This window comes from Azolla caroliniana, unplaced genomic scaffold (assembly GCF_043228905.1).
Source record: "Azolla caroliniana isolate FFs.n. ecotype wild unplaced genomic scaffold, voAzoCaro1.0.p SCAF_5, whole genome shotgun sequence".
Taxonomy (NCBI): Eukaryota; Viridiplantae; Streptophyta; class Polypodiopsida; order Salviniales; family Salviniaceae; genus Azolla; species Azolla caroliniana.
Window position 1 is genome coordinate 990,031 of NW_028230440.1, and position 144,179 is coordinate 1,134,209.

A 144,179-nucleotide genomic window follows, 5' to 3' on the forward strand; every position below is an offset into this window, starting at 1 on the left:
AGCCGTGGTTGACGCGTTGCACACGGTTGTGACGAAAGTTTCCCATGATGAGGGAAGGCTGCTCATGAGTATCATTGCTCTGAGTTCATCCTCGATTGCCGTTCCCTGTGACGAGATTTGGGAGCTTATGCTTTCGTACTCATTGAGGTGTGCTTGAACCGAATCGGATTCTTTCATCCGCAAGTTGTAGAGGCGCCGGATCAGAAACATCTTCGTTGCGGCGACCTTCTTTTCGTAAGTGTCCGACAGTGTTTTCCACAGTTCGAATGCTGTCGTACACGATTGCACCGTGAAGTATACCGATTCCGATAGGTGCATCCGAATCGTGGCGCGGACGATTCTGTCCAGCTTCTGCCACTCAATTGGTTTGTATCCTTCTGGAGGTTCTTCATTTTCGATGGGATCGATTTGCCCCTTGACTATGAGATAGTCCTGCATTTGTTCCTTCCAGAAGTTGAAGTTCGATCCATCGAACTTGCGTAGACTCATTTCTGACGAGCCGGATGTTGATGCCATCAAATTCGGTTTCGGTTGACTAAGCTCGGTTCGAAGTTGACTACGAACCTTGTTGGAGTGCAGCCGGTTGGCTCACCCGATATCGTTCTAGTCGGATTTGAATCCGAGTCGGTTCGGCTTCTTGTTGAACTTGCTCAAATTGACTCCGGTAGCTGGAGGGACAGAACCGACTGGTCTTCCCGAATGTTACCGAGTCGGAGTGAGTCCGGTTCGCTTCGGATATATATGCCGAATACCGATTATTAAAACCGATTATCTGGACCGATTCTGCTTCGGGTGGCTGCAGCGACGAGAGGGATGGATCCAACTGATCTTTTCGAATGTCGATCAGCCAGAAGAAGCACGAATTTGGGGTTGTTGTCTTAAGACCGATCTGCACCGAGTGGTTACAACGAGCGGCGATTGATGACCTCTTCGGATGCCGTTTAACCGAGTGGAGCACGATCGTGTCAATGTTTCACAAGGGGAATTTCACCTCAAGCGGTTACGATCTCGGAGGACAGAGTACAACCTGTTGGCTTACTCCAAGCAAGAATGATCTAACGCGATGAGATGCAAACCTGGTTTTTCTTCTTCTTCTCTCTTTCTTCGAATGACGCGAATACTGTGCAGGCCGTGATGAAGTGAAGAACCGAATGCTGTGCAGTCGGTGATGACGGCCGAACTTCGCTCTGATACCAGATGTTGGATATGAAGGTCGTCTTTGCGGAAGATCAAGAAGCATTCGTTTCTTCTCTGTAACTGCGTATGACTGTTTGTAGGTCGTTGCACAGAGAGAGAGAGAGAGAGGGGCACAAAAGAGTCTTTATTTCATAAACAAGAATACAACAAGCCAACCTCACAAAGAGGTTACAAGGTCACTATATATAGTGACCGACTTAGGGCAACTACCCTTTATGCTAATTACATAAATGGCCAAAACGGGATGGTGTGAATACGTCCATTATACACATGTATTCGACAGCAACCCGACCCGATCTAGCCTATGCCATAGGAGTGGTCAGCCGGTACATATCAAACCCAGGATGGAAGCATTGGGAGGTTGTTAAGCACATCTTTAGGTACCTGAGAGGGACCGAAGATACACAACTGACTTTCGGTTTGACAAACTCAGCCGAAGTCTAAGGCTACACCGACTCTTCAAGAGTATATCTTCACCTATGGTGGTGGTGCGATATCATGGAGGTCGAAACTTCAAGAGTGCACGACCTTGTCAACAACAAAGGCCGAGTACATAGCAACATCAGAGGCAACGAAGGAAGCAATTTGGTTGCACCGATTGTCTGTCGACTTTTCAGCTACAAACTGAATCGACCGACCAACACCGACCATCTATTGCGACTAACAGAGCGCAATACACCTCATCAACAATCCCTTTTATCACGCAAAGACGAATCATATTGAGGTGCGGTATCATCACATCCGGGAGCTCATAACCGAGAAAAAGCTTGAAGTATGGAAGATTGACACCGAGGTGAACATCGTCGATTGCCTGACAAAGCCACTCCCAGATCAATGCTTCGGAGCACTAAGGACTAGAATGGGACTATGATAAGCGACCGAGTAGAAGAAAGCCGAACGAGGAACATAAGGTAAGAGTCGACCGAATCAATCATGATAATGAGCCAGGCTAGGCTCGACACAGACCTCACCTCTGCTGACTCGGCCATATGTTGACCGACTTGTAACTTAAATTTAGATTAGTTTTGTAATCGAAGTCTACGGGGGAGATAACCCAAACACTTGTACATGCAAGAACAAGTAGTCCTTTTACGGAGGAGTTTGTTGGCATAAAAGGCCGACTCCTTTCATTTTGTATCCTAGTGTGAACTCGTCCAAAGAGTTAGGGCTTAGTATATAAGTGATAACCTAACGTTGTAAAGAAGGTCTTGATCATTCTTGTATTGTGTCTTTGAGAGAGAGAGAGAGAGAGAGAGAGAGAGAATGTAATAACAAAGCTTCCATTAAAGCTTAAACCGTGTATATCCTCTGTTTAATCTTTTGTCTCCCTTTTGCGTTGTTTGCTGAACACATATGACAGATCCTCACACATACGTTTCCGCGCATATCTGACCTTCACTTACCGAGTAAAGCCTTACTTTGGTGAACCGGATCCACCAGCCCACGTACACCTTGATTTTTCACCTTGATCAAACAACTCCACGCCACTTTAGTTGACGTTGTCTCATGGTCTCTACCCAACCGAAGGAACCCTCTCACCATTGCATTAATGTTTTTGATGCAAGCTTTGTCTAACATCCAACATGCCAACGAGTGCCACATGGTGGCCAGCAAAATGTGGTTTATCACAACCACTCTACCTGCAAGGGAAAGCTTACTAAGGCCCATAACCAAAGCATTTTTTTGATTTTGTCTTTCACTTGCTCAAGCTGGTGATTTTTCTGAATCTCAACTCCCACCAAAAAGCCCAAATATTTAACAGTCATTCCATTGGGGACCCATTGAAAATCAGCATTAGGGCACCAAAGCGGCCATGGGTTTGGACTTACCTAGAACCCTCTACTCTTGTTCCAATTAATATTCCCTCCTAATGCTTTACAAAATAGCTTAATCCGTCTTTCGGTTTGCTGTAAATTAACGTCATTGCCTTGCAGATAGAGCATAATGTCATTTGCATACGTTGAGTCTAACAAATCCTTGCGCGCATGTGGGACAACTAATCCCCTTATTCCTGCATTCGGTATGTTTAAAAGAAAGAGAATGCCTCTAAAATAAATAAATAAATGTAGGGGGCCAATGGGCACCCCTACCTGACAGACCTGCATAATGGAATTGGTAGGCCCTGATGCCCTAACACCAACACCCTACTCAAGCTTCGTTTGTAAAGGTCCAACGCAACTGATCACCATTTTGAGGGTAGTCCCAACCTCTCCATGACTTTGTTTAAAAAAGCATGAGACATGCAATATGTTGATTGGTTTTCTTTGCCAAGGCAATCACATCCCAAAAGGTCAACACATTATCAATTATACATCCATTTTCCATGAATCTTGTTTGTCCAACATTAATTAGTGCATGCAAGTGGGGTTTGACCCTATGAAGTTCTTGCCCTTAATAATGTAGGCTTTGTCATGAACTAATGATTGGCTCGATATGTCTTATTTATATACGATTTTGGTTCCTCCAAAGGAACTATAGAGTGAGGCAAGTATAACCAACATTAAATCTTGTTTTGGGATGTTCACTTCAATCAAGCCTTGACACATTCTTATACAATGACCCTATGGTTTTTATGAAAATGATTGATTCTCATCCGTCCTACAAATACATCAATTGCGGTGCATCCCAATTCCTATGATTTCTAGATTTTGACGATGCATTTTATATTTAATAATGATTACTTAGCGGAGTCGTAATGTTCCAAACAGTTACGACTACGTGAACTTCAAGACATAACTACTCTTATCACTTGACCCTCATCCTAAATCATGATTTGGGATTTAGAGCCACCCTTCATTTTCTGTGTAACTGTAAGTGTTGTCTTTAATAACTATTTGTTATCCCAAGTACATATTACAAAACACGTTTTGTTCGTGTATCCACTTCTTCTCCTTTACTCTTCCAAAGTTTCTCCAAAAAAGCAAGGAGAAGTATTTACACGGACACCTCGTGAGATTTTCTCCCGTACAAATAGCTTAATATTTTACTCATTTTAAGATGCAAGCTTCAATTTAATACATGAGGGACGAAAAGAGTTCATTTTTTACTTACCCGAAGATAGGGATACACTACTTTTTAATAGCTCCTAGTTTCTTTGTAAAGTGAACGATCTATTTAAAAGAAATTTTTTAATGCCCCATCTCTCTGTCTCTCTATGATTCCAAATATGTGGAAGCCATTCCATCCATATTGGAAATCAAACAACATTAAAGGAAGCCCCCCTATTTTTTACCACAAAAACCAACATGAAACAAAAGAAAAAATGGCACAAAAAAACACAAGCTAAAGTGAGAGGTTAGAAGATAAAAAAGGATCGGCAAAAAATAACATGAAAAACTCGCTCATGACAAACAATAAAACAATTTGTGAACTAGGAAATTGTCAAGTACTTCACAACTTTAATTGGGAATAAGTCACCGAGCAAAAATGACAAGGCCATGGTATAGCCAAAAAACAATAAACATGTTACATTACTAAGGTTAAAAGTTAATGTCTTTAAAGAGAAGAAAATTGTAGCTATTAATCTTCGAAAATACTACATTTGTTTTTCCGATGGACTTGGTGTCTCTAGTAAATTATTCTATAAGGTAGTTTTGTATCAATTGTTTATAGACATTATATATACATATTTATGCAACAAACCAAGATTGCATTCACTCATTGTGACAACCAATTATTTTTTCTAATTACCCCAATTCTACATTATCAATACCATATAATCGGGCTTAAGGTCGTTCAAGGTACGAGGTTCTCAATGTTTGATGTGGCCTTCACTAAGAGCTCTTTTATTCGAGACACACATGCCAAATTTAGGAGATACATATATGTTGATAATGGAGAAGAGAATGAATCTGTACATGTTTTCAAGGAAAATAAAATCTTGCACGAGACCATTGTTTTTTCTTTTTCCAAAATGAAACTACTTTCCCATTAGTTAGGAAGGATTATTACAAAGAGACTGTACAAGGAGGCTTATACATAGAACGGGGAATCTCCCTCCGATCAGGTTCAAGTAAATTGTGTACATTTGTAACCAATTCTACGCAGGTGTTGAATGTGCATAGTTTTAAGAGAGAACGTTAGACTCTAGAATTGGAAGTGATGTCTTGGTAGAATGGTGGATAAAATGTGACAAATGTATAAAGAGAGCACATTAAATAGATGTAAAAACACACACACAAAAAAAGCACAACAAAATTTACTTGACACACGTGGTATCATGTTGGGTTTAGGGTTTAGACTCTAGAATTGGAAGTGATGTCTTGGTAGAATGGTGGATAAAATGTGACAAATGTATAAAGAGAGCACATTAAATAGATGTAAAAACACACACAAAAAAAAGCACAACAAATTTTACTTGACACACGCGGTATCATGTGGGGTTAATAGAAAAGAGGTGACCTTTCTTTTTGGAAAAAGAAAAAAGAGGTGACATTTTTTATCTTGAGAACCTTTACATACAGAAGAACAAGGATATGCCTTGTCTTGTATGCATACTCCAAATTCTTATTAATTCTATGGGAATATCGAGAAATCTCTTGATGTACATAAAATAAATCCTACTAAAAAAGCACGCAGAAAAAAATACTCTCTTTAAATGTATAGAAAAAAAAGCACGCGACTTGGTTTGTGTGGAACGTAAGACTAGTCTTAGGCCCCATATATTAGTTTTAAGAAGACCTAATTAAGATGAGGTATTTGGAAGGAAGGATTATTGTAATCTAATAACGGTCCTGAATTGTAGATCGTCTTTCAATGATATTATTTATTTTTGGCGGTGGTCATGGTGAGTTCAAAGTGAATGGGATGCATGTGCGTGTAAGGAACATTGGAAATATCTTTTATCTTCAATGGCCATACTATATAATGAACGACTTTTTCTCTAAAGCAATTGAGGCTTAGGACAAAAATGGACATCTGTAATGTGGCACGAGGTCGACGAAAATGTTGAGAAAAGGTTGCGTGAGACGAGAGAAGTGTGAACATGTATGCCCCCCCCCCCCCCCCATCTCCTACGTGCTTATCCTAAAGACTAGTAGAATACTTTATGAGTAAAGAAGGGGAAACCCAAGCAAGTTATTGTACCATTATAAAACATCCAAAGGAGGTGAAGACATGGTGCTACACATTAAGGGAGGAGGCTCCATTAGCCTGCATTACAACACTTCAACTACTAGTAGCTCTATTCCCTTATTATCACCATCATTGTCATTATCGCTATCATTGCCAATAGTGTCGAAGAGAGAGAGCGGTGACCTAATACTGCCGTGGGGTAAGAAGGCCAATCTAGGGGCTTATAGGGGTGGTGGTAACATTCACAAGGTGAGCAATCTCGGTAAGAAGGCGCGGAGGTTGAATTGTCGTGGTAGCATTAGCGTCGTGACAATGGCGGGAGGAACGAGCAAATCTGAAGAGGAAGGCGCGTCGAGTTTCGTCACGTGGACGGGGAGTGTCTCGGTGCAGAGGCCCAATTTCTTGGTGTTCAACAACTTTGTGGCGGATGTGTCGGACCGCGTCAAGGATTTGTTCGGGTCCCGAGTCAACCTATGGCTCGTGAGTGTCGATCCTGAGGATCCGACATCGGGTGAGCTCTCTCTCATAAGGCTCAAGCCATCTTCTTCCATCTATCATGCTCACACTCACTTTCCATCCTTTTTTTTGGGGGGGGGGGGGTCCTAAGGGTGTCATATCTACCCCCATTCTTTTGACATTAAATCAATGGTTCAATCCTCCTAGAAGTTCCATGGCCTCTCATGATAATGAATCAATTCTAAGGCTCAATGGCCTCCATCCATTCAATTCAGTCTCACTAATCAAATTCTTCTCCTCCTCCTCCCCCATTCATCCATGCATTCATCAATCCATTCTCTAGTTAATTCATCTCTCATGATGGGCCTCCCTCTCTTTTCTTCTTCTTTGTGTGGTATGCCCATAACTAATTGATATTCTTTTTCGTGACTTGCTTCACATTCGGCTCGGCCCGCCCGCTTTGGATGAGTCCCCCTGCCGCCGACCTGCCGATTTTCGCAGAACATTACTGCGATTTAATATCTAGAGTTTAACTATCTTGTATGGGTGCTTCACCTTAGTAGTGCTCAAAGTTGTCTCTACTCAGCTGCTACTCTGCCCCAATCCCTAACCCTATTTGTTATGCTTTTCTTCTTATGTCAGTTGTTTCTCACAAATGAATTAAACCTGACCATATATCCTTTCAATGCTACCTGGATAGATACCTACCTGACTATATGTCAGTTGCCTTTCACAAATGCATTAAACCTGACCATATTATGTCCTCTCAATGCTACCTGGATAGATATCTAGCTGACCATATGTCAGTTGCCTCTCACAAGTGCATTAAACTTGGCCATGTTATGTCCTCTCAATGCTACTTGGAAAGATACCTACCTGACCATATGTCATTTGCAATGCCTAGTATTATATCGGGTGGATGGGGTTCTAATTACAATTTCACAAGAGTGGTAAGACATGGTAGAACTTCTACAACCTAAAGGAAGGGTTGCTGTAGTCATTAAAGTTACATGAGTATAAAAATGAGTTTTGTCAAAGAACTCGAGAACATACTCGATCCGACACAATATAGCGCTTGGCTGAAGAACAAGTTGATCAAGATTGGGAGCATTATCTTTAACATTAGGTCATCATGTCAAGCACTTAGCTTTTCTTCGATATTCTATTTTGGGCCCTTTTATCATGCCATCCATCTTTCTGTAATTCAAGTGCTTCCGATTGAGAGATAGCAAAGCAACCAAAAATAAACTTACACAAAGATTTTTTGTTCTTTATGTGGTTTCCTAGATCTTCGTATGTGTGTGTGTGTGTGTGTGGACATGCATTATACCTATAGGTTATATGTTGTTGTGAAAGTATGATCAATAATGTAAGATAGTGATATGTACATTCATATTATTCGAGCTTTAACTTTTAACTTTTCCTTCTTTGTCTTCATAACCGTCATCATCTACATCTTCAACTTTGTGCCACACACACACACACATTACTAAAGCCACGCCCTTGATGACTAAATGCAAAACATTAATTGTAATGTCAACCCCTTTGGTTCATCAACATGATAGAGTATAGAGTAGTTGCCCTTGAAGAGTAGAAAAAGTGTTTCCAACAACATAATATACTCCGACTATGTGGAATTAACAAATGGTCTTGGTTTCCTCTCCATGGTATGGAATATATTCCTTTTAATTTTTTATTATTTATGGTGCGTGTTTCCATGCATGCTTTAGGGACAGGAGAAGGCAAGCGCAGTTCTCCGGCTTATCTCGAAAATTGGCCTACTGGACCTGCTAGGTTCTTAGCAGACCAAGAGACTCAATATCGTATTCACTTCAAAGTTGAAAAGGACTTTGGCATTCCTGGAGCCATCCTTGTGGAGAATAACCATTCCTATGAGTTCTTGTTGAAAGAGATCAAATTAGAGCTACAAAATGGGTCGCAAACGATCACATTCACGTGTAATTCATGGGTGTACAAGCCTACCATCGCCGGAGATCGTCGGATATTCTTCAGTAACAAAGTAAGTTTTGTACTCTAGATTGCACATCTATTTAGAGCTAATACATAAAGTGTCACTATATTTGTTGTTGAGCACATAATGATATTTTATAATCACTATATTTGCATTTATGTGTTTGTGGACATCTTGCACATGCATTTAAAGAGTAATTAAAAGGTGACGCCTCCTTCAAAACTTGATTCAACACCCTTTTCTTTTTAAAAAGATTTTATTGATCCTAGTCGATTACCTCCTCTTCATATTTTATTTCCCCTTGACTAGCACCCTCCACAATTTTATCTTCTATTAGGTTACTCTTTATTTTTGTGTCAAGGACAACACTAATTTTGGTATCTCCTCAAACAACTTAACCTTGATCACTTTTTGAGACTAATACAAGACCTCCATATATATTTATTTATATGGTGCCATTGTGGATCACCTACTTTTGTGCCATTGTGGTTCACAAAATACCTCTTCTTGAAAGGTCAAATCTATTCCAAGTGATGACATAAGGATCCATGAATTAATGTCATCTTTTATTTATGCATTCCATTTCACGCAACTACAAATGTGACATACTTCAAGGAGTTCTATCTATACTAATACATTGAAAGCACAATTTCATGATTGCAATCTAAAGTTGCCTTATACAGCTTAAAACATGTTCATCATGGTATACACATATTCAATAGTATTTCCATAAACTTTTGTAGAATTACCTTCCGTCCCAAACACCACAAGGGTTAAAGGAGCTAAGAAAACAAGAGCTCAAGAACTTGCGAGGTGATGGAACAGGTGAAAGGAAGACTTCTGACCGCGTGTATGATTACGAGGTGTATAATGATTTAGGAAATCCTGACAAAGCTATTGAGTATGCAAGGACAACACTCGGTGGCAATCCGGATTTTCCATATCCTAGGAGATGTCGAACAGGGCGTCCGGCAACAAAAGCAGGTGCTTGTTCATATGTGTACATACATACATACATTCATACAAATATACATGTGTTGACAAATTAAACGTGCAAAATAAAATTCTTTATGCATGATGTCATGTTAAGTAATGGATCTAAATAATATATAACATAGCTATATATGTTAAAAATCATCTTTTTTCCGAGAATGACCTGGGGGCATTTAGGGAAATAATGAATACATGGGAGCAATTAGGGAAACAAAGAAGCATGTAGTTTCTTAATCTCTAATCAATAACAAATTGTTTTCATGTTTGCTTGTAGACCCGAAGGCAGAAACTCCATTGAATATCTTTAGTTCCCTCTATGTGCCTCGTGATGAGGCATTTGATCTGGTAAAAGGAAATGATTTCCTTGGATCGGGCATCAAAGCTTTCGTCCATGCTATTTTACCCTTCATCAAGCAATTCTTAAGACTCAATTTCAATTACAAATCCTTCGACGATGTTGATAGTCTTTACTCAAGTTCGGCTCTTCGAGATCTAAGAAAGAAAGCTGAAGAAAAGAAGCAAAAATTAAGCCCACGTGAAATCGAGGAATTGGAACGATTTCGAGGATTGACCGACCCGAAAGGCGGTGAAACCAAGTTGTTGAAGTTTCCGGTTCCTGAAATCATCCAAGGTATGATTAATTCTAAGGTTTTGGATAAAATAGAATTCATTAAAATGGAAGTTGTGAGTGTTTGTCAATGCATATTGTGAGCAACAACTAAAAATATTGAAAATGAAAGATTTGTGGTTCTAACTCCATTCTACTTACTCCATGGTCCACATAGTTACTACAACTGCTTGGAGGGATGATCGTGAATTCGCTAGACAAGTGCTAGTGGGTGTTAATCCAATGGTTATAACGAGACTTGATGTAAGTCTATATCAAGCTCTTGAAAGGTCATGAATGTATAGAATAGAAAGTCATTTTAATTGTCGAAATGTTCACATGCTAGGTATTCCCACCTAGTAGCGAGCTAGACCCAACAATTTATGGATCCACAGCTTCATGCATAACAAAAGAAGATGTGGAAAAAAACATGGACGGAGTTACCGTGGAAGAGGTAAGAATGGTTTCATAATGATGTACAACTTATACAATGATAACATACAATGAGAGAGTTTGAGATCAAATATTGTTGGCTACAAAGTGGGGGGCACACATGCATGTGCTTGTATAGTTTATATATTGTTTGCGCATAACTAGTATATTATTCTCTATGAAAGCACACAACCAAAGATCAAGTAGGGAAATGAATGAAAAGCAAAGGAAATTTTCTCTAAAATTGAAATAAACTACCCTTTTCTAGGCTTTGGAAAAGAAGTTGCTCTACATTGTGGATTATCATGATGTACTACTACCGTACATCGAGCGTATAAACAAGGAAAAGGGGAAAATGTATGCAAGTAGAACAATTTTTTTCCTAAGGAGCGACGGGACCTTGAAGCCTGTGGCGATTGAATTATGTCTTCCACAATCAAGCGATGGCCAAGTGGCCGCAAGTAGGAGAGTCTTTACGCCTCCCACGACATCAACATCAGATCCTTCATGGGAACTAGCTAAAGTTCATATGGTTGTGAATGACTCCGGATACCATGAACTTGTAAGCCATTGGTGAGTACATTCCCTAAGGTCGAATCCTTCTTTGCTCTATATGTGGAGTGAACTCTTTCTCTCTCTCTCTCTCTCTCTCTCTTTGTGAAAACATACAATTAATTCCCTTATGTTTAGAAAAAGTTGTCTAGTTACAACTTACATATCATCAATAAAATGAATATTGAGTGAATGGACATGGAAGAGCTCTACCCTCACTTGTTTCTTACTCCAATAATAATCATAGTAATGCTACATTTGTAGGTTGCGAACTCATGCAAGCATAGAACCTATAATCATTGCGACAAGGCGCCAATTGAGTGCAATGCACCCAATTTACAGTCTCTTGTTACCACACTTTAAAAACAACATGAGAATCAATGCAACCGCACGCAACAATCTTATCAATAGTTTCTCTGGGTCTATCATCGACGGTGGCATCATTGAATATAGTTTCACACCTGGGAGATATTCCATGGAATTGAGCTCCAAAGCTTATAAGAACAATTGGAGGCTCGACCAAGAGTCACTCCCAGCTGATTTGATCAAGAGGTACTAATTTAATTAAGCAGTTCTTTAGAGTAATCTACTTCTACTATTAATAAATCCTAAATTATATATTTCCTTGAAGTTTGTTTCCTAGTTCTATTTTAAATGTTGATCATGATACACCTTACATCAAACCCATTTACTCGAGACACAATATTCAATCTTAAAATAAGTTACAGGTCTACGTTTGTAAAATCATAAAGCAAACATTTGATAAATCCGAATCGGAAGTTCATGGCTAAAGTATTTTTTTTTCAGTTGTTCCGTTAAATCTTAACATTTGAAGCCGTTTTTTTAATGTTTTTTCTTTTGATGCCAGGGGTGTAGCTGAGGTGGATCCTAGTGCCAAACATGGCTTGAAATTGCTCATTCCAGACTACCCCTATGCCGTGGACGGGCTCGACATTTGGGACTCGATTAACAATTGGGCGCACGATTATGTGAGAATCTTCTATCCACAAGATTCTGATGTGGCAGATGATGTGGAGCTCCAATCCTGGTGGGCCGAGGTCCGCTACGTAGGGCATGCCGATAAAGCACTGGAGACATGGTGGCCTTCCCTCAAGACTTGTCAGGAGCTAGGGGACGTGGCGGCCACCATTATGTGGCTCGCATCGGCGCACCATGCTGCAGTTAACTTCGGACAATTCGGTTATGGTGGTTACCCACCCTCGAGACCCTCCATGAGCCGTCTCTTTGTGCCCGAGAAAGGCACCCCCGAATACGAGAAGCTTGTCAAAGATCCCGACACTTACTTCTTTAAAACCATATCATCGGGCCCCCAGAGCTTGATTGTGATCGCCACACTCGAGATCTTGTCTAACCATGCCCCCAACGAGGAGTACATTGGTGATGCCACTCCGGCCATCAATGATACTGTGAATCAAGCCGTCCAAGCGGCCCTTGAAAAATTCAAGTCTCGCCTCCGTGAGGCCGAGAGGGCCATCAAAGAACGGAACGATGACCAATCCCTCCTCAATCGGGAAGGTATCAGTGGCATCGATTACGCGATTATGTTCCCTACATCTGGTCTCACCAAGGATAAGAAACCAAAGTCTGGTCTCACTGGCCGCGGTATACCAAATAGTGTTTCCATATGAAGACATTTCTTTCTCCCAACTCTCCATTCTCCAATGTATGATAAAAAAATAAACATCTGTTGATATGCTCTCATTGGTAATTCGTAAGCCTTTCATTTTGTGCTCACATGGTATGTGATCTGTTCTCTTTTCATTGTCCTACCCTTTCTCTCCTTGTTGCATACCCACCCACTTTCATTTCTTCTTTGTACATTTTTGGGACTTCTTAGGGGCACATGTTATAATGCACCAAGTTCACACGTGCTCCCTTGTGGGCACCAATTTGCATGCTCATTGTAGGATCAAATTGTATGAAAAGTATAAATGGCAAAGGATATCATGCCAAAGAGATTTAGATTATTTGAACGTTGATCCACTTATGCGTGTAATGAGATTGGAACACAAACTATATGTGACATGGATGAATCCATGTATTGTATGGAGCATCTCTTAGTAATATATGAGATAGAATCACATACATCTTATGAGATAGAATCGTTATTTCTAAATCAAATAGTCATTACAAAAGCCTACACATTCTATGGATGCCTATAATGATGCTAGAATATTTTATCTCGTGTGGTTAAACTTGGAAAACCCAAATATATTAAGAAGGAAACGAACCATCTCTATACATATTTGTTGTACATAATAATGTATTCCCTTCAAAGGAAATTTGTTCCAGAAGCTTTCTTTGAAAATGAACCTTCAAGCATCAAGGATACCCCTTAGTTTGATCCATTTTTCAAATTGATCTCCTTCAAAGTCCCAGTCCCTTGACTAATGTGGGTATTCCTTGAAAAAGATTACAACTTTTTCCTCTCCAAAAATGGCTATGTCCTACTCATTTGTGAATAATTGGTACATCAAGATGAAACTATGATGTAAGTTCTCAAATCAAGAATATTGACCATTTGCCCCAACCACACATCGCATTATATAGTTGACTATGAGCATTATAATAAGTTGTCCTAAAAAAAACAATGTTTGTCATAATCCAGTGTGAAAGGATTGTTTGAAAGGTTGAAAAGAGTTACAGAGAAAATCTTGAGAATACTTTTGAAACTTGAAGAACATACAATCAATTCAAGCTTTAAAAATTTTATTCAATAGCAAGATAATTTGACTACAATTGTACTATTATGTACTATTAAGATAATTTATACGAGCATACCAATCAAGCATTAAGACGAGAAGAAAGTCTTACACTTCCTTTGTACAACCTCTTTACAACATTGTGTAATCCTTACCTTAATCCCACAATAATAATTTGGCCTCTTTATTTTGTAGGGTCATACTATACATTGGGCAAATAAGTTCCTATGGGTGGCCCATGAATGCCAAACTCGTGAAGTGTTTGTTGTGACATAAACGTTTCTATATGTACAATCTCATCGATTAAATTAATGTGTACAACCTAACTTTGATGTTATCGATCACACCAATGACCAATGCCAGTGTTACCTTCCTCATTTCTTTAAATTCCACATACAATTTAGAATGACTTGGTTTAAGATGATTGGACCCCCAACAATATGGCTATGATCTTAAGTTAAATGCTAGTATTTATGGTATGATGCTAGGTTCATAGACATGTATAGGTGTACACATATAGATATATAATACTTGTATATCTTTCTTTGTAAATAGGTGTATGCATAGACTTGTGTAGAGATATTTCTATGTGTGTGTGAGTGTTTAGAGACACCCAGGGATGTTTAGATATATATGGCATATTATTGTGAATATTCATAATTTTGTTTTATCTTTCCATATGCATGTGTATGAACATATTCATATGATTGTTCTTGGCACCTATTTTACTCCTCTCATAAAGGAAGAGTAAGTTTCGCAATGTCTCTAAGGAGGCCAATACACAAGATTTCTTGTTTTCTTGTTTGAGAAATAAAATTAACAAACACAAGATATAAAAAGGTAAATTTGGTCATGTGGACTCGTTCCAAAGCCCCAAAGGACAAGACACCTCATTTTGATTGTACTATTGTGCTTGAGTAGTTCCAATTAAAGCCCTGAATGCTTCCCAATGCTGGCTCTTATTTGTTTGTAGAGAGGGTTTGCCATTCTTCTCCAACTACAACAATGGGGGAAGGGGAGACAAGTTTTGGTATGTTTGGTATGTCAATGGAACCAAGGTATATAGCCATTTCTATTTTGATTCCACAACTATTTCGAACATCAATGCCACAAAAGGGAAAATGTCGATAATTGATAAATTAACTATTTCAAGTAGGTGTCACATAACAGAAAGTAGTCCTAGTTAATACACTACCTATTTTAAGTATCAATATCACAAATAGTTGTTTGCCAAAGAGTATTATTCCTGCAACTTTGAGTTGGATGAGTGGGTGCATATTGAAGAACACCACAAAGACTCGAATAACACCACAAAGGCACTAATTGGGCACCCTAAAACTATTGGGAGCCAATATTGTAACATTCATTTCCTTGTTTTCACAACAATTAAACCCTAAACCTCATAGTTCTTGAGATCTTTTAAACACCTTCATTAAAGGAACCTCATGTTTTAAATTAGCCACTTTTTTCTTAATTGAATTACATAGACCGAGAAATTTCATGCAAACATCTGAGCCAATTGACTAACATTATTCAATAGAGACAAATACTCTACATTGTCGAGATGACCCAAATAAACTTGAATGTATTAAACATAACTAATAACTAGATTTTTTGAAATGAATGATGATTGTATGTACAAGGATGTGGATGTGGATGTGGGGATACACACATAATAATGATGCCAATGTTGGATCGATTCACATTGTCCAAATACTACTAAGTGAGTGATGCAAAGTAGATTGTATGTACAAGAATGTGAGCATGGGGACATATACACTTACAATAAAGCCAATGTTGGCAAGACCAATGGTACACCAATCAATTTTGTCTTACAATCAATCGGTGATACATTCAACTTGCATGGTGGGTTGGAAGTTTGTTCTGTCGGTCATCTCATGTGTCATTAGAGTTATGTGCACTTGATGTGCTACCTTGGGGGAAGATGTATTCCTCATTGCATTTCTATAAGACATTACCTGAATGAAGATTTCACGAGGAAACGAAAGTGCAAAATAAACAATGAATTGCCTCAACGGTAGAAAACCCAAGAAATTAATTGAGAAATCACTAGTTCTTTTTTTATGATTGTGGGTGTGAAGGTTATATTTTATTGTATGAGTTCTTTGTAGCCTTTGGGCATCTTTCCATTAATACCAAGGCGAATCTTTATTAATATAAAACAAACCACCATGACTAACTTATAACAAATTAAAGAACCCTTCTAAGGATCTAAATACTTTTACGACAATAAACTTAATCCTACCCTACACACCAATTAAAATGTCGATTATGATTATATGTGACTTTCGTAGAGTTCTCTTTCTTTCTTTCTCTCTTTTGGTGAAAACACATAATTATATTAATAAATGTGTGTAAAAAACACTACTTACAATGGGTGTGACAATAGAGTATGGTCACCCACTAACTACACTATATGTGTAGTGGAACATGTTGAATTGCCAATAGGCAAGATGAACACTCCTCTAAGGAAATAATTTTTACTTGCTCCAATAAAAAAATTTGCCACTTTAGTACTACTCCCTTCAAATTTCGTAGATATGCTTTCACTCCATGTCTACCATCGAATAAAACAAAAGCATTCCGCATATACCAATTATAACACAATCTCTCCATTATCTCAGAAATAGAAAAACGATCTCCATCTTTGATTTTAGGTCAACCTATGTAAATTGTACAAACACCCACTATCTAGGTGTCAAATAACACCATGATAAAACTTGCCATATTAAAGAAATGGTGACATTGTGGGTACCTCTCTCAACCTCTCTCTCTCGCCCCCCCCTTGCATTGAACCCCCTTGGGAGGGGGGTGGAGGCATTCTAGGCACCACCCCCCACCCGCAATGCTACTCAATGCACATCACAATCATGCCGCAATCACGTTATCACCCCACAATGATCAACAACCATCACACCATTTATCATCAACCCTAACCCTAAAACCATTAACACTTTTTGGCAACCACAATGGCAAATCCCCCTTTGGACGAAGTTATATGCAACAGAAATGTGGGACGATGTGCGAAAGAAGTGAGGAATGGCATATTGATTGCTGCACAAATTGTCTATTATACAAGTGTGTTTTGTTTAATATGTCTTTTTGGTGCGGATCTCATCATAAAGAAAGAAGGACGAAAGGGAGAAAGTAAGCCTATGATCTATATGCGCAAGAGAAGGAAGTGCAGAGGAGGGAGATACCCAAACATCACAAGCCAACCGTATCTTCCAAATATGGGAGAATGCATTTTTATCGACATACCACCAGACAGACATGGCTAGAAAGACGAATGAGCAGACCGGACAAATGGCCGGATGGTCGAACGACGACATGGACGGACCGAATAGAGACATCAATGATAACGGCTGAATGAAGCGGCGGCGGCGGCCGGACACCCAACGGCTGAACGGACATGGCGAATGGAGATGCTACCTGGGGATGGCCGTGAAAAACGAACACGGATCGGAGAGTCATTGCTGGACCGGACGGAGACAAATACAGAGAGGCGACGGGCAGAGACGGACGGATGATAGGCGGCGGCCAGAACACCAACAACTCAAAGGGACAACAGATGGCCATAAAAACGAACGGAAGGAACGAACAGAGATGAACCAAAGACACGAAAGCATTTTAAGCATTTGAATCTGATCATGGCTGGTGGCAGATTTTAGTTGTGTAAGATCTGCCACCACCCATGATCAGATTTGTGTATTTTCCATTCTTCTTCAACCTTAGATGATAGCCATGCAAGAGACTCAACAGAGCAATGATATAAAAGATTAGTAGTCACTTGTAACAACGACGTTTGACCTCGTAAACACCAATCAATCCACGGTTGTTCTCCTGTTTGTAGAGGTAAGGGACCTTGCATCAATGCAATATTTTTGTAGTTGTTGCCAAATAAACCCATAATTAGGCGGGATGCGTAATAATTGTCGTGCTTCAACAAACTCCAAAATTCTTTGAGTTGGAACCTCAAGTATAATCTCCCACCTCTTTGACCCCCTATTAATAATTAGTTAATTAATTACGGGTTAATTAGAACCTAATTATGTGATTAAGCTAAGCGGAAGATTAAGTGATATGTGTGTGTATGTGTGTGAGAGGAAGAGAGAGAGGAAGTTAGACTTATGAACAACACAAGATGGGGGATGATTAACTCTATATTAAATTAGCATCATCAAATACAAAAATGCCCACACAATGAGGTATATATACATCTCATGTGCAAAGGTGCACATGTGTGAGTAGAATATAGGTACAATCGTGTAAGTCCTATATTAAATGATCTTGGGAGTAGAGGATCTAGAATATCCTACTTAAGTACAAGGCCCTATTTAAGGCGTTATAGTCAACACTTCTAACTAGATTCTATCCACGTAACTACGAAGTTACATGCTTGACTAACTAACTAACTCTAATTGAGCTTGATCTCTCAACACGCCCCTTCAAGCTCAAGTGTGAGGTGTCCGACATCTGGTTTTGCTTTTGGCATTGTGCAGCTTTTGATGTTGGCTTCTATGTGACTTTTGATGTTAGCTTCTGCGTCGTGGCAGTTTCGGTTCCTCCCCCTCAAGCCTGTGATGAAGGCTTGGGTCGACTGCTTTCCCCCATCTTGGGTTCTTGTTCGACCGCTACCTTCATCGCGAAGGCATAATGATGGACCATATACTCGTTGTAGCCGAGCCGAGTGACATGATTCTTCTCTCTAGAAGAGCACCAAAATTTTTGGCTTGCCGATGTGAGCGCATTTTGTACTCCGGGTGTCTGTGTGATGGATACACCAAATTCACTGTCAAGTGAGTGAGCCTATATATCCGAATCATTGTCGTCGGTGTGATCGACTTCAAATTCAGGCATCTTACCTTTGCCTTTGTCAAAGGTCGTACTTGGCCACGACGTGCTTGGAATGGTTGAAGGCTTAGGTGGGCTTGAATTGTTCTTTGGTAGAGGACTTGGCCGAATATCGTCCTCCGAGTTGACGTTCAACTCTTCCTTGGTCGGGTCGGGTGGAGCCGAATCGGGCTTATACCAAGATGCTGATTTGTCGAAGACTACCTTGTCTCGACTCACCCAAACCGCTCAGGTGGAAGGGTTATAGCACTTGTATGCCTTCTTCTTGGATGAGTATCCTACAAGGATACATTCCTCCGACTTCGTGTCAGGCTTCTGTCGTTTTTCATTCAGGATCCGTACATTTGCAATGCTTCCGAACACCTTGAGATGCGACATGATCAGCTTCCTTCTGACAAGGAGCTCATATGGAGTTAGCTCATGCACTCCATTGGTGGTGCATCTATTCATGAGATAGACGGTCATGGATGCCACTTCGCCCCAATAGAAGTTCGGCATGTGCTTCTCATGCATAATGGCGCGTGATACCTTGAGTATTTGCCGATTCTTCCTTTTGGCTACTCCATTTTGATGGGGTGCGTGTCGGCACGAGAATTCTCTCCGAATGCCTTTGCTTTGGATGTAGGAGGTGAATTCGTCGGAGAAGTACTCCTTGCCTCCATCCGATCGTAGGCATCGAATGTGCCAACCGGTTTCTTTTTCCACTTGGGACTTGAGCTTTTGGAAGTGGGAGACCACTTCACTCTTCTTCTTCATCGGAGAGATCCACATGTAGCAGGAGTAGTGGTTGATGAAGGTGACGTTGTATCGGCATCCGCCGATCGTCGACAGTTGAGCCAGTTCCCATAGATCCAAATGTATGACATCGAGGAGGCCTTTGCTCGTGGAGCTCTCCTTCAGAAATGGGAGTCGATGTTGTTTGTTGAGTTGACACGCTTCGCATATTTGGTCGGCTCGTTTCGACTCGAATGTCAAAAGTCCGATGATGACTCCCTTTGTTTGCATCGCTCCAAGCCATTGGAGGTTTATGTGGCCGATTCTCTTGTGCAACAACTCGATATTTGTCTTGGTTTTGAGACCTTTGGCATACATGGATGCTTTCACCTCATTCGAATTGAGGATGAACATGCGACCGTCTCTCCGTCCCTTGGCTATTAGTCGGTCATCTTTCTCGATGAAACAACCTTCGTTGTTGAAGTGCACTTACATGCCTTGCTCCACGATTTGGCCGATCGAGACCAAATTCTTTGTTATTGTGGGCACGTGCAAGACATTCTTAATGCAAGTTTGTTCACCTTCTTTCCCAAATGGGACATTGCCGATGTGCCGAATGGGATGTGTGGTGTCATCTCCCGTCTCTATGAAGCCGGGTCGATCCGGCGTTCTTAAGTCATGAAACCACTCTAGGTATGACGTCCTATGATGCGAAGCACCAGAGTCGACGAACCACACGTCTTCCGAGTTGGAGGTGCTTCTGGAGTTGGAAGCCGTCATAGAGTTCGTTCTATGTCTCATTACGAATAGACAAGCATAGTCGTCGTATTCGAAGTTGTTGACGTAGTTTGTGAGTTGTTGGCTTGTCGAAGCTGACTCACTTCTCTTTTTTAGACACTCCTCTTCGTGGTGACCGATTTTGCCGCAATATTTGCAAGCAACGGGCCACGTTTGTTGACCTTGTTCGGCATGGAAGCTCCCCCTTCTTCCGAAGGTTCCTTGATGGCTTCCATCTTGTTGTTCAAGGTATGAGTTCCCTTCATTCGATGGGTCTAATCAACCTCTTCTACCACCTCAACCTCGTCCTCGATCATCATCCAAATTCGAGAAGAACATTTGTCCTTCTGATGCCTACTAACAAGCAGTCGAGGAGATCCGGCAAGACCGGTCTTCTCCCAGAACGATTCGGCGGGTCACAGAGGAGTCACTCCGGTTGCAGGACCAACAATATACCGACGAAGGCAGTAGCCTGAGCAATTTACGGCAGGTAGAATCGATACTACAAACCCTCGCCACAGGCGCTGGAGAATCGGAAGCCTCTTCCAACTTTGAGTCGGAATTGGACAACGAGCACAGTGTGCAATCGAATTATCGAAGCAGTCATGACACCCCGAACAATCCGAAGGAAGATAGTTCGGAGCACACCGACACTGGAAGTAGACGCAACCTTACCCACACCATCGGACCACGAAACAAACCAAGACCACCAATCGGAGAAAACGGCCGAGCGTGTATTGACATCACCACCGGATCAACAATCCGAGAAAAAGAATGATTGCATACCAATGCCACAACCGAACTAGAAGGCGGATAAAGAAGAGGTTCGGACACCGACACCACCCCCATTACTACCCTTCGACGATGACACCATGCCATACCCGTATCTGAAGTACCGGGATGAACCGAATGCAGAGGCGCACGTATATGCTTTTCTACAGATATGGGAAGCAAACCATGTCCCGCAACGGTTGATAGAAGGAGAGGTCGAACGATCAAAGATAACGGAATTTAGGATGACATTGGAGGGACCAGTAGCAAAGTGGCACAAAAAGTACCTTCCCGGGAGCTTTGCCAGATTCAAAGCCTTGCAGGATATATTCCTGCGGTTGTTTCACCGAAAGGTGCAGCAAAGAGAGCTAGTCGGCCAACTCTGTATGGTCTACCAGGAACCCAATGAGTCATTCTCGCAATTCGTGATCCATTTCCAAACACTGCACAACGAGTTGACAAGGGCACCTACAGAGGACGAGGCAAAAGTGGTCTCCCTGGCCGCACTCCGGGAACCGCTACGAACGATGCTGACGGTATTCGACTTCTGGACAAGCACCATTGATGATGTTGTCGACCAAGTGCTAGAAATGGATAGGGCCCAAAATAGCAATCACATGGCGATGGGAGCTCTATTATGAGTGCTACCCATAGAAGAGGACTTGCGGTTCAGACAGGTAGTCCAATGTACAACGTGCCTCAACCCTGGTCACTCGACATTAGAATGCACGATGCGGACATAGTGCATGTTGTGCCACTCCCGGTCCCACACCATGGACCAGTGCGAGTACAACCTGCTCAATCGGCAAGCGGCACAGGTCCGACACATGGAGCCCCGGAGCGAGCAGCAACCGAAAGAGGAACGGTTCTGGAGGGAAGAACGATATCGATCGGAACAAAGGGACCGGTACGATGACAGAAGACGAGAGGACTACAACGGAGACCACAACTACTGGCGAGGGGGAGTCTATAATCGAGAGTGTTACGATAGCGACTACTCCCCAGGTTATGATTGAAAAAGAGATGACAGAAGATACTTGGAATGACGGGAGTACCTGGATCAGGATAGACGATACCCAGAACGCCAAGGGCACTGGAACCACCGTCGCCACAACCGTAAGGGAAAGCATCGCCGAGAAGACTATCGGAAACCGGCTAGAGAATATCGACGAGAGACAAATACATGAACAACAGTCCCAACCCCGCAGCCAGAGCAACGGAGGTCGGAAGAAACCAATCGGATGAGTTCCAGTATTAAGCCGGGAACGATAGAGAAAGGAGAATCAAGTAATAACCGGTGGGTGTATTGCTACTACTACCGAAAGGAAGGACATTACAGTGGCCAGTGCCTGGTCATATCCACGGAGAAGTAGTCGGCAGTAAACATGGTGACCACCGAAGTGACGGAGGTTCAACAAGTCACAACAAGATCCAAAGGAAAAGCTGCCAAGTGGGAGACCCAGGAGACCATAAGGAAGCAAGCCACCGAATGGATACAAAAAGCAAATGAACGAAATGCGGCCGAAGTGAAAGAACAGATCCAGCCTCTGGAGGAACCAATTTGAAGCATGGATAACGACCCCACTTGGCAAGCGCTACAACAATGTCTGATCATGTTGCCTCTAGGCCGCTTGTTGCAGTTAGTTCCCCGATTCACGGAAGGACTTAAATCGGTGGTAATGTCACAAAACCCGAAACCAACACCGTCATTCTTTTCCAACCTGGAGTAAAGATTGGACAAAAGATTTTCACGTGTTCGTGGACGTGTCTAACATAGCAATAGGAAGTGTTTTCATGCAGCTGACTGAACCTAGCTGGTACAATGCAGTGTATTACGCGAGCTAGAAACTCTCGAGGGCGGAATGTAATTATTCTACAACGGAGGGAGAAGCCCTCAGAATGATATATAGCGTCACAAAGTACTAACACAATCTGTTAGGACGCAAGTTTTCCTTCCATGTGGACCATTTAGCGCTAGTATATTTGGTATCCAAGGCGCCACTAACCGGTAAATTGGCACAGTGGACATTATTGTTGCAAGAATTCGAGTTCGAAATATACCACCGACCGGGAGTACAACACCCAGTGGTAGACTACTTGAGCTGGTTGGAATCCGGAGAGGCAGGTGACAGAGTCCTGGATGAGTAGCTATTTAAGGCCATCGTGGAAACGGTAGTGGATGAGATAGTGGCAGGCGAGGATAAATGGCTCATCGACATGCATCTGTTCCTAAGTACTAGGCTGTCTTCGGAAGAACTGAGCCGGGATGAACGGAAATGGTTGGCCGTCCAAAGTCACCATTTTTGCTTAATACAGGATACATTGGACCACAAGGGAGCGGATGGAATCTAGTGGTGCGTGGTAAGGAGTGACAAAAAGGAAGCAATTTTACGAGAGGCCCACTGCGGCATTGTTGGACTATGCTGGAGACGCCACCGTCCGGAAGATTTGGAGAAGTGGGCTATGGTGGCTGACAACCCTGAAGGACTCCATCCGGTATGGTAAAGAATGCGATCTTTGCCAAAGGATGGGTCAACCCACAGAACAATCACGGATGCCCCATCAACCCGTATTGCCACTAGAACCTTTTCAAAAATGGGGATTAGACTTCATCAAACTATTTAAGCCACCGGCAATGCGAACGGGGAACCGGTACATCATCGTCGCAACCGACTATTGCACAATGGGTAGAAGCGAAAGTGCTCCGGGATAACACAACGGCATCAACAACGAAATTTTTATATGAATACATATGGTGCTGGTACGGTGTCGTGAAGAAAATCGGCCATATGCGGAATCAGAGAAAAAGGCGCATGAACCGGCTCTTACACGGATGGACGCGTGAATTGATATTTTGATATTTTGTACATGATTCATAAATGGATCGGCTGATGTAAATACTAAGTAGTACACATTTATTAGGGGATTGTGCGTATCTCTGTCAAAAGGGACAAGGAATAAAGCGATTTGACTAGGGAGAAAGGGGGCATCCCCCCTTTTTGCAAACTATTTGAGGGAGAGAAGGAAGATAGAAGGGATCGCGCGTTAAGGAGGACGGAGTGCTGCAGGACCGAGGGCCGAACTCTCTCTCCGACCGTCATTCTCTGTGGGTGCTGGGAGTTCAACGCCTCTGCTTCGTGGGTAGCCCGTGTGCTACCAGCAGAGGCTTTTCCTTCTACGTTTCTCTGGGTCCAGTGTTTTCCGCCTGTGTGCATGAGTAGGGTCCTCGTGTCGGGCCCATCGCCACCTTGTCGGTTGTAATCGTTGGAGTTTGTAATCTCTTGTCATTGTAATTAAGTGTTCCGTTCTATATCTCTCCTTCTTGCTTCTACGTGTCTGTGAATCTCTCTCTCTCTCTCTCTCTCTCTCTCTCTCTCTCTCTCGCTCCTCAGTCCAAGACCCCCATGGTCCCGCCCCTTCTACACGCACACGCGTAACAACGCGACAACGGATGTCCGATTGAGCTCATCAGCGACCAAGGTGGTCATTTCCTAGGGCAAGTAGTGGAAAGCCTGACGACGTTTTATGTGGTAGTGCATAAACGTAGCATAGCTTACTATCCGCAGGCAAACAGATTGGCGGAGTCCACAAATAAAACGCTCCAAAATATTCTCCAAAAAATCGTCAATTAGAACCGGACAGACTGGGACACAAAACTGCACAACGCGTTATGGGCATACCGAACAACTTATAAAACAAGTATCCGAATGACACCATTCCGTTTGGCATTCAGATTAGAGGCAGTTATGCATATGGAGTTCCAAATTCCCAGTTTACGGATACAACTTCGGGAATGGTTAAGCGAGAAGGAATCAGAAAAGATCCGGTTGGCAACATTGTACAAACTAGAAGAACACCAGATAGCCAGTGTGTTGCAGTTGGAGCTTGAACAACGTAGGAGGAAAGCTTTTGTGAACCGGCACAAACGAGGAAGCGAGAAAGAATTCGGCATCGGCAAGCCTGTGCTAGTATTCCAGACCGGTGTTGGCCAATAGAATAAATGGTTTCCGGCTGAAACCATACAAAGGCCCGATGCCAGAGAATCCATTCAAGCAACCAGAGGAACAACAGGTTTCGGAAACCAGTGCACTTCCGTCTAGAACAGAGCCGGTGCAGTCGGGCAATAAAGATTAACTAAACGGTTGGAGGGAAAAACTAAATATCACTATGTATGTGAAATGTGGAATGTTGGATAGGTCTTAAGAATTCGTTGATGAACTTTTGGTTTGGAATGTAGTCTCAAGAGCCCACTGTTGGCTGCACGAGTGTTCGATAGTTTGTTAGTTAATTATGTTGAATTTTTGTAATACTGGACTGTTTTGTTGTATATTGCCTTTGACCACTTTATTTAATACCAATGGAGGATATTTTTATGGGGAAAAGATTAACTAAACGGTATCTAGTACGGCCAGGTATTTCAAGCCATACGAGAGATAAAAAAACAAAAAAAAAGCATGCAAAGTAGCATTCAGAGAGAAATATATATATATAAAAAGAAAGCATGCAAGTAGCATGCAAAGAGAAAAAAAATTAAAAATTAAAAAAGAAAAAAAGAAAAAAAGAAAAAAGAGATACTATTCGATATGATGAATGGCCACCATGAAAAGACGTGAAGACAGGCCATTTAAAGCACACCACACGGTACCATTATTATGATACATGACGTGCATGCAAGAGAGTTAAGAAGGGGCGGCTGTTAGAGATGGGGATACAAAACATCCAAAAAAGTGAAGGATTCTCATTTCACGAGAGAAGGCTTTTGAGAGCACAGTAGAGCACATAGGTGTCTGGAAAAGCACATGCAATCACCCAAGCATCAATAGGCAACTGTAGCAGCGCAACTGATGAAGAAGACACATGCCCTATGGCGCTCTCGACCGCTACCAGAGACTGCTTCAACAAAAAGTGGTTGGAAGGGTTTCTCCGAGTAGCGGATGCGCCACCACACGAAGAACTGGAAAATATTGTAGCAAGGATTGACCTCGAGGAGATCTCCGAGGGCACTGTCCAAGCTCTAATTGGGTTACCGGTTGGAGGGGTGTAGTCCATTGAGAACCCCTCCATAGAAATCTTGACCGAATACTTGGGGGAGTACTCCATCGCCAACAAAGCATACAGAACACAAGGCGGCGAGAATCCTTTGTTCAGGGAGGTGCCTCGTATTTTATTAGCATATGGATTTGTGCATCCTCGACCACCGGCCATGCTAAAGAATCGGGTCGTATTTATCATAGCAACATTCGACGGGCTCAAGGTGGATTGGTCGATCATTATAGCCAACTCTCTACGAGCAGCAATCGCATCCATAGTGGACGCGAAGAAGGCATGGTGCGGGTTAAGCCCAGTGGCTAACATTACTGGTACGCCCAACACCCGTTGTCAAACCGAAGAAGCGGACCCGGCCGGAAGCTACACCAAATAAGGCATCCAAACGGCAACAACTCTTGTCAAAACAAAACCCCGAATGGACGACAGGAGAATTGTCTCAGTGGGAAGTGCAAACAACCCACGAGCAAGAACCAGTGGAGTAGGAACGACCAAACCAATCAAAATCAAGCTACGCTGGCAGGACAAGGATAGGGACATGGATGACCTAGTCCGAGGGTGAACCAAGAAACTGCAGAGGAAGAGGCTGAAGATGAAGTAGTTGAAGTCCTTTCACGTCGCCCAAGGAAGCGTGACATGGAGTCGTAGGGGGAAGGATCGGGTCCAGAACAGGACAATACCCCGAAGACCCGCTCAACGGAGGCAGAACCCAGGACAGAAGTAGAGCTGGTAATAAGTCTAGAAGCGGCAACAACGGTTCAACAAGAACCGGTCACAGGAGAACTTACCTCATGGTCGCTAGACAACACGGAACATGCTGCCAATGGTTAAAATGGCTCGGAGAGCAACTATCAGGTGTGGTCGACTGAATGGAGGACAAAGAACGGCAAGCCAGAATTCAGGCGGAACGGTTGCTAGCCACAACCGAAGAATTAGAGAAGGCCCAGGCATAGATCTGAAGCCTGGAGGAAGAATTGAAAAGGACCAAGGAATATGTGATCATCATGGCTAACATGGGCCAACAAAGTGCAGTAACAGAGCCAGTGCCACCGGCTAATCTACAAAAGGAAGCTCCAGAAACGGATGCACAACTAGTGGTTTGTACAGTCCTGGAAAAAGATGTTGAGCGGGAACAGGAAATGTTAACCTTAAAGGAGGAATTGACCACTCAAGAAGCATTGCGCATGAGAGAGAGTGTGTGCAAAAGCAAACAACTGAAGAAGAGAAGCAGAGAATAGAAGAAAATCTCCGGAAAAGTCACGCAAACAATGACCGGCTGAAGGAGGAAAGAGAAAAACTGTTGCAGGAGAAGGATAAGCTCCGGAGAATGGCAGAAACAGAAATTGAGTGGTTGAAAGAAGAGATCCTATAGTAGAAGGAGAGAGAGGATCGAGCGCACTCCCAGATAAACCATCGGCTAAAGCAGAAAACAGAGGATTTTGAAAAGTTGCACCAGGACCATAAGCAACTAGATGCCGAACACAAGAAGCTTGGGTCAAACTTTGACTGGCAGCAAGAAAAGATGAAAGAAATCCGGACGGAGCTAGCCAAGAAAACGGAGGCGTTGACGAATGAGCATACCAAGGCGGTTTCTACGGCGAAGCCATTAGCAAAAGCGGCAAAGGAAAAAATGGAGCTAAACAAAAAGCATTATGAAGAAGCAGAACGGGCAAAAATGGTTTTGGATAGAGTTGGTGAGCTATGAAGTGCAAGCTTAGGCTACCACCACCCTAATTAAGAAGCTAAAGTAGGACAAGCAAGTTGCGGAGGACAAGACAAAGCTCGGAGTGGGCCGGATCCGGGCAATGGTGAAGGCATGGAAAGACCAGACAAAGAACAATATCGACGACAACTCGGTGGGTTCGTGGACTCAATGGCCGTGACAAGCGGCGGAATTATAGGTCTTCCAAGCAGATGCAGAGAACCGGAAGAAGGCCGGTGACAATTTTTACAAGATGGATGAAGAAAGTATTGTCACTATCCGGGAGGAGTTGGTTGATCACTTCTTTGCCTTGGCCGGAGCTCAACTGGAAGCCGTCAGGAGGCTGATAGAAAGACTTGATGATGATCAGCTCGAAACACAACTTCAACTTGAGCAATTCGAACGGGAGCGTTGGAGGCAGGAAGCAGAAAAATGAACAGTAGCAATAAATATTAGTGATGAGGAGCAGACTGTGGAATTGCAACCGCAACAAGAGGAGCCGCCAAATAAAGCTAAAGGTGAACAACGAGGGGAAGCCAGTACAGACCAAAACAACGCGACTAGGTTGGAGCAGAGAACAGGAACTGGAAACGGAGACGATGCCCAAACCGACGCAAGAACAAAGATGCCTCAGTCGGAAGAAGCCGATAAGCAACAATAGGCGTCGTAGGAGCAACAACAACCAGACGAGCAGCAACAGAACGAAGAACCACTCAAACTGTTGGGAGACAGGTCCCTCCGGATGGGAAGGGAGAAGAACAATGCTGAAACCGTATGAGGAGTACCCGGCTACGGAGAGCCGGATGGTGCAGACCCGGTGAGGACCGGATGAGGAGTACCCGGCTACGGAGAGCCGGATGGTGCAGACCCGGTGAGGACCGGATGAGGAGTACTCGGCTACGGAGAGCCGGATGGTGCAGACTCGGTGAGGACCGGATGAGGAGTACCCGGTTACGGAGAGCTGGATGGTGCAGACCCGGTGAGAACCGGATGAGGAGTACCTGGCTATGGAGAGCTGGATGGCGCAAACCCGGTGAGGAATGCTCACCGGATGAAGAGACATATTCGTAAATATGTTTCTGAGAGTCCATCGAGGCTATATTTGTAAATGGCCGAAAAGTCATATTAGTATAAATATGACTTAGGCAAACTTTTAGTTACTGTTGTTGTTATTATTTCTTGTCTGCGTGAGATCAGAGCGCGTAACAGTGTACAGAGAGAGAGAGAGAGAGAGAAAGAGGCCGTTGCCTCTGTTGTAACCACCGCCTGTGGTGAAGATCGTGAGCACGAGGTCGTTGCCTCCGTGAACTCACTGTTGTACATACCAACCTAGTGATAGTTTGCAGCCTGTGGGCTGCCGTGGTTTTCTCCCTAGTTAGGGGTTTTCCACGTTAAACATCCTGCATACTCTTCTCTTCCATTGTGTCGTTCTTTATTTCCCATTCTCTGTGTATGATTCTAAGCTCGGTTGTGGCCGAGCATTGCGTATAAGGAGCGTTGTCGTGAAGAAAACCGTCCCCAGGCGCAAACCGTGTATAGTGTGTGTGAACCGGCCCTTACACGTGGGCACATCCCTTGTTGTACAGTAGATAGGTAAGCACAAAGGTTAAATCCTAGGTAGCAATATTCTATAGGGGAAATCGAGGAGTATCTCTGTCCGAAAGGATAGAGAATTAATGTGATGTAAACGGGTGAACGACCTCCCTCCTTGAGCTATAAAGGAGAGGGAGACGGATGGAGATGGGGATCACGCACTAGAGGGGACGAAGTGCTGTCGGACTGGGACCGAGCTCTTCTCCTCTGTCGTTCTCCATAGCTTTCTTGGCGCAGGTTCTCGAGAGGCTGATTCTGCTCCGTGGAACGCCCGTGTGCTTCCGGTAGAATCTCCATCTTGCTCCCCTGTGTGTGTGGGTGATCAGGCATCGACACCCGTCTTGCCGACCTGATCGGCTGTAACCGTTCGGGTCATCTGCATACATATATTTATATACGTGTTCTTATACTCTATCTCCGGCCCAACTTGTGTCTCTTGTGTTGATTGGGTTGCGTTCCCGCACGCTTCTTTGTCTATTCGTGTGTGAGCGTGTCTCTCTCTCTCTCTCTCTCCCTTCGCTTCCTCTCCTATTCCTCGGTCCAAGACCCCAGTGGTCCCGCCTCGTTCTCCACGCACGCGCATAGCAACGCGACAACGTGCAGTTCTCTACACAAACCCCTAGACCAGAGCATATTGGACATACTCGATGAGGATTAACGGGCCACCCTGTGGGTTTGACGTACAATGTACTGTCCCACGGGTGTGCCATGTGTTGACCGGTGACCGGAGTCTTAAAGATAAGTGGGGGACGAATCAGAAGCAGAACTTAAATTATTAGTATTAATTATTAAAATAGGGACGAACGGATCCGGAAGAGTTGCACCGATCCGGATCCGGACTAATTCGTAACCGGTTGTCGGGATGACACCATTTTGTAAACAGAACCGAATGCCTATAAAAGGTTCTAGAGAACGATGTATGGAACGACGGAATTAATATAAGAAAAGTATCTTGGAGATTATTGTGTATCTACGTACTTTCCATTCTGTGCTTATTGTCTTCTCATACGCGTGTAATTAATCCGTGTGTGTCGTTAATCCGGAACCGATCTAAAACCTGTCGGATATAATTATATTTCTACTGGAAGCATTAACCCCATAATCACCCTTTGGTGAAGAGATCCGGAAGGACACCCTGTGTTAGTGGCTATTCCAACCCAGGATTAACAAAGATTTTTGTCCTCAACGAGTTGAATTGTTGTGCGAGGCCTCCCAAGCATACTTCAACCGTCTCGTCTTCGTCGACATTTATTTTGATGGAGCCAATGCTCTTGATCTTGGCTGTGTAGTCCGACATGGACGTGTCTTGCCGAATGTTGTTCAACTCTTATCGGAGTTGAAGCTTTCGGGCGGTTGTGTTGGCAGCGAACATTTTCTTTAAGTTCTCCCACACCTCTTTGGGCGTCTTGGTGTCTCAAATGTGGCTAAGCATGTGGTCGTGGACACATGTTGCCAAGCAATACATGACTTGACTCGCCACTTGCTCCCATGTTGAGTAGTCTGCGTTCTTTGGGTCGGGTCGATTTTCTTGAGCGTTGTTGATGTAGCTTCAATACCCTTGGCCGACAAGGTATTGGTTCATCTTGTACTCCCAAGATGAATAATTGCTTCGGTCTAGCTTTTCACTAGGGAGCAAGCTACCCATTTGTGTCTTCATGTTGATTGTAGTGTCTTCCATTTTTCCTTTCCTTCCTTCGGTCACGTACACGTGCTACGTAGTGGCACTACGATGGCGGATAACCAAATTTTGTCGTTGGCGTTTCGAACACAAAATCACGAAGTCGGGTGGGCTTAGTCAATTTTCTAAACCACATGCTCTGGTACCATGTTAAGAATTAGGTAATTAACTACGGGTTAATTAGAACCTAATTATGTGATTAAACTAAGCGGAAGATTAAGTGATATGTGTGTGTATGTGTGTGAGAGGAAGTTACACTTATGAACAACACAAGTGAGCGATGATTAACTCTATATTAAATTTAGCATCATCAAATAAAATGCCCACAGTGAGGTATATATACATGTCATGTGCAAAGGTGCACATGTGTGAGTAGAATATAGGTACAACCGTGTAAGTCCTGTATTAAATGTCCATGGAAGTGGAGGATCTAGAATATCCTACTTAAGTACAAGGTCCTATTTAAGGCATTATAGTCAACGCTTGTAACTAGATTCTATCTAGGTAACTACGAAGTTACATGGTTGACTAACTAACTAACTCTAATTGAGCTTGATCTCTCAACACCCCCAAATGAAACAAACAATTAAATTGAGAGCGCAATCTCTCCTTTCCTGGCCAACATAATAACTTAGAAGACACAAGTAACTCTTTTTGCAAAGAATTAGAACGCTCTCAACTAGATGATGGTTTCCATCCACAACAAGAGTGTTTCTTGCCATCAAGTAACCAAGTGTTGAACACATGAAGAGCCCGGAATCCTAAGTGAAATACATCCATTTAGTAATTGCCGCCATGAAGCTGTAATCGTTGTCCTCCCATGTGTTAAACACTTGTTCTCAATGAAAATATTGAACAATAGATATCCATGGTTATGAGTTTGAATGTATGTCTTGTAATAATTAAATCTACGAGCCATCATATGCATAGATAAGTTCAATATTCCAGCTCCCCCCAAGCGCTTAGGGGTTGCTAGATGATTCCACGCAACCCAAGTGATTCCCATCTTATCCCTCTTCTTTGTCCATGGCAACAATGTCAAGTAATTTAATATCATGGGTTCCATAATACATTGTACAACCTTCAAGCGTACATGAAATACCTAAGATTGTGACTTCCAATACATGAATTATCCCTTAACTTAATAGATATCCATTCAATCAATTGACCATTTGTAACATTCATTGCTAATGGATAGGCCAAGTGTCCAAAAATAGAGCCTTTCTTCACCACGGTGTCGTGAAGGATTCCGGCTATAGTGTGAAACCGGGGTGAAATAGGGCGAGTCGGTGGTGTGCAACGTGTGCACATGTATAGTAGGAAACAATGTATAGAATATGGGGGAGTATTTATCCCATATTGTAACGCATCCCTCTCCTTGTTCTATAAAAGGAAGGGAGCGCCTCTTGTGAAGGGGTTGCCCATTTTGAGTTAGGAGGGTATACCACTTAGGTCTAGGGTTTGGTAGAGTTCTTCCTCTTCATCTTATTCTTGTTCGCTTAGGGTTTGTACTTGGGTCTTCACCCTATTTTGTTTAGGGTTTCATCTTGTCTTCTTCTTCTTCTTCTGCCCCTTCGTGTCTGTTTAGGGAATTGGCCCGGTGAAGAGCTTGTATGTTCTGTGGGGGTTTACTTCTACTCGGCCTCCTGTGCAAGACTCCGCTCGGCGCGACGAGTCTGAGAGCTCCCCCAATGGCGGCTTGGTGGCAGACTGTTGTTGTAACGTAACCTACCTTGGTTCAGCTCGAAGCTGGGGTTGTATTATTTCGCTTGTAATATACATACGCTTGTCTGTCTGTGCACATTGGTGTATTCTAGTGGTGTCAGAAGCACAACCCCTTGCTTCCTGTGCATAAGAGTTGGTGACACGTGCACGCTCTCCCTCTCCTTTGTCTCTCTTTCTCTCTCTCGCGCGCGCGTTCAGTTGCCTCCGGAACGCGTCCGGAGTCGGTTTCTCGGCACCCCTTTTCTCCCTCGTCCGAGACCCCTGTGGTCTCGCCCCTTCCACACGCACGCGTGTAACAACGCGACATATTTGGTGAACCCGACGTGAAAGGGCGGCAAGGGAGAATGGAGTTGGAAGAAGACAACTTCGCGCAACTTTTTGTCGAAGCGGTGAGGGAGTTTGGACGAGCAACATCAAGACGAGAGTCGGCGCAACAAGCGATTGAGTGAGTGGTCGAAAGAGTCGGCCGTTTCAACGGGGACAAGGTCCCATACTACTTGGAAGCCTACAACACGGAAATGGAGGAGCGAGGCGTAGACGAGGCATTGAGGCTGGAGTTCTTCTGTTGGGTCGTCCTCGTCTGTATGCACGCGGAAGTGAAGGAGCTTCGAGAAGCTCATAGTTCGTGGGAGGCCTTCGAAGAGGCGCTCCTACAGGCATACGGAGGACCGCGGAAAAGCCGGGGACGACGCGGCTTCGACCAGTGGGTGGAATCGGCGAAGTCCCACCGGGGCGCAATGAAGGCGTTCCAAGAGTTCGAGCGGCGGCTTGCTCGGGTCCCGAAGTGGGAACAAGGTTTGGTGGGGGCGGACAAAGTCCTGTTGTTCGTCAGGTCGATCAACCGAGTGGAACGGGAGGCCATTGGAATTGAGCTCGAAGACGAGGACGGAGCGAATGGCCTTACGGAGGACTGGTCGAAGGTCTGAAGGGTATGCCAACAGCTAGATGACGAGCGGGCCGAGAAGGCTAGGAAGAAGGTGCGCGACGGCGCGCCATCACAGCAGGAAGAGGCCGAACGACAAAGAGAGTCGACAAGGCTCGGCTTCGGGGCCAGGATTGCAGAGGCGTACACAACTCTCGAGGCGATGCTCGAGGAAGAGGAAAGATCGAGGCCACGAGCCGAGGCCGGGGAGACGAACTTGCCCCACAAATAGGCAGAAGATCGGTACCACGGTACCACGGGAGAGGGTGCGGAACATAACGCTCTCTCGACTTGCGGAGAAAGAACGGATGAGGACAAGGCCGAGATACCGATCACAAAATCGGAGCGTCGGGACCGGCGGTTTCGGGCACGTCAGCCAGGCACTCCAGACATTGGAGAAGCAAACCCAGGCAAGGCTTGCACGATCGGTAAAGGGTCGACCACCAACCACGAGGAGTCGCTGGCTACGGACAAGGGTGTAAATAGGACGGGCGATTCTACGCGTCTTCCCACAGTTGCTCCACGTGAGTCCCAAGAGGAGGAAGGCGGCGGCGAGAGATCGAGAATCACCGGCGAGATGATACAGGGAAGGAACGAACAAGAGCCTTCGGGACCGATTCCGGAGAACTCGGCATTCGGGCCCTTACGCCCATGTGAGACTGAGGAGATGGATCACGGTGTCAAAGAGTCTTGGCATGATGCCAGTGAAGATGGATGGGAAATGGCTTGCGAGAAGGTCAACGAAGAGACCAAGAAACGACCCAATCGAGGACCGAAAAACGTGACACTCCGATTCGGTTGGAGCCCGATCTGGTCGTGGATTGTCCGACCGGGGCCAGAATCGGCATGAGGGTGCCGATACGGGAGAGGGTGCGGAATGAGCTGCCCTCTTTTACATGGGGAGAAAGACCGATCGGGCGAAGGTTGGGAATTGGGAAGAAGATGATCGAGGGTACGGAACGAGTCCGGTAGGATCAGCATCGGAGCCGAAACTCCGGACATTGGAGAATAAAGCCCAGGTGGGGTTTGATCGATCATAGAGAGGATGCTATCCACCGGCACCACTAAAAGGGTCGGTGGCCCAAATGAGTCGGTGAGAGTCGTTATGAAATCGGGGTCCCCACATCTTGACTGGAGACTTCGGTAGTTCGGCCGGCGTGGCAAAGTGAGACCGAAAGAGATGGGAGATGGAGGCGGGAACACAGCAAGGAGAGTGACGACGAGTTCGGGAGAAGTACAAGGGATGGATGCGGAGAACGAAGACCGGTTCTATGGGTCACCTCACACCGGATCTAGAGACTTCGCCGGTCGGCATCGTATCCGACGTAAGACCAATATACTGACGGTGGCGGCAGGAGAACGGGACCCGGCAATCCAAAGAATGATGGACAAACCTGGACGAGAACTGGGCAGAGTGGACTTCCAGATAACCGATCTGGACGGGAGGAAGAGAGCAGGCCTACGAAGAGGCCAGGAACACGGTACGTCGGTACCACGGGAGACGACCCGGGATAAGGGTCCGAGATACGAAGAGCCCGAGGAGGATCCTTCACACCGGTTCTAGAGACTCCGATAGTCGGCCGGAGAGCTGGCGTGAGACCTAGAGTGGCGAATGGTGGCAGCGAGGGGACGAAGGCAACTGAAGGCAGAAAGGGCGGTCTACGAAGATCCTCAAACCGATCCGGCGGTCGGCTCGAGTGCCGGCGTGAGTCCTATAGGAGAGATCGTTGGCGGCAGGTGAACGTGATCGGATGACGGAAAGTAGAGCGAAAGGAGGTATGAGGCCGGCGAGGCGGCCACGAACCGGATACGGGCCCAACCGGCAAAGTCGGAAAGACAAAGATCAGACGCGCTTGGTATGAGAGTCGATGACCCAACAAAATGGAGGCCCGAGAAGCATCCTTCACACCTACCCGGGGATCCCGGCTGTTTGGCCGACGTGGTAACGTGAGATCGAGGGTAATGGAAGGTGGCGGTGAGGGGACGAAAGCGACGAACAACAAGGAACGGAAATCGAGATGACGCGAAGATCCATGGAGGCTAAACGGGCCATCACGAGTGTTCCTCGAACGGAGGACAATGTCATGATATGGCAAGACTCGAACCCATGACCTTATGCTACATGGCTCATGCTCTTGACCATTAGACTATACATTGTAATACGTAAAATATTATTTTCATTTATGTTTTATTGATGTATATTCCAGATTTCTCTGGAACATTCTAGAAACTTCAGGAGTATTCCTTATAACACTATAAAAGGAGGCACAAGGCATTATTTCGAACCAAATCGGTTTAACGTCAGTCTTAAGCCTCCTAGCTACTGTACATTTTCTTCACATAATATATACCTTTTCTTATCATCACTCTCTCTCTCTCTCGATCTCTCCCTCCCTCCCTCTCACTCACTCTTTCCTTCTCTCGAGAGTTCTTCACCTCTCTTAGTACTAATACTTCTTTTAGTACTAATACTTCTTTTAGTACTAATTCATTCTCTGTCTTAGTACTGTTCCTGACAGTTTGAACCGATTTTCATACCTTCTGTCTCTCTCATTTCCTACTAATCTCTTATTCCTCTTTTCTTTCATCCCATGGCCACTGTTAACGCTGAAGAATATCAATCTAGTTTCTCGGAATTTCAATGCTTGAAAGAGAAGTATTAGAAATATTGAGAATCGAGTAGATAGGTATATAGAGTTACAACTGCAGAGATGGATATATGAAAACAGAATTTCTATTACATATGAGAGTAGTTCAAAATGGTAGTTTTCCCATGCGCTCACACCTTAGAGCTTAGATAGGATATGGACCGGCTCACTACAAAATTAGTGGGGACAAATGATCAATCTCACCACTGTGTGAGAAAAGTGACTTATAATCTATGTTTGGTCTTAGTATAAATGTGCAAGTCAGTTGACAGTAGTGGAGATATTCCTTTTCTGTCAACTGACTTGTCATTTAATATGACCCAACTCCCTAGGTACAGGCTAGTGCTAGATAATACTTATCTTGAAGTCAATGACGCATACTTCAAGACTAAGTACATCGTAACTTGCCCACAAAATATTCTAGCTGACTTGATTAGCCAATCCTTTTATCTATTTCTCTCTTTCCTAAATATTTTGTGTCCTACGCATCTACGGTTTCCTAGATTAACACCTTATCGACCCATATGGTCGAGTTGCACACTAGCCGCTCCTCATTTGGGGCGCTATCACAAAATGTGCACTCTAAGAGCACATATGGGGATAGATTTACAACTTGGGGCTGATCATTGATTATATCTAACAGTTCCATGCTTGAAAGAGAACTCGAAGAATTGTTACTAATAGGCACACAACTTGACCTTATTTGCATCTATTCCCCAAAAGAATAACATGAAATTTTAGCCACCCTCATACTTACTACAAAGCTCAACCGACAAGAAAACATGTTTTGTAAATGGACATTGCAAACTAACTGATTGGTAAAAGTTAAAGATACCCATATTGCCCCTCAAAGTGAGTGCTCTTTGAGTATGTCTTCTTAAGTGAACCGTGTGGAAAATGTTTGAATTTCATCATTTGGGATTTCAATGTCCTAGAGTACAAGTTGATGTAGATAGAAACCAGTCAAAATCACATGAGATGGGCCTTAAACACATAGCACAGAAACACGAGAGATTGGACTTTTAAACTATAGTATGAGTAGTCTAAGATATACTGATCCTCGCCCTAGTAGTGAGTGCTTATTGAGTACGGCTTTTGAAGGGAGTTATAAATGCATTGAGAACCAAATGAAATGAGGATGGTGGGAATAGAAAATTGTAGTACAATTACACGCATGTTTAAATTTTGTTGGGATGCCTACAAAGTAATGATGTGACACACTGACACCCAAGCACGTTTTCCCATTGCAAACATTTTCTCAGTATCAAATGGGACATGGATGTCCAAAATAACATATTGCCATACTCTTTTCGTAATCTTAACATGTTGGAGCACTTCCAACTACACCTCCATCCCATGTTCCACAAAAGTCAATCATTCTCCCTCACGAACATTGTAGATTGTCAATAGTTGGGCATATGCGAACATGCATCTTAATGTTATATAATCATTATACTAATTTTTGGCCATATAAGTTACTTGACACTTCTTTACAAAATGATAGTGAAAAGTTAATCCTTGGTGCTATAATTCCAAGATCATTTAATGCTTCTCTAATATATATTAGGAGTTCAATGTATAATAATGAAAACCACATCCCCTTATGTATACATATGCATTGGAAAATCTTGATAATGGATCGACACACATCCCTTAAAATAATAGTCATGTCCAAATTATTGTACACGATTGCCAATAATGCATGGCAATTTATATTCCCGAACCTCACCCTTATAAATTATCATAGATACCCATGGGGTGTATGGGGCCTAGGGTAATATCTATTATACCCACGATATTTCCCATAATATAAAAACCAATTTTGGTCAAACATGACAATATCAACGCATATGATTTTCTTCTTTTGACACAAACTTTGAACGAGAAGTATTTGTTATTTTACTGGAAGCATTGGTAAGTGAATTGATTAATTTTCAATTCACTACAATTGTGATGAAATTTCTACATCTTTTCTACTTTTGGTTGTCAAGTTATTGAAGTTCTTGCCCTTAATAATATAGGCATTGTCATGAACTAATGATTGGCTCGATTTGTGTTATTTAAATACAATTTTGGTTCCTCCAAAAGAACTATATAGTGAGAGGCAAGTATAACCAACATTAAATCCTGTTTTGGGATGTTCGCTTCAATCAAGCCTTGACACATTCTTATACAAGTGCTTATCCTAAAGACTAGTAGAATACTTTATGAGTAAAGAAGGGGAAACCCAAGCAAGTTATTGCACCATTATAAAACATCCAAAGGAGGTGAAGACATGGTGTTACACATTAAGGGAGGAGGCTCCGTTCGCCAGCATTACAACACTTCAACTTCTAGTAGCTCTATTCCCTTATTATCACCATCATTGCCATATCGTTATCATTGCCAATAGTGTTGAAAGGAGAGAGCAACGTCCTAATACTACCGTGGTGTAAGAAGGCCAATCTAGGGGCTTTGTAGGGGTGGTGGTAACATTCACTGAAGTGATTTACACTTAGAGATAAACAAGGAATATTCTGAAACATAGAACAGAAATCAAACGACACACGATTTACGTGGAAAATCCCAAATCAGGGATGCCCTCCATTCACCAAAAATTTCACTATGAACCAAGAGTATACAGATATGGTTGCAAGCCTCGCTAGCTTGCAAAGAGAATACAAACCACAAGGAATACCACAAAACCGCAGAGGAAACGAAACTCTCACAACAATATTATATGGAATGGCAAAACTTGTTTCGGAGTATGGAGTATGGTGTGCACCATGTCGTTGTCTGAAACCTTGGTTAAGGTTTCCGCCTTGTCCACCAAAAGCCTTGCTTTCTTATCTCTTCCTTTTTCCCATTACCTCACTCTCTTTCTTTGTTCTTCCTTGCTTCACTCTCTTTCTCTCTGTTGTTCTTTGTTTCACTCTCGTTCTCTCTCTGTTCTCTACTTCACACTCTCTGTTCTCATTGTTCTTCACTCTGCTCTACTCACGCTACTCAAAGGTCTACTCTCATACGCGTTCTCTGTTCTCTTTGCACACGCGCCCACAACGATATGCTCTCTGTATCCACCTAAAGCCTAACTCCTACATACATACATATATATAATGTATTCGACTATTCGGCCGACTACCTTGTCAGCGAAGGTTATTGGGGCTACATCAAAGGAGTGCAAGAAATGCAACGCAACCCGACACACGCCGACTACCCAGCTTGGGAGCAGGTTGCGGCCCATGTGTTGTATTGCCTTGCATCATGCGTACATGATTACATGCTCGACTACATTTGAGAGGCAAAAATGCCAAAGGATACGTGAGGGAACCTCAAGAAAAACTTCGCGACCAATACAACAGCTCACAAACTTCAACTTCATCAGGAGTTGTGTGACGCCCACGGGTCGACCAATGTCAGCATTGACAATAATGAAATAGTGCAGATATGCCTTGGAGGCTTGGCACCTCGATTTGGCGCAATAAGGTCGACCGTTCTCGCGAGAGAAAATACTCCCTCCTTCGATCTCCAGCCAATGTTACTGGTCAAAGAGAATCATGTCCGAGCGAGGAGCAATGTGCAAGAGGGACACATGCTAGACTATTCAAACTCGGATGGAGGAAGAGGACAAGGTTGTGGTAGAAGAGGTCGATTCAGCCAAGGCCAACACAACCAAGGGCAGTCCCATGAGCACAACTTCTACAATAGACAAGAAGCCACAAACTCGTGAGGAGGAGCCTCAGGTAAAAGGGGGAGCAATCATGCCGGACCCAACCAACAAACAACTCCGTCCTGTGCAGATATTATGGTAAATTCAGCCATTGTGAGGCGGAGTGTCGAAAAAATAAAAGTGAGACAACATTCACGAGCTGACAAGTCACAAATTACGCCTCAAATTCTGACTACGACGACCGTGGCGGAATGTTCCTGATGCAGCATAGAGCAAATTCGATGATGAAATCGTGTTCGACCAACACCTCCAATTCCAAAGATGTATGATTTGTCAATTTGGGTGCGTCAAATCACATGATGGCTCATGCAGATTGGTTTTGAGAACTCCGAAAACCTAATCGACCCGGCTATGTTGAAACTAGGGATGACACAATACACCCCATTCAGCATGTCGGCAATGTCCCATTCAGCGAAGAGGGCAATCAAACATACATAAACAATGTCCCATCTTGCATGTTCCAATAATAACGAAGAATCGGGTCTAGGTCGGTCATATCGTGGAACAAGGCATGCAAGTTCGGTTCAACGATGGAGGATGCTTCATCAAAAAGGAAGGCCTAATTATCGCTCGCAATTGACGAGAAGGATGAATGTTCATCCTCGATTCTCATGAGATGAAATCGTCAATGTATGCCAAGCGTTGTAAAGCCAACACCGACACAGAGTTATGGCTAAATGAATCGGCCACATCAATCCCCAAAAGCTCAAAGGGATGCAGTTGAAGGGAGTTGTCATCGGACTCCCACCTTTTACCGAAAATGAGATGGCAAGTATATGCAAAGCCTGTCAATTCGGCAAACAACATCGGAACGTGAGCAAAGGGATACTGTATGTAGTATATTCAAATATATGGGGACCAGCCCAAATGGAAACATTCGATGGTTGTCAATATTATGTCACGTTCATGGACAACATCTCCAAACATACATGGATTTACCTTATGCATCAAAAGAGAGAAGTGTTCAGACACTTACAAAAGTTTAAGAATGAAGTCGAAAAGGCAACTGGTCAGCATGGCCAATGCCTTCGATCGGATGGCGGCAAGGAGTATTTTTCTAATGCCTTCGACAAGAAGGAATTCGATGGGAATTTAGCTGTTGACACACACCTCAGCAAAATGGAGTTGTCAAACAAAAAAAATAGAATATATTGGAGGTGGCCAAAGCAATTATGAACGAAAAGAACTTGCCAAAATCATTCTAGGTTGAAGCAGCCAACACGGCCGTCTATCGAATGACCCGGTGCACAACATCTGGAGTGCACGAAATCACCCCCCACGAAAAGTTCTATGGAAAGAAGTCGAACTTATCCCACATTAGGATATTCAGTTCGATCGCATTCGTACATATTCCCGATGAAAAGCGACAAAAGCTCGATCCGAAATTGGAGAAGTGCATCCTTGTGGGGTACTCGCTCGAACAAAAAGCGTACAAGTGCTTCAACCCATCTACCAAAAATATATGAGTGAGTAGGGATTTCGTATTCAACGAATAAGCATCCTGCTACTCGGTTGACTCGGCTCCATCCGATCATCCAATCGAAACCAATTTCGATATAGACTCGGAGGAGGAAAACCGACTAAGGCTCACATCAGAAGAGAGTCCAATCTCAACCTGGTTGAGTGGACCACAAGAGCCCCCGAGCGACCAAAGCATGTCGCGACCGAGTCTGAAGACGGACAAAGGGAAGGCCAAAATGCCTGAGTACGAAGAATCAGTAGGAATGGAATTGGAACGCTCACCCGACAATGAGTTTAATGATTAGATTTGTCGGGCATACCAAGAACTGAGAAAGTGCACACAAAGAGAGATGACACACTGCGTCGCTCCACCCGAGAAAACAACATAGCCAGCTGATTAGGCTACAATGAATACATGGCATATCATTATGCCTTTATGATGAAGATGACGATAGTCCGAGAGTCAAAAACGTTTTCCGAAGCCGCCAAGGACCCGCGATGGGTTGAAGCGATGAATGGGGAGATGCAAGCGCTCTCCAAAAACGAGACCTGGGATCTCGTTCCCTCTTCACCCCACCAAAAGGCGATCGGTTGTCGGTGGATATTTAAGGTGAAGGACAATGTTGAAGGAACCGTCAATCGATATAAGGCTCGGCTTGTGGAGACAGGGTATGCACAGACACACGGGGTTGATTATGAAGAAAAACCTTTGCCCTGGTGGCAAAGATGACTACCATTCGAACCATGATCACGCTTGTAGCAGCAAAAGGGTGGCACCTCCAACAAATGGATGACATAAAGAATACAAGGCGAGTTAGACGAGGAGATGTACATGGTGCAACCACCTGGATTCGAGTCGCGTACGGATCCGAATGTTGTCTGCCGATTCAAAAAGCCTCTCTATGGTGTCAAGCAAGCACCAAGAGCATGGCACTCGAAGATAACCCAGTATCTTCACCAAATCGGTTTTAAAATGTCCAAGTCCGATAATTCTCTATTCATCCGGAACGATTTCAGAGGACAACTATTCATCATAATTTATGTAGACAACTTGGTCATTGGAGGAGAGCACCTTGGGGACATCGAACATACCAAAAGGTTACTCTTCGGTCGATTCAAAATGATCGATATGAAGGAGTTCCATTACTTCTTCGGTATCAAAGTAATTCTGACACCAATCGGGTATTGATCTCGCAACAGTACTACATTCTCAACTTGCTCTTCAAGTTTGGGATGACTAAGTGCAAACCTCTGTCTACCCCCTGTCGATCGAAACCTCAAGCTTGATGCCGACTCGAGAACAGAAGATTGTGAGCCGACTCGAGAACAGAAGATTGTGAGTCGACTCAGTATCGTCAACTGATCGGCAACTTAATCTATCTAACCATCACATTACTCGACCTCAACTATTCGGTCGGTCTACTTAGCCAATTCATGCAAAACCTTCAAAATGTTCAGCTCGATTGCGCTAAGAGAGTACTTAGGTACGTCCGTGGGACGATGGATTTCGACATCTTGTATAAATCAAACACGATCATTCGACTGGAAGGGTACACAAATTCCGATCAGGCCGGTTACAAAGCTGACAGACAATCCACATCCGGATTCGTCTTCTCACTCGGCAACAGAGCCGTTTTGTGGAGCAGTAGGAAGGAGCCGATAGTTGCATTGTCGAGCATAGAGGCCGAATACAGGGGCACAGTTGTCGCCGCATGCGAAGCCGTTTGGCTCAAAAGAATCCTAAAGGATCTACGCATTCACATCGAGGATCTGATTCTCCTGCATTGTGATAACATGAGCATCATCCACCAAGCACATTGAGGTGCACTACCATTTCATCTAAGAATGTGCCTTGGCTAGAGTTATCGACTTGTGGTACATTAGCATGAATCTACAAACGGCTGACATCTTCACAAAAGCCCTAGGAATCAACAAGCTACGGTAGTTCGGGACGAACCTCGGTCTCTCGATCACCGATGAGCCACGCTTGCGGGGGAGTACGATGGAATAGAACGATCAACCAACCATTCGAAAAGCCGAAGCCGATTTAGTCGAATCGAAGTAATACGAAAGCCGAAAGCCGAATCGGATACCGATTTAAACGAATCAAAGATCGAACCGAACCAACCTTTCGACATCCGGAAGTTGCGTGTTGAGAATCAAACTTAACTCCCCTAGTGTGTGAACACCCCACCACCTACTATCGCATAACTAGTGTGTCATAGAATGTTATAGAATGTTATAATTCTATGACACATTTAGTGTAGAAAGAGAATAGACTATATAAGTGCTCTCTCACCTCCCTATAATGTTGTTGGTTATTCTTGTATTCTCCTCCTTGTTAATATAGTTTTCTGTATATGTCGAGCTCTGTCTATTTCTCTCCTCACACACAGATATTACTTTTGTTGCAAATAATCACCCTCGTTTATTTACACAACTAAAACCACTCGTACATATATATATATAATGCATTCGACTATTCGGCCTACTCTCATTCGGCCTCTCGGCCGATTTCGGCTAGCCGACCCCCGTTCGGCCTCTCGCCTTATTTCGGCCAGCCGACTCCCGTTCGGCCTCTCAGCCGATTTCGGCCAGTCGACTCTCATTCAGCCTCTCGGCCGATTTTCGGCTTTTCAGCCGTCTCCGCCATCAAGAGGAACAAGCTTCCATAACATTCACAAGGTGAGCAATCTCGGGAAGAAGGCGCGGAGTTTGAATTGTCGTGGTAGCATTAGTGTCGTGACAATGGCGGGAGGAATGAGTAAATCCGAAAAGGAAGGCGTGTCGAGCTTCATCACGTGGACAGGGAGTGTCTCTGTGCAGAGGCCCAATTTCTTGGTGTTCAACAACTTCGTGGCGGACGTGTCGGACCGCGTCAAGGATTTGTTCGGGTCCCGGGTCAACCTATGGCTCGTGAGTGTCAATCCTGAGGATCCGACATCAGGTGAGCTCTCTCTCATAGGGCTCATGCCATCTTCTCCCTCCCATCCATCATGGTCACACTCACTTTCCATCATTGGGCGGGCCTCCTAAGGGTGTCATATCTACCCCCCATTCATTTGACATTGAATCAATGGGTCAATCCTAGTTCAAGTTCCATGGCCTCTCATGATAATGACTCAATCCTAAGGCCCAATGACCTCCATACATTCAATTCACTCTCTCCAATCAAATTCTTCTCCTTTCTCCGCCCCCCCATTCATCATTGCATTCATTAATCCATTCAATAATGTATGGCCACAACTAATTGATATTCTCTTTTGTGACTTGCTTCACATTCGGCTCGCGCGCCCGCCTTGGATGACTACCCCTGCCACCGACCCTCCCATTCTCGCAGAACATTACTGCGATTTAATATCTAGAGTTTAACTATCGTGGATGGGTGCTTCACCTTAATAGTGCTCAAAGTTGTCTACTGAGCTGCTACGCTGCCCCAATCCCTAACCTTATTTGTGATGTTTTCCTTCTTATGTCAGTTGCCTCTCACAAATGCATTAAACCTGACCATATTATGTCCTCTCAATGCTACCTGGATAGATACCTACCTGACCATATGTCAGTTGTCTCTAACAAATGCATTAAAACTGAGCATATGTCCTCTCAATGCTACCTGGATATCGGATCTAGCGCATATTTGCAATGCCTAGTATTATATCGGGTGGATGGGGTTCTAATTCCAATTTAACAAGAGTGTTAAGACATGATAGAACTCCTACAACCTAAAGGGTTGCTGTAGTCATTAAAGTTACATGAGTATAAAAATGAGTTTTGTCAAAGAACTCGAGCACATACTTGATCCGACACAATATAGCGCTTGATCGAAGAACAAGTTGATCAAGATTGGGAGCATTATCTTTAACATTAGGCTATCATGTCAAGCACTTCGCTTTTCTTCAATATTCTATTTTGGGCCCTTTATCATGCCATCCATCTTTATGTAATTCAAGTGTTTCCGATTGAGAGATAGCAAAGCAACAAAAAATAAGCTTACACAAAGATTTTTTGTTCTTTATGTGGTTTCCTAGATCTTCGTATGTATGTGTGTGTGTGTGTGTGTGGACATGCATTATACCTATACGTAATATGTTGTTGTGAAAGTATGAATTGTTATATGTACATTCATATTATTTGACCGTTTTTTAACTTTTCCTTCTTTGTCTTCATGATCTTCAACTTTGTGCCACACACACACACACATTACTAAAGCCGCGTCCTTGATTACTAAATGCAAGGAATTAATTGTAATGTCAACCCCTTTGGTACATGAACATGATAGAGTATAGAGTAGTTGGCCTTGAAGAGTAGAAAAAGGGTTTCCAACAACATAATATACTCCGACCATGTGGAATTAGCAAATGGACTTGCTTTCCTCTCCATGATATGTAAAATATTCCTTTTAATTTTTTGATTATTTATGGTGCGTGCTTCCATGCATGCTTAGGGACAGGAGAAGGCAAGTGCAGCTCTCCGGCTTATCTCGAAAATTGGCCTACTGGACCCGCTAGGTTCTTAGCGGACCAAGAAACTCAATATCTTATTCACTTCAAAGTTGAAAAGGACTTTGGCATTCCTGGAGCCATCCTCGTGGAGAATAACCATTCCTATGAGTTCTTGTTGAAAGAGATTAAATTAGAGCTACAAAATGGGTCGCAAACGATCACGTTCACGTGTAATTCATGGGTGTACAAACCTACCATCGCTGGGGATCGTCGAATATTCTTCAGTAATAAAGTAAGTTTGTACTGTAGATGGCACATCTATTTAGAGCTCATACATAAAGTGTCACTATGTTTGTTGTTGAGCACATCATGATATTTTATAAGCAAGGACCCTTATTTTAGAGAATGTAGCATATTGCAAGATCTCTGGTTGTATCCCTTCTCTACATATAATGCCATCTTCCTCCACATCTATAAGGTTACTCTTTATTTTTGTGTCAAGGACAACAATAATTTTAATATCTCCTCAAACAAGTGAACCTTGATCCCTTTTCGAGACTATACGAGACCTCCATATATATTTATTTATTTATATGACACAATTGTGGATCACCTACCTTTGGGCATCTGATTTATTGGTCCCCAAAATACGTCTTCTTGAATGGTCAACCTATACCAAGTGATGACATAAACAACCATGAATTAATGCCATGTTTTACTTATGCATTCCATTTCACTTAACTACAAATGTGACATACTTCAAAGAATTCTATCTACACCAATGCATTGAAAGTACAATTTCATGAATGCAATATAAAGTAGCCTTACATTGCTTAAAACATGTTCATCATGATATATTCAATTATAATATTTCCATAAATGTTTGTAGAATTACCTTCCGTCCCAAACACCACAAGGGTTAAAGGAGCTAAGAAAACAAGAGCTCAAGAACTTGCAAGGTGATGGAACAGGTGAAAGGAAGACTTCAGATCGTGTGTATGATTATGAGGTGTATAATGATTTAGGAAATCCTGACAAAGCTATTGAGCATGCAAGGACAACACTTGGTGGCAATCCGGATTTTCCATATCCTAGGAGATGTCGAACAGGGCGTCCGGCAACAAAAGTAGGTGCGTGTTCTACAGACATACATACATGCATGCATACACGCATTCATGCAAACATACATGGGTTGACAAATTAAATGTGAAAAATAAAATTTTGTATGGATGTTGTCATGTTTAATAATGGATCTAAATAATGTATAACATAGTTATATAAATGTTAAAAATCATCTTTGGAACCTTGGTCATTTCTTTGTAGGGTTTATTTTAGCCCAAGATGGGTGTCCAATTTAAAGATTGTCCAAATCATACAGTCTTATAGGTTTAGGGAAACCGTATGCTATATACACTGCACTTTTTAGTTCCATAAATGCCCATGTAAACCCTGTCTCCAGCAATTATATGTGGTTTTTGAGCATTTGATGTGCTCTTTCCAAGGATTACATGGGGGCATTTAGGGAAATAATGAATACATGGGAGCAATTAGGAAAACAAACAGCCATGTATTTTCTTAATCTCTAATCAATAACAAACTGTTTTCATGTTTACTTGTAGACCCAAACGCAGAAACTCCATTGAATATCTTTAATTCCCTATATGTCCCTCGTGATGAGGCATTTGATCTGGTAAAAGGAAATTATTTCCTTGGATCGGCCATCAAAGCTTTCGTCCCAACTATTTTACCCTTAATCAAGCAATTGTTAAGACTCAATTTCAATTACAAATCCTTCGACGATGTTGATAGTCTTTACTCAAGTTCGGCTCTGCGAGATCTAAGAAAGAAAGCTGAAGAAAAGAAGCAAAAACTAAGCCAACGTGAAATCGAGGAATTGGAACGATTTCGAGGATTGACCGACCCTAAAGGCGGTGAAAGCAAGCTGTTGAAGTTTCCAGTTCCCGAAATCATCCAAGGTATGATTATATAATACATAATCATCTAAATTCTAAGGTTTTGGACAAAATCAAATTCATTAAAATGGAAGTTGTGAGTGTTTGTCAATGGATCAACTAAAATATTGAAAATGAAATATTTATGGTTCTAACTCCATTCTACTTTCACCATGGTCCACATAGTTACTACAACTGCTTGGAGGGATGATCGCGAATTCGCTAGACAAGTGCTCGTGGGTGTTAACCCAATGGTTATAACAAGACTTGATGTAAGTCTATATCGAGCTTTTGAAAGATGAATTTATAAAGTATGACGTCATTTTTATTGTCGAAATGTTCACATGCTAGGTCTTCCCACCTACTAGCGATCTAGACCCAAAAATTTATGGATCCACAACTTCATGCATAACAAAAGAAGATGTGGAAAAAAACATGGATGGAGTTAAAGTGGAAGAGGTAAGAATATGCTTCAGAGTTCAAATCTAAAGATGGGTCATCGTTTCATATGGTGTACAACTTATACAATGATAACATAGTACATACAATGAGAGACGTTGAGATCAAGTATTGTTCGCTACAAAGCGGGGGGCACACATGCATGTGCTTGTTCATTTTATATATTGTTTGTGCATAAGTAGCATATTCTCTATGGAAGCACACAACCAAAGATCAAGTGGGGAAAGGAATGAAAAGCAAAGGAAATTTTTCTCTAAATTTGAAATTAACTACCCTTTTCCAGGCTTTGGAAAAGAAGTTGCTCTACATTGTCGATTATCATGATGTACTACTACCATACATCGAGCGTATAAACAAGGAAAAGGGGAAAATGTATGCAAGCAGAACAATTTTTTTCCTAAGGAACGATGGGACCTTGAATCCTGTGGCGATTGAATTAAGTCTTCCACAATCAAGCGATGGCCAAGTGGCCGCAAGTAGGAGAGTCTTTACACCTCCCACGACATCGACATCGGATCCTTCATGGGAACTAGCTAAAGTTCATATGGTTGTGAATGACTCCGGATACCATGAACTTGTAAGCCATTGGTGAGTACATGCAGTAAGGTTCCTTCATTCCTCTATACATGTGGAGTGAACTCTTTCTCTCTTTGTGAAAACACACAATTATTTCCCTTATGTCTAGAAAAAAGTTTCTTGTTACATATCATCAATGAATGAATATTGAGTGGATGGGCAGGTTGCGTACTCATGCAAGCATAGAACCTATAATCATCGCAACAAGGCGCCAATTGAGTGCAATGCACCCAATTTACAGTCTCTTGTTACCACACTTTAAAAACAACATGAGAATCAATGCGACTGCACGCAACAATCTTGTCAATAGTTTCTCTGGGTCTATCCTCGACGGTGGCATCATTGAATATAGTTTCACACCTGGGAAATATTCCATGGAATTGAGCTCCAAAGCTTATAAGAACAATTGGAGACTTGACCAAGAGTCACTCCCAGCTGATTTGATGAAGAGGTACTAATTTAATTAGGCAGTTCTTTAGAGTAATATACTTCTACTATAATTAATAAATCCCAAATTTGGGTACATCCACCAATCCATATATTTCCTTGAAGTTTGTTTCCTAGTTCTGTTTAAAATCTTGATCCTGATGCACCTTACATCAAACCCTTTTGGTGGAGACCCCGTACTCGAATCTTCAAATAAGTTACGGTCTACGTTTGTAAAATCATAAAGCAAACATTTGATAAATCCGAATCGAAAGTTCATTGCTAAAGTCTTCTTTTTTTTAAGTTGTTCCGTTAAACTGTAACTTTTGAAGCTGTATTTCTAATTGTTTTTCTTTTAATGTCAGGGGTGTAGCTGAGGTGGATCCTAGTGCCAAACATGGCTTGAAATTGCTCATTCCGGACTACCCCTATGCCGTGGATGGGCTTGAAATTTGGGACGCCATCAACAATTGGGCGCACGATTATGTGCGAATATTCTATCCACAAGATTCCGACGTGGCAGATGATGGGGAGCTCCAATCGTGGTGGGCCGAGGTCCGCTACAAAGGGCATGTTGATAAAGCAGGGGAGACATGGTGGCCTTCTCTCACGACTTGTCGGGAGCTAGGGGACATGGCGGCTACCATTATGTGGCTCGCATCTGCGCACCATGCTGCGGTTAACTTCGGACAATTCGGTTACGGTGGTTACCCGCCCTCGAGACCCTCCATGAGCCGTCTCTTCGTGCCCGAGAAAGGCTCCCCCGAATACGCGAAGCTTGTCAAAGATCGTGACACTTACTTCTTTAAAACCATATCGTCTGGCCCCCAAAGCTTGATCGTGATCGCCACACTCGAGATCTTGTCTAACCATGCCCCCAACGAGGAGTACATTGGTGATGCCACTCCAGCCATCAATGATACCACGAATCAAGCAGTCCAAGCGGCCCTTGACAAATTCAAGTCTCGCCTTCGTGAGGCCGAGAGGGCCATCAAAGAACGGAACGATGACCGATCCCTCCTCAATCGGGAAGGTATCAGTGGCATCGATTACGCTATTATGTTCCCTACATCTGGTAAGTCTGGTCTCAGTGGCCGCGGTATACCAAATAGTGTTTCCATGTGAACACATTGTTAGAATATAAAATAAAGAATAATATTAGTAGGAAAATTAAACATATTATGATAAATAAAGTAAGAAATCATTATTCCTAAAATACCTCTCTTTTATAAAAACGTTTTGTAACTACCCTCCTCTTATATATACGCATTGTAACTGCTATGCATATGGTGTGAGAAATACAACTCTTAGTTTCTTGATCTCTCTCTCCTTGTTATTGTCTTCCTATCTCATGTGTTATTGCTTGATTTCTTACATTGTATTAGAGCAAAATTAGAGACATCAATCAAAACACAAAACATTTTGTTCTTGGATTTATCCGGACCATCTAAGCAAGATGGAGTTCGAAGAAGAATCAGTATGGTAAGAAAATATGTAGTTGAGAAACTAACTACTCACAATTACAGGATGTGGAAGACACGGATGGAGTTGATAATGGAGCGTAATAATCTAAAAGATACAATATATGGTTCCATGAAAATGCATGTACAAGAACCTGGGATGAGCATGTGGAAAAGAAGAGACCTCGATGCTAGAATGGAGATAATAATGCACTTGAGTGACGAGCAAGTCGATTATGTTTGAAACTTACAAACACAAACGAAATGTGGTAGTATTTGAGGAAGATTCATCAACCATCTGACGGGACAACAAAAAAATTCTTTTAGATCATTCATGAACTTACAAATGAAAGAAGGCGAACATATCAACACATTTATAATAAAGTGGGAAAAACAATTAGATACAACCATCTCCTCAGGTAATAATATCGATAAAATGCCCAAATGTGAAATTTTAATGGGAGCACTACCAGAATCATGGATGCCTTGTAAGTATTTATAGTGAAAACAAAAATTTTAATTTACAAAATTTAGTAGCAAAGCTAAAGCAGGATTAACTACGAAGAAAAAGAGCAAGTCCACAACACAAGGCTAGCCACATGGCCATAGCAGCCTTAATAAGAAATAATTGAGGCAACTTTGTGAAACAAAAATTTCAACAGTTTCCAAACAACTAGAAGTTTCAACGATATCTACAATCACATGTAGGTATTGTAATAAACAAGGTCATTTTAAAAAAAGATAGTAGAAAGAAGCAATTAGTTCTTAAAAGGAAAGGAAAAAAGTTTTATCCTCAAATTCATAGTGCATCGTTACAAAATGATAATGTGAGCTAGTGTGAAGAAGATGAAGACAATAATTTTATACAAGCTTTTACAAGTGATGCAAATGAAAGTCAAGTGAATCAAAAGAAAGGCAATGAAAACCTTTGCTTCTTCGACACTAGGGCGACGCATCACTTGACAAATAACAAAAATATTCTACATAACTACTGCCCCCTTCCACAAGCACTCCAAGTTACATTTGGTGACCATGGCACAAAAGTCGCCATTGGCAAAGGGGAAGTACACTTGTCTCTAAACAAATTAAAGACCGTAAGCATTCCAAATGTTTATTATGTTCTAGGTGTAATTAGAAACTTAATATCCATAAGTGAAGCAACAAAAAATGGAACAATTATTCAATTCAATAATAATTTGCGGTTAAGAGTGACTTGCCCCAAATTTGAAAGACTCTACCCTTTACAAATGATAGACAAAACTCCTATACAAGCCCTCTTTGTGGCAGGCGTTGCACACATTGATCTTACAATGCTTTGGCATCATCGACTCAGGCATCTCAACTCAAAGGCAATAAGTTCATAAATTATTCGAAGGAATTGCAACGGAGTCATTTAGCTATATACAATATGTGAGGGATGCATCTACGGCAAGGCTCAATGTCAACAGAAGTTTCCAATAGGCAAACTGAAAAGGACGAAAAGACCACTACAACTAATTCATTCAGACTTATGGGGACCGATGCAACCTCTATCAATACATGGTAACAAGTATTTTATTTCATTTATAGATGACTTCACAAGATTCACGATCTTATATTTTCTTAAGATTCAGAAATCAAGAGCATACAATACATTTACAAGTTAGAAAGCATATGTAGGAAAATCGTGAAAGTTATAGAGACATATTAGTCAAAGATTTTGAAGGGGTACCTAACAGAAGAGAACATTGAATAAAAAATTCTGAAAGTCTGTAGAATTCGGCAACTATACAAATAGAGAATGATTGCTAGAGAGAGATCACACATACATAAATTTTGTTCTATATTGGTTGTGTAATGTTACATTAGTCAAAAATGGCTTGTTTGTAGAGACGATGGACAAAAAGTTATGTCTCTTCCTTCAATGAAGAGTTTTCTCTAAAGTCTAATAATAAATAACTCTTCGCAATTACTTATTTTTCTAATTAATAATAGTATAATATTTAGGTTAAATATTTGCACACTCCCCCTTAAGCTAAATATTATTTTATTCAAAAGTATCGTCATTCGAAGAATAGTTTGGCATTGTTAGACCAATCTTTCGGCAACAAGCAGCATGCTTTGTTTGAGGTATTGGCTTTGTTAGAAAATCGGCCCATATTAGTGTTGTAGACGCATACTTCAAATCTAGTGTCTTCTCTTCAATTAAGTCTCGTAGAAAATGATGCTTGAAAGAGACATGTCGAATATTATCACTCATTTTCGGATTACAAGCTAACTTTAACATGATTGATTATCACAATAAGGATTAGCTTTGAAGTCTTAAACAGGTTAAGTTCTTCAAGTATAGAATGAATCTATATTACTTCTTTAGCAGCGAGTGGGGCAGCTACATATTCAGTTTTCGTTGAAGATAGAGCGACCGTTGTTTGCTTCTTAGACCTCCATGCTATAGCGGCTCCGGCGAGACAATATACGAAGCCACTTGTTGACTTATGACCATCAATATCCCCTCCCCAATCCAAATCCGTCCAACCAAACAATTGTAATGGATTGGTCCATCCTTCAAGACTCATGTTGACGGACTCTAATTGCGATTTAGAGTAAGTTAACACCATATCTTTTGTTCGTTTTAGGTAACGCCGTGGTCATTTTAAAGCTTGCCAATGTTTCGGTCCGGGATCCTGCATAAATCTTGAAAGAATTGCAGCGGTGAAACACATGCGAAATGTGATACTTTGCAATGTAGGGCTAAATGTATCTTTGAAGTCGATTCCAGGTATTTGCAAAAAACCACGAGCTACAAGAAGAGCTTTGAAATGTATAATATTTCCATTAGCATCGGTCTTCTTCCGAAGAACCCACTTACAACTAACAATTTGTCGATCAGGTGGTGGATCGACAAGGCTCCAAGTTTTGTTCTTTAATAAGGCCATCATCTCTTCTTCCATGGCTGCTATCCATTTAGGGCCATCGGTACCAGAGAACACTTCTCTAACGGTAATAATCAACTCATTTGTGGTATCCGGCTCTTCTTCAACTATGAGAGGTCCACAAAGTGTGCCTCGAGTTGGTCGAGTTCCTTATAGATATCAGACAAGGAACGCATACGGCGAGGTGGTGAGTCATTATCATATGGGTTTGGATAGTCTTGCGAGGATTGTGATTTTGAGTTGATTAAAAAATCACTAGGGATGTCCGGTGATTCAAGATTAAATGGTAGAATGATTTAATGGGTTTGAGGGCTTTCAAGAGCATGTTGATTACACGTCGAGAAATTTGATAAAGAGAGTTGTAAAGTGTTAAATGTATACAAGTGTGGTGAAGACAAGGTTGATGGAGATTATGTGTTTGTGATGTCATCATAATGTGTAGAGTTGGATGGTGTGAAACCACAATCAAGATGTGGGTGAATGTAGTTAGTTTGTTTAGGGTTTGTTTAGTGTGGTGAAGACAAGGTTGATGGAGATTATGTGTTTGTTTTTGTTGGGTAGTTCTTGGAGCAAAGGAGTCGAATGGGAGGAGTTCTTGGAGCAGAGGAGATGGGAGGAGATGCAATGGGTTGATGTGCAAGAGAGATCCGAGGAGGTGCAAGGGGCTCATCAGCGTGAATAAAAGGGCGACAGATTACAGTACATAACAATCGACAGCATTAGGGACTTCATCAATGTGAGAGGCGGCGATGATGTTGGCGGCTTTCTTCGATCGATTGCTGGTGGTGATAGCAACGGCATCAACATTCTTTTGTCGGTGGCCAGTGGGAGTTCTCTTCCAAGGGCGGCGATTATCATCATCAATGTTGTTGTGTTGGTAGCAAAAGGCGGCATCGGCAACGGTGTTGTGTGGGAGTAGGCAATTGTCCGTAGCAGCAATGTTTTGTTGGTGGCGGCTGTAGTGGCTCTAGTTGGGAGGAGGCGAAAGTCAGCCATAGTTAACAATCGGCATGATTCGGTTTGAACCGAACCGAACCGTGAAACCGCGATTTAACGGCTTAACGGTTTCAACGTTCGGTTCGGTTCAGCTTTAGGTTTTTTAAAACGGTTCAGTTTGGTTTCAACAGACAAAAACCACAGTTTAAACGGTTTAACGGTTTTAATTTTTAAATTTTTTAAATTTTTTTAAAAAAATTCTAAACAATTTAAAAAATTGCTTTTAAACAATCTTTTCATTTTTACACCTTATTCTCACATTTTAGAAACATCTTAAAAAAATTTAAAATTCTAAATAATGAAATATTATGAATTTTAAAAAATTAAAAATTTGACCTATGTTGAAAACTAAAACCGAACCACGAAACTGCGGTTTTTACGGTTTAACAGTTTGAAAAATGTTTAACGGTTTCGCGGTTCGGTTTGGTTCAGGTTTCAAAAAAATTAAACGGTTTGGTTTGGACCCTCTCGAACTGTTGCCGATTGTTAGCCATACCGTTATTTTGTTGGTGGCAGAAGTGGATGGCGGTGGTGTTGTTTGGGAGGTAGCGATAATCAACAACTGTCACGTGTTCTTTTGGTGGCATAAGTCGATGGCATCGGTGGCGGTGGCATTGTTCGAAGGGTAACAGACATTGTCAGCAACATTGTTGTGTGGGCGGCAGAAGACGACGGCAGCTCTGTTTGGAGAACGACGTACATCAACGGCAACATTGTTATGAGATTCGCGAACGGTGGCGACATCATCTTCTAATTGTTCGCCTCCTTCACAAATATCATTTTTAAGGTTGTGTTGGTGTCGTGGATTCAAGAAAGGGTGACTCATCAAATTTGAGAAAATACGACTATAAAGGAAGGTGTTCTTGGTTGGGTCAAATAAATGGTAAGCTTTGTAGCCGTTTGCATCTCCGTACCCAACAAAAATCGTTTTTCTAGCTCTTTGTTCTAACTTCGTTCGTTTTTCAACAGGAACGAAGGCGTAGCAAGGCAACCTAAAATTTTGAGATCTTGCATATTTGGTTTTACTCCAAACCATAACTCGTATGGTGTGATTAACCCAAGTGTTTGATGATAGTTACGATTTTGGAGATAACATGGTGTTGCGACAACTTCTTCCCAAAATGAGGGCGAAAGTGATGCGAGGTTCAGCATGCTCTGAGCTTAATTAAAGAGTGTTCAATTCTTTCGTTCGGCTAGACCATTTTGTTGTGGTGTCGAAGGAACAGAAATTCGTTGTAAAATTTCATGGTCGCATATGTCACTATGGACGAGAGTTCAAGAGGTCGACTTCTTCGTGAGTTACTTGTAGGAAACTTTGATGATGCCATTTTGCCGAACAAGAACGCCTCACATAGGTCAATTTTGCAAAACATATCCTTTGGGACTCTTTGAGCGAGCTTGTGAGTTTGGAGTGTTCGCATAGCAGCAAGGTGTGGATGTCCAAGTCGATAGTGCCAAAGTAAGGTGAGTTCCTGTTGTCTTTCGATTTCGGTTGTGTGAAATTCAATTTTTTATTGGGTTGTTGGATGTACACTAATTGGATATAACCCTCCTTGTCTTTTGCAGGAAGTTCGTATCATGAGACCATTTGGTAAAAGATGATGAATCACGGCTTGGTTATGATGGAACTCGATGATGGTTCCATTCGAACTTGCTTGACTTATCGAAAGGAGGTTCTTGGTGATACCAGGCATGTGGTACACATCATTTATGGTGAAGTTTCCTCCTCCGGGGAGATGAAAAGTAAGTTGGCCTTTGCCGAATACTTGTTTTACTCCATTATTTCCAAATCTAACATTTGTTGGATTTTGTAGGGTTGTGTACCTTTGAAGCCAATCCGATCGATGTGTGAGGTGGTTCTTGCTCCGGTGTCGAGATACCATTTGTGATCCTTCTTTGTTGGTATATCCGCGACAAGTGCTTCAACCACGAAAGCTTGCATCAAGTCGTTGTAACCTTCTTCTTCATATTCGTCCTTTTCTTCCATTGAGGCAACTGTTACATAAACCTCTTCTTCTTCTTCTTCTTCTTCTTCTTCTTCTTCTTCTTCCTCTTCCTCTTCCTCTTCCTCTTCTTCTTCTTCTTCTTCTTCCTCTTCTTCTTCTTCCTCTTCTTCTTCTTCCTCTTCTTCTTCTCCATTTCTCTCTTCCTCGAATTCTTCTACAGTGTGTGCTTGTGGTCGACGAATGTTGCTTGGGAATCTTCAAATAGACTTTTGTTTTGCCTTACATTCTTCTGGTATGTGGTCTGGTCTTTTGCGAATGTTGCAATGAAGACTTAGTGAACTTAATTCCACCTTTAGTCATAGGTGCATTAGTCCACTGACTCTTGAAACTCTTGTATCTTGCTTGTGGTTTGTAATGAGGTCGATAGGCTTCCATAGCGATTGCTTGTGTTTATGTGTTTTCTTCTCTTGTCTTTCTCATCGAGTCTTCTTGTCTTATATCTCCCATGAGATCTTCCCCAGTAGCTTGTTTATTTAAATTTTGTGTAGTCACAAAAGATGACCAAGAAGAGGGTAAAGCACCTAATAATAAACATCTTTGTAGTTTGTCAGAAATGTCCAAGCCAGATGTAATTGTATCATCCAATTTCTTTTCCCAAGTTGTTAGAAAATTATCTACTTCTTCTTCTTCTTTCATTGTAAATGTGACATATGCACATAGTGTGTGCACTTGTGCTACATCCGTCTTTGGTTCATATTGTGTCTTTAATTTCTCCCAAATTTGATGCGAAGTTTGTAACTTTCTAACCGCTTCTCCTTGAACATCTGATATATGTGCTAATAATTCCATCTTTGCTACAAGATCTTTCTCTTCCCAAATAACTTGATCAGGTGCAGGGAGATCAGGTTTTGTTGACAATCCTGACACTACATCCCAAAGTTTGTAGTGTTGAAATTATAATTCGAGTCAAGCACTCCAAATGCGATAATTTAGCTTTGATAACTTTACTAATGAAAGTTTATGTATGTTGAGAATGTTGGCAGGAGTTGAGGATTGTGCCATTTTTATGGAAGAGGGCTATCTGGCTTAGCACTCGTCTTGATGACAAATCGATCAACGCTCCTGGGATTCTCTAGTCTTATTTGATAGATGCGGAAATCTATAAATCTAATACCATATAGAATTCGGCAACTATACAAATAGAGAATGATTGCTAGAGAGAGATCACACATACATAAAATTTGTTCTATATTGATTGTTTAATGTTACATTCATTACTCAAAAATGGCTTGTTGTTTGTAGAGACGATGGACAAAAAGTTAAGTTTCTTCAATATTCATGCAACAACCGCCATTTTTTGAAGATTCAAAATTCCTAAAGTATGTGTGTAAGCTTCATAAGTCATTGTATGGTTTGAAACAATCTCCACGAATGTGGCATTATAAGCTCCATACATTGAATCTTATGTCTATTAATTTTCGGCATCTTCAAGCCGAGCCAAATCTTTACATTCGTAGAGAAGGAAGTGACTATGTAATCATTGGTGTGTATGTTGATGATTTGCCAATTGCCTCTAACTCTACTACTTCAATGCGAAAGGCTATAAATCAACTCAAGGCAAAGTTTCCCGTCAAAGACCTTGGACAACTAGAGTATTGCCTTGGTATCAAGGTAACAAGGAATCGAACGGCAGGCACACTTCCCATGTCGCAACGAAAGTTGGTCGAAGAAATTCTTCACAAGTTCGAGATGTCCGACTGTAAACCTATTGCAACACCAATGATCGTATCATGCAAAATATCATCCAATGATAGTCCAAAGGCCGTGGAAGAAGAGAAACTCATGAAATCACTTCTTTATCAACAAATCCTTGGAAATATAAGGTACCTTGTGAGTTGTACACGTCCGGATTTGTCTTACTCAGCTGGTTTTCTTTCTAAATTCATGCAGAATCTCGAAGTAGCTCATTGGAATGCTTTAAAGCGAGTTCTTTGTTTATCTACAATACACTAAAATTGGAAGTAACTCAATGGATTGTTTTAAAGCGAGTTCTTTGTTTATCTACAATCCCAAAGTAGCTCATTAGAATTGTTGTAATAAAATTGGTCTTAGTATTAGTAAGATCAATAAAGAAAAATAAACTCTTTATTTTATGGGGGGGGGGGGGTTAGAATATAAAATAAAGAATAATATTAGGAGGAAAATAAAACATATTATGATAAATAAAGTAAGAAATTATTATTCGTAAAATGCCCCTCTTTATAAAGTAAGAAATTATTATTCGTAAAATACCCCTCTTTTATAAAAACGTTTTGTAACCACCCTCTTATATATACACATTGTAACAACTATTTATGTGGTGTGAGAAATACAAATGTTAGTTTCTTGATCTCTCTCTCCCTATTATCTTCTTCCTATCTCTTGTGTTATTGCTTGATCCGCCTTCGAGACCCTCCATGAGCTGTCTCTTCGTGCACGAGAAAGGCACCCCCGAATACGCGAAGCTTGTCAAAGCTCCCGACACTTACTTCTTTAAAACCATATCGTCATGCCCCCAAAGCTTGATCGTGATCGCCACACACGAGATCTTCTCTAACCATGCCCCCAACGAGGTGTACATTGGTGATGCCACTCCGACCATCAATGATACCACGAATCAAACCGTTGAATCGGCCCTCGACAAATTCAACTCTCGCCTCCATGAGGCCAAGAGGGCCATCAAAGAACGGAACGATGACCGATCCCTCCTCAATCGGGAAGATATCAGTGGCATCGATTACGTTATTATGTTCCGTACATCTAGTAAGTCTGGTGTCACTAGCCGCGGTATACCAAATAGTGTTTCCATATGAACACATTTCTTTCTCCCAACTCTCCATTTTCCAATGTAAGATAAAAAAAAAGCATGTGTTGATATGCTCTCATTGGTAATAATTCAAAATACTTTCATTTTGTGCTCAAATGGTATGTGATCTGTTCTCTTTTCATTGTCCTACCCTTTCTCTCCTTGCTGCATACCCACCCACTATCCTTTCTTCTTTGTACATTTTTGGGACCTCTTAGGGGCACATGTTATAATGCACCAAGTTCACATGTGCTCCGTTGTGGGCACCAATTTGCACGCTTGTTGTAGGATCAAATTGTGTGAATAAGTATAAGTGGCAAAGGATATAATGCCAAAGAGATTTAGATTATTTGAACCTTGATCCACTTCTATGTGTGATTAGATTGGAACGCAAACTATATGTGAGAGTTTATGAATCCATGTATTGTATTGAGCATCTCTTAGTAATACAGAAATATCGCACACATCTTATGAGATAGAATTGCTATTTCTAAATCAAATGTGTACAATTAATCATCACAAAAGCCTACACATTGTAAGGATGCCTACAAAAACGCTAGAATATATTACCTCGCGTGGTTAAACTTGGAAAACGCAAATATATTAAGAAGGAAACGAACCATCTCTATACATATTTGTTGGACATAATAATGTATTCCCTTCAAAGAAAATTTGTTCCAGAAGCTTTCTTTGAAAATGAACCTTCAAGCATCAAGGATACCACTTAGTTTGATCCATTGTTCAAATTGATCTCCTTCAAAGTCCCTTGACTAATGTGGGTATTCCATGAAAAAGATTACAACTTTTTCCTCTCCAAAAAAAGGCTATAACCTACAAATTGTCGTTTGTGAATAATTGGTACATCAAGATGAAACTACGACGTAAGTTCTCAAATCAAGAACATTGACCATTTGCCCTAACCACACATCCCATTATATAGTTCACTATGATCATTATAATAAGTTATCCTCAAAAAAGCAATGTTTGTCATAATCTAGTGTGAAAGGATTGTTTGAAAGGTTGAAAAGAGTTACATAGAAAATCTTGAAATTACTTACATTTGAATCTTGAAGAACATACAGTCAATTCAAACTTTAAAAGCTTTATTCAATAGCAAGATAATTTGACTAGTATTGTACTATCATGTACTATTAAGATAATTTATACAAGCATACGAATAAAGCATTAATAGGAGAAGAAAAACTTACGCTTCCTTTGTACAACCTCTTTACAACATTGTGTAATCCTTACCTTAATCCCACCTTAATAATTTGGCCTCTTTATTTTCTAGGTTCATACTATACATTAGGCAAATATGTTCCTATGGGTGGCCCGTGAATGCCAAACTCGTCAAGTGTTTGTTGTGACATAAACTTTTCTATATGTACCATCTCATCAATTAAATTAATGTGTACAACCTAACCTTGATGTTATCGATCACACCAATGACCAATGCCAGTGTCACCTTCCTCATTTTTTTAAATTCCGCATACAATATAGAATGACTTGGTTTAAGATGATTGGACCCCCAACAACATGTCTATGATCTTAAGTTAAATGCTAGTATTTATGGTACGATGCTAGGTTCATAGACATGTATAGGTTTACACATATAGATATATAATACTTGTATATCTTCTCTTAAAATATGTGTATCCATAGATACATAGATATATGTATGTATTTGGGTTAGCTATGTAGGTTTGAGTTACGAGGATAATATAAACTTGTGTAGAGATATTTGTATGTGTGTGTGTGTGGGTGGGTGGGTGTGTGTTTAGAGACGCCCATGTATGTTTAGATATATATGGCATATTATTGTGAATATTCATAATTTTGTTTTATCTTTCCATATGCATGTGTATGAACAGATTCATATGATTGTTCTTGGCACCTGTTTTCCTCCTTTCATAAAGGAAGAGTAAGTTTCGCAATGTCTCTTACGAGGCCAATACACAAGATATCTTGTTTTCTTGTTTGAGAAATAAAATTAACAAACACAAGATATAAAAAGGTAAATTTGGTCATGCCCACTTGTTCCAAAGCCCCAAGGGACAAGACACCTGATTTTCATTGTACTATTATGCTTGAGCCATTCCAACTAAAGCCCTCAATGAAACCTCAAAGTTCTTGAGATATTTTAAACACCTTCATTAAAGGAGCCTCATGTTTTGAAATTGAACCATTAGCCACTTTTTTCTTAATTGAAGAAAACGTGAGTGGAGATACACACACATAATAATTATGCCAATGTTGGACTGATGAACGACTAGCGCCTATTGCCTTCTTGCTTGACGTAGACCTCAACGTGGATAACATTTGCACAATTGTGAAAGCATGCTCGCCAATTAAAACGTTTGGATTGTGGACAAGTCGAAACTGTAATGTTATAAGTTCTAAACAATCTCACCATGAAAATATATGTCAAATGGAAACAAATTCATTGACATTTGCTTAGAATTGATCAATATATGAAAACATAATTAAATACGTTAATTACCTAGACCAAGAAATTTAATGAGAACATCTGGACCAATTGACTAACATTATTCAATAGAGAGAGATACTCAACATTGTCGAGCTGACCCAAATAAACTTGAATGTATCAAACATAACTATTAACCAGTTTTTTTGGAATGAATGATGATTGTATGTACAAGGATGTGGATGTGGGGATACACACACATAACAATGACGCCAATGTTGGACAGATTCACATGGTCCAAATACTACTGAGTGATGTAAAGAAGATAGTATGTACAAGAATGTGAGCATGGGGACATATACACTTACAATGAAGGCAATGATGGAAAGACCAATGGCACACCAATCAATTTTGTTTTACAAAGAATTTTACATAATGAGACCATAATCTACATTACTTAACGTACGATGAATGATGGAAATATGGTAGGGTTCTCAGGAGCAGGGTGTTGTTGGATGGTGCGAAAAGGGTCTTCATCAAAAGCAAATGGTTTTGGAACAGGACAATTAGAGAAATGAGTCGGGGCATTGGTGATACATCCAACTTGCATGGTGGGCTGGAAGTTTGTTCTGTCAGTCATCTCATGTGTCATTTGAGTTATGTGCACTTCATCTGCTGCCCTGGGGGTAGATGTATTCCTCATTGCATTTCTATAAGACATTACCTGAATGAAGATTTCACGGGGAAACGAAAGTGCACAATAAACCATGAATTGCCTCAATCAAAGAAAACCCAACAAAATAATTGAGAAGTCACTAGTTCTTTTTTTATGATTCAGTAAAGTTCCTTAAGCCAAAGTTTTACCTGAAGTTGTAGCCTCAACCTCTTGAGGTAGCTTATAACCTCAGTTAATAATGAGGCTTTGTCAGTCTACACAACACAACATTCAATCAAGTTTCAGACATTTGTCTTTAGCTGGAACCACATCCAATCAACCATATTGAAACATTAGTCTATATATACATGTGTGCAACATGTACCTTGTTAGCATTGGGTATCAACTCTTGCAAGGCCCTCAACTTCTCGTTAATCCTACCTCGTCGGTTCTACGAATGCATGCATGAGAATACCACAATTTAGAACAGGAATACACAAAAATACCTTTCACTAATCACAAACGAAACAAAATACGATAAATATATGCATTCATTCCTTCATCTCTTACAACATTCCGGCGTATATTTTATGTCAGCACATATGAATGTATGCATGTATGCATTGTATATACAGTAAATACATAAGTACATAAGTATGTATGCATGTAGCATACAAGCATGCATGTATGTTGCATGTATGCTACATATAAGTAGGCAAGTATGTTGTATGTATGCATGTATATATGTAGCATACATGCATGCATGTGTGTAAGTACGCATATATGTATATAGGGCATGGATGTAGGTATGTATGTAGGCATGCAATCCATGTACCCGTGCATGTACATATGTATGTATATGTATGTATGTATGCATTCCGTGTATGCATATTAACTCAGGGAGAGGAAGAGACCCTTTCTGATTGATTGTGAGTTTCGGCTGCCCGTGCCCTTTTTGTGGACCTGCCTTGCCGAGGCTTTCTAGAAACCACATCTTCATAGGAATCCTGTATGAATACAGAACATGCTTAATACTTCCCTACATACATGCACACATACATATACATACATACATATTACATACCATACATACAACCTCATAGGAATCTTGTATGAATACACAACATGTTTAATACTTTTGTACATACATACATACATACATACATACATACATACATACATACATACATACATACATACAACCTCATAGGAATCTTGTATGAATACACAACATGTGTAATACTTTTGTACATACATATACATACATACATGCCATACATACAACCTCATAGGAATCTTGTATGAATACACAACATGTTTAATACTTTTGTACATACATGCACACATACATATACATACATACATACATACATACATACCATACATACAGCCTCATAGGAATCCTGTATGAATACACAACATGTTTAATACTTTTGTAGATACAGACAGTCAGACAAACACATGCACATACATTACATATACTTTGTTAAACATGTAGCAAAATCCACTTTTATGAGGTAAAGTTTATCACCATACCTCACTCTCTGAAGCATCTCTCTTTCTCTTGTCATTATCAGATGTGTGGATAGGGTTAGTATACTGATGAACATCATTTCCTTCCTTAGCATAAGCTAATGAGGCATGGTTATCTGAAGGTGGGTTTAACATAATGATTTCTTGAAAAGATGAAGAATACTGAGAATGAATGTGACCTTCACTTTCCATACAATATCCTTGTAACACAGAAGAAGCAGAAGAAGAGGAGGAGGAGGAGGAGGAAGAAGAAGAAGAAGAAGAAGAAATGGAAGAGGAGGAGGCAGAGGTGGAGGAAGAATTCATTGTTACTTGGTTTCCACTTAGTTTTTCTTCTAATTCAAGTGGGAACTTTTCTTTCATGAAGTCTGGAGGTTCAGACACAATGATTTGAGTAGGATCGACAAGCGGAAATGCCAACATCTCGGGATCAAGGGCTTGAAGGTCGCCCTCTAACCAGACCATTGGCATCATCTCAGTATTATTACAGAAGAAGGGCTCATCTTGCTCATAGCTAAACCTGTAAGAACGCAAATCAAAGCCACAAATAAATGAATAGATGATTGAGCTAAGGCAAACTTGTCCAAGAAAGGATGAGTTTGGATGCATAATTTTTATGTCTTCTTGCCAAAAAAGAGCCAAATATAGAAGCAGAAAAAGGGAACTTACCCAAGAAAGGGTGAATTTTGATGCATGAATTGCATAACTTCATCACATGGGAAATGCATTCTCACAATCTAAATAATGGGTTTAACTTATATATGTATATGTAAATGTATATATATATATAGATATATATACACACACAAACATTAGAAAAAGCAAAAAAAAAACATTATTTCATTATATTCCAATAAAGCCACGGATAGAGAGAGAGAGAGAGAGAGAGAAATGGATCAATAATTGAACCAGATTTCTTGGGGCCTACATTTATCCAGTCAATTATCCAATCCTTCCTCGACCATGAGTGGTGAATCAGAGCGATTGGGTGATGTTGGGGCAGGGGTACATTTGAGAGAGACAAAGAGGCATACAGACAGGCAGATCAAAAAAAGGAATAAATTATAAATGAAAAAAGATGCCCAATGACGGTAAGTAAAAAAAGGTTAAGATGGTTCTCTCTTTCTTTCAACTCTTTCCGAAGGTATGGGCCAAAAGTGGGGTTAACCAATGGGTATAAGACACATGTACAGAACAGAGTCTCCATAGAAATCATCATTATAGACTTCACTGTCTCCACATACATACATGATACATATATGTATATGTATATTATATACATTTTGGGGTGTGGTCATTTTCAAGCTCACTATTGGGTCCCCCCCCTCCCCCTTCCCCCTTGTCATTTTCTCATCAAATTTGCACGATAATCGATTGATTGATAGCTATTGGGTCCCTTCCCCTTGTCATTTTCTCGTCAAATTTGCACGATAATCGATTGATCGATAGATAGCTTTAGTGTGTTTCACACGCTCTTGATGATAGTTGGGTCCTTGTCACATTTCTCATCAAATGTAGAGAAAGGGGGGGGGGGACAATCTGGTGACTTGCCCTTATAAGTTTTGGAGTAGTCAATATCGGCCCCCATCCCATATTTCCACCTCGGGATAAAACCTAGCTCAAACCCTATGTTTTTATGTCACCTACACCAAACTGATGTCTAAAGCTTTGCAACTTCGGGAATCTATTATCTAACAACACCCCCCCCCCCCCCCCCTCCCCCCAAATAGGGAGTAAAGTCGAGCGCCGATTCGTTTACTTGCACTAATGTGCAAGAAATTCGTATCCTCAAATCGATCTTGTGTTATTCTTGTCTGTCATGTGATGATATTCGTGTTTTTCTACGATAAAAGCAGAGGGTGAGACTACTATTATACTTATAGCTTCGAGAAAAAAAATCGACGGTGCGAATCTTCATCTTTATCGTGTTTAACAACTTTTACTCCTTAGTTCACACTTGGGGTGAAATCATTTTCGTGATAACTCCTTTTCATTTTGTTCTCCCTTAGTGTAGTGTGGTCTAATTTGTAGTTTTGGTCAAAAGCCATTGACTAGGACAACCAATTGGTTGGTTGGCCGAACATCATAAGCTCATGTGTTCCCTACATCTACAATGATATCTAATAAAGTAATGTGCAAAATAAGATTTGGACTCAGATACACTTAGCCTACCACTCAGATATAATCGTAATATGAACCAACCCAAACTATAAATTAGACCATCACAAAGAACAAATGAAAAAAATATATATAAATAACATGCCAATGCCGACTACAAGTAAGACCATGATAAACCCAAGGAAGAATAAATGGAAAAGGTCTCCACGCACAAGCTTTTGCCCCAACTTAGAACTTAGGCGTAAATGTTATAAAATGTGATAAAGTTATGCTCCTATAAGGATAACGCTCCTTGGACATGAGTAATTCCAACCAATGCATATGTTGGATTGGTCATGTGGTGAAAGCCAAAACATGAGTGCTAATGATGACACAATGGAGGAACTACTCATGTTTTAGTGTCTCATTATATTCTAAATATTATACTAGAATACATTGCCATTCTTCAAGAATTCATTCATGTGTGAGCTATAGAATGTATGATGGGCATTAGCATAAAGATGATGGTGAGGTGGCCAAACACAAGCAAGTGATGCATGGGCAGATGTATCTAGGGAATACAATTTACTCAAAGACAAAACGAAGGCAATTTGAACTTGATAGAGAGATACATGATAAAAACACTTCGGAAGCAAATGATGCATGGACATTTAATATATCAAGGGAATAAAGTAATCTCAATTGTAGATTTAAAGGCCATTTAAGGTTTATAAAGAGACGTAACTTGTCTCCCCTAGTGCATATGGAAGTTTTTGACCATAGAGAAATAATAAAAAGAGTGAAGAGATTTCACGAAACCAAGGATGTATATACATTTCACGAAATTATGATTCAAGACTATATTAATAGCAAATACAGGATGCATGCATTACTAATTTAGGCACTAGCACAATATTTTCGTCGATGTGTATACGAAGGAGGGAGTAGGGTATAGAAATAAGCTCACCAACTACCCCATGATTATGATTGGATCGTGTGTGGCTGAAGTTTAAAATAATATTGTTGATTATCAACATTCAACACGTTGAATGGGATAAGAAAAAGAACATAGTAAAAGAGTCCAGCCTAAAGGACAACCATTATATTATTTGTTATTTTTTCTACACTTCAAGATGTCATTTTTATGAAACTCTAGTTTACGGATACAATATCTTTAACAAACCTCGTTGAACTAAATAAAGAAAATACAAACGAAATTTATATGTCATCGTTTTAGGGGCTAAGGCAATAGCATAACCTTGTACCCCATTCACTATTTGGAAAATTACCTAGGGTGCTAGACAATGACCAAGCTTATGTCTGAACACCCAAGGTTACTCTTTAGGAGTGTATTACATCTTTCCAAAATCATTTGCAAAACATAACCTTTTATCCATATGTTGCGACATTCAGAAATTCCATATTGGGTAGCAAAACGTTTAATGTTACATAACAACAATATCTCACACCAAAGTTCCCCGCATGGATTATCATATGTGATCGAATTCCCTTGTGATATGACTCGTGACTCCCTTGTGAAAGAGCTTGTGGCTGAATAATTCATTGGAATATGCATGAAAAACAATTGATTAGTGAAGAACATATCTTGAATTACGTATTGAAGCGAACCACGTGACATATAATTTGCTCAACTTGTAAAGTTGTATCCTTGATTTCATGATTTTAGAAGATGCAATTGAACTAAACCTTTTGATGACACATGCAATGAGAATATTATATTTCTAAAGATTTTCCATGGGTTAAACGTACAAATCTATATACGAAACATAAAAAAAACCTCTTTATATGTTATCCTTATGTCTAACAAGGCAAGTATCCTTGTGCATTGAAGTGACGTGCTAGAGTAACATACTCAGTGACTACCTCGAGTCACTATCCCTAAGCAAAGTGTAACGTGCTAGAGTTACATATTCGTAGTGATTCCCTAGAGACACTATCCCTAAGCAAGGCCTGATTAGTAGCGTAGGATTAGAAGCCACTACCAATAGTCATATAACAAGTCGTGATCATGTATGATTGATTTAAGGGAAAAGTACCAAGATACCCCTGGAAGTTCGTCTATTTACCAGAATGCCCCTGGAAGTTCCAAATTTACCAAACTACCCCTATGTCCAAAAAATTACACTTTATAAAGTAATTATACACTCAAATATTTGGTAAATAAGGCTAGTTCGGGTCCATTTCTTCCATCTTTGGTAAATAGGGCTTGTAGATTTGAGTGTATAATTACTCTATAAAGTGTAATTTTTTGGGCATAGGGGTAGTTTGGTAAATTTGGAACTTCTAGGGGCATTCTAGTAAATAGATGAACTTCCAGGGGTATCATCGTACTTTTCCCTTGATTTAATTATGTTTACTCTTAAGATCTTTCGACCATTTAATTGAATCTTACATTGGGGTAAAGGTCCCCACGTTTTTCTTTATTTCCCGAAATGGCCCTAAATTTCCCTTATTTCTTTAAAATGCCCTTTAGGCACACCTTGAAAGAGGAGTCGAGGAATTACATGATCAATCAATCCCCTTCTTCATCCCCTCAATTAGATGTGATAGTTAGGCAGACATAACAGAGTAACGAGTAATCCTATGGGATAACTGGGGTTCCATGAAAGAGGGGGAGAGGGTTTTGGTTGGAGAGAGGATAATTTATCCATGAGTAATGAATGAAAATGGCATTACTCAGAGTATAAAACAGGAATGCCTTCCGCTTTATAGTTTCTCAATGATGAGTGAGAGTGAAGAAGCAATGGAGCTACCAATGACACCATTCTAGAGCCCATCCATACCCTTTTTTATTTGTTTTTATCATACTCAGACTCTCTACAATTCTAAAGCATACTCATCTCTCTGCAATTCCTCTACAGACTGAGAAAGCAGAGAAAGAAAGCGCAGGGTATTCTCAGAGAGATTTTCAGAAATACTATTAGGCGTATCAAGGGAATTGGAAGAATATTAAGGGCAGGGGGGAGGGGGTACAATTTGGGAAATTAATAAAACTTGAGGTCTATTTTGGTAGAATATACCATGGCATACCATGGCATACCATGTGCAAAGAATTAATGAATAAATGCATGCATAATTAGAGCGGTAACCTTACCCTAGTTCTGTAATCCGGCCCTTCATTAGAGCGAGTCTCCTTAAGTGAATACGTACCCGAATCGGTTGGTCAAGTGACCAACAGAAAGCCAATTGACAATGTTCTACGGTAGGGACATGGCCAAAAACACCTCTCGAAAGAAAAAAAAAAATGGACTCTTGAATGAGTTTGTTCCAATAGATTACCAATGCCCACACATTTGTTGTTGATTGTCGTTGCCTGTAGATCCTTAAAAGCTTACAAGAGATCGTCATTTCCTACCAAAGATTTTTCAAATGCTAGCTCTTGACAACAATAAAACATTGGTTATGTTTGCGAAAATTTTGTGAGGTTATCATGGTTCCAATGACTTTCTATTGACAATTTCCAAATTACTATGAAACATAAAAGCCAAACGAATAGCTTTTGATGTCATAAGCACGAGGTGACTAATATTCATTACGAACAATCTTGTCTTGTTTTCTATAACATATATCACAAGGTTATGCATGAATCTTGAGTTGTTCATTAATACCGATTTTCATATCATATAGCATCATCGACAATAAGCGTATTATTGGTCTAAAAAGTCAAGATTAATCTAGTTTCAACTTGCAACCTTTTGAAATATTCCCTCAACACTTTTATACGCAAGTATGTAGTTGATTTTATTGCCAAAATTGCCACCTAGGTGAGACCAAAAAATGTCCCAAAGTAATGCAAATCTATCCTTTCTAATGTTAACTAATGAAAGAATGGTTGATAGGTGAATCAATGTTTATGATATCTTTACACAAGTTATGTAAATCTATCCTTTTTAGCGTCAATTAATGAAAAGATAGAACGATAGATGAATCAATGTTCGTAATATTTTTACATTTATTATTGATTTTGTGTATCAACACTTTAGTGAGAATAATTATTATCATGTGACCATATAAAAACACCCCATCTTTAAGTTACAAATCTTCCATCCAATCCCATTTCTGATATGGTTGAAGTCCAAAATGTGGAAAATAGAAATATGGATTTTAGTCCACGTACCCACAAAAAGCACATGAGTATTTTGATGAACTCTGAAGTGCAAATCCACACTTCGGTTTAGCCCCTCTTTGCTTGTAATACATTGGACCTTGGTATTGTGAACCATCCTATCTCACAATGTAGGAGAGAATGTTGTTCTTGTGAAACTTTCATTTCTATCTTCGCCATAAAAGGTATCATCAAATTAAAAGATGTCTTATAAGATTGGGCAAGTCATACAAAAATACGTTGTAAAACATGTCGTATTTGTGTGAAGCATCTTAATTGTGGGGGCATCATCTATAAGTTGGGAGTTATAAAATCATCTCCAACAAAAAGATGGGGTGTCATTTCTTCCTCTACCAAAAGCCTTACGAAAATAAACACTCCTCACAACTCCTTGTCTTTTGATTATATGCTCCTCCACAAAGTATCCAATTTTGGAAATCAAGATAATTTCTTCATTTACCAAAAGTCTTATGTAAATAAACATTTCTCAAAAGTCCCACCCATTATGAAAGAGTGCTCATTCCACACACAATTCATTTGCTTATAATTATATGATCACTATGGATGAGTAGATTAGGTCATTATGGCACTTTGTTAGGTAGCCACCAACCACATTGTCCTTAGCTCTACCCACACCCATGGACTCGGACTCAACCAACATTCCTTATACCCTTCAAAGATGCGATGGGATGGATACAATGGCAACCTATGAGTACCATGCGACCAATGTACTCATTGCTCTAGATAGCAAGGAACTTATTGTTTATTCCAAAGTAAACCCCATAGATTTGTAACATTTTCATTGTGTTTTGACATAATTCAAACTCATTTCCTCACAAAACCATGGGAACTTGTCCATTCATTTTCCTTCTACTACCTCAACGTGTTTTAGGTACACAATGTAATGTTGTCACTTGAACTCAAGTGTAAACAAGGGGGTACAAAGCCATGGCCACACTTGTCCATCCTTTGACCTCCAAATCTATCCTCAGATTTGTTTAGGACACACTCTATAAGTATTTAATCCAACTATTACGCAAACAGACAAAGATTTCTTTAGTACAACCCTAAAAAAGGAAACATCATAGACTGCATATGTGATTCATGCATGTAGATAATACGCATAGGCATACAATACACAATACTGTGTTGTTTGTTATATCTTCTTCATTGTAAATGTAGCATGACTGCAAATTATTGCAACAAGTTCATGACCAAGTAAAAACACTTCCTCATTTGATTTTTGAAATGGGAAGTACACTGGAGGGAAAAAAATGGCTCTTTGGGAATGAAAATATTGATGAAAGCAAGGGTATTATAGAATCATTATTGTGTGTATTGGTGCCAAATTAACCAAGCTGATGATGATACCAAGTGAGTTTCAAAGCCACATGCATCTATCTTTCTCCACCATATCTATCTATCTATCTATCTATATATGTAAGGAAACAATATATTTGGGGACTCTTACAAAGATATGATAAAAATGGAAGAGAAATTATCATGTTGTGAAGAGACGGGATTGGTAGTGAACCTAGTAGTAGTATGTATGCCTAGCTATTTTAAGATGATGTTTTTAATAATATATTTAAGAGAGCTAGTTAATACTAGCGAGCAAACAACTTAAAACTCTAGCTGAGGACCATACACACACATACATATATATGTAGTTGCAATGAATGTATTGAGTATTGTTTGTTTTTCTATGTGCATTGCATGGATAAATACAAAGTTGTTTTGTTGTGGGGGGTATAATGACTTATCTATCCATAGCTATGTATAGTGTGTAAAATGAGATGTGTGACTATAGTTTGGGGCCAAAATATATGTGTCCACTAACTATAATTTGTTATGTATATAAATGGGTTAATTGTGGATGGTGTGTTCTATTCCATCTAGTGTAATTAATGTTGGGAGAGGAGACGTCTCTTCTTGTAGCTCGCTTTGAAGCATGCTTGCCGAAGTCTCTTCGTCCGCTCCGCGAGCTCAATTCCCGGCATCTCCTCCATCAACTTCTTCTGCTCTTCGAGTTCCTTCACTGCATTTAACACTCTCGTTGATCCCTTGCCACCTTGCTCACTTGCCAAATCCTAGCAATCATCATCATCATGGGTGCCAATTTAAAAAACCATCCATCATATAAATGATTTAGTGTGTTCATACTACTTATACTATATATATATATATATATATATATATATAGACACAATGTGTATGAGAAAATTCAAGAAAAATGTGAGCATAGCCATTGCAATGCATGTTGGGGCTGGTTTGTTACCTGAATGTTGTTGATGAGGCTATCCAAGCTCTTCATCTTGCGATGGGGCCACCTCGGGATCCCAAATTCTCGGCACTTCTTCTTCAACACGGTGAGGCCGACTTTGAGCTCTTTGGAGGCCTGGGTGATGGGCATGTTGAAGTATTGGGAGAGCTCTTGGAGGGTGATTTCATTCACTCTCTCACTAGAACCCCTTGGGTGACCACCACCAGACTTAGTAGTAGTAGTAGCAGTGGCAGGGGTAGTAGTTGTATTGATTGCCTTACTACTAGTACTACTACTACTCCTGGTGTGAACCCTACCTCCTCCTCCTCCTCTAGTGCCAATGCCATTGTGATTCTTACCCCTGCCATCCCAACACACATCACTAGATGTTGCCGTGGTGGTCGTGGTCGTGGACGAGTATGTGTTGTGATCGTAATGTGAATTGGAATTCGCCGAGAAATCCGCGGGGACACCACCCATGGTTAGGAGGGACTCACAAGAGTTGGAGAAGATATTGCTAAGACTAGCCCCACCACCACCCATCATCTCATAGTTGCTACTTATACTAGATAAGTGGTGATAATTGCTATAAGAATCATCATTAATATTAATATTGTTATTATCATAAGTAATAGCATTAGTAGTGCTGATGATTCTAGGGTTGTTAGCTCTATGAGCAAAAGGATGATGCATTATAACTGCATGATGATCATTATGATGATGATAATGAGGAGGTGGTGGTGGTGATGACAAGGATCTTTGATTACTACAATCCTCAACGTTTATGTCATCATCGATAATGTCTGCCATGTTTGCAGAGGTGACCTGTTCCTGTAATTTGCCTGGTGTTGCCATGGGTGCAGCCCCAAGGATATTATTGATATACTCAGGGTAGAAATTGGAGCTGTATTCTTGGATTTCATTGAAGTTGTAATCCACGGGAGGGAAACAATCGGCAGTAATGCTGCTATTATTACGATCGATAATGTAACTGCTGTAATTGGTAGGGAGATCGTTAACAATAGTGCTGATATTGCTCCCATCTTGGTCCAAGCTGCTCAAATATGCAGCATTACAATTGTAGCTAAAGGAAGTGTTAGAAGCACTAGTATTGTTGCCCAGATCGTTGAGTATTGAGCTCATGAGGTGGGTTGTCGATAGATTTGCATGGCTTAATGGATTGGTAATGCATGAATTCTCATCCATTGGTAGGAAAGGATCCACATGGCCATGGCTATGGCCTTGCAGCTGCGGATTGAACTCTGGCAGATGGAGGTTCAAGTCTAGAAGGGAAGGACTCCAAGGAATGAACTGTTCGCCATGTATCATCATTAATGGACTTGCTGATGATGGGGGCTGATTAATATTGTTACTATGGCCTGCTTGACTGTTGATCCCTGATCCTGAGTCATTACATCAACATATGATTAATTACAGACATCATTAACGCAGCGTTTGGTTCATTAGTACCACCATTAACTAGACACTTGATTTAATAGCATCATCATTGACTCGGACATTTGATGTGATCGCAACACCATTCATGAATGAATCAGGATTTGATGAATGTCATTAACGAGCACTAACAGCATACGTTATTAGTTAATCCAAGCTTCAATAAACATTAAGATCATTAACGAATCCGACGACCCCAAAAAAGAATTGACGATATCAGACAGTAAACACTAACTAAATCACGTTATTACTAGCAATCACAAAATAACAGGGTCATTTATAAGTCCAATCGGTAAAGCTATATGATCAAATTCCAGCTCAGAAGAACTACCTTGATTAGGAGTGAGACAATCTGAGATTAAGTTGTTGCATGATCTCCAATGAGTCCTCATGACATCGTAATGAGAAACCTTCGGGCTTGCCTTAAGCTCCAAATCAGAGCCCCATGTCTGCCAATGATTCACATTCATCATAAGCTGATTCATATTTTGATGATTATGGTTATGATAGCCACTCATTGTATTTGATCTTTCTGGTGTTTCCAACCCAGGAATAATGATGTTGTTGTTATGATCATGAAAACCACTGTGATTGCGATCGTGATCAAATATATGATCCTCGTGATAAGGATGATTCATGACAGGTTGATCTAGTTTATTGCTAGTAATCTGGTTTATTCCTGCAGCAATAGTTGAGCTTGAATTAATATAGGTATTATTTGAATGGTGTAAAGCTGCCTCTGCCATGGCTAGATCTCTGCATAGAGATGGTATATTCTTTAATTCCATGTTCCTGAGTAAAAGAGGAAAAAACATGAGACGAAATGTTTTAATATAATGTTCAAAATTTTATATATAAATGTTGAGTTGTTTTTTATTCTGAATTTGTTTGTCAGATTGATGGGTAATGTTTCCTCATTAATAAGTTATATATATAATACCTGTTGAGAGAAGTGAATGGTGTTTATTTAAAACATTAACAAATCATCATAAATGCTATACATATATATATAATCATGAAAGGATCAGAAAGCTTGATCAAATAATAATCCATGCATTCAAATGATGTCAAAAAAAGGCGTTCATTATTATCCACATGACCCAAAAATGATTGCAAACAAAAGGATAATGCAGATGATTAAATGCCACCATTCAATATATGTACATAAGTTTTGTAATGCAATATAATTACAGTTTTACCTGGATGGGATTAGAAGGTCGACCATGCAGGTCTCATGTGGGGACTCTGTGTTAAATTCCACCACACATTTCCATGGGATGGATCCATTCATGTCATCACCATCACCATGACCATCGCCATGACCACCACCCCTCAAATGATGAAGCAGTAATGGGTCCTCCTCCATGTATCTCCTCTTCAGATTCCCCACCAAATCCTTCACTGATCCCCCCCCTGTGGGCTTCTTGATATGTTGAGGATAAGGAGAGGATTTGCTTAACAAGCACGCATAATTCCCATGGTTTAGCAGAAACTCTTGCTCCACAACTGTAACTACTCTGCTCCTCTCCATCTCAATGTCATCCTCATGCCCTGCCATATTTCCATCCACGCCATACAGGTGGATGCTCCTAATGTGTTCTGCAACAATACATTGTAGACAATCAATTTATGTCAGGCATAGATTTAATCCACTGATTGGTGGGATCTCCTGATGCAATAAAGATTTGAGACCAAATCATGCCAAACCAATCAACAGTTTAAATGAATGTAATGCAAGATGCGATGAAGAAAAAAGAGGAGGGGCAGCTTGTGATTCAATGCGATGGTGAATGAGGAGGGATTTTCAAGTTAATACAAATTGGATCAAGCAGGGGAAACAGGGTTTTGATGCGCAGGGATTTTGAGCCCAACCACCGACTGACTGACCTTGATTGTGAGGGTTCATGAAGACGACGAGTGCTAGGAGGAGGAGATGATTAGAGGGCGAAGCCATGATTAATGAGGGATTAGTGAGGAGGATGTCTGCAGCCGCCTTATCCTCATCAGTATCATCGGCGGGTATGATGGGCAGGGGGTCAGGCATTTCTGATGGATGGATTGGATGTGAGAGGAGAGGATGATCAGGAGGAGGTCATGGAGGGACCGAGAGGTGATTGAGGGGTGATTAAGGGATGATTAAGGAGGTGATTAAGGAGGTGATTAGTTAGGGAGGATTAACGAGAGATTTGATAGATGGAATAATGGATTGACTGTGTGTGTGTGTGTATGTGTTTTGGAGTAAAATGAAGAGAGAGAGAGAGTAACAGCTAGAGAGAGAGAGAGAGAGCAGGGTATTATTAAAATTAAAATTATGATTATTATTCATAGCTCGTTTATTTTATTTCCTCTCTCTTCTCGTCTTAATTTCCGTTAATTTCTTCTCTCTAGAGGCAGCCAGCAGCAAGCCCATACATGATGATGGATTGGGACGCCCACAATTCGATGCGTTATATCTTCTTCTTTTTTATCTGCCCACGTGGCTCGGCCTCTACATCGCGCCCAATCCGAAATTGCCACGTGGAAGAGGCACAGCCACGTATGCACCTTGTCACCCAATCACTTCTGGCCACGTGGGAGTGCATAACGCACGCTCTCCGCCACCTATTTTCCTCTCTCTATTTCCTTCCTTTATTGTTCCTGTTTTTTTTCCCTCTCTCTAGAGAAACAAAAGTCTAGGCTTTTTTACGAATTAAGATGATCTTGGTTATATAAATAAATAAACTGATCTACATATTTGTTTTTGTAAAAATTAAATTTTTAAACGAAATTAAAATGAATAAACATTTTTAGGCTTTTTGCTTCGAGTTCTTTCTGCTTCTGTTGGCCTTTTGAACGTCAGCCGCCAGCCCTCGCTCCTTTTTCATTCTTTTTTATTTATTTCCTTTCTTCTTCTATATTCAATGTGTCTTTTTGTTTCATCACTAAATTCACCCCCTAAATTTGGCGACGGTCTTCCTTCTCCTCCCAAATACACACACACCCCTTTCCCTTCACTAAAAAAGAACCTACTCACTCTCTCTCTCTCTCTCTCTCTCTCTCTCTCTCTCTCTCTCTCTCCTGAACACGAAGTGTTTGCAATGTTTAGGGTTTAGGGGTAAACATATATATAGGGGTGTATATTATATTTACCCAATTTGGCTCTCTCTTTCATCCCGTGTGCATGTGCCCACATGTCATAACCCCCACTCCCTAGCCCTTGCTCCATACGGTGCAGTTGGTTAAAAGCTCGTGGAATGTGTTTTGGTCGAGAAGTGTATAAAATGCAGTCATCTTCACATTACATCCTAGAAAACATACTAGTTGGAGATCAACAAAGCAACTTGTCTAGGAGACGAGTCTGAGTCTCGTGAGAAACGTCATGAGGTCTCAAGTTTGGAAAATTGGCCTCCGCTTTTTTTGAATGAGAGCATTGACAATCTCCGATTTTTCTCAACCTCGTTGCAAATATGTTTGCCCTTCTAAGCAATCATTGAGTTTTGATTGTCATCGATGAAACAAGATACTTCTACGAATAGGCAAAATTGGAATCTGCATAATAATAATAAAACAACCCCGAAGTCGAAGACAATCTACTCTAGCGAACATAGACCATCTTCTCTAGTTGGGATTATCATGTGCATAGCATCTTCGATATGTTGCATTGAGTGACATTATTTGTGAGTTTATTGATCGATGTATCAAGAAAAGAAGTGTATAAGATAGAGAAAGCAAATACTAACTCTATGAATAGCCCTATGTACGAGTAAGGACATAATGACTTGATATGTTTATTTTAGAGTGTTTCCTAAGGCTAGAGTGACCATCTATATCATATTGACGATAGGTCTCTATGTTACAAATCTTAACACACATTGTGTGGTTGATGGTCGTTTCTAAATTTTGGTGCTAAATAGGTGACTCCTTTTTGGCGTTGATCAATGAAATGTTTGAAGTGTCTTTTCAAAGAGTTAATAATTGCATTTGACCTCAACCCTTTGTCCTTTGGCATCTACAACTTACTCGACTTGAAATGGCAGGTAAGCTTTTTCCATTATTGTTAGTTTTGGACCCAAAACGATGAGGCTTTTAAAATCTTTCTTTTTGGTTGTCGCGACCCATCCACACTCCATGACATACTTACGAACATCTATAAGCATTCATTAGATGTGCAACTATGATCGTGGAATCTGCTATTTCATACCAGTTTCACGAGAGATCCTTGACACATATGTGTCATGCCCATGAACAATTTTTATTCTTACAAAACATCTCCCACTACTACCCCTAATCATGCATTAAGTGTGGCATCCTTGATAGTGGCAATATACCCATGAACATCTATGTCCTTATATGCTATACACGACCATTACCTCTCTTAATCATGCCATGAAGTTTGGCATTCTTGACACATCCATGAACTTTCTATACACAGTTAGCGTTCCGTTCGTCCCAGTCTTATAATTATCTATGGCATTATGGCATTGTGACATTTTGGAGTTCATAAAAATTGGGCGTTTTTAAAATAAATACATGAATCACAAGTAACATTTGGGAAAAAGGAAAAAGACATCTCATTCGTCCAATAGACATATCTCACACGCAAGCACAAGGTCTCGACCAAGGTTTCTGTGTTTTCATTATTCAAAAAGCATATTGTATGATCCTAGTGTATTATTTTGAGTTATTAGTAATGCATTTATGTTGTAGTTAATGCTAGAGCTATAAGTGCTATTGTGATTTGAAAAACCGATTCCAATTTATTGAAAGATTACCTTTGAAGTTTCGATATATTTTGTGATTGTATTTGAAAAGTCTATTGTTTTATAAACAAACTAACTTAACAACGGTGGTATGTTTGACAATGCATTCAAATGTCAACTGACTACATTTGAAATTTGATGAGCTATGTGATATGAAGATTGATTTCAAACTTGTAGATTGTAATGCATGGTAATGAATGAATGGGTCATGGATTTCATGCATGAATTACAGAGATGAGAAAACTAACTTTTAAAACCTCACCCATCACATGAAAAAAGTAACTTTCAAAAGATCAGCCATGTTCGTTCCGTAAAATAACCAACACAAATAAAATTTGGCTCCAAAATCAAGCTCTAACTCTACTTCCTTGCAAAATGTAAAAATTCCCTTAAGGCTATAGATCACAATCTCGGCCACAATAGTTGAATGCATTGCAAGAGATTACAAGCCTCTGATATTTTTATAACTTTTCTAGTTCAATCTTCTTGTATCCATTTATTTGTCAAGATATCAATCCTTGAAATTTCTATTTCTCGTTCAAGCTTTTTACAATCAGCCTATTATTATAGTAACTGTTATTGTTGTTAATTTAATTAATTTAGTAATCAAGCCATTTTGTGCTCATCCATAACTATATACACGCAAGCAATCCCTCAAGTCAAGACATACACCATCCATAGCTAGAGGCTTCCAGCATTTTTTGAAGCTTGATCAAGCCCCTATTACGAGGATGGTGGAGGGAATTGCTAGAAAAAGAAAATGACCTATACCCATTCACCCACATTGTGTCTAATCACACCTATCAGTACCATATCTCCAATCTTCCTATTTCTAACCGTACCATATTGACTTATGTTTGCACATGGCACATTCCCTCACTTTGAACAATGGCAACCTCAATGAGAAGAAATATTATGATTTACTCAAACAAGGGAAAGCCCTAGTACAGATTGATTATAAATAATGAAAAGAGTATCCTTGTACAATTGGGTAGCTAGCCCTACAATTATTTCTGGCTTTATTGACTCCAATTATTCATGTGGTTACAATCTGCATATAACGCTTACAATGGAGAAGATATTGAAATGTCAAGCGCCAATGTGGTGAATAAAAAGCCCCCTTGGGTTCTAGAAATGCACATTTCCCCCTTTATATAAGGTTCTCATCATCAATATCTTCCTCACATATCACATTGAGACTTTCTGAGAGTGTGATTATTGCTTTTTGTATCACAAGTGTTTTCCAACTTCACTCAATCTATGGCAGCATTATGATTGAGAAGAATATAAAAATACAAGCAAAATACAAATTGTAACCAATTTCAACATAGCCATCCAATCACAAATATTATTGTACCACATTAACAGAAGTCATCAGCATTTATCACATGAAAGATCTCACTGCAGCAGCCTATTGTGAAGGACCAAATAGATGCTACTGCAGACCATATATCTAGATTCAAAATTTGATAAGGTTTATGATACAGTATTGTTGATACCAAATATGATACATAAATACCACCTTAAGAGCACATCGCTTTCTCGATCACTTCTTGGAGTTCACCACTTTTAAAGGCCTCTACATGCACATCACAACAACAAACACCTTTTAGTCAAATTTTAAAACAGAAACATGTCAATCAAAGTTCCATCTGCATATAAAGAAAGTTCCATCTGTATGAAAGTAAAAATATACTTGCAAACATGGAATCGATAACAGAACTACAAGCATCAAAACAAACAGAATACAAGACATACAAACTAATTATAATGCAAAGAATGTATGCATATCCACACATGCAGGTTGATACATAATTAAGAAACTGTAAACAAATGCACATATGGTTTTGGCATATTCAGCAAAAAAGTCATTGCCACAAATAAAGAAAGGAAAAGTATGCATTAAGATTTCTAAAAGATCAAATACTCCTGCTGAGAGACACAATGTGATATTTACAGCTAAAAATAAATACACTTCAATGAGAACAGAGAGAGAGAGAGAGAGAAGAGAGAGGTAGACACTGACCCATTGTAATGTCGCAACCTCCAAAGAATTCGCCATCTATGTAGAGCTGAGGGAAAGTAGGCCAGCTTGAGTAAATCTTCATGGCAGACCTCATTTGTTCATTTGCAAGGATGTCCACGGTTTCATAAGGAACATTTAAAGAATTTAATATCTGCACTACAGTATTTGAAAATCCACACTGGGGAAATAACTTGTTGCCCTTCATAAAAAGCACCACCTTGTTCGACGACACGAATTTGTCCACTGCTTCCTTCATTTCAGGTGTTAATGCTACACCAATACATTGCACAAAAAGGATTGAGGAGAATCAGTGAGCCTGAATATAAATGTGTTTATTATATAAATGCAATATTTGCCCCATAAATTATAAGTTTCACTAAGGACTAAACCTACTTACATGATGAATAACAAAAACATAGATGCAAGCTCATAGACCAATAAAATTACTTCTTGGGCAACACCAATCATATTGAAGCATAGATACTAACAAAGAGGTTAGAAATAAATAAGTAAAATCAACTGGGTTCTACAGATATAGTTGTTTGTGTACAGCACCTATAACTTGATTACGAAATTTTGGAATTCACCTTCACAAGGGTGAAAGGCTATACTTGTATATAAAAAACTAAAGAAACCACCAAAAAAAAGAAATGGAGAAAAAAGAAAGAAAAATCATGCAAACACAAATATAATTCCACTTTTTTACTTATTCCATGCCCATATTAGGTGAAGAAAGTCAAGGTCATCATCAACTTATTATGATTCATGATTCATGCTTCATGCATAGCTAGCTTAAAGGTCTGGGTCATCCTCCTAGCATTATCATTGCCTAGAGTAATTGCAAGCAATTGCACACCATCTACGCGTGCAAATTGGCCAATAAATTGTGATTGAATGGCAAGAAATGTCATTTTACACGAAAACTAGTTTAACATTGTGGTCTGAAGTTCATCCAAAATTTATTCCATCACATAATGTGCATGTAGCACAAGGATATCATCAACAGAACTAAGAAAACCTCCTAGCATTACCAATGCCTAGGAGTTGCAAACACAACCAATCTATGCATCCAAAATTGGGCATACATTGCGATTGAACAGAGAGAAATCTCACTTTATACAAAAACTAGATAACATTGTGGACTGAACTAAGAAAAAGGTTTACGCTCTTATGGTATACTGTAAGTTCTTTCTCAAGCTTCAAGAAAATAATAAAACCTCTTCCAACCCTTTGTCCTCTAACTCCTTCCGTCTCATGAATCACCTGGTACACCAATTTTATTTATCATTTTCATACATCTGAAGAAGATAGAAACACCGCACATCAATTTCTTAAATGCCAGAAGAAAAAAGTAAAATTTGAATAAATGGTCATCAAAATTGTTGTTTCAAGGGAAAAGATACCATCCATCGGTGCATCTCAAAACACGCTATCCACCTTCACTAACTACAAATACTTTTACTTGTAGAAAAGGTGATTGAACAATTCTCCACAAATTTTGCATCGGGATGGATGGTTACGAGAGATATACATCGTGGCCTAAGTCTAATGCACTTGTCCTTTCCAACACTCCTTGCAAATCTAGAACTTTCAGCCTATCCCCAAACATGACGTATGAAGGTCAATCAAAACATAGAAAGAACTTCAAAATACTTTTCAAAGAATGAAATGAAATGGAATTGGGCAAATGACTTTGTATTTAAATCCTCGAAAGAAGCAATACAGATGATACAATGTCTATATTCACATTTAATTCCACAAAATGACTTAAAAAAATGTTATAACTATGCATCCTTAAATAAGGGAAGCACATAATGCAACCACGAACAAGTTCATATACTCTTCAAAAAATAAAACACATTTTAGGAGACTTGAAATTTCAAAATTTTAAGGTGACTGATTTGTTCCTTAACGAAACATAACCACATAATGGAAGCTCGTTGAGGTTATATTCACTTGAAAAGAAAGAAAGAAAGAACCTGAATGACCTTCGCAAGGGCCACAAAACCTTTTAGTTTTTCAGAAAACTATCATCTTCCGTAGCCAGAAACCTAATTAAACTAGATTGCTAGAAAGAAAGACCGAGAGTTGAGAGAGATTGTTATAGCACACCATTTGAGGATCCACCAAGGCTTGATCTGCAAACGAATGGTTTCTGTTTGGGACGAAGAAGAAGGTTCGATTCCAAGAGACCCTGGAGAGCCCGGTTCCTGGGAGGGAGAGGGAGAGCCATGGAAATCTTACAAGAGCTCGTAAAGCACGAAGGCAAGGAGGTAGAAGCGTGGGAGCAGAATCCATTGGCTCCAGAGAGAGAGGACGCCATAGACATGGATGATTTCTTCGGCTTCCTCTTTCTTTCTTCTTTTTCCGTGGGGTTTCTGGTTTATTTGATGAATGAATAGGGATAGAAGTGTATGAATGAATGAATGAATGAGAAAGAAAGATATATTAAGTATCTTCTAACACCAAATTTGGCCCATAGCGACAATTGGTTATAAATTACAATAATGGAATATGTACCCAACCAAATTTGGCCCATGAGAGAGTGTTTTGGTGGGACACACTGATGGTGCCAGGGGCCCTCGGCCAACAACACGCAAGCACGTGCCTGAAAAAGCGGATAGGAGAGGGCGCAAGCCCATTGTGTCCTCTTCCTTGTCTTTTGCCTCTGCCCGCGCTCGTGTTCCGTCATCTCAATGTTTGTGCCTCTACTCATGCATTCGTTCTGGTGTGTCGTTATTCCAGTGTTTGTGCCTCTTGCCAATCTTCTTCAATGATTTGGTGCTTTCTCTGTGTCTTGATGCATTGACTCTTGTGACTTTTGTCGATGATAGTGTGGTCCCGAGTTTTCAACACTTTTCCGATGGTTGCATGCATATTGTCCATGGATCGATCTTCTTCTTCCTTGGCATCTCTTCCATGAGAGAGAAGAATATAAACAATCCTGGTTCACTTTGAACCTCTTGGCTTTCCTTATTAGATTGCTCTGTCTTCATCATGCACATACCCACTTTGTTATTAACAACACGCATCATTATTATCAAGGCCACCAAGGGTAATAATAAGGTCATCCACTCATCTACATGTCCTCTTATTTGTTTATCCACTTGTCCACCTATATGCATATTTGCTAACAAACCTAGGATTCACTTTGCAAATGATATTGTTCCCTTAATGGAAGTAAACTTATTCTTGATTCCAAAATTGATTATTAAAAAGTCGAGGATTTCGAACCAACGTCATTAGAAATATAAATGTTTGGAATTTATAACTCATTGAGTGGGTCTCAAGGTTTTTTTTTTTCTTCTACCAAAAAGAATATACTCCATTAGTTAAAATATACACAACTTAGATCCCTTTATTGGGTAGGCCTTGCCTAAACTATCGTAACATTCATGAGTGATCTCACTTATTTATCTTACACTTTTGCATTGGTCTCTAGCCAAACTTTCATACACATCACCTTCATTCAATATCCCCCATGACATCTCGTTCACACCCCTCTTTCAACTAATGGGAGGGGGGAACAACCATCTGGGTATTACATACTACCATCGTATATCCTTTCCATTTGTTATGACCATCAGTGTAGTACACCAACATTTTCTGAAATTCAGCCTCATTAATTCTGAAGCATCATTAGTACCATCCATCCGCTCATATTAATTTCTCAATGTAGTTATTCAGGTGTGCCATATTAGCTTAATCGATTCAGCTGAGGGTGTTTGTTTGCTGAAAATACCCTGGTACACCTTGCCATCCATATGCACCATATGGTAATGGGTACAAGCAACGTCCATAGATCTCCAAATTTTTGCTTATGTGCAATAACTGCGGGTACATGTTGTCAGTGATCAACTGGACAATTCCATTCTCCCCTCTATACATAGCTTTGCATGTGCTATCATATTTCGCCACATCATCCTCAAGGCAATTCCAGCAAGCATGTCCCCAGTTTAGGGTGAACGAACTAGTGGCATGGCAAAACAAACATAATGAGTTTTTCCATACAGTCGTTGCCTCGCAACATTCTCATAGACAATGGGAAATGCTTTCTAACTGTCCACATGCAGTACATCTAGGGTCTACATTGGGGCCTTTACCCCACGTCCCTACGAGCAAAGCTCTATGTGCAATAAGCCATAAACACATCATTATCTTGCGGTCATTACTATCATACCATATCATTTTCCAGAATTGATCTAGTCTCCTTTCACTAATGCCTTCCTGTATCCAAAATTTATGTGCTGCAATCTTGCTCTGTTCTTGTTCTAGAATAATTTGCATCCCAATTTTCGTGTTGTACCTGAAAATTTGAACCAACTTTGCCCCCTCAATTCGTCCTTGAGTTCTCCAAAAATACATCGTTGGGTCCCATGATAGCTTATCTGAATGTCCTTCTATTGGCCAACACATTGTCGTTGATGTGATCTCCCTTGGCTTAGGGTTAATAATCATACCCTTTCCATTTTTTGTAATAAGCCTAATCGGCCTTTTGCTTTGTAGGCTGGTTGTTCACATCTTGCCATTCTGTGCTTTATTTTGTAGTAGCAAGCCTCATTCGATTAGGCTTTCACTCCCTTAATTCCAATTAGGCGATTCTCGGCATCTATAAGTCTTGTCCATGTAGTTTCAGAGGTAATTATATCTTCCTCTTCCAAACTATGTCTGTTGCATGCAATAGCAATTGTAATTCTCTTGAGCATGCCTTTACCCCTGTTTATTCTCCATATTCTAGCCTTTTGAGTGCCCACATCATTAGACAGAAATCTCTTCTAGTCCACAAATGTATTCCCTTGGGCATTGATTAAGTCGGGCCATTTGAAGCTTGCTTTTTGTTCTATCATCAACCCATCCACTTCTCTAATCAGTGGGTTCCCCACAATTGACATGTACATCCGAGCATATGCATCATTTCTCCACCTACATGTGAATCTCCCCTTATTGATTCTTTGCCATACTTTCATAATTCCAACACCACATACACTCTGCATACTTCCCCAATATTTGGGTCGCAAGAAATCTCTTCTAGTCCACAAATGTATTCCCTTGGGCATTGATTAAGTCGGGCCATTTGAAGCTTGCTTTTTGTTCTATCATCAACCCATCCACTTCTCTAATCAGTGGGTTCCCCACAATTGACATGTACATCCGAGCATATGCATCATTTCTCCACCTACATGTGAATCTCCCCTTATTGATTATTTGCCATACTTTCATAATTCCAACACCACATACACTCTGCATACTTCCCCAATATTTGGGTCGCAAGAAATCTCTTCTAGTCCACAAATGTATTCCCTTGGGCATTGATTAAGTCGGGCCATTTGAAGCTTGCTTTTTGTTCTATCATCAACCCATCCACTTCTCTAATCAGTGGGTTCCCCACAATTGACATGTACATCCAAGCATATGCATCATTTCTCCACCTACATGTAAATCTCCCCTTATTGATTCTTTGCCATACTTTCATAATTCCAACACCACATACACTCTGCATACTTCCCCAATATTTGGGTCGCATTTCTGGCACAAAACCCCAAAAAGGGCTGCTTGGCTAGCTTCCACCTTGTCTTGGCAGCCACATCTTCCATCTGCGTCTCTATAGAATTTTCCAAGGTGCCTCAGGTGGTTGTAAGCTCCTGACCACCAATTTGCCTAGCAAGGCCTTCGTTTGCACCACTAGATCTATCAATCCCACCCCGCCTTCACCTATTCCTTTTATAAGTGTGGTCCAAGCAACCTTTGCACGCGCTTGTTTTTCCTTCATGCCCCCCATAAGAAATTTCTAATAATTCTTTTTATCAATTTCATCGACTTGGGCACGATTATCCAGCATGCATCAGTATGCTAAATGGTGGCCATTAGAATCTAATTTGCAATCACTATCTTACCCGTGAAGGTTAGTTTTCTTGCATTACACCATATTAGCTTTGCTTTTATTTTGTCCATTAGTAGATTGTAGTGTTTTGCTTGCTCGATGTCCATACCAATTTTGAAGCCCAAGTATCTAGTAGCTTCTCCTCTCCTCAACCATCTGAAATTGGGGTCAAGGAGCCAATTTACCACTGGCTTATTACTGATCCAGTGGGCCTCAAGGTTTAGAGCAGAAAATAAACCATTATGCAAAGAGAATCTAATGTACCAAAAGACATTACTCATTTAAAACACACAAGTATGTGACTCCAATATGGCTAGTGAGATCCATACATATCTACATGTTTCGAGAAAGGGGCCAATTGTTGATTATGTTTCATACATTTGGATAACGTTGCTAAGACCTTGTCCAACAAAAAGTCACATGCACATGTGATAATGCCGTATATAGATGGGAACCTAAGCATGTTAAGAACCTATACAACATGTGCTCAAGTAAAATTGCAGAAAAGCACATGATAAAAAAACCAATTTCCACAATGGGTCGATATTGTAGCACACGCTAGCCTTGATACATTCCCAAAGTGAGATGATGCTAGTACACCCCACTCATACTCATAATATATTTAGATATATGTAATGTGTATGTCTTTCGAAGGAGTAATAATAGTTCAAGTTAGAGTATTCACCACTTATTGTAAACCACACAAATAAGCATGCAAATTATGTATGTGATTTAAGTAAAGCTATTGTCTATTGTTTAATATGTGACCTATATCATAGTGTTATGTGCATGCTTCGTAGAAGAACCACAATCGCCATTACTTGAATACTCCATGTGTCCATTGCATGTCTAAAATCAATGGGAAATCGGTTTGTAAAAGGCATATTCTAGGAATATTATTTATTTTCTGGCCCATTTTTATCTTCAATGACCAAGATTTGTGCCAAGTTTCTCAACAATCAACCATTGGTAAAATTTCATTTTCACATCTTAACCTTGAAAAGTAATTGCTAACAATGTGTTGGATATCATGTATTCTTTTGATGGGATTCTCTTAGAATCTACATGAAGTTTTATTGATATGGGTAAATACATGATGGCTTGCTTTAGACTATATGGAGTCCAAAACTCATTGAACTATCATCACCTTCGTGAATAACTATTTAAAATCATAATTTGTACATAAAGGACATGCATTACCAATCTTATTGCCAAGGTGTTACTTGGCTCCCTTAACCCAAATAATTCGCAAACCCCACAACAATTACCACAATTAAGATAGATGATTGGCCATAATCAATTGTAAGATTTTCTTCACTACTATCTAGTGAGTAATTATTTATAAGTAGACCATGAAACCTACATGCACACATGATTATCCACACGACCATGATTTTCTCCCTAGAAAATAACTCTGATGAGACCTAACATAGCCAAACCTCGGAGGGTGCTTAGTGGGGAAGGACTAATGGAAAGGTGAGAAGAATGGCAACAAGTTGAAGTTATCTGCAAAGTAAACAGAATGGTTTGAAGCCTCAATAGTCAACCCTAAACCAGTCAATTTAGACCCTAAACCAGTAAATTTAGATTGCTCGATAAGCATGGTCCCTAAAGGAGGAGAAGCCAAACATAATTAAACTATAACCTTCAGTTGGCAAATGATTTATACTTCATCAATAAGAAGGTGATTCTTAGGTTATGTCGTGACTCTTGAGTAGGAAGCAGAGAGAGAGAGAGATGGCGATAGAGATAACGATAACGATAGAGATGGCGAGAGCGGTAGAGATAGCGATAGTGATAGCAAAAGAGAGTGAAAGAGGGAGAGAGTGCGAGAGAGAGAAAAGTATAAGTGAGAGATAAGAAATGGGAATGCGATTATATTATGAGAAAGAAGATTACAAGGAGTAGGCTAAGGGCTAAAGACTGGTGTTGAACCGAATGAGTTGTGATGAGTGTATGGACTCTTATTTATAGGCCCTTATGGAGTATTCTAGAATGTTCTAGAATATTTTAGATATTTATGAATAATAATAATAATAAATATAATCATGAAATATTCAAGAACATTCTAGAATAATCTAGAATGTTCTAAATATCTCGTAATAACTAAACATATAATTATTATGATTACATCTCACATATATTATTACAATGGTTAAAGTACAATATGTAAACCAAGAGGTTATGGGTTCGATTCCTGGTTCGCCAAGATGAATGTCATGATAAGCCAAGATGTATGTCTTCATGACATTATCCCCCCTTTTCGATGACGAGTTGCACGAGTCGGAAGAAAAGAGTTCAGACTTGGTTTATGAGGATATTGGTTGTGAAATGCAACAACCATGTCGGAGGCATTGGCAAGATGTTCGGCAGGCTCCCATGTTCGATCATTAGGTGTATAGCCTAACCAATCAACCAAGTAGTATAGTTTGTTGCGAATGATCTTGGAGTCGAGGATAGCGGCAACCTCATATTCAGAGCCATTGGAAACGTCAATTGGAGGTGGGGGAGGTGTAACACGACCCGGAATAGAGCTCGTTGTGTAGGGCTCCAAAAGTGAAACATGGAAGACCGGGTGAAGACGCATATGAGGAGGAAGATCAAGACGAAATGTCACATCATTGATCTTACCACTTATGACATATGGGCCAAAACGTTGATAATCCAATTTGTAGCAAGGTCGGGTCGTTTTAATGCTACCTTGTAAGAGCCATACACGATCGCCTACTTGAAATGTAGTCGATGAATCACGCCGATGACGGTCAGCAATCTTCTTTTGAGTGTTTTGGGCTTCACATAAATGATGCAAAAGCATATCCTGAACTTCTTGGAGTCGAGTGAGCCGATCTTCAGCAGCTGGGTTTTTTGGGAGTTCAGGATGTTCAAGCATCGTCCAACGAGGATGGTACCCAATGTTTGCAAAAAATGGGGAATATCCAGTAGAAGAATGCTCGGAGTTGTTATAAGCAAATTCTGCCAAAGGTAGTAAATCCACCCAATCATCTTGTTGATAGTTGACAAAACAACGTAGATATTGCTCGACTGTTTGGTTGGTGCGCTCACTCTGCCCATTAGTCTCTGGATGGTAGCCGGAAGAGAGTTTACAAGAAGTATGTAAGAGTTTGAACATGTGCCGCCAAAATTTCGAGATGAATTGGGGACCCCGATCACTGATAATATCATCCGGAAGACCATGATGGCGAAACACCTCCCGCATGAGTAAATCAGCTGTCTCTTGACTAGTAATGGTCTTTGTGCATGGAAGGAAATGTGCCATCTTCGTAAAACGATCGACAACCGTGAGAATCGAATCAAATCCCTTGGAAGGTGGAAGATCCGTAATAAAGTCCAAGGAAATAGATTTCCATGGGCTCTCCGGAATAGGCATTGGCTGTAATAAGCCATATGGATGATGTCGAGGCTTTTTTGATCGGCAACATGTATCACAGCTACGAACATAATCCGTAACAAAATGGCGAAGCCGTGGCCACCAATATCGGTGAGAAATCAACTCAAAAGTCTTGTGGATGCCGAAGTGTCCCGCCATTGGTGTGTCATGACATTGTTGCATGACTTTGAGTCGAGAAGGACCGTCAGGCACATACAAGAGAGTTTGTCGAAAAAGTAACCCATCATGCCAACTAAACTGGGTGTAGTCTAGACGAGGATTTTGAGTTTGGGAGCTAGATGCACGATTTGGGATAATATGGCTCAAAACCTCTTGGGCGAACGCATCAGTCGCAATCTGCTCACGAATGGAATCAAGAAGCCTTGAATCTCCCGGTGTGTTGATGGTATGCATTGCCATTATTCGTAGACGATCAGGACCTAAGAGGATTTGCTTTTGGCTTTCAAATGCGGCCTCTCCAGGTTGAAGTTCCATATACGAACGTCTAGATAAAGCATCTGCTTTTCCTTGTTGCATCCCAGGGCGATATAGAATTACAAAATCGAAACGAGTTAAGAACTGCGCCCAACGAGCTTGTCGTCGATTCAAGACTCGAGCACTTTGAAAGTATGTTAGATTTTTATGATCATTGTAGACAATAATCTGCTGAGAAGAACCCTCCAGAAAATGACGCCATTGTTGAAAAGAATCCACAATGGCAAGAAGCTCTTTGTCGTGAATCTCATAGTTGATTTCTGCGACTTCAAATTTTCGTGAGTGAAAAGCCACCGGGTGCAGTTCACCATCATCACCAATTTGGGATAGTACACTTCCGAGTGCGAAATCCGATGCATCAGCTTCAAGTATAAAGCGCCTCATTGGATCGACATGGATTAAGATTGGTGCGGATGTAAATGCTTGCTTTAAACCCTCAAATGCAGAGTTTGCATCTATACTCCATACAAATGATCGATTCTTGTGCGTCAGTTGAGTGAGGGGCAACACAATTTTTGAATAATCTTTGATGAACTTGCGATAAAAGTTTGCGAACCCCAAAAAACATTGCACATCTCGTACGGACTGTGGTGTTTGCCAATCCAAAATTGTTTGAACCTTTGATGGATCCATAGAGATGCCATTTGAAGAGACTATGTACCCCAAAAACTCCACTTGACATTGGTCGAAACTACACTTCTCCAATTTTGCATAGAGACCATACTCTCGTAGCCGTTGCAAAACTTGGCGAACATGTATATCATGTTCTTCTTGAGTTTTTGAGTAGATCAAGATATCATCCAGGTAAACAATGATGAAGATATCGAGGAAGTCTCGAAAAATATCATTCGCCATATGTTGGAAGACTGCTGGTGCATTCGTGAGGCCAAAAGGCATCACTGTGTACTCAAAATGACCATAGCGAGTGCGGAACGCCGTCTTCCATTCATCCCCAGGACGAATTCGAACAAGGTTGTAGGCACCTCGAAGATCTAACTTCGTGAAATACTTTGCTTCACTGAGGCGTTCTAGAAGGCTTGAGATCAATGGGAGAGCATATCGGTTTCTAACGGTCACTTTATTCAAGCCTCGATAATCCACGACCATACGAAGCGTACCATCTTTCTTCTTAACGAAAAAGATGGGTGCACCAGCAGGAGATTTTGAATGTTGGATAAAACCATTTGCCAAGTTCTCATTGATATATTCTCGAAGAACCTCTAACTCCGTGGGCGAAAGATTATAAATTGGTCCCCATGGAGGCTCTTTTCCTGGCTGCAAATCAATTGGGCAATCATATGGTCGATGCTCTGGTAGTCTATTAGCCGTCACCTTATCGAACACATCGGAGAATTCTATGTACTTCTTTGGTAGTTGGACCCCCAATTCTTGTGAGCTAGATGAGGGAGTTGCTAAAACCGCAAATACCATCATGTCTTCCTTTCTTCCATCCTCTCGTAATTGATGTATAGAGATTGTTGAAATTGTGGGGGATCCTAGATCCTTAGTTGGAGCTTCAAGAGACTTGGATTGTACGGTGACCTCTTCAATAGTTCTTTTTCTCCAATCAATGGTTGGGTTATGTAACTCAAACCAAGGAAGACCAAGAACTAGAGAGTGCTCCGGACTACTAATGATGTTAAATGAGATGACACTAGCCAAATTACCTAGGACTACACGAATTGGTTCAGACTCTTCGACTATATCTCCTGATGCTATAGGGCGACCATCGATGACTCCTACAGCTACTGGGTTTGGGAGTTTTTTCAAGATGATGTTTTGAGTCAATGCAAACTCGCGATCCATGAAACAAGAATTGGCTCCGGAATCTAGGAGGGCAGAGGCTAGGGCGCGATGACCTGTAGATGTGCTAAGCTCGACTTGTGCAGAAAAAACTCTACTAACTTGATTTGATGAAATGGAACCACAACTAGGTACTGACTCTACATAACTAGGATGGTCCAACCAAATGGCTCCTATTTTGGCCGGACTTATTCGTTTAACACATCCTCTAATTGGCTCAGGACATCAAATCTATTCTCATGGCATGGGCTATTAGGCTTAGTACTTAAGTTATTAGAAGTGATAGTAGAACTTGATGTAGGGTTGTCATGTGCACTTACTTGGTAAACTTGACGCCTGGGTTTATGTGGACAATTCACAGCTATATGTCCTGGACCACCACAGTAGAGGCATAGGCGATGCGCCCGACGTCGTTGTTTCTCAGCATCTGATAAGGGCCCTCGACGTTGTGTCGACTCTATTTCCATCGGAGTGGGACCATCCCTCGTAACGGGTCTAGAACCTTGTGGCGGTGTGGCGACTATAGAAGCGTATGTCTGTTCCGGTTGGCGGCGTAACATTTGTTGACGTTCAGAACGTCGCTCAAATAGGCGATTATCACATCGCACAGCTCGGCTAATAGCTTCAGTAAGAGACTTTGGATCTTCATGGAAAGTAAGAAGAAGATCTTTGACATCGTTACGCAAACCCTGACGGAATTTATCCATTAAGGCTGCCTCATCCCAAGGGATGTCGCATGCCAAGAGACGGAAATCTGCGGCATAAGCTGAAGCGGGACGATCTCCTTGTCGGAGTCTTCGAATCTTGTTTATTGCAGTCCTAGTGCTAGCCGTATCTCCAAAACTAGCTTGAAACTCCTTAACGAATGCCTCGAAATCCTCCAGTAATGGTGATTTCTTCTCAAGAAGTGGTGCAAACCATGCTAACGCTGTACCGCTTAGCAAGGTTCCTATTAATCCCACACGGGCAGCATCAGTTGGATACCGATTGGGATGTAACTGAATCACCAAACGAACTTGATTCAGGAAACCTCGAAAGAGAGATCTGGTACCATCAAACTTGGCAGGGAGGCTAATCTTTGGTTCCCTTGGGGAGTTTTGAACCCCCGCCGCTTGTTCTCGTAATGTTAATATAGTAGCCTCAAGTTGATGAACCCGTTGTGATAACTCCTCATATTGATGAGCTTTCTCAGTACTGACTTGTTGAAGATCCCCGAGTAGCCTTTGATTTTCTTGCTCTAATGCCACAAACTTAGCGGTGAGCATATCGAGCTCCGAAAGGACACGCATATACTCTTGCTTGCTGACCGACTCCATAACCGCGGGGGAAAAAGAAAGAAGGATAAAGAAGAAAGCTTGCTAGGGTTATTGGAGAAAGGGAAAAGAAATATTCGGTTCAAACTGTCGTGACTCTTGAGTAGGAAGCAGAGAGAGAGAGAGATGGCGATAGAGATAACGATAACGATAGAGATGGCGAGAGCGGTAGAGATAGCGATAGTGATAGCAAAAGAGAGTGAAAGAGGGAGAGAGTGCGAGAGAGAGAAAAGTATAAGTGAGAGATAAGAAATGGGAATGCGATTATATTATGAGAAAGAAGATTACAAGGAGTAGGCTAAGGGCTAAAGACTGGTGTTGAACCGAATGAGTTGTGATGAGTGTATGGACTCTTATTTATAGGCCCTTATGGAGTATTCTAGAATGTTCTAGAATATTTTAGATATTTATGAATAATAATAATAATAAATATAATCATGAAATATTCAAGAACATTCTAGAATAATCTAGAATGTTCTAAATATCTCGTAATAACTAAACATATAATTATTATGATTACATCTCACATATGTTATTACAATGGTTAAAGTACAATATGTAAACCAAGAGGTTATGGGTTCGATTCCTGGTTCGCCAAGATGAATGTCATGATAAGCCAAGATGTATGTCTTCATGACAGGTTATTGAATTGACCATAGACCATTCAAGTTATTTTCATTGTTACGTTTGGATTTGTGAGCATTCAAGGATGGGTTATTAGAAAAAGCTAACCTATCTTATAAGACTATTTGCTATATTATATGTTAATGTCTTCGTTAATAGGAATCAGCAACGACTGGTTTGGCCTTGTCCAAACCAAACTGATTAAGCCTTAATAGGTTTGGCAAATTTCAAGCTAGAACCGAATCGATCCCTAAACAGGTTAAGGCCAAACTAGTTAAGCCCATTTTTCCATCATAATTGGACACGTTCGTTAAGAGACATTGGAGGCAACCTTATGTTGATTCACTTTGTAGGAACATTATATGTGAGAGTAATAAGGAAGTTCTTTTACTCAAGCTAAACATAACATGCTAGAAAACTTTGTGCCAAACTTCATATTTCCTTTTGAAAAATTCTCTACGTCAAATACCTCGAACAGAAACATTTTTTATAAGAATTAGTACAAATACATACGTCAAATACCCCAAACAACAACATTTTTTATGAGAATTAGTAAAAATACATACTTTATAATCAAGCATCCTGAAAAAAGGTCAAACGCATGCTCTTGTATAACAATTCATCTGTCATAACAATGTACTTAAATAATAGTCTCTAACACACCGCATCTCTCCTAATAATGAAAGAAGAAGAAAGGGAAATCCCCATGGGGGTGGGCACAAGACTTGTGTGGTAATCTCGAAACGCACACATCTTGCATGGCAAACTTTGAAAACCATAGTGACTTCCGATGACCCAAGGGATGTTATATTTTGAAATGCTCATGTGAGCTTGCTTGTATCGTTGGAAGGCACAAGACTTGCATGATGGGCACATCCATCCATGTGAGCAAGATCACCTATTTAAGAATATGTGAATGTGAATAAAAAATATGAGGAATCATGAACCCATTGGAATACTTAATAAAGACTAAGTGGAAACAAAAGCATCCAATCATCTCTCTCTCTCTCTCTCTCTCTCTCTCTCTCTCTCTCTCTCTCTCTCTCTCCCTCTTCTTATTTTAAATTTTCCTGTTTAAATGTACCATGAAACCATTAAGAACTTCCAATGCCCAGAGTCAAAACCCCATGACCGGATTCGGTTGACGGCCACATCACATCTATAGATGAAGTGGCAGACCTTCTATGGTTCTATAGACCACAAAGTCTTAGGTACCACCCTTTGCCTACACATGATCGTCCTCGCCCAATTATCAAACCCTTCTCCCCGTGCTCCGCTTGCATTAAACAACAATTTGTAAAGCGCCCACAGTCCCTACCTATTATCCATCTCTCGACCATACCATGCCCTCATAGAAAAACAAACTCTTCACGGATTGAATTAATTAATCCCGAGGACTTGGCCTTATCTCCCAAAGACCCAACTAACCTTTTAGACGAGGATGAGCATGAGGACAACAAAGACCTAACTAATTTTAACCAATGTTATATAACCCTCCTCTCACAAGTTTTCAATACGGTTGACAACAACAAGGACGACAAACTCTCTAAAGACGAGCTACAAAGGTTGTTGGATCGAGTTGGTTTGCAATCAACATATGAAAGCATTGTATCACTTTTCAAACATATTAGCCTTTCCTCCATTGGAAATCAAGAGTTTATCACTTCCAATGATTTTCCTCTACTCTATGAAATTACTTCTTGTTATGCCTCATCAATAGCTCAACGAGGGCAACCCAACAGGAATCAAACCCACCATGACACAGTTAGAGGTTTGGGCCATGCAGATGCCCTCCTTCCAAAAGTGTTCAATATCTTTGATAAAGACAATGATGGGTTCATCTCTCCTTGTGATTTGCAAGTAGTCTTGTGTGGCATGGGCTTTAGCAAAGCCCTCAAACTCGATGCATGTATCGAGATGATTGATAGATTCGATCAAGATGGTGATGGACAAATAAGTTTCCTAGAGTTCAAAGACATGTTAGAGTTTGTTTTTTAATGGGGATCGGGTGAATTTTACTTGGACCCATGCTAAATTCTCTTCTCATTGAGGGGTACATTGCTTAGGTTCAGGCTTATATATTGTCCTCATTATAACGATACAATGCCCCCTTGTCCTTAGGAAACTCTTAAATAGATTATGTTCATGTAGGTAAGCAACATAATACCAAAGCTTTTAGCAATATAACACAAGTACCATAATAGATCATCAAATTTCAAACACTTCGATAAATTGATTAACAAATCTATCAACATTTAGGTATACCAACTAGTTGTACATTCCTTAGAAAGATGTAGAAATATCCTACCAGCAGTAGCTTGCAAACAATGTTGGAGCATTAACAAGGAAGTTGTGAATGAGGCATTCATTGTTCATGGTGGGTAAAGGTAGCTTTGGCAATAGAATATAGGAAGAAAAAAAGGGAATGTATGGATGCATAAACATGCAATCAATGATAAGATACTCGCCACATGTCTTACTACACATTTGCATGTTGAACACCTTGTATATTGTTAGTATGTTTTGCCCAAGACAGATATATGCTCATGTTCTACTCAATGCATTGGATAATGTGATGCTTCTACTATACATATGAATATTGAATGTTGTATTGAGCTTGGGAGAAAGGCCATGATTCATCAATTCTATAAAGCTAATGTGAAAAGATGCTTTGAGTGTTGAGGGGAATGTGCCAATACGGGTGCTTTCTTTAGTGTAATGGCTTGGGGAGTTAAAGACATGGATTAAATTTTGTATGGCAAATTATAAAACAATGTTACAATTTTTTTTTGAGAGTTATGTAATATCCTCATTAAGGAATGGAATTATTGAGCATGATGCTAATAGATCATGGAATTTATAATCATATCCAGATTTTGTTTTTGCTTGCATGCAACAAAGTATTTCAACTAAGCAACTCCTAAAATATTCCATATATTTGAGACACATCAAAGTATTAGCTTAGTTCAAGGAAAATACATCACCATGGAAATAATCATGCAACAAACGCTAACAAGTTATAAAATATCGATTCAGCTGCACCATGCATTGCCCATGCACTCAAATGTTGAAGTGCAACATTATGTATATCCAATAATAAAGACAATGTTTTTACTCGTATTGAACATTCACACGTTTTTGAATAAGAGCCTAACCCAACACATTCTCAACCATAGTATGAACCATACGAACCATACGTGCATTCGCATTCGTGAATGTTTCAATCATTCAATTATGGTAAACACCCTTGAAGAATGGTAAATACCATACTTTTGGATTAACTATTTATTATGAGGTAAATAAACCTGAAAAAAAGAAAAAAAGAAAAACAAAAAAACTTTAAAAAAGGGGAAAAAACACAAGAATGGTTGAATAACATTTGCATTCGTTTTCCAACATAGGAAAACGAATGTTATGCTAGACGAACACGAATTTTATGTACTATGTTCTCAACCTTTACCATTTATACATGATTGGCAGCCCTAATCTAAAGTTTATTCCCAAAAATCCAAGTTCTATACTATGTTACTCTACAAATACAATAGAAGCTAGATGAATGCATAAGTTTCTAGTCTATTTAGGTCAACTACCTTAAGAAAGGTGTACATGTTTGGACTCTCTTGCAAAATGCAATGTAATGTACTAATATAGTCATAAAATCATGTGTTGATAATAAGATTGTTGCACTAGATGGTTGGATTGAAACCATGAATGTAAGAGAGTGATTGATTTCATGGCATCCACTTGTTGCACATGTTCACTACAAGCTAACAATCAAACAACTCGAGACATCTTTCTTGCAATTAGTGGTCGAAACAGGGTGATACATGTAGTGTCCTTAAAACCATAAATGTTTCCTCTTTGAATGTGGGTTTGGAAATTAAACAAAATAATAACGAAAAAAAACTTGGAATATGAACATTAAAGCCATTTGGGGTCTTCCAGAGAAAGGGAGAAAGTGATAAAAGATAGGTGGGAATCACCGTTCACCTTCCAAACCACCTTTGTAGTATAGTTTCACTCACTTTAAAGCTCTAATAGTAGTATTAGGTTTAGGCTTCAAATACTTCAATGCACAAATCAACATTACTATGTAGACATTGAATGTTGTATGTGTCATGAATCAAGCATGGTAAGCAACATGGCAACTATATTGAATATGTTTAATGCAAAAGTATGGGATACATGAATGTGTTTAATATCAACGTTGATTAGTCTTCATATGCTTCTATTAGCGAACATTTTTTTCACTTTCCTTCCACACGCAAATATTGGCAATGGATTTCATTTGACAAACACTAATGATATGCCTTTCGAGGTTCATATGGTACCTGATTGTCTACAATATTTATATGTTGGATGTATCCATCAATATTTATACAAATTTGTCTTTTATTTGAATCAATGTGGCATCTTGTTATTTTCATGAACAATGCAATTTCATTATATAAATGCTTCTATAAGAGATGTGATTGACTTAGTTCATTGATTATGATTGGTGATCCAAATTATTGAGCATGCTCTACATATTTTAAAACATCGTGTTTGGTTGTAGTAGTGATTTTGTAAAAATAAGTTGGGCGTTTACATGAGTTTAAATTTGTTCTAACATTTAACCCCTATGTCAAATTAGCTATAACTAAAGATTGAAAATATATCTCTTTTATATAACAGGGTAATCCATGTCCTATGAACAAAGACTCGTCTAGTTTTGCATATTTTTTATGTAGTTCTTGGATTAGTAGTTTTGAGAAAGGTGATTTAATAGAACATTCCAACTTGGCGTTGCTACCCTATCGGCTTTAGTACATAACACCATTGACACCACACTAAATGTTTTCGCAAATTTTACTCAAGTGTAGAAAATATGACATATATAAATAGACAATTTAGCGGATGATCTTACTATTTATAGCTCAACATAGACAATCCCCACTCCCAAGTATTCTATACTAAACTACACACTTAGCTAATAAAGCTAGCCATTATTCTACTTAAATTTATATTAGAGTTTGAGCGAGCAAAGAACTCCCATAGTGTTTGTGCTTTATCAACATATATTTTATATACATAGTGTAGCTACATATGTTTGGTTTCCAAGACAATCATATAATCATATGCCTTATGGATTTACCTTGGAATTGAATCATTCAAAATATGTGTATCTTTCCTTTTATGTGGATTTGTCCTTTCATTGCAAAACAAACATGAAAACGTTAAGATATCATTAACATCAAACCAAATTGCACAATATTTTGTTGATTTAAACATGGACACAAGGAGAGGAGAGGAGGCTTCGCAACCTCCTTTAATATTTGGGTGGGCAAATAATCATCTTTTAATTACATTTTCGAGAAATCATAGAAAATTGATTTCTTTTGAAGATGCATTCAATTAAATCATGGTAAGCAAATTTGTGTGTCAATGTGTCATCCTCTTCTTGTGATGTTTACATTGAGCACTTGCAATAGTTTACTCATGAACAAGTAGTTGCATACACTTTGCATTTTCACCAAAGCCATTGATGGATGGTTTGCACGTATCAAGTATTCCCACACATTCAACTTGTATTTGAAAAGGAAAAATGTGTTTTACATGACCCTTGATGAGAGAGTATATATATATAGACAAGTTTACGTGATGGTTTAAGAGTGTCAAAAGTGAGGAATCTTCCCAAGGAGTCTCTTTTAACTATCATCATGGCAACGGTGTTTACTGATAAGGTGGAATGCAACGTGTCAGCCAATAGGTTGTGGAAGGCGGCATTCGAAGATGCCCACAACTTCTTGCCAAAAGCTGCCCCAGAAATAGTTTCTCGCGTTGAGTATGATGGTGATGGATTCCAAGTAGGTGCAGTGAGAACTATATTCATGAACAAGGGTAAGCTATTCATAATGCATAAACAATTAACTATAGTACCAATAAAAATACAATGCATTGAAGTAATCCTTCATATGTATAATTTCCTTGATATACCAATTGCCATGTTGTCGACATGGTTATAGTTTTATATGCATATTATCTAGTGATGTCAATTATACTCCTTCGTGACATCTTAGGCACAATGTATGTTACATTGTTTTTAATGCTACATAAACACACACACACACACACACACATGATGAATGGATGCATACTTCAATGCCATATATGGGTTAAGTGTATAAACATTCTCCACTACAGTTTAACCTATTATGCTTAGCAATTTGAATGTGTTGATGTAGAATATGCTGAGAAGATATCTAAAGAAAAACATCCTGGGAAAGTAGTGGAGTATGTGAAGGAGAAGATAGAAGAATTGGATAAGGATGCAAGGAAGCTAAAGACAGAGACACTAGATGGGGGATTCTTAGGCATCCTCATGAAAAGTTATAAAAGTGTTGTGCAAGTTGATGAGATTAGCCCAAATAGTTCTGTCATTCATTTGTCTGTTGAGTATGAACCCATCTCCCAACAAGTTGTTGCACATGCCACTCCAGCCCTTCATGACTCCCTCTCACTTGGCTTCACGAACCTACAATCCTACCTTGTTGCCCACCCAGAACTCTATGCAGACTAAAAAACCTCATCATTAATCAAATTAGAATAATACAATGCCAAAACACATGGCATACAATTAAAAAATACTATATTCATAAAGAAAATCATGCTACATGATCCTCACATTATCACATTACCTACCTTAGAATAATTTTATGAATAATAGTTTAAATAATACCATAACAAGATATGAGGGTTGCTTTCAACAACAATTTTCTACATATTGCCTTCCTCTTTATTGTTTTCGTTAAACATTAAGGGATCATGAGGTAAAACAACATATGTTAACACTTGGCAACAATGTTATTTTTCTTCTATATAATTGATCTTTCGATATCACATTTGAAGTTCGAAAAATATTGAGGTCATAAACTTACAATATAATATTGACCTTTCTCATGTAATTGATCATAATATGAATAATAAGATTGCAATTTGCTTTCTTACATATAAATACATATGCTCTCTTGGCTTGTTATGATGCTAGCCTATTTACATTTTAGTTTATGTCAAGTGTACCATTCCGGTAATAAAACATTTCACCTTCAACCCATGTCTATATTAAATGATGAGAAAAATCGAAGAATGTAAATATCCAGTTTGGTCTTATAATAAATTGATCTTGTGATAATTGTGATAAATGAAAATCTTCACAATTATGCCTGGAATTTCTTTTAATTATACATATGTGCCATATATGATCAAAATTACCTTTAACATTTATTGGAACTATGTGTCCCCGTTGAACACCCAAGGAAGAACCAATCCCACGGGCTACCATGACATGTGGTCTTGTAAAAGTCAATCTATTTGAATTTTGTGCATGAGGAAACCATTCTAGCCATTTGTTACAATTATAAAGTAGCACACATTTATAAATTATCAAACTTGTTGTCCAAATAGGTGTGCATACAAAGTTAATGAACCACAATTCTACGGGAATGTTAACTTCTATATAGCTAGCATACCACACTCTATTCATAATGTATCATTGAAAACTAAATTTTGTTGTCTAAATAGGTTGTGCATACAAAATTAATGAGCCACAATTCTAAGGGAATTGTAACATTTATATAGCTAGCATACCACACTCTAATGTATCATTGAAAACTAAATTTCGTTCCACACTCATGTGGTACCATATAGAGCAAGTATGTGACATGTTTCAAAAATCGTAGAGATAATATGCAACGAGCTACATAATCCATGCACACCTTATTATCTATATACTAATTGCAAAGAGAAACTATTCTTTAAAATTGATAGCAATGGCTTCGAGAAATGTGGATAAATGGCAAGTGCCATATATTTAGTTATTACTATTTAGACACATTGAGTCGAGGCCCGATTATTCATCGAACACATGGATTGCTTTTAGCATATGAAAGAAGACGACATACCTCAAAATGATGTCACTTACTTACATGTATAAGCGCAAGGTGTAAGATAGACCTTCTGCTCAACCATTTTATTTATTGATACTTAAAGAATTGATGATCTATTGATAAACAAATTCTTAAGGAGCTATTCAACTAGACATGGATGATGGAACCTTCATTCAGTTGCATTCACTTTTAATGACCGACACATCTCTCTCACACTTGGTTGGTTTCATATTGCAAAAGTTAAATCTTTGACCAAATGTGATATGACAAGATAAAGAGAACTTGAGAGAGTCAACATGGTGTAATAAATTTCAACAAAACAAGCAAAGATTTACTTTTTATTCTATGTAATGACACTTCCATCATCAAGAAGACAATGGATGATGACACTAGACATTATAATTCTCTTCAAATATGAAGAGGCGGGTGACTTATTTTAGGTCATCTAGTCTCGTTGTACATAATCAATATTCTGGGTGGGACAAAAGGAAGGTTTGGATGTCGAGGAAGGTGATGGGGATAGTGTCTTTAAGAGCGAGGGGAACATGAGGTCGGTGCTTCTCTGAGAGAGCCTCGTATTCAAAGGTCCAATGGACGGAGCAAGAGGTAGGCCCAGTCTCTTTGATGTGAAAGGTAGCATTGTAGCGCTTGACGAGGATGCCGAGGAAGCCACCTTCAATGAACTCAACCTTGAGGGTCCAAGCACTTGGATCGAGTTCAACAAGTTTCTCCTTTACAAAGAGCACAAGGTGGTTCGAGTGCTTCTCTTTGGAAACCTTCTCAGCATAGCCTAATAAAGGGGGAGCACACATGCAAATGTTAGATGAAGTATTAAGGAGTAAGGAAGTGATAAATCAATGCATATGTACATACTCTTATGGAAATGGACGGTGCGGACAGATCCCGGCTGAAAGGAGGAACCCTCGCTATATTCAACCCTCTCCACAACATGGGGGACAACCTTGGGTAGTGCGATATGGGCATCTTCGAATGCGGCCTTCCACACCCGTTGGATGGAAACCGATTTCAACTCCACACTATCACTAAACACCTCCACACTACTAGCTGCCATTTCTCTTGATTATTTTAACTAGTATTAGTGCAAGAATTCTCTACGGTGATTATAATGTATTTGTGGTTTGGTGCTATGTGAAGCTCCTCCTCTTCCTATTTATAAGTTGATGTGCCACTCCAAATTCAAGTCTTTTGGAACCTTCTATAAGGTCCAAAGAGCCTGCTAAAGTTGACTCGTCTTTTGTTCTAGAAAGGTTGAAAGGAATATGCACACAAAGGAGTATCTCTAGATCATCTCCTATGTAAGGGAAACCGATCAAAATGTTCCCTAGTGAGAATAAATGACACGAGACTAGATTGCACATTGGTTGCACAATTTGCTCAACTTTATTCTTTTAACGCAAACCTTGGCGATCTAGAGCAATCAATGACTATATGAAGTTTTGATTATAGACTTGTGTGTACTTTGTTTGGTGCATGCACATGAACTACTTTAGGAAGAGCACGAGTAAAAGCCTTTAACATTGTAAGAATAAAGGTTTGGAATTTACCACTATGATAATAATCCAAGGAATTACATTTTATCTCATTTTTCACATGTGGAATTTATTCCTCTCTATTTTTACTAACATTAAGAAAGAATTCACACAATATTGCTCTCGATTATACTCTCACATATTGCTTTTACTATCTGACTTGCCCTCTTTTTTTAAAGGACTACACAATCTTGTGCTTAGTTACATTCACCTATTTCAATATAATTACAACTTGGAAGTCTGCAGCATAAACTCGTTATTAATACTAAGGGGAGGGGCCCATTATCTCTCCCATGATTTGGACTATTAATTTTGCACAATGAGTAAAATAGCAAATTAAGGTTATATCGTTTAGACTAATTAATTAGCAATAATAATTCATAATATCTTTGAGTCAAATCAATCTTCTCCTAATTGCACTCTAACTAGAAGGGCCTCACACTCTATATAAGCATTAGATGACAACAATTCCCCACTCGCGAAAATATATGTTGCTCTCGTGACTATTTTTATAATTAACAATGGATAATTTGATCCATACAAACGAGTCGATGTCATGTTTTTCTTTAAAGAATGCATTCATGGATAACTAGTGATGCATGCAATCGGTAGATATAGGGAAGCAAACCTTAAAAGAGGACAAAAACTATAGTTATTTTCTTTGATAAAGTGACCCAGACTTTCACTTTCAATGTTTAAGAGTTTTCCCATGTTGATTGAAAGAGGAAACAGAATATACGTTCTACTAAATGGTCCTTATCTGATTAACTAGTTTCTCATCATCTTAATCTGCTCCAACAACATTGTGGTATGGTCCTTATCTAATTAACTAGTTTCTCGTCATCTTAATATGCTCCAACAACTTTGTGGTACTGGTAGTTATATTTATGATGGATCCTCACATCCTACACCTTCCAAGAGTCAAAACAACTTGATGTTAATTTGTACTTCACCATCATCCTCTTGCATTGATAGTAGATTGCAGGAGTATGTGTGTGCCAAGACAAAACCATCCAAATTCGGAATCGAGAGATACATACAAAGCAAGATATATATCTTACAATCAATGCAAAGATTTAGACCGATGAGATTGAAGCATTAAATTGTGGAGCTTTAAGTGACTACAATTCTTGAATCTATTTTAAATGTTAAATGGAAATCACATGATTTGATTACAAGAGATTGTAGGAGGACAATAACGAGAGAAAAGGCAGCTCACAACACTTTATAATTTAGTAGCCCTTGTTTAAACCAAAAGCAGGAAAAGGAAATGAATAAATAAAGATGAATCTCATAGAGTTGAGGAGAATTGTTAGCTGCAATGAACCCTTGAAGTAGATTGAAAATCTAGAAGAAAACTAATTGAAGATTGTGGAGATCCATTGTAGACCATAGACCCTTGGCTGTTAGGAAATCCCCCTGGACTAGTTACTTTGGGAAAATGAATGAATATCAGGAAAACAAAATGCAGAAAGACCTCAGGAAGCATAATGTGTTAAGACAACAGCTTTTTAAGCTTTGTTTTACTATTTGATCTTTGAGTAGAGAACTATGTGGCTATGAAAAGGAGAACCAGAGCACTTCTGCGTTCATTTTTGAATCACCAAAGTATAGCACCTCAAGAACCTTGGGGGTGCACAACATTGTTATGTTGGCATAAGCAACCATGATAGCAAACAAGAGTGTTATGTTCAAGTAAATGAACATCTATGCAAACAAGTGTGTGCATGATAATGCCACATAGATGAAGGTGCATAAATTCATGTTTATCCTTGAATACAGGTTCTATCAGTACCTGTATCTAATGTGGAGATTCTCACCTAGCTTCTTACTTGGAAATAATCATAGAAAACACTTTATAGAAATCACAATCACTACGAAATCATGAAATCACACTAAACATTTCTAGATTATACATGATTAGTTTATAATAATGCTTTCAAGTAATCTCAATTGTACAAGTAGATTAGATTATATTGATGCCTTCAATTAATCTCCCATTCCTTCTCTCTACAACACACTCTTCTCAAGGTCCCATTTCTTCTCTCTACAACACACTCTTCTCAAGGTGCTAGCCTTGGTTTCTACCTACACAACATTGCAATAAGCAAAATATGTTTTTTTTTATCTACCATGAGCAGTAAAATCTGATGAAGCGATTACTCATTATGCAAGCCCCACTAATTTTTCACTCAGTTCCCAAAGCTTCTTCGCCTTTTCAGGGTCACTTGCTTCATCAGACAGGCAATTCTCGAAAGAGCTAGAGTCATTGTTCCAACTCCAATACACTCCTGACTTGCTCAAACTTGGATCACTTACAACCTACATAAACAACACTGGTTAAATGTTTGCAATATATATATAGAATGGATGATTCCTAAGCATGCGCAATTAGGACATTTAAGAAGGCCCATTATGGTTGCCCAGATATAATTGATGTGAACGATTCTTAAGCATGAAAATGATTGGGGCGAGAATCATCCTCCTATTGTGGCTTACAAGGAAAGGGCCTGAACTGTGATCCTCACCCCCCAATTGAGAGGAAATAATATAATAGGAATAGCAATAGCACTGATAATAATAGTTCCATACCTGTGCTAGCCGCTTTCCTGCTTCTTCCTCGGACACATACCCCTTTGTGATGTATTTTTGAAATGGTGGGAAAAGAGCCCGAAAAAGTGGAACATGTGATCGGAATAGCCCAGTTGTTGCAATACATCCAGGGTATAGAGAAGAGAAAGTTATTCCAGAGTTTTCATGGTATCGTCGGTGGAACTCTTGCATAGTAAGCATATTGCACACTTTGCTATCCTTGTAAGCCTTGGCACCATCGAATTCCCCACCATCAATCATCGGGGAAGTATTCACACCATTGAGGCCACCTGCAAGCCCTCTTAGATCCCCTAGGTTAGCCTTCGGAGGTACATTTCCTGCAAGTGTGTTGGTATTGCCTATATTTCAAATACATCAAGTGGTGTCAATGGTGTCAATGACTTTTGAACATGACAAAAATGAATAGAAGGAAGAATGAGGATTACACTCACCAGTGATAGATCCTACAATGATTAGTCTTTTGCACTTGGAATCAGAGTTTTCAAGATCCTCAAGAAGTAATCGCGCCAATAGGAAATGACCCAAGTGGTTTGTCGCAACACTTAGTTCGAATCCTTCAGCAGAGAATGTAGGCTCTTTGGCGGTGGGAAAATAAACAGCTGCATTACAAACCAACGCATCTAAAGTTCGGCCTGACCTTCGGAAATTCTCGACAAATTGCCTAACACTTTCAAAGGATGCCAAATCCAAGTGAATGACAGTGTAGGATCCCTTTGGAATTCCGACTGATTTGGCTGCCTTCTCGGCTTTCAAAAAGTCTCGGCATGCCATTATTATGTGCCATTGTCCAGAGTCTGCAAGAGCTTTTGCTGTTGCTAACCCTAATCCAGATGAAGCGCCAGTAATTATGCAAGTAGACACTGTGGATGTTTTCTTGTTCTCGGAAGGCTTCTGGGTCTCTACAGGAGCAGCCACAGCATTCGCCCTTACTGAGCTCGTTAAAACGTGCTTCTGGAAAACCTTGTGTATGGGGTACCAAGCAAACGATACGTGAGAAAGAATTGGTATAATAACCTTTTTAGCTTGCGATTAAGAAAACAAAAGCACTGAAGGAAATTGCCCTTTATATATCATGAAACTTAGTTTATATCCGAGACCATATTTGTCCAAACTATGGCCAGCCTCTATTAACTTCATTGTATCTTTATATGCCATGAAACAGTGGGTCTTATGTAGACACCAGTCATCCCACCTATGTCCGGCCATGTGAACCGATGGGAGTCAATCTCTCGCCTTTATTTACTCATCTAGTTCTTTGTATGCCATGAAACTGCCTATGTCTATGTCCAAGTCTACAGCCATCAAACAATGTCCAACCATCTGAGCTGATGGCCATCGATCTCTGGCCTTTATCGAATCTCTAAGGTGATGCATATGCACGTAACATACTTCTAAAATACATGAAGACTATCGAACAATATAAATGTATAGCTTTCTTTACCTTGCTTGATTTGAAAGTGTTATTTTGAGTATGAAGATGGGAACCCAAGATTGCTGAATCAGGAGAGAATCCAAGCATATTCATATTCATCTTTCCTAATTGGGAAGCCGCTGCACAGTTTGCCATGGCCGCCATATCTGATACCACTCTCTTGTAGAGAAGGTCAGACTAACCTAATTCCATGAATAGATATCATTTAATCATCAAACGGAAAAGAAGACCCCTAGTGTGGCACTTGTCTGCTGATGTACCAAATTATAATTGAAGAGGAAAACTAAAGAGAAACAAACCCTCAAAAAAGAAGAAAAACAAATCATTGGTATGGAAATGCACTAGCCAATCCTAAAACATTAATGAGGTGAGACATCAGATTAAACTCTACATTAATTTATGCACAAGCATATAATCAAAGAGAAACTCGAGAAGGGTAAACAAAAACCCCAAAACTACCCAAGAGGGGAGAAAAAGACCCTTAATGCGGTAATGCCCCAGTGAATTCAAGCAATATTCTCAGATAAATCCAAGATTTTACCCAATAAGAGAGGAAAAGAAGACTCTTACTAAAATAAACCCTACAAGATATTAAGCTACAAAAAAGATATTTAAATGCATAAACAGACCATTACAATAATACAATAAGACACCCACCCCCCCAAAAAAAAACTGCAAATCTCTAAAAAGAAACAGAAAAAGCCCTAAAAATACAAGCCTGAGGGAGAAGCCCTGTAAAACCCTAGAAGGGGGGGGGGAGAGAGAGACTTACTTGTGGAGCTGGGAAGAAGCTTCTTTAGGTTTAAGTTGGAAAGGGCGGTGCTGTCTGTCTAAGTGTATAGTATATATGTATGTATGTATGTATGTATGTATGTATTTGTGTATATAAATAAGAAGAAGAAGAAAAAATCAGCAGCACAGGATAAGATTACAGTGTTGAGTTCCATTTGCCACGTGTCGCCACGTGTTGCCCTTTGTCCAATCATCTTCCTCCTACCAAGACTTCCTGATTTCCTTCCCCACACACACGAATATCCTCCCTTCTTGTTGGTGTTGCCAATTGGGATAGATTGTCCCTCCCCCACACACAACTCGGAGGTCACCCGTTGCCCATCTCATGAGTTCCGCCCCCACCAATGTACCCCACCTGATCACGCCTGCTGAACGATCCCACACTATATCCGCCCGCCCAAAACAGTCAATTGGTCAGACGATTCCTGTCGATCAAATTCATGAAACCGAATCGCCAACAATTCGACGAACTGTAGCATCATGCTCACTCCCAAGTATGTTACGAGCTTAACCATAACCGTAGTCGTGGCCCGTGGGCTAATTTTGTAAGGATGAAGAGTGAGGATTGAGTTGTGGCAATTGATTAAAATGGACAAATCCGACAATTCCTTTTCGAACACTACTATTTCTCAATTTTTGGAGAAAAACTCTCTCTACCTTGGTTTGATACTTTACCCTCCTCTTTCTCCTTGTACTAGATAGATGCTTGTCTTCCCTACTAAATTTAATTATCCTCATAAGTTTATTGAATAGACTTATGCAAAACAATATGTGACTCCTACAGAAGGCATACGAGCGCTCATTCAGATTCAATTTTGTAACCTCACTACATGGTTTTATGGTAAATGGGATCCTTATCTTTGGAAGGCCCGCTTGTCATTTGTAGTCTTACTATTGATTTATCTTATCTTCTCACACTTTGCATGCTCAAATACCAAAATAATATCTCCCTACTTAGGTTTTTTTTTCATAGTCCTTTAGGTGATATGCCACCTTGGCTTGTGTACACAAGGGCTTCATCATTGCATTCCCTTGTTTCAACCACAAAGATAGCCCATCCCAAATGCATGGGTACCAAACTAAGTATGTTTTTTGTTGTTTTTGTATGGTCATTGCTTCCTACATGTAGAGTTTACTCTTGACCTCCTTAGATTTCATGTTGACATTATGACATCTTGATATCTTCAAAAACATGTGATCAACGTCCAAAAAGTGGCATGGTGGCGTATCATGTGCCACCTTATAATTGTTAAGATCCATTGGTATTTTTAATATGTTTATAACTTTTGGATCGGGCCCCTACAATGATAGGATATCATTATTCTTGCAATAAAATGTTTACATCTTACCTCACAACCCTTTGTCCAAGATCTCTCTCAATCACCCCTGAAGTTCATAGGTCTATAATTCAAATTTTGTCTATCTCATATGTCTCATAGGTCTATGGAATCTATTCATAAAAACAAATACCAAGTCTCATTCACCATAGATATGTTTTCTTCACAAACCACACCTATAATAACTCCAATCACTCTAAAACAGTTACCTAGGTGCTTTGATTACGCAATAATACCTTGGAAAATTAAATACAACTTAATTCTATCTTGACTAGAAGCATGATCATCCTACCTCATCTAGGCATCCATTTCTCTCCACCTAGGACTAGCATTCATGTGAACCTCAAGGGCATTCTTATATTATATTTGTGTAACGACAATCTTTAAAGAGGCATGAGGGGTACATGAAAGTGCCTAGGTTAGAATGAACCCTGATCAGTTGCCTCATGAGATGCTTAAACACACATAGCTCCTCTATTATATGACACTTGCCAAAATTGCTTGCCAAAATATATGAGACTAGAAATTTAGAATCTTAGTATTTGTAAAAGTACAACAAACGACATGTTCAGGGAAAATATAAATAGTTGTTTGCTAGTTAATGTAGTTACTAAACAAATGCATTGTTACTATTCATCTCCTAATCATGGTGCAATCTTAAACATTACTACTCAAATAATTGAATCATCCATCTAAACCTTTAGAAAGCAAGGAGTACTGCATTTCCATTATGTATATATTAGCATATTGCATACAAAGCCTGCAATGTTGAAACTTCTATCACGCTATGTAAAATATAAGTAGGAACCCATTTATGGGCACATTATCAACTATCATCAATTACACCATGTGGTTTAATTTCGTTTGCAGGAAATAACACCTTTAGTTAGTGTTCTCATATTAAGCAATACCTGTCATGAACTAAAACCTATGCTACTCTAATATGAATGCAAAACATACACAATGCTAATAATCAATCCCATAATAAAACATCAATCACGCATTGATAATGCTCCCCTAGGTGAAAGCCTTCTCTGACTATGATGTGAATTTCAATCACACCTATGAACTTTGAAGAAGTCTTTTGACGATAGTGAGAAAGATGAAGGCAATAAGATATCTGTATAATACACGCACACAAAAACATGTATAGAGTTTCAGGTTTAGGGTTTTTACATTGAAGGCCCAAAGTACCTCATTCTGAAGTCACGAGGATAGAGATCCATGGTATAAAAATCTGGCCAATCATATGGCGAACCCGTCGTCATCTTCACCATCTTTCTCACTGTAAATCCATGGAAAAGTGCCTCAAAGAGGAGGCTAAAATCTGCTTTACTAACCAGGCCAGCAAACATTTCATGGTCAGTCATGTTATGGATTGAAAATGCAATCCCCACCAAAGCACCTTTCCAACTTCGGCGAGGGATCCCAGATAGTTTGTTCCACGCAGTGTGGGCGCGACTGAGGGCAGATGCAATCGCGACTTGGTTGTCTACATAGAAGCGGTCACCATCACCGCACCAGGGTGGGTCTTGCCCTGAGTCGGGAATTGTGGCCTCAAATTCTGGGATGCTTGAAAGCAGCTCAAGGAAGAAGGTACGATGGCATGTGCCCCCTTGGAGTTCCTCCGATGGCTCTAGAGCATAGATCTGAATATCACCATACAATGCCAACAATGTTTTCTCATTAAATTTGTTCATCTTCATCTTGGTATGCATCCTGAATTCATATACACATAAAAACATACATACATACGTAAGTACACACACACATACATACGATGTATGTATATGTATATATATACATATGCATACATATGTACGTACATACAATGTATGTATATGTATATATATACATACATACATATATATATATGAGTGTGCTTTCTGTAGATGTTTGACCAATATACAAAAACCCACATTTCTTCTCAAACTACAAGGCAAGAGCCTGAATTTCTTAAAATTTTCTTGTTCTTGTTCTCATATACCCTAATTCTTACTATGGGTGCACGTGTTCTTCAAGAAGAGTGAAACCCAAATGCAACGTGCATTCCTTCTCAAACAAGACTTCAGGAAAAACAAACCAATACATTGAGAGCCTTCATTTTCTTCACATTCCTCTTCTAAATTGATAAATAAAAGATACAGATGTCCACAAACTGGTCTCAAAAAGCAGGGACACTGTGTTAACAAACATATAGAAAGCAGCAGTAGAAGTAGTACCTGTTCTTCTTCGTCTTCATCGAGCTCTATCGGGTATCGACCAATTCGAACGATGTGAGTGTGGGCTGTTGGTGTAGAAGGAGATAAGAAAGGGATCCTTTGGTGAAGAGGAAGATGAAGCAGATTAGGTCTGAGCCCATGGTGACACAGAGCATGTCTCCAAGGATATGGAGTCAAATTCAGAGCCAGAACCTGAGTGTTCATCATCGGTATGCTCGGGCACAACATATCTATCATCTCCCGCTCTCTCTCTCTCTCTCGATAAATATACATATATACACAGATATGTATATGATATAGGAAGGAAAGCATAAGTTTTGCCTAACAATCGGCAACGGTTCGGTTCGGTTTGAGAGGGTCAAAACCGAAACTGTTTGGTACCGAACCCTTTAAAAAAAAATTAACCTGAAGCGAACCGAACCACGAAACCGTTAAACCGCGGTTTCGTGGTTCGATTTCGGTTTTCAACTTAAGCCAACGGACATACAAGAGGACCCAGTTATAGTTAAAGTTAATTCTTAAGTTGTCTCTAGATACAATACAAAATGAAGAGAGATTGTTGTGTGTCATGTGTAATTATATTTAAGACATGTATGTTACGCATGGTTTCATGTGAATGGAAGTGGAAAGCATGATGGCAAATTCGGAGAACTTGATTCCGTGCATGCACATTGATCAATCTTGACAATATCGATTAGCCAAAGCTTTAATGTACTTGTTAAATCCTCGTGTACTTCAAGGTTAATCCATGCATGCACATAGGTAAATCCTAGCAATATCGGTTACTCAAAGCTTCCAAGAAAAGTTGGGTAGCGAAAGTTGTGAAGCACTTGCCAAATACTCGTGTACATTGGAACCAATTCCATCATTCGCCCTTGGAACATTGAAGGGCATCCACTTGGATCGTATGCATGCATACATACACACTCATTGCAATCAAGATGCAAAGCTACTCGCTAAACCATTTAAAGCTCAAATTTACCTCTTTGCCATTTCGCCAAGATGTTCACCGCTTAAAGTTCAATTTAAATTACTTTATCTCATCGTTCTCTTCAACGAAAAAGGAAAAGAACAACCCGACATAAATATGAGGAACTTTGTTCCTCTGGCAATCATGTAAATGTGAATCTGTATTATCTAGATTTTTTTGGGATTAAAAACCAAAATAAAGTCAAGAAACAAAGTTAGCATATTGCCAACGTTGACAAAAAGAGATCATTAAAGATCATAGATAAAGAAATTTAACATAAAATGATTTTTCGCACTAAAAAAGAGCATATCTATCAGAGCGAGGTTTCGATCCTCGGACCTGTGGGTTATGGGCCCACCACGCTTCCGCTGCGCCACTCTGATGGGTTGATGATATTTTATGAAATATTTATATAAAAATGCATATTCATTTGCGAATAATCAATCATGTATGCATGGTTTTTACAACCATCTTGTCATTCCCTTATCCTAAACCATATGCTATATAAGGTTATCAAACCAATGACAACACAACCGACTGTTGAGAGAATTTGTCAAAAGGGAACATGATTTTGAAAGTTCCAAACTTCTAGAATACCCCCATCAATAAGTAATTGTCTTCTGTTTAATAATCATTTAAAAAACATGGCAAACAAAGATGCATACGTAACAACTTTACCCAATTATATATTACCTCCAAGCAAGTTGGAGTAGCCTTCATGGCATCAATGGGGATTGATCTATAGTTATTTGATTTCCTCTTTTCAATATGTATATCCTTAGATTGGGCTTGCAAAGATTGGTGAGATAAAACAATTCTGCTTTCTTCCCCTTATTATAATAATTATTATAGAGAGAGGTCAACATTAGATGGTAAACCTATTGTCTATTTTGATTTGGCTAGTAATTGGCAACTAGTGTGGGTGGGACAATTGTGAGAATATGATAGCAATATCTCAAAAATGTTCACGTTGTTGGTACATCTTGAGACATATGGATGTGCATTTACCAATACAAAAGGAAAGTAGTGACTTTTAATGTGTGAACACTTTCTTAGGTGGAGAGAGTTTATGCAATGTTATGAAATGGATTTTTGGCCTTTGTTCTCAATATAAAGTGATCCCCACTATTGGGCTATGGGCCTTGCTATAGGTTTATCTACTTTGTGGGCTCATGGTAGGAGACCCTAAGGTAAACCCGTTTGTCACTAACTCCCAAACTTGGGTGCAAGGCCATTGTGAAGCAAACATTTGCCTTTTAATGTATCTATCTATGGTTGTGTTATGTCATATGTGTAAGTTGTAGATTCTAAAGGGACATAAGATTGGTATCACAACAAAATTATTATCCAAGAACTAGCATGAGTCAATATGTATATAAGATTGCCCACTTCCCTCCAACTATGAGTGCAACCACATGCCACGTCACATACTACAAGTGACGATAGGCCACATACATTTGGATTGCCCATCAAATACCATGGAGTGGATAAGTGAGTCACCACTACTTCAATCAAGTGTTTGGCAAACTCAAATCTCACCCCGTCAACGTGGTCAAGAGCAATATTAGATTTTAGCTACAAGGAAAAGCAAAACATATTGTGCCAACTCTGAGTGTGAAAGCGCACTACTATGTTTACTTACAATCCATGAGACATTCCAATCATAAAGAAAAGTTCACAATGATAGGCTTACCATTATAGTTGTTGCAAAATGCAATTTTTTTCATTTGCACTTTGTGGATAGGGATAAAGTCCTAGCAAGCACTTTGATTCTAAGAATAATACCTCATTGGTAAGATCTATAAGAAATTGGCACGAAAATTCAATACTATTAAAAGCGAGACTCAATTCTATTAATGTGTCTGATCACTATTTTGTTTTTCTTTTTATTAATATTTAGTAGTAGTAGTATGAAACAAAACGAACGTTTTTGTTTCTTTCTTTAGTAACCTTTACCCTTTCATTATTTCTTGAAAATGGTAAATGTAAGTTACGTTTTTTAGTGTGTGTGTGTGTAAAGAAAATAAAGAGGGAAAACAAATAATAAGAAGAAAAAGAGATAGAAAAGGGAGGAGAGAGCGTGGAAAGGAGAAATAGATAGTGAAGAAGAGAGAACGAAAAATAGCTAAGTGTTGGTGCTCAACTCTTCTACCTTCCAACTCCACTATTTTATGTGAGATCAACACTCTTACTACTTCGACTTGTGGGCTTTCTTATCTGGGTTTTATTCTCTCTTCTCTTTCACTCATATGTTTGTGAGTTAGCTATCATTTCTTTGAATTATTGTACCCATCTTTGTCGGTAGTATTTTGCTACATATCTCTACTTTTCTCTAGTGTATCTAGAGGTAGAGCTTGTATTTGTGTTGTATCCTCTTTCTTGATAGTGGATTGTTTTGGACTTTGTCCCGTGGTTGTTTCCCTCATTGAGGGTTTTTCCACGTTAAATCTTGCGTCGTCTTTATTGTATCATTGTGTGTGTTTTGTGATCTTTTTATTCGATCGTTTCCCCATAGTCACATAAGAGTGTAACACGCGTCACGTTTATGCTTGATTATTATGAGGTAACGATCGAATAAAAAGGCTACAAAACACACACAATGATACAATAAAGATGACATGAGATTTAATGTGGAAAACCCCTAAATGAGGTAAACAACCATGGGACAAAGTCCAAAACAATCCACTATCAAGAAAGAGGATACAACACAAATACAAGCTCTACCTCTAGATACACTAGAGAAAAGTAGAGATATGTAGCAAAATACTACCGACAAAGATGGGTACAATAATTCAAAGAAATGATAGCTAACTCACAAACATATGAGTGAAAGAGGAGAGAGAATAAAACCCAGATAAGAAAGCCCACAGGTCGAAGTAGTAAGAGTGTTGATCTCACATAAAATAGTGGAGTTGGAAGGTAGAAGAGTTGAGCACCAACACTTAGGAGGCTGTTGGAACTAGATAACTAGATGTTGTCAAGAGCCTACTGCTAATAGATGTTTTCTATATCTCTGTTGTCTGGTCCAATGTGTGTTCTTGAGTCCTCCAATGTGTGAGAATCAAACTACTTTGAAGGAAATTATTGTGCCAGTATGTTTAGTATGTAATATGTTGAGCTTCAACAAGAATGTTGTTGAGGTTATTTTATACCAACTACAAAGAACTCCTCTCCCATGTAGTTCAATCATGACATGCCTCTAGTGAAAATGTACAAAAGCAGAGCTATGTTGATGCTTTATAATAGCAACAATTGACTATCTTCATGTATGTGAACTAGTTCTTCAATGAACAGTTGGTTTCAAGAATAATATAAAATAAACCAAGAAGCCATGTGGATAAATAACCCTCATGCTTTGATACCCTGTAAAAAAACTAGAGAATATAGTTCAATGCAGTGGAATAGATCATATATATTGGTTATGAGTTATGTGCATGTATATGTGTTCGAGTCTATTTCCTTTATGCATCAATTAGTGATTGTGTTCCCAAATTCATCTCAAGATTTTTGAAAAAGAGATAATATTACAAATACGAAGAATAGGAAAGGTTAGATGTTGTATATAAGCTTCATGAAAAGTATGCTGTTTTTAGAATTTTGCATTCCTTGAAGGTTCTACTTTTAATATGTATAGCCTTTGCTGATGTTCAATCTAGTTGATGGCCCTCTTAGTCGCATTATTATATTTTATCTCAACAGTTTTGAAAGAGACAACATACATGAAGAATAATAAGATGTGTTACATGGCTTCATGAATATTATAGTTGCTGTTTTTAGGGATGTGCACTCCTAAAAGGTTGTAGTATATAGCCTCCTTTGATGTCTGAAAGCATGGTCAACATTCAATAGAAGTTCAAGAAATGTAGGAAAGCTATGCTCACCTCTATCAGGATGAACAAATCAGTTCTATCCTTTTTGTGAGTGATATCTGCAATCACAAGTCCAAGAACTTATAAGTGCGGATTGAAGTCCTTATGGTTGAATTCAGTAAACATCGATTACCAGCAATATAGTTATAATGGAACTTGTTTCCTTACAATTATTTGGCCACATACATGTAAACTGTGTTTGTATTCCTGCCTGGAAATATAACTTTATATCGTATTTTTCGTAAATGAATGTGTATCGATAATTGAAATATCGTGTGTCACTTTTCCTCTTTTTTCAATGTGACGACCCAATGGATATGGATTCGAACTTCCAATTTCATGATTATTTGACCTGAAATTGATTTTAGTTTAAAATCTTTGTTGCATGATGAAGTGAATCTGCCAAATAGCTAAATGTGGATGAAAATAAAGTGTTTTTCTTTCTTGTTGATGTGTATGTATATCTAAAGTTCATACCATTTTGAGCCATTAATTTATTTTGTTTTAACAAACAACATTTACATAATGAGCATGATGAAACATTAGTATATGCATGATGAACTTGAGATGAATTTATGAGAATTTTCTTGCCATAAATCATAAAATTGAGGTTGGGCTTTTAAAAAAATCCTTCGATCAGTGTGTCATGACTCATGAGTCATAACTATAAGGATTCTCTCCTCCATTATTTTCTTGAATATTGACAATTCCATCATTTTTCTCCTATATGAATATCCCCTTATTTCTTATCTCTATTTTACATACAAACATTACTACGATAAATCCCCACTTTGATATGTTTTTTAATGCTTCATCTATACCATCATATTTTCAATTTAAATTTTCATTAATGATAAACATAAAAAAATTTAGCACTACTTGCATGTAACTTTCATGGAACCTAAAAAATTATGTATAACTCACACTCTTTATTCACATACAATTGTTGGGAAAAATTAAGCCTAGACCAACTTCATGTAAACTTGTTAAATCCCTTGATGTATTCAAATATTCTATATCGTTTCAATCTCCTTTCTCTGTATCATTCCTATAATCGTATTACCATTGTGCATAATGAATGTCTAAATGCACTAACAACAAAACACTAAATTGCCGTGGAAGTTTTCAAACAACCACCACATTTATTTTGTATTGACTAGAAATTTGTTGCCATCTTTGTCATCATCGATTCATCTTTATTATTTCTCTTTATCTTCTAAACTTTTGTATCTCTTTAGAAGCAGACAAATAAAACAAAACGTAGCAACTCAACAGAGTAGGTATTTCATTGATGGTTTCATGAGCAGAAAATAGTCATATGGAGGGTAGATGAGAGGAGACATTTTAATTTTGATCGGTAAGTAACAAACTTGGGGTTTGTGAGAATTATGATTGTCACAATCGTAAGCTTTTGTTCATTCAACATTCTAAAGTGAACCTAAATGCACGTTCAACATTGAAGATTTGAGTGATTGGGGCTTTGGTAATCAAGTCTAAGAGATTGATAGATTTAGCATATGAAGGCTCATGCCCAAATCTACATCATGGATTTGATACGAATTCATAGGGATGCTATTGTGGACTCTTTGAGATAAGTTCTTAGATTATTGTTGAATTCCTACCAAAGTCTGTAAAATTATGATTACAATTTAGAAAATATTCGATGTGATCTAGTCTTACTAAAGAAGGTAAAAACTGATGAATTGATGGAGAAGAAGAATATGATGATGAATTAAATGATGATGGATATGATTTTCCTATTTTATCAATATCCTTACTATTAGCACATAATTTATACCATGTACTAAAAGCATAATGGCATCATGACATCCAACCCCACCAAATTGCACATCCTTCTACTTGTGCCAATATTAGAGAATAAAATAAGATCAACAAAGAATAAGATATTAAGGAGAAGAATAAATTACGGGTGCTTAACCACATTTATCACCTTGAGTGAAGGACATGAGACAAACATAAAATACCAACAGTGTCCATACAATTGAATATTATCTTATGTTATACCTTGGATGCTAATAATGGATCATAAGAAGAGAGCTTACCCTCACCAATAGAATCTCAACGACATCTCATTGTGTTGTAATGAAACGGATAGCTTTCATGGAACCAATGGTCCCCTTTATATAGTTCAACACCTAAGGCTCCCAAACCACCACGTGTTCCCCATGTGCCACAAGTCCATATGAGTTTGTCCCAAATCCTAGGGCAATCAGTTCCTTGAGCTTCTTATTTAGCCCACTATAATTAGCTATACAAGTGGATCATAAGCTTATGCCTATAACCCAACTTTGGGAAGCATTGTACAACCAATGACTCCTAGTTTGGAAGGCGGAAATTAACTACATAAGCTGAAGTTGGGGGATCTCTTTGTCGTAACTTTCAAATTTTATTTCAAGCAGTTCTCACACAACCTACATTAGTAAACTTATCAATGTTCTCTAATACACGAGATCTTTTTTCTAGTAATAGCACAACGAAGTTAGTGTTGTATAAGTTAATGGAGTTCCAACCATCCCTACTCATGCCACATCAATTGGCTATTGGATGGGATGCCTTTGCAACATTAGAGACACCTAATTTAGGAATCCTCAAAAATTGTGACCAAGTACTTTGAAACTTTGACGCTTTGGGATTTCTCGAGGAGTTTTTCCTCTTGAAGCTTGTTATCACAAAGTTAAGTAGCTACTTCAAGTTGGTGAACCCTCTAAGTTAATTCCTCGTGTTGTTGACCTTTCTCTACATTCGCTTGTTTTAAATCCATGAGAAACCCCTAATGATGTTGTTTTTGTGCCATTTATAAAAAAATTAGATCTATAACATTGTACATTTATTCTTTTTCACATATTTTTGCCATGGTTATGAAAAGAGTTCCTCATGAGAAAAAATGAACAAAGAACAAGGGTAGTCACATTCATACTTTTGGGGCCATGGTCAAGAACAAGATAGAATCAAAGAAGAGAATAATAAAATAAGAGGGAGATAAGAGAGGGAAGTAGGTGTATTTACAAGAACAACAATATTACAAGAATATGTTGAAGACTAGTGTTGAATTGGAATGGTTTATCAATGGCTAGAGCACCTTCTCTATATACCATGGTTAGACATGTGCATGCTCATCCTCTGATAGCTTAGTCGCCACTAGACCTTGAAGCAAGCATACCATTTTCGAGATAATGCATCATGTGCATTTATTAGCTGACAACATCTCACTTATTTTTATGGCCTAGCTATGAAAAGTCACGATCAATGTATGTAAACTCATGACACTTTGGCCTCCATATTTGCATTGATACTCATGACAACCCTCCCATATTTGCACCAACCAATGATGGTGCACACTTTGGCGTGGACAAGAGTGGATAACTCTTATTATCATGACTTACGTCCACTTGATCCACCAACATGGAGAGGGCATACAAGAGCATGAGGATGAAATCCATCTCATGATAGTATAAATGACCATACAATAGAGTTGAGATTGAGGGACACATTAAGATAAAAAGCTCAACCACATACTTTGTGTGCAATATCTTTATGCATTACCCAAATAGTTGTACTTAGTCTTCATTGTTTAACTTCAAATTTAGTCTTCAACTCTAACTTCTCAAAATATGTAACCTATAACTACTTCATGGAAATTACGCTATAACTACATGGTGCATGTCCCTCACATGAGAGTGGAATATTTTAGGTGTCTATGGTTTGTACTAAAGTAAAGACCACATAATATTAAATTCAATACCTTAAGCCAACTTGGCGTAAAGCTATGGTGTTTCTCCTTATGCATATGTCACTATATATTGTCAAGATGACACAACACTTGTATTTGATCCTTCTACAATACATGAAAGAAAGTTACAATATTAATCAAATAGATATCCACTATTGGAGAGGTTGATCATTGCATAGATGGTTAGCTAAACATTGATTGTGTTTCAAAATGTTAAACACATAGTCACAAACACCTTTTCCCAAGCCTTCATATGTTTTTGCATACATATTTACAACTTACTACAACTTCTAGTTAAGTTTTTTCACCCAACTAGAAATGTATCCTTTTGAAGTTTAACTTTTAAACCTTTCTCCTTATATTACAATGACGTAATGCTACAAAACCCCTTGTCCCTTCAGCACTATATGGATATTCTAGCTTGGGAAGGCAAACTATCTAAGGTGATGTAAGACTAGCTAAAATGAAGGAAACTCCTTGAGGACAAGTTGCAATCAAAGCAGGACTAATAAACATTGTTCATGGACAAGTTGCCTTCATAGCTCAATTGCAACGTTTATTGAATTAGCTTTCCTTTTCGCATATGTACACCTTTCTCTCTCACACACAAATATATTAATAAATTTGTTTGAAAAACACGACAAGTATGTATACCATAATTTAATGGGTAGTGGGACATGTTGAGTGCCCAACATGCAACATGATCACTCTATAAAGGAAAGAATTTTGTCTTGCTCCAATTACCATGCCAATTCTCCCTTCAACTTGAATGCCTTAACTCCATTCCCTGTCACTAAATACAAAAAACATTGTGCATTGAGTTTCACACCCTTCAAGTAATAGGTGGAGGTAGCTTATATGTACTATTAGTTGTCTTACACACACATACACACATAGAAAACAATGAAATTGGTATTGCATCACATGTGAGGTAAAAAAACTACTTTTGTCATTTACGAGAGAAGACAAGAGAGAGCAAGAAAGAGCATGTGAAAAGTATGACGGTGATAGGTAGAAGTGACCAATGCGTAGGGGATTCATGCAATATGATGTCATCTTCTTTTCATTGCTTGTAAGTTCTTACTAATAACTCTTTATTATGCTATATATCAGTATCTCTTTACCATGATTTAAGTTTGTTTGCACAGAATCAGTATGTATGCATGGTAGTTCTTTAGAATGCCTTATCAACTAACACACTTTTTCATCGTTCTTGGCTGGATCCTTGCACCCCCCTTGCACCCCCCCCCCCCCCCCCCCCCTTTAATCCTCACATGGGGAGCCTTCCCTTTTCTTTGATTGACATTTTTTTAAATGATTCCCTAGTTTTTATAACCTCTTCCCTTTGTAAGAATTCACATGGTTCAAAACATCAATACGTGGGTTTGATGCACAAGAGGTAGGTTAATGCTTCGATAAATGTGGGGCTGATATAAATATTGACTATTTTTAATACGGTTGTCATGTGGCTTCTGAAATGTAGAACATGGAAATGTCACCAATCCATCCTTTTTGAAATAATAAGGTAAGCATCATTTGCTTTAGATATAATAGGGGATTCTTCATTCCCATTTTACCACATCTTGTGCAAGTATTGTCGTATTGCACAAGTAGGCCAACATCTTGTGGCAACAACTTGAGCTAGAGATTCTGACGGGTTCCCTAAGGCTCGAGCTACAATTGTACAACCCCATTAGTTCCTGAAAGGCTTTGAACCGCCCCTCGCTACATTCTCCTAATCCTTATATTGATAACTCTATGTTTTACAATTTTGTTTGGAAGGGCTAATGCAACACATTGTCCTTTGGGGCAAACATGAACATTGATTTTAGTTGCAAACCATGCTATCAAATGTGACATGATCGAATCATATGACAAGTAATGAACTATTTTGATGTAGGGTCATAAGTGATCAATCATGACACATAATTGAATAATTTGGTCTAGGGCCATGGAGCTAGATGTCATTGAGAACTACGCAACCAAACATGGCATATAATTGACACTTATAGTCTAGGGTCATCAAGATGGAAATCAAAATTTTAAGTTGGACACAATGACCACACTACATGTCTTGTTTGCTCTCATAGCCACCTTGGATTTGGAATTGCTCTACGATATGTTATGTGGGATTCAAACCTACGCACTAATAAGCACATTCTATAGCTTCTACCACAATCATTCTGTTTGTCTCCATGAGTGTAACTAATTTTTTGAACTTCACATGAGGATTCTACCAAGGGCAGAAGAGGATATATATCGTTTTTTTGGTGGAAACAATAAGATATAAATTTTGGTATAACAAAAGGAAGGACATAAACAGTGTGATGAACCAATTTCAAGTTTCTACATGGGAAGTGATTTGAGATTAATTTCAAAAGACATGTGGGAATGTTTAGAACTTCATTCACATCATTTTGTCCATGAATTTGTAGCCAATGTAGTTAATGCCTTTTTCACTTTGTCTTGTTCTTCTTTGTTTTGCTTTATTTTATGGTATTAGGCCTATATGCCTAGTGGTAATCTAAGTTTCTATTAATCCATGCACATGAATCAAAATTTTGCTCCATTTTGGTTTCTCTTTCTTGGGAAGATGGAATGTTTATAGGGATTGGTACCTAGCTAATGTCGTAGTTTCACGCCTCTTGACAACAATATACATACCTTGAGTAGTCGTGATAGTAAACTTTGCTCTAAAATAATTGAACCAAACAGAGCCTACTTAATCCAATGTCCCATCTTGATCGAATATGTGGTTTGCACCCATTTGTTTTGTGGCCAATGAAGGTGCCATTTTCACAAATGCATGGTTTTTCTATTTAGAACCTCATGGTACCAATGATTTACCAGATATCTGTGTTGTCGTGAATGTCAACATGCCAATCCCTCGAAATAGCATAAACCTTTAAATAGTCACAACGTTCACTCTCAATTGTGACATTCATCAGTAAAGTTCTTGAACTTCGAGAATCGATACTCAGATTCACATGTATTGTGCAAAAATGCCATAGTTTTGTTCTCGTAGGTCATATTCGACCTCCGAAGACACATAGTGAAGTCTATCTATTTATATATGCATGCATGTGTGAGAAACATTTTCCTTTTATTTCATTTGAGATTTGTATTACATGACCCGCAAACTCAAAGTTAGGAATAAAGAAATTTGTACGATCATGTGTTCTGTTTTTGTCTGGCTTTGGAAGCCCGGACATTGTTGACGTGGTGGTGTTGCCCATATTTATCCGCCCCCAACTAGTCCGCCTTGGGATTGTTTTACATAAATATTTCTACCTTTAGAAAAAAAAAAAAAAACATTCAAAATACATATGTATATGAAGAAAAGCAAAAGAAAAAGCAAGCAATCGTGGACCTTTAGATCTTATAAGATCAACGGTCCGACATTTTTGCCAGCTTTATCACATACATACATACATACAGAAGGAAGCGATGGCCAACTTCATCTCTTCTTCTTCTTCCTCCTCACCCTCTTCTTGAAACCCTAATTCCGGCTGCACAAGATGCTTCCTCCTCACAGCCACCCTCTTCCACTTCCCAAATGTCCTTCTTCACAAACCCTAATCCTTTCTTTCCCTTCCTAAACTTTCTTTCTACCCATCACAAAACCCCAAATATTTTGTGCTTGCTGTTCAATCCCCCTCCCTCCCTCCCTCCCACACACACACACACACACACACACACTCCCCTTCAGAGCGCCTAATTAAATTCCTGTTCGGAAAATCCGAATTTCTTCATCAATTTTTTGCCTTCGCAAATCTGAAACTCTCCCAATTCGAAAACCCTAATTTGGCAGGGGGAACCACGCCCTAATAATTTCCGATTCTTGGTATTTGTTAGTAGCACAAATTAGAATAAATTTAGCAGGCCAGGGTCCGTCCCCCCCCCCAAATAAAATAAAATAAATAAATAAAGCACATTATGGATATGATGTCGTCGTCATCGTTGTTCCCTTCAAAAACGCTTGTAGAGTCGTCGTCCAACACCATGGCGGTAGCGGGCGTAACCGTGGTGGTGGTGGGCGTGGCGTGTGTGTACTACCTGCTGTTCGTGGTGGGGCGGGCGGAGGTGAAAGGGAAGTCGGCGGTGTCCCTGGGCGGGGGGTCCATAAGCAGGGCCCACGTGGCGGACAACTACAAGGAGTACGCCGCCTTCTTCGAGCAGCCGAAGCAGATCGAGGCCCCGGAGAAGGTGCCGAAGGTGGTGGACACCTTCTACAACCTGGTGACGGACATCTACGAGTGGGGGTGGGGGCAGAGCTTCCATTTCTCGCCGTCTGTGAAGAAGACGTCGCACAGGGAGCAGACGCGGCTCCACGAGGAGCGTGTGGCGGACCTCTTGGGGTGTGGCCCAGGGGACAAGGTGTTGGACGCAGGGTGCGGGGTGGGCGGCCCGATGCGCGCGGTGGCCGCCCACTCGGCCGCCCATATCGTGGGCATCACCATCAATGAGTATCAGGTGGGGCGCGCCCGGGCCCACAACAAGAAAGCCGGGCTCCACACCCTTTGCGAGGTGGTGTGCGGGGACTTCCTCCACATGCCCTTCCCGGACACCACGTTCGACGGCGCCTACTCCATCGAGGCCACTTGCCACGCCCCCCGCCTCCGAGATGTCTACTCCGAGATCTTCCGCGTCCTCAAGCCCGGCAAGCTCTACGTCACCTACGAGTGGGTCACCACCCCACTCTTCGATCCCCATAACCCCGACCATGTCCACGTCATCCACGGGATCGAACACGGCGACGCCCTCCCGGGCCTCCGTACCTACAAACAAGTCGGCGATATCGCCAAGGACGTCGGGTTCGAGGTCCTCGAGGACCGCGACCTCGCGTTGCCCCCCGCCGGCCCTTGGTGGGATCGCCTCAAAATGGGACGCTTCGCCTACTACCGCAACCATGTTGTTATCTCGCTCCTTTCGTTCCTCGGGATCGCCCCCCAAGGCGTGGTCGATGTGCACGAGATGTTGTTCAAGACGGCCGACTTCCTCTCCCGAGGCGGCGAGACCGGGATCTTTACCCCGATGCACCTCCTCGTTTGTCGCAAGCCTTTGTCGGCGTCGTCCGAACAATAATCTCAAACAAATGTTTCGCCTTCTTACTTAATGGATCTTCTTCTACGGAGAGACAAACCATTCCCTTCTGGGTGTGTTTGTGTTGTGTTGTGTTGTGTGTGTGTGTGTGTGTGTGTGTGTTTCGGGGGAGAGCGTGGGCTGGGGGGTCATTTTTCCTTGGGGGGCAGGCACCACACGCATGCACAAGAAAGACATAGGGGATCTTATCTCTTATTTCATGTAATGCTACTTAGTAGTGTCTCATTTTGGTGGGGGTCCTCCACAATGGCTTGGGGCTTTCAAGGAATGCAATATAATGTGCATGAAATGATGTTCCTTGCACATTATTTTCAATTAATTAAATGCAATTTCTTTCCATTGCAAAATCAAAATCAAAATCAACCGAACTAACAAACAACCGACGGATGGATGGACGGACATTCAAATATATTATGTGAGGCCAATATATTTGAATGTCCTTTTTGGCGTTGGGCCGACACATTTTACCACAAACGTACGCAGTCACAAATCTGAATGTTTGGGGAGCACACAATACATTATGTCGTGAATGTCTAGCCTCTAGGCCATAATTTTGACACAAATGTATGAAGTCATAACTTTCAGTATTTTAAGGTTATATTTGGGGTAGAATGATCGATTTTAATGCTATCTAATGTTCTATCTTTATTTTTGGAATGCCTAACATTCCAGTATTTGATATGATATTTCATGATGACTTTGTAAATTACTGCTTTTTCAGAGTAGCTCGGATGCACATTCATGTCATTGTGACCATCAAACATCACTATGTACCTACTTTTGCCCTTTACAAATGCTTTTCAAAAGCATATTCTTATAAGTTCCTATTGATGTGAATTAGGATTCACATTGCTTTTTGTTTAAGTCGTGAAATACTACTATAGAATAGCCTTTGTAATGATATGTTGACACTGACATGTGGAAAAGCCTTGACGAGCTCGTGGCCAACTTGGAAATGCACATATAGTTATTTGGAACCAATTGAACGCATCAAGAAAATCTCAAGTACGAAGGTACCATTCCTTTATGTGTTTATGCGTAACATACATTGGTGTCTATGCATTGCATTGTTTGCATTTAGTCGGGCAAAATATACACATCAATAAACGAAATTAGTAAATGAGAAATGTCCTCGATAAACCAACAGACTTTTGCAAGCACGAGAAACTAGCGCCCCCCTCGTTTCATTATAGTTCAGCCTTTATCATTACAAGTTACAACTCCAAACAAACTCTATCAATGGAGTGCTACTATAAAACAATAGGATTTCAAGTTCTTTCTTTAAGCTTTTTACATTATTATCATCCATATTCATTGTTAAATCAAGTATAGCATCAATGTCATTGCATCCCAACCTCATTGCTGAAATTAGAGATGGCAAATTGTAAGCTGATCATAATCTCTTTCGACGAAACCCCAACAACATGATCTATTTAACCATAACCAACGCAAACCTTAGCTACATGACCCACAAATTAATCTAAATGAGAGGCAACAATCACCAAATAGTAGATATCTTTCCCAAGGCACTTAGAGTGAACATTATTTGGAACAATTTTCAACAACACTTGGCCTACACCCCCTTGATCCACCAAACTTGAGGAGTGAAGGAAAACCAAGCTCATTGTCCATATAATAGTACAACATAGTTTGTGTTGAGGGGATATTTTATTTTTATTGAATAGGGTGGATCTTATATGATATTTCGACAGAATAGAATAATCTATGGCTCCACGGATTGAAATCTTGATAGAGCTTGGTTGTGTGTGGGACAATGTCTTTCTCGCATGGATTAAGCCTTCCACTCCATTCTAGAGGACTGTGAAGGGTTGCCTTCTATTGTTGCTATGGTTTCCATTCTGGATGTTGATCTACACATGTGGTGATTATTCTCTCTCTCTCTCTCTCTCTCTCTCTCTCTCTCTCTCTCTCTCTCTCTCTTAGGTACAACCACACGATTGATAACACTTTAATCTCTCATGAGAACCGCAATAAAGTAATACGCCAAGACATATGGCAAATTTACACTCGCTATAAATGGATCACCCCACAAAAGCCACTCCCATCTAAAATGTTGTACTATAAGGAACACTTCATACACTTCTCTGAGTTAGGTTTTATCACGCGGCCAAAATATCTAGATGTATTCTTACCACATGCACTAAGGGTTGCCATTGGACAACTAGAATATCATCTCACCAACTTGAGATTGAGAATGGTCGTACTAATGGAGTCCCTAGGGAGGGAAGGATATGTAGGTTATGTCACATAGAGATAGAGGATGAGTATCACTTTACATGCAAGTGCCCAATCTACGCCGAGATAAGGGCAAAATACCAAGACATACTTGGTTCCTCTCCCACCCTCCCCAAATTATTAGATACTCTAGATATAAAGAAATTAGGCAAATACATTCTAGAGCTAAAACAACACAAAGAAAATAAGTTACAAAATGTTGACAATAATGTTGCTAATGTTCACCAACATGTAACAAATGAAGTTTCTTAGGAATAGGGGGAGCCAACAAATGTCGACACACTTGCACCACTCGGCCTTTCCCTTGATGAGGCAGAAAACCAAAGAAGAACCAGACGTCCTCGGGTATCGAGTTTCAAAGCAACTCGGCGTGGTGTGGAAGCAATAATGAAAATAAGGGAACGTGAGCTACACCGCCTAGAAGCCATGGCTAGGGCACTCTCTACATTGGAACCACGGGTCACACCCACATCAAAACCCTTTGACCCCCCACTTCTTTTCGAGAGGCTTGGGTGGAAATAAAATTAGGATTAGTGTAAAGTCACTTCCTTTATCGAGTATACCACGTATTGTACACTACTAGAACTCTTTTAGCTTAAGTTCTATGTTTACTCTATTTTATTTTAGTTATGATGACTGGATAAATACTCATTTTGTTGTAAACCAATTGTCTCATGGGCCAAATTTGGCCTTAAAAGACGTTAATATATCTTTCTTTCTTTCTTTCTTTCTCTCTCTTTCTTTGTAATTTGCATAAGCACATGTCATATTACCGAAAGACTTGATGAACTCACTACCCATCCAAGGGTATCACAATCACCATCCTACATTTAACTCCCTTCCCACGAGGATGATAAGGCCTCTTCAAATAGCATTCTACCACTAACACTTTTGTTGTCCACTATTCTTGCCTATTAGCTCTCATGCATGCCTAAACATATTGGAAATACGAGAGAAGAGTGAAAGTGAGAAGTAATTACATTATATTATAACACTACAAATTAACATGGAAAGTTGAAAGACAGTTCTATATTACAACACATACAACACATATTTAAGCCACTCAGCAGCTTAAATATGTTTAATACTTGTAATGACTCAATCACTAGACCACTTGACTTGGTATCCTCTCCATATTTAAAATAGCCTTCAACCCTAACAAAGTGTTCTTCATTTCCTACTAATTTACAAACATGACCTTCCAATTGTTACATATCCCTTAGTCTAAACAACAATTTACCTATTATTGGCTTTAGACTTCTATATTGAGTATAAAAGAGTTTAACAGTTGACATAAGTTGTTATTCTCAAGGATTATGCTCGATAAAAAAAGCCCACTTGATTTCAGCCTTTAAATAAAGGTTTTATCCCTCACAAGCCTAAACATTTCCATGTTTTTCCCATGTCATAATACAAATCATGCAAATGATAATATACAATCATTTTCTCATGTATTCATATCTCATCACCAAGAACGGCAAAGGAATAACATCTATATAAAAGAAAATAAAAGAAGCTCAAGCCAGCGAAAATGGTTCTGAGCTTTATATCTAATCTGCACTTCATCGTTACTTAGCATTTTGAGAGCAGCATAACATCAGTCAGGGACTAAGCAGATACATTTTGAGAAGCAACAGGTTCATGGTATACAGTTGAGAGGCAATACCATTTGAGGTATCATTGAAAGTGAAACATGAATTATGTACCATAAGCATTGATAAAGATTTAGTCTAATTACGCTGACTTACATGATGAGTATATACACATGTATAAGAGGAGCATACTCGGGCATACAAATTTAGTCCAAAGCTTCAGGACTCGCATATAATACAAATTTGGGTTATTACGTAAGAACCATATATTTGGAAGTTTCTAAGTTCATGCAATGGAACTGCTAGAGGCTACTAAGTTGCTATGCCTTCTTCTAAGCCCCAACAAAACTTGATCCTTTTCACATTCCTCGATACAGTTCGTAGAACTTACAAGTTCATTTTCTTGCTCCACATCCACTTCATCTATCAAAATTTCATTGTTTGAGTTTACGATGTTTGGTATAGACCAAGAACTGGTCTCCTCATTACAGCCATTGGCATCTGGTTGATTAAAAGTAGATGAACTCAAAGGTGCAGTTTTTTCTTCATCTTTTCCACCACCATAATTATGTAGCCTCTTGCCAATAAGATATCGATCGTCGCGTATGGAATTATGGAGCTTAGAAAGCCAATAGTGTAGCCTTTTAACTCCATACCATGTCAACCCAAGCAAAAGGCATCCGGACCAAGCAAAACGGTAAACGGCTGAGTTCACAATAAGAGGAAATCCCAACACTGGAAAAAAACCCCTTGCAAAGACGTATGGAACACAAAGAGCTGTCAAAAGCTTCACAAGAATGGGTAGAACAATGTCATGCATAATCCAAAGACCCTGAAGACGTGTGAAGCCATCAGCCTTAACTCGTTCAAATTTTGTGCGCCAGCTATCATCAACTAAAGGGGCTATTTGACCCAACATAACCTGTTCAGATCAAACCAAACATTGATTATCTGCTTTCAAGGGCAAAAATTTCTCTTTTTTACATTTTCATTTTCTTTCTTGTTTCCGTTTCCGCTTTCACTTCATTTTCGTTTTCTTTGGAGATGGTTAGGGAGAGGAAGAGGGGACTTACCAGCCTTGTCCAGATCTTCAGAAATACCAGGCCCAAAGCCCAATCCTGGTACAGAAGGAACATAGGACTCTCGTCTATCGGAACACGCAAAGGAATTACAACCAACAGCTCGAACAGCAGACCAATCAACACAGGAATCACTATAATCTGTAGGACATAATACATCCTATCAAATTACACAACTGCACAACATATAGAAATTGCTTAGCCAAATACTCAATTTTACCCAAAAAGTTAGAATCAGTGAGCTTTTCCATATGATCCCAGTCCACTTCATTATCTGCAGGAGGAGAATCTTGGCATTGTGTGTTTTTAGATAATTTACAGCATACCCAATTGCTGCAACAGTTGCCCAAATGACATAACATCCAATGTTAAAGGCATATAAATCTGCAACGATGGAAGGCCAATTTCAAACATGGTTGTCCACTTATGAAACTATATACTGAAAACATAATCACTACATATACCATTGCATTTTACACCATAAATTATTGGGACGCTGGATATTGAAGAAAATATTGCTCGACCAAGTGAAACAGGTACCAGCATCATAGAAGAATTGAAAAACAGTAGTGTAATCCACGCACCTACCAAAAGAAGCACTATTCGAAACACAAACATGTACCTAATCCAAAAAACATAAACGTGTGAATTCCTTTTCTTGAAAAAATTCCTGTCCATTTTGTATGACGCAAAACCTACTCTTCAGAATCATTTTGATGATCAATTTCCACCCCTACATCGTTAACAGGAGCTTGCAATTGTTCAATACCATGCACAGGTACCTCTTGGTCATGAGGCCCCCTTCCCTGATCATTTGCCTCCTCTCTTGGTGGAAGTAGGAAGTCCAAAAGTCCTAAAGCCCAGCCCATCACAGAAAACCAATAGAAGAGAACAGTTTTTAGAGTTGCTTTTGGTCTAAAATGCTCAATTGCAAATGGGATGCAAATATGGAATACGAGCATGTCAGCCGGTATTTCAGTAAATGGATCAGAAATTCTGCATCAAATAAAGAGCAGAAATCTCATCAGGATACAACTGCCAATTTCCATGTGACAATCATCTATAGCAAGGAAAATTCCATTTACCTAATATCAAGTGGGAATAATGATGGAGCTACCGATAAAGCAAGTTTGAGCGGTAAAAATATCAGCATCACTATAAGACTACCATAAACTAGCACAGAGAGAAGAACTCGGCGAGCATGCTTATGGATTGGATCCTCAACTAAATCATGAAAAGGATTATAATTTGGATCAGCTGGATCTCGCAAAAAGTACAGTACCCCAGGCTTAAGAACCTACAACGTGGAAAACAAAATATCATTGCTCATTAGTTACCTTTGAGTTCAATTCACAAATTAGAAAATATGAACTGGCAACGTACCTCTCGGAGTAAGCTCACAAAGATGCTAATGTGCAGCATATATACAATTCCAACAAGCCAATGCAAGAGAGAGCTTGTGAGAGGTGAAGCCCAAAAGAAGGCTACACGATTCCCTATCGTACCACCAAACATGCTGAGAGTGCAAATATCTAGCCACCCGCCACATAGCAGGGGAAAAACTCCAAGTTCTACAAGCAAGAGGAAAGCAACTTTGAACATCATCATTATGTACTTTAGAGCTGCTATAACTTGTCTTGCCACAGTAGGTGCAGCTTCAGCCAGAGAAGTCACTCTTTGAAGTCGACCTATAGCAAGTGGCTCTCCTCTCATGTACTTGATCAAGGCTCTGACTGCGAGGTGGAAACCAACTGTTGCAATCACAACCATGTAACCTGCTGCCACAGTCGTTGCATCTGAAAACTTCAATGATGTAGCATCTATACCAGTTTCTCCCATCTGCATTGCAGACGATGTTTTTGTATTGCTGTCAAATAGCATTTTGAATAGGGATGAACTCCCTAAGATGGAATTCTCAATCTCAGACACATTCACCAGGCCCATTTTAGTTTTAATGTTTTGATTTGAATCAAACATACTCAAGCTTGACGAGTTACTTCCAGATGGTTCAATAATTTTATCGTATGGTCCTATAAGGGTCAGCAGAGATGCCAGGGACAAGACTATACGCCCTAGAGTGAAAGGGAGGAAAGCCACGAGACCAAGGAAAATCGTATTACTGGCAAGCACCTACAAAGACATTATTATTATTCCAAATCTAATATGAGAAAAAAAAAAAAAACTTTAAAAAAGTACTCTCAAAATTGCTTTTAAAGTCATGTTGTTTAGGAAAAAACTCTGAAATACCCCAGACTTTTTGTTTATTTCCTCAAATGACCCTAATTTTTCATTATATCCCCAAAACCTTTGGGTTAACCCCCAAAAGAGCCATTGCATGGTCAATTCATCCCATTTCTTCAACATGTGCTATATGAACGACTGTATGCTCAATTCATTTCCTCTTTCTCTCTTTCGCAGGTTAACCAAAGGCAGTTGGGAAAATAATGAAAACTCACAGGTACTGCAGAATACAAAAAAACTCAGGGGTATTTGGAGTTCTTTCCTATTTTACTTAACTGTAAGTGCATTCTCCAACAAGTGGAAAACGGGACCTTGCATTCCAACAAGCTCATCAAAAGGCACATCATCCACATCATCTGCACCATCAAACATTTGCTCAACATGGGCTTCTAGGCGAGCAGCTTGTTGTTCAAGACGTGCAGCCACATTTTCAGCATTTCTTCTTATAAGTTGGCCTGCTCCCACAGCTATACCTTGACCTATACCACCACCTTCTCTATTAGCGACACCTTCTCCACCCACAACTCTATCACCTTCAGCTTGCCTTCTAACTTCTCTTCCCTGAACATCATTCTCCCTATCCACAACATGACCACCTAACTCTCTTAAATGACGGAAATATTCTCGTAATGATGTAGCACCAAGAAAGATGAACACGATGCCAGCTGATAATAAAAATCCATGGACACAATCGGTAAAGAGTAAAGTGGGTGTGAGCCGATGAATAAACACCCACTTGGCATCAGAAATGTTTCTAATAAATGCCAACCTCCAGATCCAGAAAGTCATGAAAGGAATGAAGACCAGCCATACTGATAGAACAAAAGACAGTCGTAGGAAGAAATGCATGCTTCGACCTGCCTTGATAGCCAGCCCCAAAACAAACTCATGGTATGAGAGCCTTGCCGGAGCATTCTCAGCATAGACAGGAGAAAAAGCAAAAGGGTGCTTGCAAACCTGCAGTTCCGCTTGTCATATTAAGTTCACAAGAATCAATGGTTCATGTGTCACTATTTAAGAAGAATACAGATTCTTATTAATGCCAGCTTAAAGGCTATAATGGTGCTAATTAACTTACTGACTACATGTAACGAACAGATCATACCCCTGATTAGAAATTGAAGAGAATTCAGTGATATGAGAAATTACAGAACATAAACATAATTTTGTATAATAATTGTAAATGCGCACATATGACATATAACACATACAGATACAAAACATAGATGTTATACGATTGGGCCTCTACATATCAAGCCAGCATTCCTCATAGTTTTGAATTTTACATCATGATTGACATCATAGCATTTCTGCTTCCCACATGTTTCATCGGTAAGTAGCCCATAAATACTTATCATGATCCACTCATAATTCTCCATTAGGCAAGAACCAAAGGCTTTCAAACTATTGCAAAAAAATTCCCTTGAAACATCGACCCACTCCTATCCTACATGTGTAGAAAAATTCCAAAAGGCAAAAAAGCATAGGAAAGACAGCCGAACAGAAGGGATAATTATTGTTCAACAGCTTTAATGGTAATGACTAGACCTACTAACTAATCCATCAAGAATAATAAAACGGAAGAAGATATAAAAATAGACAGTTTAATCAAACAGAGAAGATCCTTGAACCATTCTTCGGTGTTTCAGGCATGGAATTTCAATAATAATGGAAACATCATTAACTACCAGCCAACATTTATAGATGATAATACAAATATCAGAATAATGATCATGAGTGAAATATCATGATATGGTTTAATTACTCCTTGGATCTTACAGCATGTGTGAAGTTGCATCATCTAAATTAGGAATATTCTGGTGCATTACAAAGAGCAATTGGGACAAATAGCTTTCAAAATATTGACAGCTTTGTGCCCAAAGAATAAATAACGCTCAAATATTCCTTGTGTAGACTTAACAGGCAATCAGCACAAAATGATGTTCTTGTATCAAATTGTTAAGTAATGAGCACAACAGTTTCTGGAGTCACTTATTTTCTGCATCTCCACAGTTGGACACAGCTTCAATTTCAATTTATTCTCGAGATTTTTCTTGCAGTGTTTAAAAGTATTTCAAAGATTCCAATAACTATCATGTGTGCTTTTTAGAAGAGAAACAAAAAAAGGTTAGCCAGCAAAATTTCATAACAAATTTATTACTGTTCACTACTTACTAGCCCTGGTATAAGTTGAAACAAAAAACAAAGGTGCAACATCTACATATATATGAATATATATGATATATATGTATAAATAATCTTGAAATTTTACAGTACTTCTAAAATTTTAAGAGGTTATGGACATGTCATGCATATTCACCAGCCCTTTCTGAAAGGGAGGAAAGAGCAAAACCTTTGAAATATGAAATTAAACAATTACAGAAATTAGAAGCAAATGTTCTCTGTCAGAAAATTGAATGTCTACGGGAGTAAGAAATGACAAGAAATTAAAATTAGAAGTTCTTCAACAGAACTCAGACTTGCTGGCTGCATAAATGAGTAAACAACTAACTAATCTACACCTGAAAAGGGTTTTTAAAGTAGCCTAGCTCACTAGACAGGTAACAAAATTTGAAAATATTAACCTTCACCAATACACTTACAAGCAGAAAAATACATGTTGAAGTGGTCACTTTATTAAGAATAAGTTGGAACATGTTTGGTTTATGGAAATCGTTCAAAAAACAGAAAAAATTTAAAAAGAAGTGAAAACAAAGTCCACATTTTGTTGGTCATATGGGAACTAAAAGATTTGGCGTGCGCACATAAAGCACAAATAGACATACCAACTTTTACAAAGAACTGATGATAATGTTGAGGTACTTGTTTCTCAAATCCTCCATTACTTAGGATTAGTAAGAATCTTGCATTGTGAAAATTTCTTTAAAAACTCAGATATTTCTTAGGTATCGTGATGTCAACATTTTTACTAGTTTCAAAATTAAAATGTATGAGATTGATAATTGGGTATTTTCAGGCTAAATACTGATTCAGGAAAAAAGCATACAATGAGAGGTACAAGTTTCAACTTCCATTTAATGTTGGTTAGCTCCTAATGACAGATTAATACAAGAGACTTTGTTGACATTACTTTATTTCCTTCATTTTACTTGCATTGATCAACTCTTTCTTAAATCGCAGACCTTATATTTTTAAGAAGATGCAAAAGAAAAGAAAGAGCCAATATATCCCTTCATTGAGAGATGGTTGATATTCTCAATTTGCCTCTTCAATATAAAACTCTGCAATACACTATTGCTTTTATTTTCTATTTGTTATTTCATTGTTTCACTGGAGTGAAGTGTCTACTATCACATTTTATCATTATCTCAGTTGAATAACTATGTTTTTAATCGAAATAATAGATTAAAGAACCTTGCATTCTTAGTCTGAGACACTAATAATACTTTCAGGGTAATTGCTAATCAGGGTTTCAACTAGCCTTTTTTTCAACTAATGGCTGATGTCAACATCGTACATCTTCTTAGGTCTCTTCTCTGGCTAGCTAAGATGCGAAATTACAAATCCACAAACCACTTTATAGAAAACAAAATTGCAATATGCTACTTCAACCCAGCCTGTAACCATGCTAAGAGAGTGTGCTGTACTCATTCATAACAAAAACCAGAGCTGGCAACCAGTAGTGAACTATAAAAAGGAGGCAATTGAAGTGTTAACAATTTCAAATACCTTCCATTTGGCATATCTAACCAACAAACAAGGAACAGGTTTCTAAAAGCACAGCTCAATACCATGACTTTTAAAGCATAGGCCACTTGAGCCCAAGCCAACGATGGGAGATTAGATTGATAGTATTTGATAGATGTAACATGCAAACTCAGATATATGGATCTGACGTTTGGGGAGGCAGAATTTCATCAAGCTCATGGAATGAGATGGACAATTATATGCCGCCATTTAGAGGTTAGGCGCGCAACCCAGACTGTATAATGGTCCATACTCCATAATGGTTCTAGACATATGCTACTGGAGGAAGGCCAGTAGATTTGTATGCACTTCAAAGAAATTGTGAGTGCAGATTGGTAGAAAGAACGATGCCTGAAAACCACCTCCCTGAGGCTGCATAGGAAATTGGATGCTTATCAAAGAAACCCACACAAAAATTTCTTTCATCCAGCAGGATCCAAGACATTCAGGAATGGTTTGCGAGATGGCCACAACACTGCACCATTCACTTCAATCAATTCTATACATTGCCCTCCTCTGCATCTTGATCTAATCTCTGATATATTGAGCCATGCTTGAATGTGTACCTAGCTCACCTTCAACCTATTCCCTAACGTACATATAGAGAACATTTGGATGTGCACATAGACAAAAAGATATAGAAAGAAGATATAAGTTCACATTTTACTGAGCAATATTGGAAGCCCTTCACATGAAATGCAGAATAGCCCTACATATATCTAAGTTTGAGTACTATTAGAGCAGCATTAATACTCAATCTTGAGAAAATTACTAAGCGTGGCTAGCCAATGCCCAAGCTCACAGCTTAACAGCCCTGACCAAAAAGGTGCAACATGTCATTATACTGAACCGCACATATCCACACAAATTAAAATATAAAATTAGAATTGCTGAATATTGAGCAGAGAAAGAGAAAATATAACGAACACTAACTCAATGTATCAGAGCAGAAGAATATGCCATTTTGGCATGCATCCAATACGAAGATCAAAACAATGTAGTTCAGAAATTACCTTAGTTTTTCATTTCAATTTTCGCATTATATTTTCGTTCTACCATTTTAAAATCCACCACCTACATGGTAATTGATATTTTCCCTCCAAGGATGATAATCAAATCTGTTTATCAATTTCTCGTATCCAAATCCCAGGGTTCTTTCTATATGCCATACAACTGCAAAGTATGATACAGTATTAAGTAGAACAAACACAGTCGTGCAGCTGTATCTTGTGGCATTACACTTGAAAGCAGTTGAACTTTGTTTTCTAAAAAAATCTGAAATTGACCTCAGAAATTTCATTTTAGAGCATTTACAAGTTCTTCCTTCTAGCTATCATGATAAGAAACCAGTTTTCGAACAGAATATCGTGATATCAGTATCCTTTTTTATCTTAGAGATAATTTCGACCGTTCATAGATGTAGTTATGTCATTTCATGTGTCTTTCTCCCCTCCACAACCATTGCATCTTAATGTTTCGAATATTGTTATGTTTAAAAAAGTGATTAGGTTTCTCTTTCTCCTCATTAATCACGTCAACATAAGTTTCAAAAACCACATAAATATACAGTGTTGTTGCACATCATACACATATGGTATGGTAAAGCTTGACAACATTGCCAAATCTAATCCATAGATCATGTTGCCCTTGCAAAGACGTTAGTTCAACTTCTTTCTCTCACATCCAGAATCCAAATTGTGTCTTGTTTTACCTCACACTGTCGCGCATTGCTATGGTCGAGCCATTGAAGGAGGCACTCCTGGTGGACATACTTGATGCTTCCACTGCACGCGCAGGGATAGTAGAGAGGCGATTGGCCTGATGATGTTCTGCAGATGCGACACGCATCGACATCTTCTTCTTCTTCGTCGTCGTCCTCGTCCTCGTCCTCGTCGATTTTTAATGGATCATCGGAGCCCGTATCGCTAGGAGGAATCAGACCTGTGTGATCAGCAACCCTAGCCATTGTTCGAACAGAGAACTACAGCCCACGGCACATACGAATAAATAAACATGTACATATATGTGTGTGTGTGTATTTTTTTGTGTGTGTGTGCCCCTGACGTTTTCTGTTATTCCCCTGTATGCCCTTGGGTCAAGAGTGGAAGAAGAAGGGAGTGTGCTTTCTTGACCAAACCATTATATCCACGACTCGTACCTTGTTTCAATCAATCATTCGAGAAATGAACAACTAACAAACACTCAATAGAGACATGGAGAAGAAAGAGCACCTTTTGTCATGTTTGCTACCACGTCCCAAAACCCCCATGGCATGCCTCGTCTAGATTGTACTATTGTGCTCGAGTAATCTCGACTCAATCCTTCACATAAATTTCTATGCACAAACAGTTTTAGTCTATTGGCCATGGTCGAGCACAAATAAATGTCAGCAATTTCTATTCTCTTATGTGGTCATAGCAAAGTTAGATATTATTTTGCTCTCCTCTCTCTTCTAGAATAAGGTATTTGCAACATCAATGCACAATATGTCGTTGGTGTCTGTATGTATGCATATTTGTACATGTACATGTGTGTGTGTTAGTCTTTAATTCTTCAAAGGAGAAACGATATTAATGTAGTAGGTTTAATTTTTCATCAACCACAAGAATTACCAGTTGCATGGGAGTGGTGTACATCATTTCTACTTTAACATAATTCTTTATGTTAACGTTGTCGATATTCTATTTTGTCCTTTTTGAAATGAATATTGGAATGCAATCACCATTATGGATGGAAGACCCATGCTTTACTCCGTAAAGAAGCTTAAAATCTCTTTTCCCACTTCAACAACTAACCTTGGTGGTAAAGTATTATGAGTGTATGTGTGTGATTTTGGGGGAATCATGATGTTTTATGGATTGCACATATGAGTATATTTGCCAATGTCAACAATAGTGAAAGAAAAAACATTATATGTGGTTGTCTATGTTTGACTTTCAATATAAACAAATTTACATCACTATGAATAGGGGAATATATATAATTTTACCTTAACCACGAGAATAAATCTTATAGTTATTGTTAATATGTTCATTGTGTGCCGAGGGTTCTACTTGTGTGCATGCACTAGCAACCATTCAAGGCATGCACACAATATATCCACCGATGAAAGCATTTCTTCACCATTTGTTTGCTTTCAAATGTAACCACCACAATTACTTTTATTGACTAAAGGGGGGGGGGGGGGGGAAGAGAGAGAGTGTGTGTGTGTGTGTGTGTGTGTGTGCGCGCGCCTGACAATGGTTTGGACAATCTCAAGAATATACGTTTATTGGTTTTTGTCTCCATTTATCTCCTTTCATACTTGATCCGTTCAATAAGATGACTTGACCATGAGGGGGATGTTGGGATGGATATCACCCCCTTCCTTCACTTGCATGTACTTGAGAATAAACTAGTAAAGTTGCTTTGGGGCCTTGAAGTAACCTAGTCTTGTCAATGAGATTTGACCCCTAATGCACGAGCTTAGAGAGAGAGAGTGTGTGTGTGTGTGTGTGCGCGTGCGCCTGACAATGGTTTGGACAATCTCAAGAATATATGTTTATTGGTTTTTGTCTCCATTTATCTCCTTTCATACTTGATCCGTTTGATAAGATGGCGTGACTGTGAGGGGGATGTTGGGATGGATATCACCCCCTTCCTTCACTTGCATGTACTTGAGAATAAACTAGTAAAGTTGCTTTGGGGCCTCGAAGTAACCTAGTATTGTCAATGAGATTTGACCCCCTAATGCACGAGCTTAGAGAGAGAGTGTGTGTGTGTGTGTGTGCGCGCGCGCCTGACAATGGTTTGGACAATCTCAAGAATATATGTTTATTGGTTTTTGTCTCCATTTATCTCCTTTCATACTTGATCCATTCGATAAGATGACATGACCGTGAGGGGGATGTTGGGATGGATATCACCCCCTTCATTCACTTGCATGTACTTGAGAATAAACTAGTAAAGTTGCTTTGGGGCCTTGAAGTAACCTAGTCTTGTCAATGAGATTTGACCCCCTAATGCACGAGCTTGTAATAATATGGCCAACAACCATGGGACAACTCCAATGTCTGTGAGAGGAAGAGAGCACATATAAATAGGAAATGGAGATCCTTTGAATTGTTTTACTGTAACTATCAAGGCATGCATAGGTATGTCCATTTAGATGAAGCATTGCATAGTTGTCCATCTCATATGTTACACCAATATTCATGATCATGCATCCATATATTCAAATGAAACTTTTGACATGCAAAACAAGTGGTACTAAGACATGTGCGCCATTGATAAATTCCAACCATTGCATTACCAAGACATATTTTACAATCACACATGGACTATTAAACAACTCTTAGCAATGGGCACGGTTTCGGCTGAAACCGAACCAAACCGTTAAGCCATGTATTGGTTCCAAAAAAAATTATTGGTTTGGATTTTTGATAAACGGTTCGGTTCAGTTCTAAAACTCGTGTTTATAGGTTTGGTTTAAAGGTTTATAGTTTTTTAGTTAACTTTTATTTTACCTTAATTGTTTATTAATTTAATGGGTTTTTATTCATTTAATTAATTCAACTTAAATGTTTATTTAATTTAATGGTTCAATTAAAGTTTTTTTTATTGATTTAATAAATTTAACTTAAATGCTTATTTAATTTAATGTATTTTGTTTATTTAAATATTTATTAGTTTGACTTTAATGGTTAACTTTAAATTTTTTATTAAATGGTTCAGTTTGGTTTACTTTTTCTTAAATGGTTTGGTTTAAATATGTACTTGAAGTTGAGAGTTCATAAACGGTTTGGTTTGTTTTTTGTTTTATATAAACGGTTCGGTTTTGGTTTGATTCGGTTTCTTTACCTTGAAACCGAACCGAACCGTGCCCATTGCTAACGACTCTAGAGATATTTGTTTGGTATACATGTTTATGATTTGTAAATTACACTATAGATTATAGAGGACAACCCCATGAAGATAAATGTTGCGTCTATTCTTGCATGTTTGGTATACATGTTTATGATTTGTAAATTACACTATAGATTATAGAGGACAGCCCCATGAAGATAAATGTTGCATCTATTCTTGCATCCTCTTTACACCAACCACATGCAACAAAGGCATCACTAAAAATTCTATGCTTCCATAGTTTGCATCATTTTGTAAATGGGAGCTCTAAAGCTACAAAGAAAAAATATATTTCCTAACTCCCAATAATGCAAACAAAACCAAACCACAATAAGAATTTTAGAGATTATATGCAAAAGTTTCAAAAATTAATTCATGTGAGTATTGGCTTTGTAGCTATTAAAAAGGGTACTTTATTATCATGTATCCTAGTATCCAAGACAGTGTGGTTCATATACCTTATGGATATGATATTGTTCGGTGATCATTATCCATTTTCATATTCTTGTGGTTTTTTCCATAATTAGTAGTAGAAAGAAGAACCATAGAGAGATCGATCATTTGATAGCAAAAACTTGGTATTCACTATGGACCCTGATCATGTCTATCGTAAGTTTATTCCAAACATATATTGATTGGTGGTGAAAGTGCCGCTTAGATGGCACATTGCCCAATATATACACTACTACATCAAAATGTTGGACACAAGATAACAATCCCATATTCCATTCTGTACAATGGTGTATGTTTGGCAATCAATGGTAGTTGGGATAGCAACTATACAATGGTAGGGCATTTTACATGGGATGCACTTTTTTAGTACATTTATTGAGGAGGATGCCATATGCACATTCTTTACATGCCCAATTGCCAAGTCTCTTGGATTGTTATATCATAACACTGGGCATCATTGATGGGATATTCTCGTATGTTTTCAATGAGTTTTCCCAAGGATCCAAACATTTACTATCCCCTTTATATACATAGTATTTCACTACCATAGCTATTGCCCTCAATTGTATAACTAGAGTATGCAAAATGGGATTTTGTGTGATGGTCTCCATAGAATATTGCATATAGATACACCACTTGAAAGGAAATTTGATTTCCTTGAACAAAACAATGTGTGCATCTTGTCCTTGAACAAGTTAGCTTTATGTCAACTTGAATATCTCAATAGGCTTATCTTGGCATAACAATTGTCACTATCATAATAGGGTCAACAATTAGTTTTGTATTGTTATGTCTTTTGCAAGAGAAAATAGAGGAAGAAAGAAAGACGTAGTTGGTATGAGTATACATCAACAAAGAAGATGCAATTTAATTATGAGCGGGGCATGCAGTACTCATGAGGTGCAAACAAATGTTTAAGCTTCTTGCTTATAGAGAAGAAATGGTATTGTTTGACCCACATTGCATATTAGGGTCTACAAATATAAAGCTTTTGCATGTAAGATCCATCATGCCTAGCATGGTGTAAAAAGAGACTATTCAAAATCTCAAATGCACATATAAGATGCACGAAACTACTCAAAACCTCAAATAATTTGATAGAGATGAAATGAAATGTAGTTCTAATGTTGCAAATGGCCCAATATCACCATGTCAAATACAATAAAAACCACGTCAAAGCAAGAAGCATCAAGAACTAAGTTTTTGAGGCAAATGCATCAATTAGCTTTCCTGCGATATATAATCATGGATTCTTTATGATTGTCATCGATACAAATATTCAGCTCACACGAGCTTTGGTTACTGTTATCTGATAATAGAAACTGTCATGCTTCATAAGCATTTATATGACAAATAGTATGAGGGTGGTCAGTTTATTCTCATGCCAAACTTCATTGCAATGAAGGAGTGAGTCATCAATGAAATGTCTACATTCTAGCTTGAAGTCACAGTTTGTTTTGATTGGTTGAACTGCTTTACACAACTCCTGTGTCTGACAGCCTCATTACTTGAAGAATATGAACAACAGTGTAAAATATTATCTACAGTTCAGCTAGGCTGAAGTTCCACTTTAGATGGAGAAAACTCTTGACACCTTCTATAGGAAGTCGATGCTCATCAGAGATACATACCGATAAACCCTCCATATACTTTTCAAGATCTGGAGCAAAATGAATAAGACGAATACATGCCGCAATGCACATATCATTTCTCAACTTCTTATTGAATGTTAAATGTCGTAAGCGAAGTTTCCTTCTAACCAAAAGTTTCACTTGTTCTACATGTCCCTCTGAATGTTTAAGTCCCTCCCGAATTCGAAGGGCTGCATCACCATTTTCTTCAATATATTTATATATATTAGGTACATTTTCCCATACTGGGACAGCAATATACCCCAATATATCATTTACTTTCATATAGGAAACTTCATCTGCCTCTA

General features: G+C 39.5%; 11 protein-coding genes, 1 long non-coding RNA gene and 1 other non-coding gene across 14 annotated transcripts in view; 5 read left to right on the top strand and 8 right to left on the bottom strand.

Annotated features, from left to right (window-relative positions):
• The first annotated feature begins 6,218 nt into the window (after positions 1-6,218).
• On the top strand, positions 6,219-13,037 carry LOC147863484 (putative linoleate 9S-lipoxygenase 4). The gene is made up of 9 exons (XM_087319246.1): positions 6,219-6,781; positions 8,457-8,746; positions 9,442-9,682; positions 9,966-10,322; positions 10,477-10,562; positions 10,645-10,752; positions 10,999-11,303; positions 11,547-11,834; positions 12,151-13,037. Exons 1-9 carry the CDS (start codon positions 6,313-6,315, stop codon positions 12,929-12,931), a joined length of 2,925 nt encoding a protein of 974 aa, XP_087175372.1. The 5' UTR covers positions 6,219-6,312; the 3' UTR covers positions 12,932-13,037.
• Positions 13,038-44,309: 31,272 nt separating this feature from the next.
• On the top strand, positions 44,310-50,641 carry LOC147863485 (putative linoleate 9S-lipoxygenase 4). The gene is made up of 9 exons (XM_087319247.1): positions 44,310-44,573; positions 46,071-46,360; positions 46,958-47,198; positions 47,688-48,044; positions 48,207-48,292; positions 48,372-48,479; positions 48,763-49,067; positions 49,219-49,506; positions 49,847-50,641. Exons 1-9 carry the CDS (start codon positions 44,375-44,377, stop codon positions 50,604-50,606), a joined length of 2,634 nt encoding a protein of 877 aa, XP_087175373.1. The 5' UTR covers positions 44,310-44,374; the 3' UTR covers positions 50,607-50,641.
• Positions 50,642-62,233: 11,592 nt separating this feature from the next.
• On the bottom strand, positions 62,234-65,068 carry LOC147863486 (uncharacterized). Its single transcript, XM_087319248.1, has 6 exons — positions 64,923-65,068; positions 64,257-64,773; positions 63,635-63,727; positions 63,106-63,171; positions 62,930-62,995; positions 62,234-62,789 (listed from the first exon to the last, which is right to left on the bottom strand). The coding sequence occupies exons 1-6, from the start codon at positions 64,979-64,981 to the stop codon at positions 62,523-62,525; spliced, it is 1,068 nt and encodes a 355-aa protein (XP_087175374.1). The 5' UTR covers positions 64,982-65,068; the 3' UTR covers positions 62,234-62,522.
• Positions 65,069-80,237: 15,169 nt separating this feature from the next.
• On the bottom strand, positions 80,238-83,309 carry CXIP1 (CAX interacting protein 1). The gene is made up of 3 exons (XM_087320429.1): positions 83,072-83,309; positions 80,960-81,229; positions 80,238-80,512 (listed from the first exon to the last, which is right to left on the bottom strand). Exons 1-3 carry the CDS (start codon positions 83,286-83,288, stop codon positions 80,457-80,459), a joined length of 543 nt encoding a protein of 180 aa, XP_087176555.1. The 5' UTR covers positions 83,289-83,309; the 3' UTR covers positions 80,238-80,456.
• Positions 83,310-100,079: 16,770 nt separating this feature from the next.
• On the top strand, positions 100,080-101,222 carry LOC147863488 (pathogenesis-related protein 1-like). The gene is made up of 2 exons (XM_087319958.1): positions 100,080-100,343; positions 100,688-101,222. The coding sequence occupies exons 1-2, from the start codon at positions 100,163-100,165 to the stop codon at positions 101,020-101,022; spliced, it is 516 nt and encodes a 171-aa protein (XP_087176084.1). The 5' UTR covers positions 100,080-100,162; the 3' UTR covers positions 101,023-101,222.
• Positions 101,223-102,676: 1,454 nt separating this feature from the next.
• On the bottom strand, positions 102,677-103,545 carry LOC147863489 (phytohormone-binding protein CSBP-like). The gene is made up of 2 exons (XM_087319252.1): positions 103,262-103,545; positions 102,677-103,178 (listed from the first exon to the last, which is right to left on the bottom strand). Exons 1-2 carry the CDS (start codon positions 103,458-103,460, stop codon positions 102,853-102,855), a joined length of 525 nt encoding a protein of 174 aa, XP_087175378.1. The 5' UTR covers positions 103,461-103,545; the 3' UTR covers positions 102,677-102,852.
• A 2,170-nt stretch (positions 103,546-105,715) lies between these two features.
• LOC147863490 (uncharacterized) lies at positions 105,716-106,237 on the top strand. Its single transcript, XR_015529761.1, has 2 exons — positions 105,716-105,969; positions 106,007-106,237. It is a non-coding gene; the product is annotated as an uncharacterized LOC147863490 (long non-coding RNA).
• On the bottom strand, positions 105,883-108,837 carry LOC147863491 (protochlorophyllide reductase-like). 2 transcript variants are annotated; one of them, XM_087319251.1, is made up of 5 exons: positions 108,756-108,837; positions 107,993-108,165; positions 106,983-107,502; positions 106,531-106,889; positions 105,883-106,260 (listed from the first exon to the last, which is right to left on the bottom strand). In XM_087319251.1, the coding sequence occupies exons 2-5, from the start codon at positions 108,125-108,127 to the stop codon at positions 106,105-106,107; spliced, it is 1,170 nt and encodes a 389-aa protein (XP_087175377.1). In that variant the 5' UTR covers positions 108,128-108,165; positions 108,756-108,837; the 3' UTR covers positions 105,883-106,104. The 2 variants fall into 2 exon arrangements, with proteins under 2 accessions (XP_087175377.1, XP_087175375.1); XM_087319249.1 differs by having other exon boundaries at positions 106,983-107,511.
• A 2,380-nt stretch (positions 108,838-111,217) lies between these two features.
• LOC147863492 (uncharacterized) lies at positions 111,218-112,604 on the bottom strand. Its single transcript, XM_087319158.1, has 2 exons — positions 112,335-112,604; positions 111,218-111,761 (listed from the first exon to the last, which is right to left on the bottom strand). Exons 1-2 carry the CDS (start codon positions 112,569-112,571, stop codon positions 111,285-111,287), a joined length of 714 nt encoding a protein of 237 aa, XP_087175284.1. The 5' UTR covers positions 112,572-112,604; the 3' UTR covers positions 111,218-111,284.
• Positions 112,605-113,615: 1,011 nt separating this feature from the next.
• TRNAM-CAU (transfer RNA methionine (anticodon CAU)) lies at positions 113,616-113,687 on the bottom strand. Its single transcript has one exon. It is a non-coding gene; the product is annotated as a tRNA-Met (tRNA).
• An 11,164-nt stretch (positions 113,688-124,851) lies between these two features.
• On the top strand, positions 124,852-126,366 carry LOC147863494 (24-methylenesterol C-methyltransferase 2-like). Its single transcript, XM_087320180.1, has one exon. The coding sequence runs from the start codon at positions 124,861-124,863 to the stop codon at positions 126,007-126,009; it is 1,149 nt and encodes a 382-aa protein (XP_087176306.1). The 5' UTR covers positions 124,852-124,860; the 3' UTR covers positions 126,010-126,366.
• A 3,440-nt stretch (positions 126,367-129,806) lies between these two features.
• On the bottom strand, positions 129,807-138,883 carry LOC147863495 (putative E3 ubiquitin ligase SUD1). Its single transcript, XM_087319253.1, has 10 exons — positions 138,615-138,883; positions 133,472-134,152; positions 132,338-133,084; positions 132,040-132,251; positions 131,654-131,950; positions 131,419-131,576; positions 131,175-131,338; positions 130,949-131,095; positions 129,904-130,797; positions 129,807-129,854 (listed from the first exon to the last, which is right to left on the bottom strand). The coding sequence occupies exons 1-9, from the start codon at positions 138,867-138,869 to the stop codon at positions 130,162-130,164; spliced, it is 3,297 nt and encodes a 1,098-aa protein (XP_087175379.1). The 5' UTR covers positions 138,870-138,883; the 3' UTR covers positions 129,807-129,854; positions 129,904-130,161.
• Positions 138,884-143,310: 4,427 nt separating this feature from the next.
• LOC147863496 (uncharacterized) overlaps positions 143,311-144,179 on the bottom strand; it is a 3,133-nt gene continuing 2,264 nt past the window's right edge. The window contains exon 2 of the mRNA XM_087320291.1: positions 143,311-144,179. This exon is cut by the window's right edge and continues 886 nt beyond it. Within this exon, the coding sequence (XP_087176417.1) occupies positions 143,782-144,179 (398 nt within the window). The 3' untranslated portion in view covers positions 143,311-143,781.

Bases quoted from the DNA above. Each gene is read 5' to 3' on its own strand.
- LOC147863492 (XM_087319158.1), bottom strand. From the start codon at position 112,571: ATGATAGATATGTTGTGCCCGAGCATACCGATGATGAACACTCAGGTT. The intron at 111,762-112,334 runs GTACTACTTCTA...GGTGATATTCAG, and splicing joins ATGAAGACGAAGAAGAACAG to ATCTATGCTCTAGAGCCATC.
- LOC147863489 (XM_087319252.1), bottom strand. From the start codon at position 103,460: ATGGCAGCTAGTAGTGTGGAGGTGTTTAGTGATAGTGTGGAGTTGAAA. The intron at 103,179-103,261 runs GTATGTACATAT...CCCCTTTATTAG, and splicing joins CACCGTCCATTTCCATAAGA to GCTATGCTGAGAAGGTTTCC.
- LOC147863488 (XM_087319958.1), top strand. From the start codon at position 100,163: ATGGCAACGGTGTTTACTGATAAGGTGGAATGCAACGTGTCAGCCAAT. The intron at 100,344-100,687 runs GTAAGCTATTCA...GTGTTGATGTAG, and splicing joins AACTATATTCATGAACAAGG to AATATGCTGAGAAGATATCT.
- LOC147863485 (XM_087319247.1), top strand. From the start codon at position 44,375: ATGGCGGGAGGAATGAGTAAATCCGAAAAGGAAGGCGTGTCGAGCTTC. The intron at 44,574-46,070 runs GTGAGCTCTCTC...ATGCATGCTTAG, and splicing joins TCCTGAGGATCCGACATCAG to GGACAGGAGAAGGCAAGTGC. The intron at 46,361-46,957 runs GTAAGTTTGTAC...AAATGTTTGTAG, and splicing joins GAATATTCTTCAGTAATAAA to AATTACCTTCCGTCCCAAAC.
- LOC147863495 (XM_087319253.1), bottom strand. From the start codon at position 138,869: ATGGCTAGGGTTGCTGATCACACAGGTCTGATTCCTCCTAGCGATACG. The intron at 134,153-138,614 runs GTAAAACAAGAC...GCGGAACTGCAG, and splicing joins GCAATGCGCGACAGTGTGAG to GTTTGCAAGCACCCTTTTGC. The intron at 130,798-130,948 runs GTAAGTCCCCTC...TGATCTGAACAG, and splicing joins TGAAGATCTGGACAAGGCTG to GTTATGTTGGGTCAAATAGC.
- LOC147863491 (XM_087319249.1), bottom strand. From the start codon at position 108,127: ATGGCGGCCATGGCAAACTGTGCAGCGGCTTCCCAATTAGGAAAGATG. The intron at 107,512-107,992 runs GTAAAGAAAGCT...CCCATACACAAG, and splicing joins ACACTTTCAAATCAAGCAAG to GTTTTCCAGAAGCACGTTTT. The intron at 106,261-106,530 runs GTATGGAACTAT...TTGTTTATGTAG, and splicing joins CAGGAAAGCGGCTAGCACAG to GTTGTAAGTGATCCAAGTTT.
- LOC147863486 (XM_087319248.1), bottom strand. From the start codon at position 64,981: ATGCATTTCCCATGTGATGAAGTTATGCAATTCATGCATCAAAATTCA. The intron at 63,728-64,256 runs GTATGGTGATAA...GTATTCATACAG, and splicing joins GAGATGCTTCAGAGAGTGAG to GATTCCTATGAAGATGTGGT. The intron at 62,996-63,105 runs GTACATGTTGCA...TGTGTTGTGTAG, and splicing joins TGATACCCAATGCTAACAAG to ACTGACAAAGCCTCATTATT.
- LOC147863494 (XM_087320180.1), top strand. From the start codon at position 124,861: ATGGATATGATGTCGTCGTCATCGTTGTTCCCTTCAAAAACGCTTGTA.
- CXIP1 (XM_087320429.1), bottom strand. From the start codon at position 83,288: ATGTCTATGGCGTCCTCTCTCTCTGGAGCCAATGGATTCTGCTCCCAC. The intron at 81,230-83,071 runs GTGTGCTATAAC...GTATTGGTGTAG, and splicing joins CCTTGGTGGATCCTCAAATG to CATTAACACCTGAAATGAAG. The intron at 80,513-80,959 runs GTCAGTGTCTAC...ATGTGCATGTAG, and splicing joins AGGTTGCGACATTACAATGG to AGGCCTTTAAAAGTGGTGAA.
- LOC147863484 (XM_087319246.1), top strand. From the start codon at position 6,313: ATGGTGCTACACATTAAGGGAGGAGGCTCCATTAGCCTGCATTACAAC. The intron at 10,753-10,998 runs GTAAGAATGGTT...ACCCTTTTCTAG, and splicing joins ACGGAGTTACCGTGGAAGAG to GCTTTGGAAAAGAAGTTGCT. The intron at 11,304-11,546 runs GTGAGTACATTC...CTACATTTGTAG, and splicing joins CATGAACTTGTAAGCCATTG to GTTGCGAACTCATGCAAGCA.